At 38.4% G+C, this 129,943-nt stretch overlaps 2 protein-coding genes across 4 annotated transcripts; one reads left to right on the top strand and one right to left on the bottom strand.

Moving 5' to 3' along the window:
- Nucleotides 1–38,494: 38,494 nt before the first annotated feature.
- mrps16 (mitochondrial ribosomal protein S16) lies at nucleotides 38,495–42,344 on the bottom strand. Its single transcript, XM_077204130.1, has 4 exons — nucleotides 42,172–42,344; nucleotides 42,027–42,053; nucleotides 39,165–39,425; nucleotides 38,495–39,050 (listed from the first exon to the last, which is right to left on the bottom strand). Exons 2-4 carry the CDS (start codon nucleotides 42,037–42,039, stop codon nucleotides 38,935–38,937), a joined length of 390 nt encoding a protein of 129 aa, XP_077060245.1. The 5' UTR covers nucleotides 42,040–42,053; nucleotides 42,172–42,344; the 3' UTR covers nucleotides 38,495–38,934.
- A 10,120-nt stretch (nucleotides 42,345–52,464) lies between these two features.
- On the top strand, nucleotides 52,465–120,086 carry pax7a (paired box 7a). 3 transcript variants are annotated; one of them, XM_077204132.1, is made up of 11 exons: nucleotides 52,465–52,563; nucleotides 53,031–53,083; nucleotides 54,129–54,245; nucleotides 55,350–55,585; nucleotides 55,767–55,911; nucleotides 56,131–56,259; nucleotides 78,123–78,322; nucleotides 87,562–87,727; nucleotides 88,409–88,605; nucleotides 114,296–114,545; nucleotides 117,504–120,086. In XM_077204132.1, the coding sequence occupies exons 3-11, from the start codon at nucleotides 54,161–54,163 to the stop codon at nucleotides 117,617–117,619; spliced, it is 1,524 nt and encodes a 507-aa protein (XP_077060247.1). In that variant the 5' UTR covers nucleotides 52,465–52,563; nucleotides 53,031–53,083; nucleotides 54,129–54,160; the 3' UTR covers nucleotides 117,620–120,086. The 3 variants fall into 3 exon arrangements, with proteins under 3 accessions (XP_077060247.1, XP_077060248.1, XP_077060246.1); XM_077204133.1 differs by lacking the exons at nucleotides 52,465–52,563; nucleotides 53,031–53,083 and adding an exon at nucleotides 53,856–54,012 and having other exon boundaries at nucleotides 55,767–55,896; XM_077204131.1 differs by lacking the exons at nucleotides 52,465–52,563; nucleotides 53,031–53,083 and adding an exon at nucleotides 53,883–54,012.
- The last annotated feature ends 9,857 nt before the right edge of the window (nucleotides 120,087–129,943 follow it).

Here is a 129,943-nt window from a genome sequence, read left to right on the forward strand (position 1 = left end):
GTCAAGTCTGATGTACTCTCTGTTGTAGAAAATGGTGAAGATGGAGGGGTACCTGTTGTGGATAATGGAGTTTCCAGTGTTGAACCACTTTCACTTGTAGATGATTCTAATGTGGTTGTACTCATAGGGGACATAGCTGTTGTAAATGATGTTGGAGTTGACTGTTGGCTTGTTGTTTGTTCTACACTAGCTGAAGATATTTCTGTTGTAGATGAAGTCAATTCAGATGTACTTTCTGTTGTAGAAGATGGAGAGGTACCTGCTGTGGATAATAGAGTTTCCAGTGTTGAACCACTTTCACTTGTAGATGATTCTAAAGTGGTTGTGCTCATAGGGGACATAGCTGTTGTAAATGATGTTGGAGTTGACTGTTGGCTTGTTGTTTGTTCTACACTAGCTGAAGATATTTCTGTCGTAGATGAAGTCAATTCAGATGTACTTTCTGCTGTGAAAGATGGTGAAGATGGAGAGGTACCTGTTGTGGATAATAGATTTTCCAGTGTTGAACCACTTTCACTTGTAGATGATTCTAATGTGGTAGTGCTCATAGGGGACATAGCTGTTGTAAATGATGTTTGAGTTGACTGTTGGCTTGTTGTTTGTTCTACACTGGCTGAAGATATTTCGGTTGTAGATGAAGTCGATTCTGATGTACTTTCTGTTGTGGAAGATGGAGAGGTACCTGTTGTGGATAATGGAGTTTCCAGTGTTGAACCACTTTCACTTGTAGATGATTCTAATGTGGTTGTGCTCTTAGGGGACATAGCTGTTGTAAAAGATGTTGGAGTTGACTGTTGGCTTGTTTGTTCTCTACTAGTTGAAGGTATTTCGGTTGTAGATGAAGTCAATTCTGATGTACTTTCTGTTGTAGAAAATGGTGAAGATGGAGAGGTACCTATTGTGGATAATGGAGTTTCCAGTGTTGAACCACTTTCACTTGTAGATGATTCTAATGTGGTTGTGCTCATAGGGGACATAGCTGTTGTAAATGATGTTGGAGTTGACTGTTGGCTTGTTGTTTGTTCTACACTAGCTGAAGATATTTCTGACGAAGATGAAGTCAATTCAGATGTACTTTCTGCTGTGAAAGATGGTGAAGATGGAGAGGTACCTGTTGTGGATAATAGAGTTTCCAGTGTTGAACCACTTTCACTTGTAGATGATTCTAATGTGGTAGTGCTCATAGGGGACATATCTGTTGTAAATGATGTTGGAGTTGACTGTTGGCTTGTTTGTTCTACGCTAGCTGAAAATATTTCTGTTGTAGATAAAGTCAATTCAGATGTACTTTCTGTTGTAGAAGATGGAGAGGTACCTGCTGTGGATAATAGAGTTTCCAGTGTTGAACCACTTTCACTTGTAGATGATTCTAATGTGGTTGTGCTCATAGGGGACATAGCTGTTGTAAATGATGTTGTAGTTGAATGTTGGCTTGTTGTTTGTTCTACACTAGCTGAAGATATTTCTGACGAAGATGAAGTCAGTTCAGATGTACTTTCTGCTGTGAAAGATGGTGAAGATGGAGAGGTACCTGTTGTGGATAATGGAGTTTCCAGTGTTGAACCACTTTCACTTGTAGATGATTCTAATGTGGTTGTGCTCATAGGGGACATAGGTGTTGTAAATGATGTTGGAGTTGAATGTTGGCTTGTTGTTTGTTCTACACTAGCTGAAGATATTTCTGACGAAGATGAAGTCAATTCAGATGTACTGTCTGCTGTGAAAGATGGTGAAGATGGAGAGGTACTTGTTGTGGATAATAGAGTTTCCAGTGTTGAACCACTTTCACTTGTAGATGATTCTAATGTGGTAGTGCTCATAGGGGACATAGCTGTTGTAAATGATGTTTGAGTTGACTGTTGGCTTGTTGTTTGTTCTACACTGGCTGAAGATATTTCGGTTGTAGATGAAGTCAATTCTGATGTACTTCCTGTTGTAGAAAATGGTGAAGATGGAGAGGTACCTGTTGTGGATAATGGAGTTTCCAGTGTTGAACCACTTTCACTAGTAGATGATTCTAATCTGGTTGTGGTCATAGGGGACATAGCTGTTGTAAATGATGTTGGAGTTGACTTTTGGCTTGTTGTTTGTTCTACACTAGCTGAAGGTATTTCAGTTGTAGATGATGTCAATTCTGATGTACTTTCTGTTGTAGAAGATGGAGAGATACCTGTTGTGGATAATGGAGTTTCCAGTGTTGAACCACTTTCACTTGTAGATGATTCTAATGTGGTTGTGCTCATAGGGGACATAGCTGTTGTAAATGATGTTGGAGTTAACTGTTGGCTTGTTGTTTGTTCTACACTAGCTGAAGATATTTCTGACGAAAATGAAGTCAATTCAGATGTACTTTCTGCTGTGAAAGATGGTGAAGATGGAGAGGTACCTGTTGTGGATAATAGAGTTACCAGTGTTGAACCACTTTCACTTGTAGATGATTCTAATGTGGTAGTGCTCATAGGGGACATAGCTGTTGTAAATGATGTTTGAGTTGACTGTTGGCTTGTTGTTTGTTCTACACTGGCTGAAGATATTTCGGTTGTAGATGAAGTCGATTCTGATGTACTTTCTGTTGTAGAAGATGGAGAGATACCTGTTGTGGATAATGGAGTTTCCAGTGTTGAACCACTTTCACTTGTAGATGATTCTAATGTGGTTGTGCTCATAGGGGACATAGCTGTTGTAAATGATGTTGGAGTTGACTGTTGGCTTGTTTGTTCCCTACTAGTTGAAGGTATTTCGGTTGTAGATGAAGTCAATTCTGATGTACTTTCTTTTGTAGAAAAGGGTGAAGATGGAGAGGTACCTGTTGTGGATAATGGAGTTTCCAGTGTTGAACCACTTTCACTTATAGATGATTCTAAAGTGGTTGTGCTCATAGGGGACATAGCTGTTGTAAATGATGTTGGAGTTGACTGTTGGCTTGTTGTTTGTTCTACACTAGCTGAAGATATTTCTGTTGTAGATGAAGTCAATTCAGATGTACTTTCTGTTATAGAAGATGGAGAGGTACCTGTTGTGGATAATGGAGTTTCCAGTGTTGAATCTCTTTCACTTGTAGATGATTCTAATGTGGTAGTGCTCATAGGGGACATAGCTGTTGTAAATGATGTTTGAGTTGACTGTTGGCTTGTTGTTTGTTCTCTACTAGTTGAAGGTATTTCGGTTGTAGATGAAGTCAATTCTGATGTACTTTCTGTTGTAGAAAATGGTGAAGATGGAGAGGTACCTGTTGTGGATAATGGAGTTTCCAGTGTTGAACCACTTTCACTTGTAGATGATTCTAATGTGGTTGTGCTCATAGGGGACATAGCTGTTGTAAATGATGTTGGAGTTGACTGTTGGCTTGTTGTTTGTTCTACACTAGCTGAAGATATTTCTGTGGTAGATGAAGTAAATTCAGATGTACTTTCTGTTGTAGAAGATGGAGAGGTACTTGCTGTGGATAAGAGAGTTTCAAGTGTTGAACCACTTTCACTGGTAGATGATTCTAAAGTGGTTGTGCTCATAGGGGACATAGCTGTTGTAAATGATGTTGGAGTTGACTGTTGGCTTGTTGTTTGTTCTACACTAGCTGAAGATATTTCTGTCGTAGATGAAGTCAATTCAGATGTACTTTCTGTTATAGAAGATGGAGAGGTACCTGCTGTGGATAATAGATTTTCCAGTGTTGAACCACTTTCACTTGTAGATGATTCTAATGTGGTAGTGCTCATAGGGGACATAGCTGTTGTAAATGATGTTTGAGTTGACTGTTGGCTTGTTGTTTGATCTACACTGGCTGAAGATATTTCGGTTGTAGATGAAGTCGATTCTGATGTACTTTCTGTTGTAGAAGATGGAGAGGTACCTGTTGTGGATAATGGAGTTTCCAGTGTTGAACCACTTTCACTTGTAGATGATTCTAATGTGGTTGTGCTCATAGGGGACATAGCTGTTGTAAATGATGTTGGAGTTGACTGTTGGCTTGTTGTTTGTTCTACACTAGCTGAAGATATTTCTGTGGTAGATGAAGTCAATTCAGATGTACTTTCTGTTGTAGAAGATGGAGAGGTACTTGCTGTGGATAAGAGAGTTTCAAGTGTTGAACCACTTTCACTTGTAGATGATTCTAAAGTGGTTGTGCTCATAGGGGACATAGCTGTTGTAAATGATGTTGGAGTTGACTGTTGGCTTGTTGTTTGTTCTACACTGGCTGAAGATATTTCGGTTGTAGATGAAGTCAATTCTGATGTACTTCCTGTTGTAGAAAATGGTGAAGATGGAGAGGTACCTGTTGTGGATAATGGAGTTTCCAGTGTTGAACCACTTTCACTTGTAGATGATTCTAATCTGGTTGTGGTCATAGGGGACATAGCTGTTGTAAATGATGTTGGAGTTGACTGTTGGCTTGTTGTTTGTTCTACACTAGCTGAAGGTATTTCAGTTGTAGATGATGTCAATTCTGATGTACTTTCTGTTGTAGAAGATGGAGAGATACCTGTTGTGGATAATGGAGTTTCCAGTGTTGAACCACTTTCACTTGTAGATGATTCTAATGTGGTTGTGCTCATAGGGGACATAGCTGTTGTAAATGATGTTGGAGTTAACTGTTGGCTTGTTGTTTGTTCTACACTAGCTGAAGATATTTCTGACGAAGATGAAGTCAATTCAGATGTACTTTCTGCTGTGAAAGATGGTGAAGATGGAGAGGTACCTGTTGTGGATAATAGAGTTTCCAGTGTTGAACCACTTTCACTTGTAGATGATTCTAATGTGGTAGTGCTCATAGGGGACATAGCTGTTGTAAATGATGTTTGAGTTGACTGTTGGCTTGTTGTTTGTTCTACACTGGCTGAAGATATTTCGGTTGTAGATGAAGTCGATTCTGATGTACTTTCTGTTGTAGAAGATGGAGAGATACCTGTTGTGGATAATGGAGTTTCCAGTGTTGAACCACTTTCACTTGTAGATGATTCTAATGTGGTTGTGCTCATAGGGGACATAGCTGTTGTAAATGATGTTGGAGTTGACTGTTGGCTTGTTGTTTGTTCTACACTAGCTGAAGATATTTCTGTTGTAGATGAAGTCAATTCAGATGTACTTTCTGTTGTAGAAGATGGAGAGGTACTTGCTGTGGATAAGAGAGTTTCAAGTGTTGAACCACTTTCACTTGTAGATGATTCTAAAGTGGTTGTGCTCATAGGGGACATAGCTGTTGTAAATGATGTTGGAGTTGACTGTTGGCTTGTTGTTTGTTCTACACTAGCTGAAGATATTTCTGTCGTAGATGAAGTCAATTCAGATGTACTTTCTGTTATAGAAGATGGAGAGGTACCTGCTGTGGATAATAGATTTTCCAGTGTTGAACCACTTTCACTTGTAGATGATTCTAATGTGGTAGTGCTCATAGGGGACATAGCTGTTGTAAATGATGTTTGAGTTGACTGTTGGCTTGTTGTTTGATCTACACTGGCTGAAGATATTTCGGTTGTAGATGAAGTCGATTCTGATGTACTTTCTGTTGTAGAAGATGGAGAGGTACCTGTTGTGGATAATGGAGTTTCCAGTGTTGAACCACTTTCACTTGTAGATGATTCTAATGTGGTTGTGCTCATAGGGGACATAGCTGTTGTAAATGATGTTGGAGTTGACTGTTGGCTTGTTGTTTGTTCTACACTAGCTGAAGATATTTCTGTGGTAGATGAAGTCAATTCAGATGTACTTTCTGTTGTAGAAGATGGAGAGGTACTTGCTGTGGATAAGAGAGTTTCAAATGTTGAACCACTTTCACTTGTAGATGATTCTAAAGTGGTTGTGCTCATAGGGGACATAGCTGTTGTAAATGATGTTGGAGTTGACTGTTGGCTTGTTGTTTGTTCTACACTGGCTGAAGATATTTCGGTTGTAGATGAAGTCAATTCTGATGTACTTCCTGTTGTAGAAAATGGTGAAGATGGAGAGGTACCTGTTGTGGATAATGGAGTTTCCAGTGTTGAACCACTTTCACTTGTAGATGATTCTAATCTGGTTGTGGTCATAGGGGACATAGCTGTTGTAAATGATGTTGGAGTTGACTGTTGGCTTGTTGTTTGTTCTACACTAGCTGAAGGTATTTCAGTTGTAGATGATGTCAATTCTGATGTACTTTCTGTTGTAGAAGATGGAGAGATACCTGTTGTGGATAATGGAGTTTCCAGTGTTGAACCACTTTCACTTGTAGATGATTCTAATGTGGTTGTGCTCATAGGGGACATAGCTGTTGTAAATGATGTTGGAGTTAACTGTTGGCTTGTTGTTTGTTCTACACTAGCTGAAGATATTTCTGACGAAGATGAAGTCAATTCAGATGTACTTTCTGCTGTGAAAGATGGTGAAGATGGAGAGGTACCTGTTGTGGATAATAGAGTTTCCAGTGTTGAACCACTTTCACTTGTAGATGATTCTAATGTGGTAGTGCTCATAGGGGACATAGCTGTTGTAAATGATGTTTGAGTTGACTGTTGGCTTGTTGTTTGTTCTACACTGGCTGAAGATATTTCGGTTGTAGATGAAGTCAATTCTGATGTACTTTCTGTTGTAGAAGATGGAGAGGTACTTGCTGTGGATAAGAGAGTTTCCAGTGTTGAACCACTTTCACTTGTAGATGATTCTAAAGTGGTTGTGCTCATAGGGGACATAGCTGTTGTAAATGATGTTGGAGTTGACTGTTGGCTTGTTGTTTTTTCTACACTAGCTGAAGATATTTCTGACGTAGATGAAGTCAATTCAGATGTACTTTCTGTTGTAGAAGATGGAGAGGTACCTGCTGTGGATAAGAGAGTTTCCAGTGTTGAACCACTTTCACTTGTAGATGATTCTAAAGTGGTTGTGCTCATAGGGGACATAGCTGTTGTAAATGATGTTGGAGTTGACTGTTGGCTTGTTGTTTGTTCTACACTAGCTGAAGATATTTCTGTCGTAGATGAAGTCAATTCAGATGTACTTTCTGCCGTGAAAGATGGTGAAGATGGAGAGGTACCTGTTGTGGATAATGGAGTTTCCAGTGTTGAACCACTTTCACTTGTAGATGATTCTAATCTGGTTGTGCTCATAGGGGACATAGCTGTTGTAAATGATGTTGGAGTTGACTGTTGGCTTGTTGTTTGTTCTACACTAGCTGAAGATATTTCTGTTGTAGATGAAGTCAATTCAGATGTAATTTCTGTTGTAGAAGATGGAGAGGTACTTGCTGTGGATAATAGAGTTTCCAGTGTTGAACCACTTTCACTTGTAGATGATTCTAAAGTGGTTGTGCTCATAGGGGACATAGCTGTTGTAAATGATGTTGGAGTTGACTGTTGGCTTGTTGTTTGTTCTACACTAGCTGAAGATATTTCTGTCGTAGATGAAGTCAATTCAGATGTACTTTCTGTTGTAGAAGATGGAGAGGTACCTGCTGTGGATAATAGAGTTTCCAGTGTTGAACCACTTTCACTTGTAGATGATTCTAATGTGGTTGTGCTCATAGGGGACATAGCTGGTGTAAATGATGTTGGAGTTGACTGTTGGCTTGTTTGTTCTACGCTAGCTGAAGATATTTCTGTTGTAGATGAAGTCAATTCAGATGTACTTTCTGTTGTAGAAGATGGAGTGGTACCTGCTGTGGATAATAGAGTTTCCAGTGTTGAACCACTTTCACTTGTAGATGATTCTAATGTGGTTGTGCTCATAGGGGACATAGCTGTTGTAAATGATGTTGGAGTTGAATGTTGGCTTGTTGTTTGTTCTACACTAGCTGAAGATTTTTCTGACGAAGATGAAGTCAATTCAGATGTACTTTCTGCTGTGAAAGATGGTGAAGATGGAGAGGTACCTGTTGTGGATAATGGAGTTTCCAGTGTTGAACCACTTTCACTTGTAGATGATTCTAATGTGGTTGTGCTCATAGGGGACATAGCTGTTGTAAATGATGTTTGATTTGACTGTTGGCTTGTTGTTTGTTCTCTACTAGTTGAAGGTATTTCGGTTGTAGATGAAGTCAATTCTGATGTACTTTCTGTTGTAGAAAATGGTGAAGATGGAAAGGTACCTGTTGTGGATAATGGAGTTTCCAGTGTTGAACCACTTTCACTTGTAGATGATTCTAATGTGGTTGTGCTCATAGGGGACATAGCTGTTGTAAATGATGTTGGAGTTGACTGTTGGCTTGTTGTTTGTTCTACACTAGCTGAAGGTATTTCGGTTGTAGATGATGTCAATTCTGATGTACTTTCTGTTGTAGAAGATGGAGAGGTACCTGTTGTGGATAATGGAGTTTCCAGTGTTGAACCACTTTCACTTGTAGATGATTCTAATGTGGTTGTGCTCATAGGGGACATAGCTGTTGTTAATGATTTTGGAGTTGACTGTTGGCTTGTTGTTTGTTCTACACTGGGTGAAGATATTTCGGTTGTAGATGAAGTCGATTCTGATGTACTTTCTGTTGTAGAAGATGGAGAGGTACCTGTTGTGGATAATGGAGTTTCCAGTGTTGAACCACTTTCACTTGTAGATGATTCTAATGTGGTTGTGCTCTTAGGGGACATAGCTGTTGTAAATGATGTTGGAGTTGACTGTTGGCTTGTTTGTTCTCTACTAGTTGAAGGTATTTCGGTTGTAGATGAAGTCAATTCTGATGTACTTTCTGTTGTAGAAAAGGGTGAAGATGGAGAGGTACCTGTTGTGGATAATGGAGTTTCCAGTGTTGAACCACTTTCACTTGTAGATGATTCTAATGTGGTTGTGCTCATAGGGGACATAGCTGTTGTAAATGATGTTGGAGTTGACTGTTGGCTTGTTGCTTGTTCTACACTAGTTGAAGGTATTTCGGTTGTAGATGATGTCAATTCAGATGTACTTTCTGTTGTAGAAGATGGATAGGTACCTGTTGTGGATAATGGAGTTTCCAGTGTTGAACCACTTTCACTTTTAGATGATTCTAAAGTGGCTGTGCTCATAGGGGACATAGCTGTTGTAAATGATGTTGGAGTTGACTGTTGGCTCGTTGTTTGTTCTACACTAGCTGAAGATATTTCGGTTGTAGATGAAGTCGATTCTGATGTACTTTCTGTTGTAGAAGATGGAGAAGATGGCGAGGTACCTGTTGTGGATAATGGAGATTCCAGTGTTGAACCACTTTCACTTGTAGATGATTCTAATGTGGTTGTGCTCATAGGGGACATAGCTGTTGTAAATGATGTTGGAGTTGACTGTTGGCTTGTTGTTTGTTCTCTACTAGTTGAAGGTATTTCGGTTGTAGATGAAGTCAATTCTGATGTACTTTCTGTTGTAGAAAATGGTGAAGATGGAGAGGTACCTGTTGTGGATAATGGAGTTTCCAGTGTTGAACCACTTTCACTTGTAGATGATTCTAATGTGGTTGTGCTCATAGGGGACATAGCTGTTGTAAATGATGTTGGAGTTGACTGATGGCTTGTTGTTTGTTCTACACTAGCTGAAGATATTTCTGTTTTAGATGAAGTCAATTCAGATGTACTTTCTGTTGTAGAAGATGGAGAGGTACTTGCTGTGGATAAGAGAGTTTCAAGTGTTGAACCACTTTCACTTGTAGATGATTCTAAAGTGGTTGTGCTCATAGGGGACATAGCTGTTGTAAATGATGTTGGAGTTGACTGTTGGCTTGTTGTTTGTTCTACACTAGCTGAAGATATTTCTGTCGTAGATGAAGTCAATTCAGATGTACTTTCTGTTATAGAAGATGGAGAGGTACCTGCTGTGGATAATAGATTTTCCAGTGTTGAACCACTTTCACTTGTAGATGATTCTAATGTGGTAGTGCTCATAGGGGACATAGCTGTTGTAAATGATGTTTGAGTTGACTGTTGGCTTGTTGTTTGATCTACACTGGCTGAAGATATTTCGGTTGTAGATGAAGTCGATTCTGATGTACTTTCTGTTGTAGAAGATGGAGAGGTACCTGTTGTGGATAATGGAGTTTCCAGTGTTGAACCACTTTCACTTGTAGATGATTCTAATGTGGTTGTGCTCATAGGGGACATAGCTGTTGTAAATGATGTTGGAGTTGACTGTTGGCTTGTTGTTTGTTCTACACTAGCTGAAGATATTTCTGTGGTAGATGAAGTCAATTCAGATGTACTTTCTGTTGTAGAAGATGGAGAGGTACTTGCTGTGGATAAGAGAGTTTCAAATGTTGAACCACTTTCACTTGTAGATGATTCTAAAGTGGTTGTGCTCATAGGGGACATAGCTGTTGTAAATGATGTTGGAGTTGACTGTTGGCTTGTTGTTTGTTCTACACTGGCTGAAGATATTTCGGTTGTAGATGAAGTCAATTCTGATGTACTTCCTGTTGTAGAAAATGGTGAAGATGGAGAGGTACCTGTTGTGGATAATGGAGTTTCCAGTGTTGAACCACTTTCACTTGTAGATGATTCTAATCTGGTTGTGGTCATAGGGGACATAGCTGTTGTAAATGATGTTGGAGTTGACTGTTGGCTTGTTGTTTGTTCTACACTAGCTGAAGGTATTTCAGTTGTAGATGATGTCAATTCTGATGTACTTTCTGTTGTAGAAGATGGAGAGATACCTGTTGTGGATAATGGAGTTTCCAGTGTTGAACCACTTTCACTTGTAGATGATTCTAATGTGGTTGTGCTCATAGGGGACATAGCTGTTGTAAATGATGTTGGAGTTAACTGTTGGCTTGTTGTTTGTTCTACACTAGCTGAAGATATTTCTGACGAAGATGAAGTCAATTCAGATGTACTTTCTGCTGTGAAAGATGGTGAAGATGGAGAGGTACCTGTTGTGGATAATAGAGTTTCCAGTGTTGAACCACTTTCACTTGTAGATGATTCTAATGTGGTAGTGCTCATAGGGGACATAGCTGTTGTAAATGATGTTTGAGTTGACTGTTGGCTTGTTGTTTGTTCTACACTGGCTGAAGATATTTCGGTTGTAGATGAAGTCAATTCTGATGTACTTTCTGTTGTAGAAGATGGAGAGGTACTTGCTGTGGATAAGAGAGTTTCCAGTGTTGAACCACTTTCACTTGTAGATGATTCTAAAGTGGTTGTGCTCATAGGGGACATAGCTGTTGTAAATGATGTTGGAGTTGACTGTTGGCTTGTTGTTTTTTCTACACTAGCTGAAGATATTTCTGACGTAGATGAAGTCAATTCAGATGTACTTTCTGTTGTAGAAGATGGAGAGGTACCTGCTGTGGATAATAGAGTTTCCAGTGTTGAACCACTTTCACTTGTAGATGATTCTAAAGTGGTTGTGCTCATAGGGGACATAGCTGTTGTAAATGATGTTGGAGTTGACTGTTGGCTTGTTGTTTGTTCTACACTAGCTGAAGATATTTCTGTCGTAGATGAAGTCAATTCAGATGTACTTTCTGCCGTTAAAGATGGTGAAGATGGAGAGGTACCTGTTGTGGATAATGGAGTTTCCAGTGTTGAACCACTTTCACTTGTAGATGATTCTAATCTGGTTGTGCTCATAGGGGACATAGCTGTTGTAAATGATGTTGGAGTTGACTGTTGGCTTGTTGTTTGTTCTACACTAGCTGAAGATATTTCTGTTGTAGATGAAGTCAATTCAGATGTAATTTCTGTTGTAGAAGATGGAGAGGTACTTGCTGTGGATAATAGAGTTTCCAGTGTTGAACCACTTTCACTTGTAGATGATTCTAAAGTGGTTGTGCTCATAGGGGACATAGCGGTTGTAAATGATGTTGGAGTTGACTGTTGGCTTGTTGTTTGTTCTACACTAGCTGAAGATATTTCTGTCGTAGATGAAGTCAATTCAGATGTACTTTCTGTTGTAGAAGATGGAGAGGTACCTGCTGTGGATAATAGAGTTTCCAGTGTTGAACCACTTTCACTTGTAGATGATTCTAATGTGGTTGTGCTCATAGGGGACATAGCTGGTGTAAATGATGTTGGAGTTGACTGTTGGCTTGTTTGTTCTACGCTAGCTGAAGATATTTCTGTTGTAGATGAAGTCAATTCAGATGTACTTTCTGTTGTAGAAGATGGAGTGGTACCTGCTGTGGATAATAGAGTTTCCAGTGTTGAACCACTTTCACTTGTAGATGATTCTAATGTGGTTGTGCTCATAGGGGACATAGCTGTTGTAAATGATGTTGGAGTTGAATGTTGGCTTGTTGTTTGTTCTACACTAGCTGAAGATTTTTCTGACGAAGATGAAGTCAATTCAGATGTACTTTCTGCTGTGAAAGATGGTGAAGATGGAGAGGTACCTGTTGTGGATAATGGAGTTTCCAGTGTTGAACCACTTTCACTTGTAGATGATTCTAATGTGGTTGTGCTCATAGGGGACATAGCTGTTGTAAATGATGTTTGATTTGACTGTTGGCTTGTTGTTTGTTCTCTACTAGTTGAAGGTATTTCGGTTGTAGATGAAGTCAATTCTGATGTACTTTCTGTTGTAGAAAATGGTGAAGATGGAAAGGTACCTGTTGTGGATAATGGAGTTTCCAGTGTTGAACCACTTTCACTTGTAGATGATTCTAATGTGGTTGTGCTCATAGGGGACATAGCTGTTGTAAATGATGTTGGAGTTGACTGTTGGCTTGTTGTTTGTTCTACACTAGCTGAAGGTATTTCGGTTGTAGATGATGTCAATTCAGATGTACTTTCTGTTGTAGAAGATGGAGAGGTACCTGTTGTGGATAATGGAGTTTCCAGTGTTGAACCACTTTCACTTGTAGATGATTCTAATGTGGTTGTGCTCATAGGGGACATAGCTGTTGTTAATGATTTTGGAGTTGACTGTTGGCTTGTTGTTTGTTCTACACTGGGTGAAGATATTTCGGTTGTAGATGAAGTCGATTCTGATGTACTTTCTGTTGTAGAAGATGGAGAGGTACCTGTTGTGGATAATGGAGTTTCCAGTGTTGAACCACTTTCACTTGTAGATGATTCTAATGTGGTTGTGCTCTTAGGGGACATAGCTGTTGTAAATGATGTTGGAGTTGACTGTTGGCTTGTTTGTTCTCTACTAGTTGAAGGTATTTCGGTTGTAGATGAAGTCAATTCTGATGTACTTTCTGTTGTAGAAAAGGGTGAAGATGGAGAGGTACCTGTTGTGGATAATGGAGTTTCCAGTGTTGAACCACTTTCACTTGTAGATGATTCTAATGTGGTTGTGCTCATAGGGGACATAGCTGTTGTAAATGATGTTGGAGTTGACTGTTGGCTTGTTGCTTGTTCTACACTAGTTGAAGGTATTTCGGTTGTAGATGATGTCAATTCAGATGTACTTTCTGTTGTAGAAGATGGATAGGTACCTGTTGTGGATAATGGAGTTTCCAGTGTTGAACCACTTTCACTTTTAGATGATTCTAAAGTGGCTGTGCTCATAGGGGACATAGCTGTTGTAAATGATGTTGGAGTTGACTGTTGGCTCGTTGTTTGTTCTACACTAGCTGAAGATATTTCGGTTGTAGATGAAGTCGATTCTGATGTACTTTCTGTTGTAGAAGATGGAGAAGATGGCGAGGTACCTGTTGTGGATAATGGAGATTCCAGTGTTGAACCACTTTCACTTGTAGATGATTCTAATGTGGTTGTGCTCATAGGGGACATAGCTGTTGTAAATGATGTTGGAGTTGACTGTTGGCTTGTTGTTTGTTCTCTACTAGTTGAAGGTATTTCGGTTGTAGATGAAGTCAATTCTGATGTACTTTCTGTTGTAGAAAATGGTGAAGATGGAGAGGTACCTGTTGTGGATAATGGAGTTTCCAGTGTTGAACCACTTTCACTTGTAGATGATTCTAATGTGGTTGTGCTCATAGGGGACATAGCTGTTGTAAATGATGTTGGAGTTGACTGTTGGCTTGTTGTTTGTTCTACACTAGCTGAAGATATTTCTGTTTTAGATGAAGTCAATTCAGATGTACTTTCTGTTGTAGAAGATGGAGAGGTACTTGCTGTGGATAAGAGAGTTTCCAGTGTTGAACCACTTTCACTTGTAGATGATTCTAAAGTGGTTGTGCTCATAGGGGACATAGCTGTTGTAAATGATGTTGGAGTTGACTGTTGGCTTGTTGTTTGTTCTACACTAGCTGAAGATATTTCTGTCGTAGATGAAGTCAATTCAGATGTACTTTCTGTTGTAGAAGATGGAGAGGTACCTGCTGTGGATAATAGAGTTTCCAGTGTTGAACCACTTTCACTTGTAGATGATTCTAAAGTGGTTGTGCTCATAGGGGACATAGCTGTTGTAAATGATGTTGGAGTTGACTGTTGGCTTGTTGTTTGTTCTACACTAGCTGAAGATATTTCTGTCGTAGATGAAGTCAATTCAGATGTACTTTCTGCCGTGAAAGATGGTGAAGATGGAGAGGTACCTGTTGTGGATAATGGAGTTTCCAGTGTTGAACCACTTTCACTTGTAGATGATTCTAATCTGGTTGTGCTCATAGGGGACATAGCTGTTGTAAATGATGTTGGAGTTGACTGTTGGCTTGTTGTTTGTTCTACACTAGCTGAAGGTATTTCAGTTGTAGATGATGTCAATTCTGATGTACTTTCTGTTGTAGAAGATGGAGAGGTACCTACTGTGGATAATGGAGTTTCCAGTGTTGAACCACTTTCACTTGTAGATGATTCTAATGTGGTTGTGCTCATAGGGGACATAGCTGTTGTAAATGATGTTGGAGTTGACTGTTGGCTTGTTGTTTGTTCTACACTAGCTGAAGGTATTTCAGTTGTAGATGATGTCAATTCTGATGTACTTTCTGTTGTAGAAGATGGAGAGGTACCTGTTGTGGATAATGGAGTTTCCAGTGTTGAACCACTTTCACTTGTAGATGATTCTAATGTGGTTGTGCTCATAGGGGACATAGCTGTTGTTAATGATTTTGGAGTTGACTGTTGGCTTGTTGTTTGTTCTACACTGGGTGAAGATATTTCGGTTGTAGATGAAGTCGATTCTGATGTACTTTCTGTTGTAGAAGATGGAGAGGTACCTGTTGTGGATAATGGAGTTTCCAGTGTTGAACCACTTTCACTTGTAGATGATTCTAATGTGGTTGTGCTCTTAGGGGACATAGCTGTTGTAAATGATGTTGGAGTTGACTGTTGGCTTGTTTGTTCTCTACTAGTTGAAGGTATTTCGGTTGTAGATGAAGTCAATTCTGATGTACTTTCTGTTGTAGAAAAGGGTGAAGATGGAGAGGTACCTGTTGTGGATAATGGAGTTTCCAGTGTTGAACCACTTTCACTTGTAGATGATTCTAATGTGGTTGTGCTCATAGGGGACATAGCTGTTGTAAATGATGTTGGAGTTGACTGTTGGCTTGTTGCTTGTTCTACACTAGTTGAAGGTATTTCGGTTGTAGATGATGTCAATTCAGATGTACTTTCTGTTGTAGAAGATGGATAGGTACCTGTTGTGGATAATGGAGTTTCCAGTGTTGAACCACTTTCACTTTTAGATGATTCTAAAGTGGCTGTGCTCATAGGGGACATAGCTGTTGTAAATGATGTTGGAGTTGACTGTTGGCTCGTTGTTTGTTCTACACTAGCTGAAGATATTTCGGTTGTAGATGAAGTCGATTCTGATGTACTTTCTGTTGTAGAAGATGGAGAAGATGGCGAGGTACCTGTTGTGGATAATGGAGATTCCAGTGTTGAACCACTTTCACTTGTAGATGATTCTAATGTGGTTGTGCTCATAGGGGACATAGCTGTTGTAAATGATGTTGGAGTTGACTGTTGGCTTGTTGTTTGTTCTCTACTAGTTGAAGGTATTTCGGTTGTAGATGAAGTCAATTCTGATGTACTTTCTGTTGTAGAAAATGGTGAAGATGGAGAGGTACCTGTTGTGGATAATGGAGTTTCCAGTGTTGAACCACTTTCACTTGTAGATGATTCTAATGTGGTTGTGCTCATAGGGGACATAGCTGTTGTAAATGATGTTGGAGTTGACTGTTGGCTTGTTGTTTGTTCTACACTAGCTGAAGATATTTCTGTTGTAGATGAAGTCAATTCAGATGTACTTTCTGTTGTAGAAGATGGAGAGGTACTTGCTGTGGATAAGAGAGTTTCCAGTGTTGAACCACTTTCACTTGTAGATGATTCTAAAGTGGTTGTGCTCATAGGGGACATAGCTGTTGTAAATGATGTTGGAGTTGACTGTTGGCTTGTTGTTTGTTCTACACTAGCTGAAGATATTTCTGTCGTAGATGAAGTCAGTTCAGATGTACTTTCTGTTGTAGAAGATGGAGAGGTACCTGCTGTGGATAATAGAGTTTCCAGTGTTGAACCACTTTCACTTGTAGATGATTCTAAAGTGGTTGTGCTCATAGGGGACATAGCTGTTGTAAATGATGTTAGAGTTGACTGTTGGCTTGTTGTTTGTTCTCTACTAGTTGAAGGTATTTCGGTTGTAGATGAAGTCAATTCAGATGTACTTTCTGCCGTGAAAGATGGTGAAGATGGAGAGGTACCTGTTGTGGATAATGGAGTTTCCAGTGTTGAACCACTTTCACTTGTAGATGATTCTAATCTGGTTGTGCTCATAGGGGACATAGCTGTTGTAAATGATGTTGGAGTTGACTGTTGGCTTGTTGTTTGTTCTACACTAGCTGAAGGTATTTCAGTTGTAGATGATGTCAATTCTGATGTACTTTCTGTTGTAGAAGATGGAGAGGTACCTGCTGTGGATAATGGAGTTTCCAGTGTTGAACCACTTTCACTTGTAGATGATTCTAATGTGGTTGTGCTCATAGGGGACATAGCTGTTGTAAATGATGTTGGAGTTAACTGTTGGCTTGTTGTTTGTTCTACACTAGCTGAAGATATTTCTGACGAAGATGAAGTCAATTCAGATGTACTTTCTGCTGTGAAAGATGGTGAAGATGGAGAGGTACCTGTTGTGGATAATAGAGTGTCCAGTGTTGAACCACTTTCACTTGTAGATGATTCTAATGTGGTAGTGCTCATAGGGGACATAGCTGTTGTAAATGATGTTTGAGTTGACTGTTGGCTTGTTGTTTGTTCTACACTGGGTGAAGATATTTCGGTTGTAGATGAAGTCGATTCTGATGTACTTTCTGTTGTAGAAGATGGAGAGGTACCTGTTGTGGATAATGGAGTTTCCAGTGTTGAACCACTTTCACTTGTAGATGATTCTAATGTGGTTGTGCTCTTAGGGGACATAGCTGTTGTAAATGATGTTGGAGTTGACTGTTGGCTTGTTTGTTCTCTACTAGTTGAAGGTATTTCGGTTGTAGATGAAGTCAATTCTGATGTACTTTCTGTTGTAGAAAAGGGTGAAGATGGAGAGGTACCTATTGTGGATAATGGAGTTTCCAGTGTTGAACCACTTTCACTTGTAGATGATTCTAATGTGGTTGTGCTCATAGGGGAAATAGCTGTTGTAAATGATGTTGGAGTTGACTGTTGGCTTGTTGCTTGTTCTACACTAGTTGAAGGTATTTCGGTTGTAAATGATGTCAATTCTGATGTACTTTCTGTTGTAGAAGATGGAGAGGTACCTGTTGGGGATAATGGAGTTTCCAGTGTTGAACCACTTTCACTTGTAGATGATTCTAATGTGGTTGTGCTCATAGGGGACATAGCTGTTGTAAATGATGTTGGAGTTGACTGTTGGCTTGTTGTTTGTTCTACACTAGCTGAAGATATTTCTGTTGTAGATGAAGTCAATTCAGATGTACTTTCTGTTGTAGAAGATGGAGAGGTACTTGCTGTGGATAATAGAGTTTCCAGTGTTGAACCACTTTCACTTGTAGATGATTCTAAAGTGGTTGTGCTCATAGGGGACATAGCTGTTGTAAATGATGTTGGAGTTGACTGTTGGCTTGTTGTTTGTTCTACACTAGCTGAAGATATTTCTGTCGTAGATGAAGTCAATTCAGATGTACTTTCTGTTGTAGAAGATGGAGAGGTACCTGCTGTGGATAATAGAGTTTCCAGTGTTGAACCACTTTCACTTGTAGATGATTCTAATGTGGTTGTGCTCATAGGGGACATAGCTGGTGTAAATGATGTTGGAGTTGACTGTTGGCTTGTTTGTTCTACGCTAGCTGAAGATATTTCTGTTGTAGATGAAGTCAATTCAGATGTACTTTCTGTTGTAGAAGATGGAGTGGTACCTGCTGTGGATAATAGAGTTTCCAGTGTTGAACCACTTTCACTTGTAGATGATTCTAATGTGGTTGTGCTCATAGGGGACATAGCTGTTGTAAATGATGTTGGAGTTGAATGTTGGCTTGTTGTTTGTTCTACACTAGCTGAAGTTTTTTCTGACGAAGATGAAGTCAATTCAGATGTACTTTTTGCTGTGAAAGATGGTGAAGATGGAGAGGTACCTGTTGTGGATAATGGAGTTTCCAGTGTTGAACCACTTTCACTTGTAGATGATTCTAATGTGGTTGTGCTCATAGGGGACATAGCTGTTGTAAATGATGTTTGAGTTGACTGTTGGCTTGTTGTTTGTTCTCTACTAGTTGAAGGTATTTCGGTTGTAGATGAAGTCAATTCTGATGTACTTTCTGTTGTAGAAAATGGTGAAGATGGAAAGGTACCTTTTGTGGATAATGGAGTTTCCAGTGTTGAACCACTTTGACTTGTAGATGATTCTAATGTGGTTGTGCTCATAGGGGACATAGCTGTTGTAAATGATGTTGGAGTTGACTGTTGGCTTGTTGTTTGTTCTACACTAGCTGAAGATATTTCGGTTGTAGATGATGTCAATTCTGATGTACTTTCTGTTGTAGAAGATGGAGAGGTACCTGTTGTGGATAATGGAGTTTCCAGTGTTGAACCACTTTCACTTGTAGATGATTCTAAAGTGGTTGTGCTCATAGGGGACATAGCTGTTGTAAATGATGTTGGAGCTGACTGTTGGCTTGTTGTTTGTTCTACACTGGCTGAAGATATTTCGGTTGTAGATGAAGTCAATTCTGATGTACTTTCTGTTGTAGAAAATGGTGAAGATGGAGAGGTACCTGTTGTGGATAATGGAGTTTCCAGTGTTGAACCACTTTCACTTGTAGATGATTCTAATGTGGTTGTGCTCATAGGGGACATAGCCGTTGTAAATGATGTTGGAGTTGATTGTTGGCTTGTTGTTTGTTCTACACTAGCTGAAGATATTTCTGTTGTAGATGAAGTCAATTCAGATGTACGTTTTGTTGTAGAAGATGGAGAGGTACCTGCTGTGGATAATGGAGTTTCCAGTGTTGAACCACTTTCACTTGTAGATGATTCTAATGTGGTTGTGCTCATAGGGGACATAGCTGTTGTAAATGATTTTGGAGTTGACTGTTGGCTTGTTGTTTGTTCTACGCTAGCTGAAGATGTTTCGGTTGTAGATGAAGTCAATTCAGATGTACTTTCTGTTGTAGAAAATGGTGAAGATGGAGAGGTACCTGTTGTGGATAATGGAGTTTCCAGTGTTGAACCACTTTCACTTGTAGATGATTCTAAAGTGGTTGTGCTCATAGGGGACATAGCTGGTGTAAATGATGTTTGAGTTGACTGTTGGCTTGTTGTTTGTTCTACACTAGTTGAAGGTATTTCAGTTGTAGATGAAGTCAATTCAGATGTACTTTCTGTTGTAGAAAATGGTGAAGATGGAGAGGTACCTGTTGTGGATAATGGAGTTTCCAGTGTTGAACCACTTTCACTTGTAGATGATTCTAATGTGGTTGTGCTCATAGGGGACATAGCCGTTGTAAATGATGTTGGAGTTGATTGTTGGCTTGTTGTTTGTTCTACACTAGCTGAAGATATTTCTGTTGTAGATGAAGTCAATTCAGATGTACGTTTTGTTGTAGAAGATGGAGAGGTACCTGCTGTGGATAATGGAGTTTCCAGTGTTGAACCACTTTCACTTGTAGATGATTCTAATGTGGTTGTGCTCATAGGGGACATAGCTGTTGTAAATGATTTTGGAGTTGACTGTTGGCTTGTTGTTTGTTCTACGCTAGCTGAAGATGTTTCGGTTGTAGATGAAGTCAATTCAGATGTACTTTCTGTTGTAGAAGATGGAGCGGTACCTGCTGTGGATAACAGAGTTTCCAGTGTTGAACTACTTTCACTTGTAGATGATTCTAAAGTGGTTGTGCTCATAGGGGACATAGCTGTTGTAAATGATGTTGGAGTTGACTGTTGGCTTGTTGTTTGTTCTACACTAGCTGAAGATATTTCTGTCGTAGATGAAGTCAATTCAGATGTACTTTCTGTTGTAGAAGATGGAGAGGTACCTGCTGTGGATAATAGAGTTTCCAGTGTTGAACCACTTTCACTTGTAGATGATTCTAAAGTGGTTGTGCTCATAGGGGCCATAGCTGTTGTAAATGATGTTGGAGCTGACTGTTGGCTTGTTGTTTGTTCTACACTGGCTGAAGATATTTCTGTTGTAGATGAAGTCAATTCTGATGTACTTTCTGTTGTAGAAAATGGTGAAGATGGAGAGGTACCTGTTGTGGATAATGGAGTTTCCAGTGTTGAACCACTTTCACTTGTAGATGATTCTAATGTGGTTGTGCTCATAGGGGACATAGCCGTTGTAAATGATGTTGGAGTTGATTGTTGGCTTGTTGTTTGTTCTACACTAGCTGAAGATATTTCTGTTGTAGATGAAGTCAATTCAGATGTACGTTTTGTTGTAGAAGATGGAGAGGTACCTGCTGTGGATAATGGAGTTTCCAGTGTTGAACCACTTTCACTTGTAGATGATTCTAATGTGGTTGTGCTCATAGGGGACATAGCTGTTGTGAATGATTTTGGAGTTGACTGTTGGCTTGTTGTTTGTTCTACGCTAGCTGAAGATGTTTCGGTTGTAGATGAAGTCAATTCAGATGTACTTTCTGTTGTAGAAGATGGAGCGGTACCTGCTGTGGATAACAGAGTTTCCAGTGTTGAACCACTTTCACTTGTAGATGATTCTAAAGTGGTTGTGCTCATAGGGGACATAGCTGTTGTAAATGATGTTGGAGTTGACTGTTGGCTTGTTGTTTGTTCTACACTAGCTGAAGATATTTCTGTCGTAGATGAAGTCAATTCAGATGTACTTTCTGTTGTAGAAGATGGAGAGGTACCTGCTGTGGATAACAGAGTTTCCAGTGTTGAACCACTTTCACTTGTAGATGATTCTAAAGTGGTTGTGCTCATAGGGGACATAGCTGTTGTAAATGATGTTGGAGCTGACTGTTGGCTTGTTGTTTGTTCTACACTGGCTGAAGATATTTCGGTTGTAGATGAAGTCAATTCTGATGTACTTTCTGTTGTAGAAAAGGGTGAAGATGGAGAGGTACCTGTTGTGGATAATGGAGTTTCCAGTGTTGAACCACTTTCACTTGTAGATGATTCTAATGTGGTTGTGCTCATAGGGGACATAGCCGTTGTAAATGATGTTGGAGTTGACTGTTGGCTTGTTGTTTTTTCTACACTAGCTGAAGATATTTCTGTTGTAGATGAGGTCAATTCAGATGTACTTTTTGTTGTAGAAGATGGAGAGGTACCTGCTGTGGATAATGGAGTTTCCAGTGTTGAACCACTTTCACTTGTAGATGATTCTAATGTGGTTGTGCTCATAGGGGACATAGCTGTTGTAAATGATTTTGGAGTTGACTGTTGGCTTGTTGTTTGTTCTACGCTAGCTGAAGATGTTTCGGTTGTAGATGAAGTCAATTCAGATGTACTTTCTGTTGTAGAAGATGGAGCGGTACCTGCTGTGGATAACAGAGTTTCCAGTGTTGAACCACTTTCACTTGTAGATGATTCTAAAGTGGTTGTGCTCATAGGGGACATAGCTGTTGTAAATGATTTTGGAGTTGACTGTTGGCTTGTTGTTTGTTCTACGCTAGCTGAAGATGTTTCGGTTGTAGATGAAGTCAATTCAGATGTACTTTCTGTTGTAGAAGATGGAGCGGTACCTGCTGTGGATAACAGAGTTTCCAGTGTTGAACCACTTTCACTTGTAGATGATTCTAAAGTGGTTGTGCTCATAGGGGACATAGCTGTTGTAAATGATGTTGGAGCTGACTGTTGGCTTGTTGTTTGTTCTACACTAGCTGAAGATATTTCGGTTGTAGATGAAGTCGATTCTGATGTACTTTCTGTTGTAGAAGATTGAGAGGTACCTGTTGTGGATAATGGAGTTTCCAGTGTTGAACCACTTTCACTTGTAGATGATTCTAATGTTGTTGTGCTCATAGGGGACATAGCTGTTGTAAATGATGTTGGAGTTGACTGTTGGCTCGTTGTTTGTTCTACACTAGCTGAAGATATTTCGGTTGTAGATGAAGTCGATTCTGATGTACTTTCTGTTGTAGAAGATGGAGAAGATGGCGAGGTACCTGTTGTGGATAATGGAGATTCCAGTGTTGAACCACTTTCACTTGTAGATGATTCTAATGTGGTTGTGCTCATAGGGGACATAGCTGTTGTAAATGATGTTGGAGTTGACTGTTGGCTTGTTGTTTGTTCTCTACTAGTTGAAGGTATTTCGGTTGTAGATGAAGTCAATTCTGATGTACTTTCTGTTGTAGAAAATGGTGAAGATGGAGAGGTACCTGTTGTGGATAATGGAGTTTCCAGTGTTGAACCACTTTCACTTGTAGATGATTCTAATGTGGTTGTGCTCATAGGGGACATAGCTGTTGTAAATGATGTTGGAGTTGACTGTTGGCTTGTTGTTTGTTCTACACTAGCTGAAGATATTTCTGTTGTAGATGAAGTCAATTCAGATGTGCTTTCTGTTGTAGAAGATGGAGAGGTACTTGCTGTGGATAAGAGAGTTTCCAGTGTTGAACCACTTTCACTTGTAGATGATTCTAAAGTGGTTGTGCTCATAGGGGACATAGCTGTTGTAAATGATGTTGGAGTTGACTGTTGGCTTGTTGTTTGTTCTACACTAGCTGAAGATATTTCTGTCGTAGATGAAGTCAGTTCAGATGTACTTTCTGTTGTAGAAGATGGAGAGGTACCTGCTGTGGATAATAGAGTTTCCAGTGTTGAACCACTTTCACTTGTAGATGATTCTAAAGTGGTTGTGCTCATAGGGGACATAGCTGTTGTAAATGATGTTAGAGTTGACTGTTGGCTTGTTGTTTGTTCTCTACTAGTTGAAGGTATTTCGGTTGTAGATGAAGTCAATTCAGATGTACTTTCTGCCGTGAAAGATGGTGAAGATGGAGAGGTACCTGTTGTGGATAATGGAGTTTCCAGTGTTGAACCACTTTCACTTGTAGATGATTCTAATCTGGTTGTGCTCATAGGGGACATAGCTGTTGTAAATGATGTTGGAGTTGACTGTTGGCTTGTTGTTTGTTCTACACTAGCTGAAGGTATTTCAGTTGTAGATGATGTCAATTCTGATGTACTTTCTGTTGTAGAAGATGGAGAGGTACCTGCTGTGGATAATGGAGTTTCCAGTGTTGAACCACTTTCACTTGTAGATGATTCTAATGTGGTTGTGCTCATAGGGGACATAGCTGTTGTAAATGATGTTGGAGTTAACTGTTGGCTTGTTGTTTGTTCTACACTAGCTGAAGATATTTCTGACGAAGATGAAGTCAATTCAGATGTACTTTCTGCTGTGAAAGATGGTGAAGATGGAGAGGTACCTGTTGTGGATAATAGAGTGTCCAGTGTTGAACCACTTTCACTTGTAGATGATTCTAATGTGGTAGTGCTCATAGGGGACATAGCTGTTGTAAATGATGTTTGAGTTGACTGTTGGCTTGTTGTTTGTTCTACACTGGGTGAAGATATTTCGGTTGTAGATGAAGTCGATTCTGATGTACTTTCTGTTGTAGAAGATGGAGAGGTACCTGTTGTGGATAATGGAGTTTCCAGTGTTGAACCACTTTCACTTGTAGATGATTCTAATGTGGTTGTGCTCTTAGGGGACATAGCTGTTGTAAATGATGTTGGAGTTGACTGTTGGCTTGTTTGTTCTCTACTAGTTGAAGGTATTTCGGTTGTAGATGAAGTCAATTCTGATGTACTTTCTGTTGTAGAAAAGGGTGAAGATGGAGAGGTACCTATTGTGGATAATGGAGTTTCCAGTGTTGAACCACTTTCACTTGTAGATGATTCTAATGTGGTTGTGCTCATAGGGGAAATAGCTGTTGTAAATGATGTTGGAGTTGACTGTTGGCTTGTTGCTTGTTCTACACTAGTTGAAGGTATTTCGGTTGTAAATGATGTCAATTCTGATGTACTTTCTGTTGTAGAAGATGGAGAGGTACCTGTTGGGGATAATGGAGTTTCCAGTGTTGAACCACTTTCACTTGTAGATGATTCTAATGTGGTTGTGCTCATAGGGGACATAGCTGTTGTAAATGATGTTGGAGTTGACTGTTGGCTTGTTGTTTGTTCTACACTAGCTGAAGATATTTCTGTTGTAGATGAAGTCAATTCAGATGTACTTTCTGTTGTAGAAGATGGAGAGGTACTTGCTGTGGATAATAGAGTTTCCAGTGTTGAACCACTTTCACTTGTAGATGATTCTAAAGTGGTTGTGCTCATAGGGGACATAGCTGTTGTAAATGATGTTGGAGTTGACTGTTGGCTTGTTGTTTGTTCTACACTAGCTGAAGATATTTCTGTCGTAGATGAAGTCAATTCAGATGTACTTTCTGTTGTAGAAGATGGAGAGGTACCTGCTGTGGATAATAGAGTTTCCAGTGTTGAACCACTTTCACTTGTAGATGATTCTAATGTGGTTGTGCTCATAGGGGACATAGCTGGTGTAAATGATGTTGGAGTTGACTGTTGGCTTGTTTGTTCTACGCTAGCTGAAGATATTTCTGTTGTAGATGAAGTCAATTCAGATGTACTTTCTGTTGTAGAAGATGGAGTGGTACCTGCTGTGGATAATAGAGTTTCCAGTGTTGAACCACTTTCACTTGTAGATGATTCTAATGTGGTTGTGCTCATAGGGGACATAGCTGTTGTAAATGATGTTGGAGTTGAATGTTGGCTTGTTGTTTGTTCTACACTAGCTGAAGTTTTTTCTGACGAAGATGAAGTCAATTCAGATGTACTTTTTGCTGTGAAAGATGGTGAAGATGGAGAGGTACCTGTTGTGGATAATGGAGTTTCCAGTGTTGAACCACTTTCACTTGTAGATGATTCTAATGTGGTTGTGCTCATAGGGGACATAGCTGTTGTAAATGATGTTTGAGTTGACTGTTGGCTTGTTGTTTGTTCTCTACTAGTTGAAGGTATTTCGGTTGTAGATGAAGTCAATTCTGATGTACTTTCTGTTGTAGAAAATGGTGAAGATGGAAAGGTACCTTTTGTGGATAATGGAGTTTCCAGTGTTGAACCACTTTGACTTGTAGATGATTCTAATGTGGTTGTGCTCATAGGGGACATAGCTGTTGTAAATGATGTTGGAGTTGACTGTTGGCTTGTTGTTTGTTCTACACTAGCTGAAGATATTTCGGTTGTAGATGATGTCAATTCTGATGTACTTTCTGTTGTAGAAGATGGAGAGGTACCTGTTGTGGATAATGGAGTTTCCAGTGTTGAACCACTTTCACTTGTAGATGATTCTAAAGTGGTTGTGCTCATAGGGGACATAGCTGTTGTAAATGATGTTGGAGCTGACTGTTGGCTTGTTGTTTGTTCTACACTGGCTGAAGATATTTCGGTTGTAGATGAAGTCAATTCTGATGTACTTTCTGTTGTAGAAAATGGTGAAGATGGAGAGGTACCTGTTGTGGATAATGGAGTTTCCAGTGTTGAACCACTTTCACTTGTAGATGATTCTAATGTGGTTGTGCTCATAGGGGACATAGCCGTTGTAAATGATGTTGGAGTTGATTGTTGGCTTGTTGTTTGTTCTACACTAGCTGAAGATATTTCTGTTGTAGATGAAGTCAATTCAGATGTACGTTTTGTTGTAGAAGATGGAGAGGTACCTGCTGTGGATAATGGAGTTTCCAGTGTTGAACCACTTTCACTTGTAGATGATTCTAATGTGGTTGTGCTCATAGGGGACATAGCTGTTGTAAATGATTTTGGAGTTGACTGTTGGCTTGTTGTTTGTTCTACGCTAGCTGAAGATGTTTCGGTTGTAGATGAAGTCAATTCAGATGTACTTTCTGTTGTAGAAAATGGTGAAGATGGAGAGGTACCTGTTGTGGATAATGGAGTTTCCAGTGTTGAACCACTTTCACTTGTAGATGATTCTAAAGTGGTTGTGCTCATAGGGGACATAGCTGGTGTAAATGATGTTTGAGTTGACTGTTGGCTTGTTGTTTGTTCTACACTAGTTGAAGGTATTTCAGTTGTAGATGAAGTCAATTCAGATGTACTTTCTGTTGTAGAAAATGGTGAAGATGGAGAGGTACCTGTTGTGGATAATGGAGTTTCCAGTGTTGAACCACTTTCACTTGTAGATGATTCTAATGTGGTTGTGCTCATAGGGGACATAGCCGTTGTAAATGATGTTGGAGTTGATTGTTGGCTTGTTGTTTGTTCTACACTAGCTGAAGATATTTCTGTTGTAGATGAAGTCAATTCAGATGTACGTTTTGTTGTAGAAGATGGAGAGGTACCTGCTGTGGATAATGGAGTTTCCAGTGTTGAACCACTTTCACTTGTAGATGATTCTAATGTGGTTGTGCTCATAGGGGACATAGCTGTTGTAAATGATTTTGGAGTTGACTGTTGGCTTGTTGTTTGTTCTACGCTAGCTGAAGATGTTTCGGTTGTAGATGAAGTCAATTCAGATGTACTTTCTGTTGTAGAAGATGGAGCGGTACCTGCTGTGGATAACAGAGTTTCCAGTGTTGAACTACTTTCACTTGTAGATGATTCTAAAGTGGTTGTGCTCATAGGGGACATAGCTGTTGTAAATGATGTTGGAGTTGACTGTTGGCTTGTTGTTTGTTCTACACTAGCTGAAGATATTTCTGTCGTAGATGAAGTCAATTCAGATGTACTTTCTGTTGTAGAAGATGGAGAGGTACCTGCTGTGGATAATAGAGTTTCCAGTGTTGAACCACTTTCACTTGTAGATGATTCTAAAGTGGTTGTGCTCATAGGGGCCATAGCTGTTGTAAATGATGTTGGAGCTGACTGTTGGCTTGTTGTTTGTTCTACACTGGCTGAAGATATTTCTGTTGTAGATGAAGTCAATTCTGATGTACTTTCTGTTGTAGAAAATGGTGAAGATGGAGAGGTACCTGTTGTGGATAATGGAGTTTCCAGTGTTGAACCACTTTCACTTGTAGATGATTCTAATGTGGTTGTGCTCATAGGGGACATAGCCGTTGTAAATGATGTTGGAGTTGATTGTTGGCTTGTTGTTTGTTCTACACTAGCTGAAGATATTTCTGTTGTAGATGAAGTCAATTCAGATGTACGTTTTGTTGTAGAAGATGGAGAGGTACCTGCTGTGGATAATGGAGTTTCCAGTGTTGAACCACTTTCACTTGTAGATGATTCTAATGTGGTTGTGCTCATAGGGGACATAGCTGTTGTGAATGATTTTGGAGTTGACTGTTGGCTTGTTGTTTGTTCTACGCTAGCTGAAGATGTTTCGGTTGTAGATGAAGTCAATTCAGATGTACTTTCTGTTGTAGAAGATGGAGCGGTACCTGCTGTGGATAACAGAGTTTCCAGTGTTGAACCACTTTCACTTGTAGATGATTCTAAAGTGGTTGTGCTCATAGGGGACATAGCTGTTGTAAATGATGTTGGAGTTGACTGTTGGCTTGTTGTTTGTTCTACACTAGCTGAAGATATTTCTGTCGTAGATGAAGTCAATTCAGATGTACTTTCTGTTGTAGAAGATGGAGAGGTACCTGCTGTGGATAACAGAGTTTCCAGTGTTGAACCACTTTCACTTGTAGATGATTCTAAAGTGGTTGTGCTCATAGGGGACATAGCTGTTGTAAATGATGTTGGAGCTGACTGTTGGCTTGTTGTTTGTTCTACACTGGCTGAAGATATTTCGGTTGTAGATGAAGTCAATTCTGATGTACTTTCTGTTGTAGAAAAGGGTGAAGATGGAGAGGTACCTGTTGTGGATAATGGAGTTTCCAGTGTTGAACCACTTTCACTTGTAGATGATTCTAATGTGGTTGTGCTCATAGGGGACATAGCCGTTGTAAATGATGTTGGAGTTGACTGTTGGCTTGTTGTTTTTTCTACACTAGCTGAAGATATTTCTGTTGTAGATGAGGTCAATTCAGATGTACTTTTTGTTGTAGAAGATGGAGAGGTACCTGCTGTGGATAATGGAGTTTCCAGTGTTGAACCACTTTCACTTGTAGATGATTCTAATGTGGTTGTGCTCATAGGGGACATAGCTGTTGTAAATGATTTTGGAGTTGACTGTTGGCTTGTTGTTTGTTCTACGCTAGCTGAAGATGTTTCGGTTGTAGATGAAGTCAATTCAGATGTACTTTCTGTTGTAGAAGATGGAGCGGTACCTGCTGTGGATAACAGAGTTTCCAGTGTTGAACCACTTTCACTTGTAGATGATTCTAAAGTGGTTGTGCTCATAGGGGACATAGCTGTTGTAAATGATTTTGGAGTTGACTGTTGGCTTGTTGTTTGTTCTACGCTAGCTGAAGATGTTTCGGTTGTAGATGAAGTCAATTCAGATGTACTTTCTGTTGTAGAAGATGGAGCGGTACCTGCTGTGGATAACAGAGTTTCCAGTGTTGAACCACTTTCACTTGTAGATGATTCTAAAGTGGTTGTGCTCATAGGGGACATAGCTGTTGTAAATGATGTTGGAGCTGACTGTTGGCTTGTTGTTTGTTCTACACTAGCTGAAGATATTTCGGTTGTAGATGAAGTCGATTCTGATGTACTTTCTGTTGTAGAAGATTGAGAGGTACCTGTTGTGGATAATGGAGTTTCCAGTGTTGAACCACTTTCACTTGTAGATGATTCTAATGTTGTTGTGCTCATAGGGGACATAGCTGTTGTAAATGATGTTTGAGTTGACTGTTGGCTTGTTGTTTGTTCTACACTAGTTGTAGGTATTTCGGTTTTAGATGAAGTCAATTCTGATGTACTTTCTGTTGTAGAAAATGGTGAAGATGGAGAGGCACCTGTTATGGATAATGGAGTTTCCAGTGTTGAACCACTTTCACTTGTAGATGATTCTAATGTGGTTGTGCTCATAGGGGACATAGCCGTTGTAAATGATGTTGGAGTTGACTGTTGGCTTGTTGTTTGTTCTACACTAGCTGAAGATATTTCTGTTGTAGATGAAGTCAATTCAGATGTACTTTTTGTTTTAGAAGATGGAGAGGTACCTGTTGTGGATAATAGAGTTTCCAGTGTTGAACCACTTTCACTTGTAGATGATTCTAAAGTGGTTGTGCTCATAAGGGACATAGCTGTTGTAAATGATGTTGGAGTTGACTGTTGGCTTGTTGTTTGTTTTACACTAGCTGAAGATATTTCTGTCGTAGATGAAGTCAATTCAGATGTACTTTCTGTTGTAGAAGATGGAGAGGTACCTGCTGTGGATAATAGAGTTTCCAGTGTTGAACCACTTTCCCTTGTAGATGATTCTAAAGTGGTTGTGCTCATAGGGGACATAGCTGTTGTAAATGATGTTAGAGTTGACTGTTGGCTTGTTGTTTGTTCTCTACTAGTTGAAGGTATTTCGGTTGTAGATGAAGTCAATTCTGATGTACTTTCTGTTGTAGAAAATGGTGAAGATGGAGCGGTACCTGCTGTGGATAATGGAGTTTCCAGTGTTGAACCACTTTCACTTGTAGATGATTCTAATGTGGTTGTGATCATAGGGGACATAGCTGTTGTAAATGTTGAGTAAGCTGTCTTTGTAGATTCTTTTTCTGTGCTAGAAGTTTCTGGAGTGGTTTGTGTCTGCTTGCTTGTTGTTTGTTCTACACTTGCTGAAGATATTTCAGATAAAAAGTGCATTTCATCGTCAATATTTAAACAGGGACTTGAATGTTTAAATTCAATATTTAAATATTGTTTTCATAAAAGTTTTGTCTTGCATGTAATTTTTTACATAGTTTGCAACTATTGTATTTCTTTATCTTATTGTTTCAAGATGTTTTCATTACTATATGTATACTAAATATGCATTATAGAGCTTTGTCAATTAGTATATTCATTACATACCACTGTTAGAATAGCATGGATTCTATGAACATCAGCATTTGTGTAATAGTTTAAATGCTTCTAACTTGGTTAACTTGTAAATTTAACAAATTAGTGGTAATATGTGAAAGATTTTTGAGGCAAAATTTTAAATATTTAGACCAGGGGTGTCCAAACTGCTCTTGGAGGGCCACTTTTCTTGTTTAGCTCCAACCCCAATTAAACACATCTGAACTAGCTAATCAAGATCTTCAGACTCACTAGAAACTTCCAGGCCAGTGTGTTGGAGTGAAACTGGCCCTTTAAGAACATGATTGGATTTTGATGAGTTAAAGCAGTGGTGGGCCGTCAGGGCCAGCAAGGGCTTCTCTGCTGGCCTTAACACTATCAGAATCACTGACTTGCACTTTAATATATTTTTTCCATGAATGAGTATTAAATTATTCCCAGTAGTCCATTCTCTTAATTTCATAGCTTTTCTCTTGGTTGCGCTGCTTCCAATAGTGAATGTTTATGTTAGAGGTTTTTCCAATTATATTTTTGCCATCATGTGTTGCCATGGCCAAAGAAATCTGCCTTGAGGCCTTCAGAATCAATAGTGCTGGCGCCTGTAGCTTAAAATGAATGGCAATGAAACTGTGGCTTTAACCTATCAGTTAATCAGTCAGATTTAATCAGCCAATCAGATTTCGTTTTGACTGTACTGGGGCCATAGCCTGGCTCCGCCCTCCTACGTACTTCCGCTCAATTTTCACTTTCCTTCAGTACTACGTCTGGGATTGTGCTTTAGTCTTTGGTTTTGTCCGATAATTCTTTTTACTGGGCCAATCAGCGAACAGAGGGAGTGGCTGAGAACGAGGACGTTGATGTCGTGCGTTATTTTGAGTTGTAGTTCAGTAATGGCAGCGGAGAAAGATTTGAGCGAAGCCATTCTGGCCGTTGTGGCAACGCTGGCGAATATCAAGAAGTTAAAGCCGGAGCAAGAACCTCCCCACGGGGTTCGGAAAAAGTTTGATTTTCCAGCTCGTTACGTTAGTGGTGAATGAGTTGGCTAAGGCGAACGCTAGGCATACGTCACGACCAAACTTGAGCGAATGGTTATGGCAGATCCAGAGTGACTCTGGGCAGATCCAATAGTTTTAGACTTCAATAGAGTACCCGCCTATAAGGAAGTTAACTCTTTTCAATCATAGACAGTAAAAGAAATGGACACAGCGACCCCCTTGATTTCAACGGAGAAATCTGAAGCCCGATTATGGCACTCACTTCCTGATGGCTAAGCGAATGCGCAGGCTCAAACTGAGCTTGACGACAGTCTGACAGTTGTAAATCTTCTAGTAGCGGTGCCAAGCAAATCTGAATCACCTAATTCCTCAAAAACGTAATATTTCGTCCTGTTGCTTTTATGGACTCTCTATCTATGGGCTTCTCCATTGACTTTATGCCTCCATGTCCCCCCGATTGCCTCATAGACAGTAAAAGATTGCCTGCAAGCTTCTCCTCCTGTCTATACGGTAATTTCTCTTTTGTGCGACAAAGTCGCGTGGTTATGACGCAATCGTTAGCCTATTTTTACAAAAACGTCTTCTACGGGGCCATAACGTAAGATACAAAGTAATGGAGCCTTTTAGACATTGTCGTGTTTCTTTAGGAATAAATAATGGACAAATGAAGTCTTTGGACGCCTCAGATGTAAAGTTATTCACTGTCAAAGTGACGGCAAAATGAATGGGGCGCTACAATGGCGGCGCCCGCAAGGCTTCAGTTTCCGGCTGATGGATTACCCCCTTGTTGTCAATGGAGCGGTGCCAGACTCTATGTACAAATGAAATGAAATGTACTAGAGTCTGGTGGGATCAGGCTACTGGGGCCATCTAGCAGGCGTACAATAACGTTGGCATTTTCTCATGCTTTGATTGGATGGAAAAAACTGAACTGAACAGAACTGACCGACTGTTATGTATGCCAGGTCATTGATTTCGTTCAAAACTCTGTGAGAGCATGGATCAGCTGTACACATCGTCATGTTTTGCAGTGACTGTCCCTGTGTCTACTGCTTCTGTCGAGCGGAAACTCTCAGCACTAAAGCCAAGTAAAACTGATGTCAGAAATGTGACGAGACAGACTCCATTTTCAGCATTAGTCTCGATGGCGATAGAAAAGGTTGTTGGGACTGAAACGCACAGATAACCTGTACAACAGAGTAATTTAAGTCTTTTTGAGGAAAGAAATTAGGATGGATTTTGTGTAAAAAAAAAAAATCAGTAGTTTTGGTGAGTATAATGCTTTTTTTGCCCCCGTTTTTTCCGTGGTGAATCTGATTTTCTTCTTAATTTTTCAAGGAAATGTATGATCGAAACTTCATTATTATTATATTTTTAAACATTAATACTATTCTAACGTCTGACAAGGGACTGTAACTCTTGAACAACAAGACATGGGAGGCTCCGCTTCTGAACTTATAAACGGGACGCAAGAACAACTGAACACTAACGCACAAACCAAACTCACTGGCTCGTTTCTCTTTACCAGCCTTTCCCAACTCACCGCAGTAACCCAATAACTGCCGTTGCAACATAAAAACAGCAATTTCACAACAATTATAGAGAGTCTGTGCGCTGGTACACTATTAAAAGTTATTAATTCCGGTGTGACACCACTGAAGGCCTAGGGGTGAAATGCACGGCCCGCCACTGAGTTAAAGGGATGTAAAAACATATGTTGTCATAACTTATTGATCATATCATTTTTTACAGTGTTAATTGAGACATGGGAGAATTTGTTGTGAACTCTTACTCTCATACAACCTGTTTTTGTGACAATTGTATTACATAAACTCCTATGCTGTATAATACAAATTCACAAGATAATTATATGTTCTTGTGTCAACTATGAAACCTTAATGGAAGCTTGTTTCCGCCACTGAATAAAAAATAAAAAAGGTAATTCTGCAATTCGCAATTGCAAGTTATAAAGTCAGAACTGTGAGATGTAAACTCGCTATTGCAAGTTATAAAGTCAGAATTGCATGATATAAAGTTGCAATTGCGTGTTATAAAGTCAGAATAGTGAGATGTAAACTCGCAATTGCAATTTAAGTCAGACTTGTGAGTTATAAGGTTGAAATTGCTTGATATAAAGTCACAATTGTGTGTTATAAAGTCTGCATTGCAAAATGTAAACTCACAATTCTGACTTTTTTCTGACAGAAATTGCAATTCTGATTTTAAAAACGCGCAAAAACACAATTCTGACTTTTTTCTCAGAATTGCAATTTTTTGCAATTCTGAATTTAAAAACGCGCAAAAACACAATTCTGAGAAAAAAGTCAGAATTGTGAGTTTTTAAAATCGGAATTGCAATTTTTGTAATTCCGATTTTAAAAACACGCAAAAACACAATTCTGAGAAAAAAAGTCAAAATTGTGAGTTTATATCTCACAATTCAGACTTTAAAACACATTCCTTTTTTCAGAGTTGGATTTTATAACTCACAATTGCGAGTTAATATCTCACAATGCTGTGAAAAGAAGTCAGAATTGTGAGATATAAATTCGTAATGGCAAGAAAAAAATTCAGAAATGCAAGAAAAAAAGTCAGAATTGCGATAGAAAAAGTCAGAATTGCGAGATAAAAAGTCACAATTATCTTTTCAACTGTTTTATTCTGTGGTGGAAACAAGCTTCCATAGTTTTTTCTAGCTTCTTTTCCCCCCACTAAAATTAAAACATTTTGGTTTTAATTAATCAATTTAGTTAAATAAATAAAAACAATTATGAGAGGCTTTTGAAACTTACCTGATGTTGCTCGATGGCTGAAATATACCAGCAGGATTGAGGCAGCAAAGAAAGTTTTTTTACAGAAAGTCATGTTGAGATAGTTTCTGTGAGATGGTTGTTTGTTTAAAATGAATACATATTTATAAAATATCTCTGCTTTGAGGTTTGCTTTATCCAGCAAAATTCATGTGAAAATAGTCAGCCAAATGCACTTGCCATCAGTTCCAGTTCAATTTTCAACATAAACCTGATGAAGATGATGTGTGCGTGTTCCCTGCAAGCAATAAATGTTATCAGATATGGACACTTCTGTATAAAAAAAGGCAAGTTCACGCCTTAAGTAAACCACACTGATTGGGATAGCATGTGCTTTTGAAATGCCCAAACAGCCTTATGACCTTCACCTGCTAAGCCCTTCCCGAGAAATTCTCAGTTGGAGAAAAATGAAACTTTCTCCTTTTCATTGAGTATCTTTTTAAATATTGTATTTGTACGCAATTTTACTTATTTCCTTTTATATATACTTAAAGACAAGATAAACTGTTAAAACACATGTTATTAATAATAATAATAATAATAATAATAATAATAATAATTTATTTATATAGTGCCTTTACATTGCTCAAGTACGCCTTATAAAGTAGATACAATAGAAAATAAACAATGTATAATAATGACAGACAGAAGAATCTAAAAAATAGGAGATTAAAGCAGAGATAATAATAAAAGAGATAATAGATAACAATAGAGATAGTAAAAGGGCATTACATAGACAAATGAAAAGCATAAAATCATGTACTAAGAAATACAGAACACAAATTAAGAATGGTAACATTTAGACAACAAATGGGGTTTGAGTAGGGATTTGAATTCAGAAATATTATTAATGCAGCGGAGTGACTGGGGAAGGGAATTTCATAAGATGGTAAGTTGAAGTGTAGTTATAGGTTCAGTTCATTGGCTATTCCAGTTCACACATTGCAATTAAATTTAAAACAACCTTAGTTAACATTTTGTTGGTCATTATAAATCCTTTAAGGAGAATAATAAATAATAAAGTGCTAATAATAGATATTAGTTATTCACTCTAAACAGAGTCAAAGATTACCTGAAAGTTTGGCATTCAAAGATCCAAATGAAGGACTAAACAGGCAGGAGATATAGTGGACTGGAAGCTGTCTTTTGAGTTGATGCTTTGTTTTACATTCAACAATTTTTGTTATAGCCTAATAGGCAACCAAGGGTTAAATGACTGTTTCACATTATCATGTTACACTCTTGAGAAGCTAATCAGTTTAACAGTTAACTTGAGAAGTTGATATGAGGTTGCTATAGGATGTGAATAAATATGGCTTACGTCAATCCTTCAGTGATTTTTCCACCCGTTTTATCGTCTGCCAAAAAAAAAAAGAGTCATAAATCCGCAACACCTCTCCTCAACCAGCCATGTGATTTGAAATATCATTCATGTCTATTGCAGAAAAAAGTCATAAAACATCAACATCTCTCCTCAACCAGCCATGTGATTTGAAATATCATTCGTCTTTTGCAGAAAAAATCATAAATCATCAAAATCTCTCCTCAACCAGCCACGTGATTTGAAATATCATATGTCTATCACACAAAAAATGCAGGACGAGTTATGCTTGAAATGTAATACTTGATGTTAGTAACGTTGGTTCCTTCCTCCTTGTGACATTCTATAGATAGCAACATTCACTTTGTGTTTATCAATTTCTCATGGCAACCACAAGAAAACAATGAAGGACTCTATAATGTGCTGGTCCTTGACCTATGGTCATGTCTTCCACACCTATTTGCTATCTAAAACGTTTTTGAGTCATTAAGAATATCCTTTCGTCATATATATTGCATAAAACCAAAGGCCATTTCCACGTAAATGACAAACCTAAACCACAGAGGAAACACCTTTAAATCTGTACTACATTAGATTGCTATAATTGAGGGTTTAGAGACATTACATTGTTGTACATCACGCGGGAGGTGAGCTCAAACAATGGATTAAAGCGTTCTGTATTCTCAGTCAATTTTAACAGTAAGCATTTTCAAGAAATTCAAAACACACACACACCCTGCTTAAACCAGTCTCAGCTGGATTGCTAGTCTTAGCAGGTTTAAGATGTTCTCCTAGCCTGGCCAAACTGGTGTTTAGCTGAGCAGTCAACTGGTTCCCAATCTGACCTGCCAACAGACCAGTCGGAGTCTGCTTTGAAACTGGTTGTATTTCCCAAAAGCAAGCTTTACAGTGCTAAACAGAAAAATAATGATTAAATGATGCAAATGGGATTCAATTCTGCTGTAAAACAGCTCTGAGAAAGACAGTCATTATTCAGTTGAAATCAGTTCAGTGTTGATTCAGTCTGGTTCAATTACTGTGTAAAGTTCATCAATTATGGAATATGTCCAATTCATCTCTAAAGCAGCTCTGAAGAAAACACTGATGTCATATATTAGGATTATACCATATCGGAATATTAGGATTAAACCTTAATTCATAGGACATTTTAAGTACCTTTTATTAATCTGCCTTAGAAAAAACAACATTACAGGTGTGTAAGAGAAAACAATGGCACTGAAATGTTATATCAGTGTTACTTTCACTTGAAACGGCTCAAAAATGCATTTTAGTCTAGGACTAGACTCAAGCCTTGTCTGTGAAACCAGGGGAAAGTGTCCCCAACTAAGCAAAAAAGTGTGTGTGGAAGAGCTAGACTGGCCTGAGCAAAGCCCTGAACACGATGTTGGAACAGTGAAACTGACGGATGTTCTTGTGTAAGTTTCAGTTCTGTGCTTATTTTTGTTTCTGAATTGTAGATATCAATTTATAAGACTAGAAAGTGTAGTAGAAGTGTATTGTCTCCCACAAAGAATCCTTTTTTTGTCACAGGCTTTCTCTTTTTTACCTCCAGTTTATGATTATACAGTATATACAAATAGTTTGATTTGATACATGTATTGCTTTTTCACATTTCATTTGAAGTCAAGTCTTGCTTAAATCTTCCAATAATTCTCTGAAATTTTTTTGAATAAATAATTTGTTACATTTATAAGAATGTATTTTTAAAGTAGTGTGATTCATTTCATTTGTAGTTTGCATTGTGTGGCTGATGAATTGAGAACTGTTATGACTTTCAGTTGTCGTATTTACGAGATATTTATATTTAAGACTGCAGCAATAAGTAACAGAATTGTGTATAAATATTAAGACAAGCTGACATCAATGGCTGTAAAAAACTGCGAATTGACATAAGTAAATCTGATTCATGTTTCCTCGTTCCATTGGACATTATGTGGTCTGTTTCAGGGTGTGGACTCACCTTTAAGTTTCTTGCTTTCTCAAGACCAACTCTGAGTATTTTGTATGGACTGATACTTTGCCTGCTAGGCCAACACCAGTGTTATTTTAGAATGATTTTTATACTATTATAGTATTTATGAATTTATTTGAATTGGCTTTTGTTTTTATATATTTCATTTTAGTTTGATTTAGTGATGTGCTTTTGTCATTTTTTTATTCATTTTTTAAAATATATTTCTATTTAGCTGTTTTATCCCAGTTTTTGTTAATTTTAGTACCTAAACTTATTTTTAATCAAAGGATTTTTTTTAGTTTAAGATTTATTTTATTTCAACTTTATTTCAATAAAGAAATCTTTTTTGTTGTTGTTAACAACAACAACTGAGTGTCCAAGAGTGAAGTTTGAGAAATCTTCTTCTTGATAGATTTCATATTTTAACCTTCTGTCTTATGCTCTATATGCAACACTAAATAAAACAATTATTATGAATCTAATTCATTTGTTTAACATATTATTTATGTATTCTGGCTTTCCAGCAGAGTAGAGTTGCAGCTGCAATATACTATTACATTTAGATTCTATAATACAAAATCACTATTCTATTTCAGCCACTTTACTCATGCTGGCATGCCAGAATACACAATCATTTATAACATCTTTTGACACATCATTGAAAAATTGAATTGCAATACACGTGTTTTATAACCATCATAAAAGATAAGAAAATAGTATTCAAACAGTATTGCATCTTATCTTTCCAACAGCAATCAGATTCACTACATTTACACTGAAATGAAAGTCATAGTCCCAACAGTATGTTCTTCAAAACCATTTACATATTCTACAGTCCCAGACTAAAGACCGGCAGTCTTTTGGAATCTCACTGGAGTCTCGGCGCGCTCCCGTCGTCTCGATCGTTAAATGTGAGGTGATAATCTGCAGTCAGCGACACGATTTATGCCAGTCTTTCTCTAGTCTTTCAAATCAAACATGTTTGATATTATCGCAAGTCTTTAGTCTGAGACTAAAAACTGTGAACCCAAGTCTTTAGATGTGAGCTGATTATCTTATAAAGTCTTTTCTAAATCTTTTCAAAGTCTTTAGGTGTACAGAAAGCAATAGTATATGACAAAAGAATGAGCAGACTACTTCAGATGACTCATTAAAAAACATGTACAGTGTGTTTTTAAGAGCTGGGCGTGTGTGTGCGTTAACAAGCATCCCTCAGCTGATTTTAGTTATAGACTTACGCAATGCATTTGCTGGGCTTATAGCTCAGAAAGAATTTGTGCCCTCTGACAAATTATAAAAATGATTTAATGCCAGTACATGGGTGTATACACATCAGTATACGGTTTTCTATAAAGGAGTTACACAATTGTGTGTAGGCATTTATAGGTTCAGATCAGTTGACCTGAAATAAAACAAAGAACAGTGTTCATTTCAACTTTCAGTTAAGTTACCCCAGGCCAGATCATTTATTAATCTCTTTTGTTAGCGGATCATCGGTTCTCAGTGACGAGAGAACGTTCTTACAACAGTTTAATGATTACAGAATTCACTTTCACTATCTTATCTTGCAGACGGTTTTATATTTTATTGGGAAACAAGGAAATTTGTATCACATGTGGAGTTTAAACCTGTGCTGAAGCTTGTTGCCAAAACCATAAAAAAATAACAAAAAAAACACCATTGTACATCTGTGATGCAAAGCAATCATTAACAGTTTATTTTGGTTTTACAGCTCCACTTGGTCTTGACTGTCTGTTTTAACTACTTCTGTCGAAGCAGCTTTCTTTCTCCGCTCTGCTTCCGTTATCGTCATTGGATGCAGTGGGAAAAATCCAGCCAATCCTATTCGGAGGAAAAAGAGGATCAGTGTCGCAGAATGTGTGGTAAGGTATGCGGTTATCAGGTGACAGTAATCACTAAGTAAGCATTGAAATAAGAAGTAAGAATTCTCTTTACCTAGAAGTTTGGCGACTGGTGTTGTCGTATGAGCGCCGCATCCAATCCAGTACTTGATCCTTTCGTAATTGAAGGCGACAAGTTTTTCATTCTGAATGTTCGGGAGAGGGTCATATGAGCCCAGCTGCTCGATATATTTACCGTCTCTCGCCCGTTTATTATAAGCAGCCACAATGCGGTAGAAAGGTCTGTTAGTGACGCCTCCTAATGCCAGCCTGATGACCACATGCCCACCGTGATATTTCTTGAGCAGGAAAGATGCTAAAACACAGACAATGCATAAACACCCTAGTGAAAAAATGTATTAAAAATTTTTCTTCATACTAAGTATACTACAAAATTCATTAACATATTTACAAACATATTGCTTGAGACTAACTGGTATAAATATTTTAATTAAACTTTATTTGGAGCACTTTATTTCACACAATGCACATTTCTTAATATTAAGCCTATTTAAAATGTTTTAATACCACTATTAGTATAAGGATATTATGATCTTAAATGCAAGATATTGAAAGTGTACTTGCAATAGTTCCACAATATCCCTTTAAGTACAAAATAAGTTGTTCCAATTTAGCAGTCAATTTAGTATAACAAAGGTACGATTGTATATTTATATTACGTACATAAATATGAAATGTATTTATGGAATACTTATAACAAAATGAATTTGAAATACATTTATTTTTCACTAGGGCAGCAGCGGCAGTGTTTTGTATCAGAAACATGAGGCTTTAATTCTGAAGTAAAGCAGTAAGACTCCTGGTCCTGGATGCTACATTTTAGGTGCCTTTTTTTATTTGACACACATTTCAGAATATGGAGTCTAAACTTCTGATGTTAAATTGAATCTTTATGAAGGTAAAATGATGACATAAAGAATCGCATGCGCAGGGTAAGATTTGTGAAAGTGTACATAAGATTTCAAGCGTAAATTAAATTTGCATGTGCAAGAGAAGATTTGTAAAGGTGTAAATCGCAATTCAAGTGTAAGAAAAAAATATTTGCAGCATTTAACTGTTATTCGTAAGTGTAATTCATGTATTTTGAAGCCGCAGCTTCATGCTAATGCAAAATAAATACGATCTGTATTTTTCAGACTTTCATTTTTCCGCGCTTATTCTTTTGGCACGGTTTTTGCGCACAAATGCGGCCAAAAGCACTGCAAGCCTGTGACGGCAATTTGCAAGCGAAAACGACAGAGGCAGGAACTGCAAAACAGATTAATTGCGTAAAATCAAACTTTGTGTAAAAAAGGATTGGATTGAAATTGTATATCTTATATAATCTGTTACAACACTGAGCTGATGTTAAACTTTACAATCAAAACATTTAGTACCCATTCTTTATGTAATAATAATTCTGATGCAGTGTTTGTCTCATCATGTCTCTGTTCATGGTATTTAACACTCAATTATACATTTTGAAATATTGTCTTGTGTGACTGATCAAGATATTATATATGTAGATAGTATGACTACCAAAATGCTTTCTCTGTGTCCAGATTTGACTGTAATGAAAAACTGATACTAAATCAACATGAACTCAACTTTGACAAAAAGTAACTAATTATGTCTGAATAAAAACCCAGCAACCAGGGAATACACAGCATAGATATGTTTATATATAGGGCTATACTGCCATCTAGTGGTTACAAGATGGAGTTGCAGGTGATAAATGGTGCATAATTTAGAGATGCTCTTATGTTAAAGGGAAAAAATATTCTTGTAACTCATTTTAGTAAAATAATAATAATAATTCTGGAATCCCCCCTGATCAGTAGACCAGTGAAATTATGCATGCAGTAGTGCAGATACTAGGCCTACATTAAGCATCAAGATTACAAACTGATATGGCCTGATGAGGAGGAGGATGATGAGCAGGATACATGCACTGGATACACAAAAAATTTCCTTAACACACCAGCTCGAAATTCAGTTTTTGCTCATATAGTCAGCCTAATGGTGTACAGACTATTAAGCAATCATGATGTATTTATTTATTTATTAATTTGTTTATTTATTTATTTAACATGTATGTGTGCATTAAAAGTACAATTTCGGCAATGAGAACATTTCTGAGCCAAATCAAGATAAAGATCTGTGACTGGCGTATTTATTGAACCAATCAGATCAGAGTAAAACGAGAGTCAGCGAGAAGCTCATCTGATTGGCTACATAATGGTGGACCCGCCCTCCTCTTCGCGCTTGCAAAACTCAGTTAGTGAGAGAACCGTGCCAAAAGTGGAAGCGCAGGAAAATGAAAGACGCAACTGTACAAATCGGGTTATTTCGGAAACTTTTTGCCTCATGCACACAAAGAGTCATGTAGACATTTGCAACAGTTTGTTTATTTTTTTACACAAAGTTTGATTTTACGCAATTAATCTGTTTTGCAGTTCCTGCCTGTGTCGTTTTCGCTTGCAAATTCCCGTCACAGGCTTGCAGTGCTTTTGGCCGCATTTGTGCGCAGAAACCGTGCCAAAAGAATAAGGGCGGAAAAATGAAAGTCTGAAAAATACAGATCCTATTTATTTTGCATTAGCATGAAGCTGCGGCTTCAAAATACATGAATTACACTTACGAATAACAGTTAAATGCTGCAAATATTTTTTTCTTACACTTGAGTTGCGATTTACACCTTTACAAATCTTCTCTTGCACATGCAAATTTAATTTACGCTTGAAATCTTATGTACACTTTCACAAATCTTACCCTGCGCATGCGATTCTTTATGTCATCATTTTACCTTCATAAATCTTGTGTGTTATGCTGCCTTCACAAGCATTAGATTAGGGAAACATCCCAAATGTGAGTCTCCAGGACCAAAATAGAGAGCCATAGCATTGACAGTACTTACACAAATGGACCATGATTGACAGATTCCCTGTTGATAACAAAAGATAGTAAATAAATAAACATATTTATAAAATGTCATATGACCAACTAAAATAATTGAGAGCATGTGTAATATGAACCGGTTTTTGCGTAAAACCCCCACATACCTTATAAATCCGGTAACTGCATGCAGAAACGTCTGTAATATTATGAAATACAAGCTTAACGTGTTTGTGTTAGCGCTTGAACACATACAGTATAAAGACAGTCAACAACATGACATTCGCAAGGGCGCCGACATTTTTTCTTGTGGACCGGAAGTGTTTCTCGTCCATTCTATGGCAAAGGGTTTGCTTATGAATATTAAGTACGTTACGTGACGTCAGTACGTTCTAGGAATGTAATTCAACTGCATTAATATTATTTCCCAGAGATTATTTGGAAAAGAGCTTGGCTGCTGCCCTTTCGGTTTTGTATATTTAATAAACATCGAGAAATACATTTGAAAGTACTTCATAATATTTATTTTAGTAACTATACTTTATCAAAATTTATGGATATTGATGAAAATTGTTCATTTTGTTTGGATCAGCCAGAGAAAATTCTACATCTTTTCTTTGAATGCTATCATTCTAAAACATTTTCAACAGAAATCTGGTTATAACTTTGAATGAACATCTAAAGATGTTATCATATATTTTGATTCGAAAACTGTTTCATTAAATTATATGATGAATCTTTTGATTATATTAGGTAAATTTCATGTTCATAAGAGTAAAATGAATAATTCTAAACCTTGTCTGAAGTTTTTGTTTGGGTGATTTTCAGTTGTATATTGAGTCTCTCAAATGTAGGCTATAGATAACAAAAAATGTAGGGATACAATTGTATTTGCTGAAGAATTGAAGCTAATTGAAAAGTGAATTGATATATGTTGTTTTTCTTCTTTAAGTAGTACCAATTAATGATTTATAAATGTATCTTAAATCATTTTATTATGCATAATAGAGTCCTTATCCCCGTATATTTTATTTTTCTTTCAATTTTGTCATATAATTATTTGGTTTTTACCCCTTTATTGTTAATTTGATTGCTATCTTTTTGGATGTCATGTTATTGTTGTAATTGTTGTATGTTATGTCTATTGTTTAATTAAAGAATAATTTCTACGCTGCGTAGGTGCAATGTGATAAGTATAGGCACTAGGTGGCGCTATTGTTCTACGAAGACCTGTTTTGCTTTTTGAAAACACGAATTAGCTAATAGTTTATTTATTCAGACCTATGATTCAGACGTACAGTCCCGGTCAAAGGTTTGGAAACATTACTATTTTTAATGTTTTAAAGAAATCTTTTATGGCTCTACATTTATTTGATCAAAAATACAGAAAAAAATGTAATATTGCTATTTATTATTATTATTATACATATTAAATTTAAATTAAATATTATTATACATATCATTTTCTATTTTAATTCAGACTACTTTAAAATATAATTTATTTCTGTGGTCAAAGCTAAGTTTTCAGCATCATTACTCCAGTCTTCAGTGTCACATGATCCTTCAGAAATCAGTATAATATGATGATTTATTATCAATGTTGGAAACATTAATTGCTGCTTAATGTTTTTTTTATTTTTTTTGTTTTTTTTTTACCTATGATACTTTTTTTCAGGATTAATTGATGAATAAAAAGTTTAAAAGAACAACATTTATTCAAAATAGAAATATTTTCTAACATAAATCTTTACTATAATTTTTTAATCAATTTAACACATCCTTGCTGAATAAAAATATTAATTTCTTTCAAAAAAGAAAGAAAAAAATGACAGACCACAAACTTTTGAGTGTATTATTGTTACAAAATATTTATATTTTGAATTTAAAAAAAAGTTCTTTTTAACTTTTTATTCATCAATGAATCCTGAAAAAAGTATCACAGGTTATAAAAAAAGATTAGGCAGCACAACTGTTTCCAACATTGATAATGAATCATCATATTAGAATGATTTCTGAAGGATCACATGATACTGAAGACTGGAGTAATGATGCTGAAAATTCAGCTTTGGTCACAGAAATGAATTATATTTTAAAGTATATTAAAAACAGAAAACCATTCTTTTAAATTGTAATAATATTACACAATAGTACTGTTTTATCTGTAATTTTGATCAAATAAATGCAGGCTGAATGAACATAAGAGACTTCTTTCAAAAACACTAAAAATAGTAATATTTCCAAAATTTTGACCGGTACTGTATAATATTTTCACCCTTTCCTGGCTGTCAGACAACTAAAGTAGAATGACACCAGCATGGAAAAGCCCAGCTCGAAGTTGTTGTGCTGCCACATCACTGTTTTATAAAGTTTATCGTCATTAAACTTGCCCTGGAAAGTTGAAGTAAATATTTAAATGAATAAATAATGAATGAACAGATACAGATGCAGGGCAAACCAAATGCATCTTTTATGGTGGATCAGCAGAGAAAGTTGAGCTGAAAACTCCCATTCTTTTCACGTGTGGCTGATGCTCTTGTGAAGATCTCATGCTCCTGTGGACCACAAGACAAGCTTTTAAGGCCGTAATCATCCGTGACTGTCCTTTCGAGCTTGTTCGGGTGACCAGATAACGCACCAGAAAAAAGAGAATTCCTCACTTAAGGACAAGATCCGTTTAAAGCAACAAGCAGGAAACAAGATTTTGATATTCCCTCTACTACTGTTTATATGATAAGTGTATAAGTGTTTGAGCCAGTGTCAAATCTTTTAGAAGTTTTGTAATTAGGGGTAAATGTTGATAATCTTCGCTATGAGACCACAGCAGAGATGGAAACTGTGCATGCATCATAAATCAGATGATAATGTATAAATAAATGCTTTTTTAGTTTTCAAGCCAACTGCAACTTTAATCCACTGTTCCTGTACCAAATATCAATTTAATATTTATTTAAGTGAAAAACAAACTCCAGAATTAATAGAAAATAACCAAATCCACCATTTATTATGCCCATCATCACTAATACAAGCCGAACTGAAGATGATTGACTTATCATATGCCACCATTTCATTGTAATGGTTTTAATCTGCTTTTTTAACATTATGGTGTGGTGGAGACAGAAGCTGGTTATGGACTATATTTAACTATAAGAGTTTGACTCAATCGTCTAAATGCACAAATGTTTTTTTGTTTTTTTAGTAGTTGTTTTAAATGTTGGATTCAAACACCATCATGTCTGTGCTAATATGTTAGTTAGTCAGCACATTGACATACATTAAAACAATGTACTGTATGTAACAGTATATACATATAGAGTATAATGAAGATAGATTTTAAACAAATGATTGAACTGACAAGGTCTGGTTGGGGCAAGTTGTCATGTGTTTCCTTGCAATTTTATACAATTTATTACGTACAATATCTGTTGTCCAAAACAATGGATCAACCTTTTATTATTTTTGCTGTTTCACGAATTGCTGTGTTTCATAATTGTGTTCTGATCATTTGATATAGATCCTACACAAGATCCTATTGTGACAAGATACCAGCTACATGGGGCAAGTTGTCACAAATGGACCAACAGTAGCTTGATACTTATTTTAAAGGCCTGCTTTGGACATTTGCTTTGATTCAATGTTGGAGTAAGAATATCCAGTTGAGGGGACTGTTGTGGTGCTCCTCATTAATATAACTGATATTATATACCTGCATTCACTGTCTGTGAGCATGTGATCTGTTATCTTATAGGGTGAAGAGAGTTTGCCTTTACGAGTCATGGATCAAATGATCTGTTTTATCTGTCATGGGCTTGTGGACGGATTCACTGAAACTAATTCGGACTGCATGCAAAATGGATCCTGCCACTTTCATCATGGGTAAACAGAGAGTTTCCTTCATTCTGGTGAAAAGAGGGATATACTAACTGATTAAGACATCTCGGTATGTTTATCACATGTTATTAAGGTTTTTAAGAGTCTCATGACTCTTTTATTTAAGAGCAAAGCATAAGCTTAAATACATTGATGTTTGTCAACATTTTGTGTGTCAACATTTCTATATCTGAGGATGTAAACAGAAACTGTTATAGCGCATTTTACAAAACTCTTGATTGGGTAAGTAAATATTAAATATGCATTAATGGCATGTAAACTAAGCATTGGCATCGCCAGAACCAAAGTGCTCATGATACAATATTTATGCATAGCAAGTTTATTTAGCAAACCACTGTCAAACCATTTCAATTTATTGCAATTATAAGTAAAATATTAGGTTCTATTCTATTATTCATACAAATGGCAAAAATTCAAGAGTTGAAACACTGCAACTTCACACCATTTCACGTTGTTTCTTGACGTAATCTTACGTTTATCTTAATATAAACTTCAGTAAATGGCCTTCATCATGCAATTTGCATGTGAATGTGGCACCGGTAAATAAATGAAATGAGAGAACGATTCCAGAGATGCCACGATCAGATCAGTTTGAGTGGCCATGTATGTAGATTTGTCCTGGAGGATGATGGAAACAAATCATTCCCATTGAAGGGCTTTATGGACATAAAAGCCTTCTTTTTTTTGAGTTGGGCAGATTAGATGAGATCTCGTCTCCTCTTCATAGCGTGCCTTTAGCCGAGAGGGCGGTCAGGCCAGACAGTGGCAGCGCAGGATAGTCACACTTCATTAAAGATAAGAGCTCTCACCCCTACGTTTAAGAAAGATACTTAACTCACTGTGACCCCCTGCTGGGTCGCGACCTGATCACACTCTGGAGTGTCCAGACTCTGTTTGAGCGCGCAAGTTCAAGAGGTCAGACTTCAGTTTGCAGGACGCAAGAGGATATGGCCCTATAGCCTGTCTGAAGTTTCCCTGAGATCACAAAGACAGTTTTGTAGAAAACCAAGGTCGTATTCTTCAAAAACATACATAAATCTAGCGAATGGAGTGCAATACATCTGAGACATTCTTCACATTTGAATGACAAATAAACTACCATGATAAAAAAACTGAAAAGAGCATCTACATTCTTAAAATTAAAAGTTCTTTGTCTGTGTTTATGAACCTTCCATGGAACCTTTCCATTCCACAAAACGTTCTTTAGATTGTTCAAATTATATTCACAAGAAGGAAAAAAAGTTATTTTAAGAACTGTTGACTGAAAGGTTATTTGGGGAACAAACAATGGTTCTTCTATTGCATCACTGTGAAAACCACCTTTATTTTTAAGACTGTGTATGTATATAGGTGTGGATTTTTATATGTATATGGGTTTTTCGGTCCCACTTTATATTAAGTGGCTATAAATTAATAATTTGATACAATGGACTTATTGTGTACATACATGTTTTGACATTGTATTTTGAAAATACCGGTGTGTAATTACAGCTATAATTAATGAATGTTATTACATTTGTAATTACACAGTTGACTCTTCCCTTACACCCTTAAACCGACACACACCACACACACCTGTCCCTAACCTTACCCGTATCACTCCTCAATAGCAGCACAAGTGTTTTACAATACAACATCAACACAATAAGTACTTTGTACTCATTTTTTTAGGTAAGTACATAGTACTTAAAGCCACTTAATATAAAGGGGGACCGGTTTTGCTTTTTAATGTCACAAATGTGCTATTTTTTAGTAGTAACCTAGAAATATAGCAGGATGTTTTTCTTTTCTTTTTTTAACTGAATTAAATCTTTTCATTTATAACATTTCTTAGAAATCCTAAAACTTGATTTTGAATCTTAGATTTATATATATGTGACACAACAGTGTTCTTATCTGATTTTTGTTGTTGTTGTTGTAAAAAGAAAGAAACTGAACAGAATGGGCTCATTTTTAAGAAAATTGCTAATTTTATCCCAGCACAAGGATGTCAAAAGGGGTAATCAGGAACACTGCAGGATCGTAATTTGGGTCAATAGATCTTGATATCACTTTAATATCCATGGTGTTCTGGGCAGAGCAATGACTCCTTTACAGAGGATTTGCCTGCTGCAATATCTTTTTCTAGCCCTAAAGACCAACTTTAGATAGATTTAGATTGCCGTATTCAAAGACAATTTGCCTTTCTGCGAGGAGTTTGCATGTTCTGCATGGGTTTCCTCCGGGTGCTCCGTTTTCCCACACAAAAACCAAAAAACATGCAGTATAGGTGATTTGGAGACGCTAAATTGTCCATAGGTGTGAATGCGTGTGTGTGTGTGAGTCGCAAGCCATGTAATGGAAAGGTCAGGGAAAGACCTGGTGACCCACCCCGGAAAAATCATCGCCAGGAAAATGAATGGACAATCACTCACATATGGCAAGAGATGGCCCATAGAAACACCAAGAGTCGGATGTGACTGAAATGGTCAATGAATGAATGAAACTGAACCAAATGTTTCATGCTTTTCATATTGTTAGTTTCTTTCCGGCACTGGAATATGTTTTTGACAGAATTCATAATTGGCACTTCATTTGCGAGATGAAATGTAATTAAAATATTCATGAGCATGTTGTAATTTAAACATGTACTTGGGTTGATCTCTATATTATGTTATAATATTTAAAAAATAACCTGATGAATGATATTACAACAAAAAAAAAACCCAAAGCTACCAGACAAAGCTAAATTGTTCTTCTGTTGGGTACTTCTGGTAATGGAAGATGCTTTTGATAGTGTTTAATGTTGCAATGGGCCAATAGGTCAATGTCTGCGCGTTCATGTCTTTGCACATTTTGAGGGTTATTAGTGCAGGGCATTGGATTCTTGACTTTTTAAAGCCATATTGGATTCTGCGGGTGAATTTCTACAATCACTTACAGCTAAATTATGCTACCTTTTCATTGCTCACTCTAATCATGGGCTAAAGAAGCGCCCTGACATTCCGTTCATATTTATACATATTAAAGCAAGATTCGTTTGAAAAATCTTTGTATTTAAATGACAAAGACAGGTGACACGTCTGCTTTTAGGTGATAAGGCATTTTGGCAATGCAGAGGACTATCTTTTCAACTGCTGTTTACCAATAAGTGTCTAAGACGTCTGCAGCTCGCCTTGATCGGCCCCCACATTCCTGTGTTCCTTAAGGAGTCCCCTCAAACACACGAGGGGTTCTTCTCCTCCACTCCAATCCAGCAGGCCTCCTACTGCGCTCCTCTAAAGCCTGTCAGAGGGGGGAGTCGAGGATGCATGTGCTTCCAGGCATGGGACTGTATACTAGAGCCTTCCATATAAAGGAATTGCAACATCTACTTTTCAAAACTGCACTTGGGAAAAGTGAAACTTCAAAACGATGTGAACATGAGATGCGACGCTTAATGCATGTTGCAACACAAAAGGCTTCACATTTTTTGGTTTTGATTTCACCTTTTCGCCAAGAAGTGAGCAAACTTGAGAACATGCATGGGTAAAAAAAAAATTACATTGAAGGAGGGACTTATCAACAGACCATGGCTGCATCCGAAATACCACATACTTCCCTACTTTATAGTAGTTGGCAAAAAATCAGTATGTGACAAGAGTATGTCCGAATTCACATTGCTCATAAAAGAGTAGGCGAAAAGTACCCAGATGACCTAGTACTTCTGGAAAGATTCTGAGTGTGCATACGATGGACACTTTAGTATCCCATGAGGCCATGGGAGAGGATTTGTGAAATGGTAAATGGTAAATGGACTGCATTTATATAGCACTTTCACTGACCCAATGGCCACCAAAGCGCTTTACATATTGCCTCACATTCACCCATTCACTCACTCACTCATACACCGACGTAATGAAAGGCAGTGAAATGACACTGGTAGGTCACATGACAGTGACAACATGGTGAGTGTCCGGATTAAATTCATACTAATAGAACATACTTTTTTTAGCGGCCGTGAAGTAATAATAGTGCATACTCGAGAGAGTATGTGATTTCGGACGCAGCCCATATCAGCCATAAATTAGCATGGTTTTGCATGGACAAGCACACACATCTTTACAGAAAATTCTAATTGTATTTCAAAAGATCTACTCTTTTTTGTGTTTATTTTTTAGGTTATGCATTATCAACTAAAGCAGTGTAGTATTTTAAACTGCAGTTTGACATACCCTTTTGGTCCACTCTCTCTCTACTTTGCTTTGCTTTAAAAGAGGATTTTTTTTTTGTCAGCATTGGTAGCAATGTGTAAATTCACAGTATTAAATCCAAGGTATAACCAGTAGAAATAGCTGTTTTTGAAAACATTGGAGTGGGGTGTGTAGGTAGCACAAGTTGAGATTGAGTTTAGTTTTTTGATAGTTATCTCAGTAAGATTTTAATATTTCCGCGTGCATGTCACTTGTCATTTCTCATAGCGAGAGAAACTGAAGTTAAACAAGCAGTTTCACACACGCAAATCAACACACTTTCACTCTCTCCGTCTGATAAAATAATTCTGCTTGGTAAGCAATAACACATTGTGATAATTCTCAGCAGATGTGAGCATGCCTTAGCAAGTTAACAAGAGTCTGTGGGGAGTGTGGACAGTGTGAAGGAGAGAGGAAGAGGCTACCAGGCTGCGGTTTGTGTACCGGGTTCCCCAGCGTTTCTCAAACCTGCCAGCAAACCTGCCACTCGTCCAGTGTCTATACACACACACACACACACACACACACACACACACGCACACACACGCACACACACACACACACACACACACACACACACACACACACACACACACACACACACACACACACACACACACACACACACACACACACACACACACACACACACACACACACACATTTTTTGAGAAAATGACGACAAAACAGTTTACACCCTAAGTAAAGTAAACTAGAGTCATAATAATGAGTCTGTTCTGGTTTATTTTCAGGACTTGAAGATTTCAAGTGGAAGAAGAAATTAAATGTCAGGAAGGTGGAGCATTTCTCCCCCCCTTTTTGCCTTTAAAGGGACAGTTCACCCAAAAATGGAAATTTTGTCATCACTCACTTACTCACCCTCAATTTGTTTGATTCACAAAAGAAGATATTTTAAAGAATGTTGGTAATCAAACATTGAAGTCAATGGTGTCCATAAACTGTCTAATTACCAACATTATTTAAAACATCTGCTTTTGTGTTCAACAGAAGACAGAAATTATTACAGGTTTGGAACAACATGAGGGTGAGTAAATGATGATACAAACCAGTAAACAAGTGCACAAACAGTATCATGCTTCATGTGTTGTTCTTATAAAATGTTTCCATTGCAAGAAGGATGTAAAACCCGATTTGCAACATCTTATGTGACATAGTTAACCTATATCGCCTGCTAGTGGACACACATTCATTTACACTTGGAGTAAATTCCTCTTCAGTCCAATATTGTCAAGGGCTGTAAGAATATTGTGCAGGTGTTTTTGCTTTATTTCAGGTTTTGAATAATTAAATAATTAATGCACAATTAATCCATATATTCTTAGGCTTTCTTTAGGTAGTTCTGGTGGCAATACTCTCCATGCGTTTGCAATGAGATGTGTTGGATATTCTTTTATTTTTTATACATTGTTTTTCTTTAAATTAACATTGTTCTTCTTTGGACTTATTTGCAATGACTCTAATACTTAAATTGATATTACGTTCTTGATACTGATTTCGAAACTAGTTTATAGCTACACTCTTTAGATATCGCTGGTTTTTAAATGTTCAGATGAAGAAAAACCTTTTTAGTACACTTTTAAACGAACAATTTTATACGATATTGCAGGATGGTAGTTAGCAAATATGTTTAAATTAAAAACAGACATTTAAAGCTGAAATATATGCTCTATAAATAATCGACTCAAAGGTAGCCTAACCTATAAATTATCCACGCTCAAGTCAACCGGATATTAACTTTAAAGTTTCATGTTTTCATAACATTATCCATGACATCACTTTTGAGTGTCTGTCTCTGGAAAGAAATCTGAGCATTTTTTTTTACAGGCATGTCCTTTTACTTATTCTAACTTGTTTGCAGCACGATCTTAAGATCTACATAGACTACAGTGTAAAGTTGCAGAAATAAAAGAAATGATTTATAGCAAATCTGAGTGCACACACAAAAAAACTCAATAATCAATGTATGAACACCTTTAATTATATGCACTTTAGAAAGTCAATGTTGTAACAAAATGATGAGAAAATGGTTAATGTGCAGTTGTGTAATAGTGAATATATATATAAAAATAAATTCTGACTAAATCCTAAAGTTCTGTTTTGATACCTATTTTGTTACCTATTATCACCGGTGCGTCTCTGACCCGCGCGCTGCTCACCCGAGCCGGACACTGAGGGTTAGAGCTCCGCTGACGGGCACCAGGTCCTTCCCGGAACATCTGCATGTGAAATCGCCATTTCACCCCGCCACACTCCTAATTGTTGTAAAAATTATTTGTGAAATTGCTTTTCACCAGGAGTGTTCGCCACGGCAATTTCTACACAATCTCAGGGCGCGGCGGCCCCACAGAGCCGGACACGCGCATTCAACCTAAAGATTCTGGAGGTTTTTTTATATGTGCTGTTATACGACTCCCAGGTTTCGCGGAAAAAACAGGTGAAGTGATGAAGTTGCAGCTTGAGTCAGGAGGGGTTTTCGATCATAATGAACATTTTCTAGTTCTTTAGAAAAAGTATCTGTACCCCGAAGAACCTTTGAAATATTGGCTTTTTGGTAACACTTTGTTTTACATTGTCTTTGTTACACAAGTTACATTTAGTTTCTGTAGTAATTACTATAAACTGTGCATATTACACGCAACTAACCCTAAACCAAATCCTATTCCTAACCATGTAGTTATATTACTCAGTACTCAAATGTATTATTACACTGTAACACAGACACCTTAAATAAAGTGTAACCAACTTTTTCAATCTCTAAATAACCATATAGTCAACTCAACAACTCTATCCAGGTAAAAGGTATTCTCCTCATACATTTTATTTTTCTAATATATCATATGTATTATTATTAACTATTCAGTAGGCTATTTTATCGATATTAAATATGACAAATGTTTCAGGCCAAGTCTCTTCATCTTCATCAGTTATTGTGCATCATCATGACCCTCTCTGACCTCAGGTAAGTGTGCTGAAGTTTTCAAAACACTCTTGTTCCTTCTGCTCTTTATTTACACAAAACAATAGCATTAGAATCAGATTCTTCATAATACAATACTGCAAATGTATGGATTTCTGCCGTGTTTCTATTTCCCCCCTGTAAACTCAATCACTTTATCTTATTTAATAATGCTGATAAACATAAGTCCACGCTTTGAATCTATTAATAAAATGATATATTCATAAATGCCAAGTTAAAATACACATTACACTCTTTTTCCTGTTCGCACACATTTAGATCACACAGATTTTTACGATGGCATGCATACAGATATGTTAGTTTTCTTGTTTCAAGAGTAGTTTTTTATTTGTAGTGATATTATATATATATATATATATATATATATATATATATATATATATATATATATATATATAATTGTGTGTGTGTGTGTGTGTGTGTGTGTGTGTGTGTGTGTGTGTGTGTGTGTGTGTGTGTGTGTGTGTGTGTGTGTGTGTGTGTGTACAAAGAGAGTATTAAACGCATTAAACTGACGTTTCAAATGAGAGATGAATGAAAACTCATTGTAACATTTCCTGTGTTGATTTAGAGAGGGAGTGGGAGGGCAGTGTGCTTGTGTGTTTTCTGCAAAGTTCCTCCCGATTGGACGGCAGATCTCGGGCATTACCCTTCCTCTCCATGCTGTAAAAGAGTGCCGAAGAGCCTATGGCAGCGCGCGCTTCCTCCTCCCACTGTGCGCCAAAGTTGGCCACTTAAACTCCTCTCAGGCAGCAAACAGCAGCTGTAATCAAAACTAGCAGATCCTCTCACTAATATTTACTCACAGTTGCTTTAGAGCACATTGCATGCTTTACTCTGCTCTTGTTTCTGGGTATTCACTGTAAGGACAAATCTGACTTTTTCTTCAGCACACTGGGCATTGTCCACTGGTGCGTGCGTGTGTGTGTATGTGTGTTTGGATTTCTTTTTAAATTCTTTGGATCCGTTACAATTTCCACGGCGCAAACAACAGCTTTCTGTGTGATTGCTTTCTTTCATTTATTAGTGAGAGTTTCAATAGTTTTGGGAGTAGCTGGAATGGCTACTTTACCAGGAACAGTTCCTCGAATGATGCGGCCAGCTCCAGGCCAGAACTACCCCAGAACCGGATTCCCATTAGAAGGTACGAAAACTACTACTACTTATTATTATTATTATTATTATTATTAAAAAAAAAAATTTAATCCCATATTTGTAATTTTAAAATACTGAGTTTTTTTATAATTAAAAATATATATTTTTTAATAAGTAGCCTATGTTAGGCACTCTTTTACGCGATAGTTATACGATTAAAGAAACGAAATAGTCGGAAATATGACCGAACAAGTGTTAAAAAAATAAAACATAGTTATGAAATCAGTGATTTAATAATTGACAACAAAGTTATTTTTTTAGCAGCATTATGAGTAAAATGCTCCAGTCTGGACGTATGATTTCCATACGCAGCTCGCGCATAAATGGGAACGTCTTTCCTATGTTGTTCCTATCGAGTGAATTCGTGCTTAAGAGCAGTTTGACGAAAGCCTTCCAACCCACGAATCCTGCAATCTGTGGGATTTGCAGAAGTATCTCGCAGCAGTGAAGGGAAATAAAACTGGCTCAAAGCATCACACTAATATTTGTGTTGCATGACTGGGAATAATCGAGGTTTAAAGTGGCACATCTTTAGTGCCTCTTGAATGGCAATTAGTGTCCTCAAGTGTTACATCCTCTCCAAACGCATCAGATAAGCTGATAGTATAGAAGGATTCTTTCAGGAAAGAAAATCTGTGAGAATGAGATTTTTTTTGGATTGATTCCGCAGGCTTTGACTAATCATTATTCACATCTTCCAATAAACACAAGGCTTTGCGGACGATTACGTGATAAATTATATTAGCTGATGTGATATGATTAATCAGAATGACAGCATGTAGATGTTTTTTGTGATAAATTCGGTGCAAAGCCTGGATGACACAGAATTTGTGAGTTTATCCTCAAAACTCTGAGATAAAATGATCCACAAGTAGCCTACTATTTTGACAAAATTATGTGTAATTTTACTTCGAACAAAACTAATGCGTAATTGCAAGATGTTCAACAAAATGTAGATTTAGGTAATCAATATCACGAATTGAATTGCACAGTTAACGTGGGTATTGTAAAGTGTTACTTTCTTTATCTTACAGAGAATGATATTGTTTCCTTCTTTCAATCGCCCTTTTTGGGCCTGAATGTTTTCCCGCAGTCTCAACGCCTCTGGGTCAAGGTCGAGTGAACCAGCTCGGTGGAGTTTTCATCAACGGAAGGCCACTGCCGAATCATATCCGACACAAAATAGTGGAAATGGCCCATCACGGCATCCGACCCTGTGTGATCTCCAGACAACTGCGGGTCTCACACGGCTGCGTGTCCAAAATCCTCTGTCGGTACCAGGAGACCGGCTCCATTCGTCCGGGAGCAATAGGTGGAAGCAAACCTAGGGTGAGTGAACGATTTGACCAAAACAAATGCTTCCCTCAAACATTTCCTAATGGATCGTTTATTAAAAAAAGTTCTTAAATCTGTATGGAAACGAAGGATTTATAGTAAACAGAATGCGCTTTTCTTTCTTCTCCCTGTGTTTTCTCCGCCTCCACATTTTTTTTTTTGTTCTATACTAAAGCAAGTTGCAACACCCGACGTTGAAAAGAGAATCGAGGAATACAAACGCGAGAATCCAGGGATGTTCAGCTGGGAAATCCGGGATAAATTGCTGAAGGACGGGGTGTGTGACAGAGGCACGGTTCCTTCAGGTGAGGCCTCTTCCGGTAAGCACCATTTCTTTCTTACTGACATTTAGAGGACGTTACGCACTTCACTGCATCTGTTTAAATAATGGAACATTCTGTATATTCGGTTCTGATTAAATTTGGAATTTTGGATTTCGGATTTTAGTGTGCTTTGAGATTATATATATATAATGATCACATTATTAGTGTCATGATTGTTACACTGGGCTTTACAGTGATTATTATCTCTCTTTATAGTTAGCTCCATTAGTCGGGTTTTGAGAGCTCGTTTTGGCAAGAAAGATGACGATGACGACTGTGATAAAAAAGATGAAGACGGAGAAAAGAAAACCAAACACAGCATCGATGGGATTCTCGGGGACAAAGGTCAGAGGCCTTTAAATTTCTCATTGTGTGCGAACCGATGCGAGGAAACGTGGTGCGTAAAAGTTGTGTATTAAAACTCGAACTCTGCTTTTTGAGGGGTGGATCAGTTGTACTGACAGATCATGATGGACTGGTGCTATAATTGGTGCTGCTGTTGCAATTGATATTTCATTAAGTAGTTATTTGAAAGGGACAGATGCTGCAGTCCTTCATTCTCGCCAGGGGGAATCTTGGAAAAAAAATGGCACGAATAGCTCTCATTATTCATGCTGCTAGCTGTTCAGTACTTACTCAATTATTTATGTGAGCCCTGACGTCAGGTATTTAGCCTGGTAAATTAATTTGTGTGGCACATTCCATTTCCCTTGCGTTTTAACGACCCCCTAAACGACATCTGACAGTTTGACCCATTTGAGAATCGATGTCAGTTTAAGCAACTACATTACGCGGGACATGTGGACCCGTTGGAGGGACTTGTTTTGGCAACATTTTGCATTTGTTTTATTTTATTATATTACGTTATATTATAGTATATTTATATCATGACCTTCATATTGTGAATTTAAAATATTTTTTTGAAAACATTTTAATTGAATTGCACAGCTATTACAAACTGAAAATATATTATAGACATATTAATATATTATGATGTTTATATTTTATTTTTAGGCCATATATTTAATATATAGATATAATTAAACATAGTATTTTAATTCGAAATATAATATTATAATTCTAAAAGGTCATATTTGTACTATTACAATAATGCACTAATGTATTTAATATTATACTTATAACAGGTCACATACGCTTTTGCCTTTTCCCCCCCCTAAACGTGGTTATGAACAATCTCGTTTTAAGCCTTTGTAACCTTTAGACTGAGATACAAAAAGAGAAAAAGCACTGGAGCCGGGTAGCAAAAAGAGTAACTGGACCGGTGACCCCCCATTCAAAGATCCCAGAAAAGAGGAGAAAACTTTGTACAAAGGGTATAAGAAAAGAAAGGCAGATAAATTATTCAGTGCTCCCTGCTGCTAGATAGTTTTGTAATATGAAGGAGCGTTTAGAATTGTAAGCTCAACATTTCATGGTGCAAAACGACGTCTTTTGTGCGGGTTTAGTTGCGCGTAACTGCGCAGTTGGTTTAAGACAAAGTAAAGCTTCGTTTGCACATATCTGACGGATTGAGTTTCTTTAATTGCTATAGAATGATAAATTAATTTGTTAAATCTTGTATATATATTTTTCATTCTCTTAATCGCATGATTTAAGTTATGCCAAAGTTATACTTCATTCATAAATATTTTTATATGCGTTTATACACAGGGAAAACTGATTTAAACAAATGCATGAAAACCAACTCCGATGATTCTGTTGCAGTCCACTGGTTGTAGTTGTTAATTTGTTGGGAATGCTGTGAGTGCGTCATCTCTGGGTTAACGATTCCATAAATCTATCATTTCCAGTGTCTCATCTTCGGCACAAACACTGAATTCACTGTTAAATTCTTTGAAGGGATTCTTTAAGTTTACCATCCGGATAACATTTAATAATGTTAAGACTTATTAGAGCTGCGGTGTGTTGAATGGGCGTCTGTGTCGCTGAGGAGTGTAAGAGCTCGCAGGCACCGGTGAGAAACACACTGATCCTCCAGCAGCTCTTCGTGCACAAACCCTAATGTAGAAGAGCTTTTAAGCCCTGATTAAACTGAGCCCCTTTATTTCTTTTCACTTTCATCTCTAAACGGCTCACAGTGACTCGCCCAGGGCGTAAATTCATGAGATTCTGTGTTTATTTTGTATGATCTGGTATTTATTTTTTATTTATTTTTATTTAAATTGATGGATTCTTGCAAACTTTTTTTATACAAAATACATTATTTATATACTTATTTATGTATTTATAAGGTGTTAAATTGCTTACATATAAAAACCTCACATTTTTTCTTTTTGTTGACATTTTTGGCATTCATAATAGATGCAACCATTTATTTATTTATTTATTTATTTATTTATTTATTTATGTATGTATGTATGTTTCATGTTTACATTGATAGGTTCTTGTAAACTTTTTTGTATTTATCAAAATAAATACATGATTTTTTTATTTATTAATTCATTTATAAGGTGTTGAATTGATTACAAAGACTAAAAAAGGTCATACAGATTTTTCATTTTTGCTGACATTTTTTTGTAAACAGGTTGGTGTACCCTATACAATATACGTTATTTATTTATTTATTTATTTATTTCATGCGTTTATAAGGTCTTAAATTAATTACGCATTGGACAATCTAATTAAAAAAGTCAGAACTCTAATTGTTTTATTTTGATTGACTTTTTGTGGCATATAAAATACATGCAACGTTTTATTTACTTATTTAGTGGCTTGTTTTAGTAGGCGTTAGTATGATTATGCAGTAGGCTAGTTAAAAAATCTTGTAGCCTAGATTATTATTATTTTATTTTTTTTGCCATATGGCAAACTTTGTAAAAACATATTTTGTCTAATAATTTTTTTTGGTCTAAATTGCCTCCTCCCTGAGCAGATCTCCAAGTGCCTAACCTTAATAGCCTTAACCATGACTTCCACATTTGGTTTAGTGGCCATTACAATAATAATAATCTTGTGCACCTGCCATCCTCGTTACGGAAATAAAAAAATATGATGAGCGACAGCAGAGTTAGCACAAACCTGCCAAACTTAATTAGTCTTTAATGGGTTACAGCCCCGCGTCTGACAGCTCACCTGGTGCTCTTTTTGTCTGGAGGAGCATCAGTTAAACGCGAGCGCGCGTCCATTTGTGAGAGTGGCACTGGACACTTCAGCAAATCTGTGGATTACCTGAGGTTTTCAGACTAATCAAACAGACTTCAGTCAGGGGTTTAGGAGTGTTGTTATGGGATAATGGTGATCAAAAACCTGTAGGCGAAATGGCTGTGAGCGTTGCGCAGTCTGATGCCTATTGTACACAGTGTGCACGAATGCAACATTTTCCTATGATATAGCACGACGAAAATATTCTGGAATAGAGCGGTTTCACATAGTTTTGGTTTATGCGCCCTAGACGCGCACCAGCGGGGCATTTTCTCTCTTGCTTCACATTTATATGAAAATAAAGCAGATACTTTCGCGCTGAAAGAGAAGCGTAGGGAGACATTGTAAACAAATCCATCTGGAATAGAATATGTTACTGGGAAAGAGAGAGAGAGAGAGAGAGAGAGAGAGAGAGAGAGAGAGAGAGAGAGAGAGAGAGAGAGAGAGAGAGAGAGATTGAGAGAGAGAGAGAGAGAGAGAGAGAGAGAGAGAGAGAGAGAGAGAGAGAGAGAGAGAGAGAGATTGAGAGAGAGAGAGAGAGAGAGAGAGAGAGAGAGAGAGAGAGAGAGAGAGAGAGAGAGAGAGAGAGAGAGAGAGAGATTAAGTGAAAGTAAGGGGAAGTTATTTAGCTATTAATATTTATTCTCCTCAGGCGTCGAGAGTGACTCCATCTGCACTTTCTTGCAGCTATTTTGGCTGGGCTGAAATTGTAGGAGACCCAAATGTTGGGCAGAGATAACATAACCATCAGAGTGTGGACCATCACTGCATTAAACACGGATTAACCTCTTCTGTCCCGTCACCCTGTCTCAACACAGCTCGAGAATTTGACTGGCGAGGGATTTTCTTTAGTGTATAGACTCCAGGGTTATATATATATATATACACACGTGTGTGTGTGTGTGTGTGTGTGTGTGTGTGTGTGTGTGTGTGTGTGTGTGTGTGTGTGTGTGTGTGTGTGTGTGTGTGTGTGTGTGTTATACTCTGGTATTAACCATTTTTTGTTGACAGGCGTATTAATAAGAACAGATATAAGCTCATAATAATATTACACTGCAGCTGCTGATTTCGCCATTACAGTGCTGCTCATTACTTGAAATTCCGATAAAGGCAGTTCTAATTGCGAACAATCTTCCGAACCAGATGTAATTGACTATGATTTGGATTCAAGCATTTGTGATGGAGACATTAAAAAATAAATAAATGAAACAGATCAACATACGTTTTTTACCCAGGGCATTAGATGTTTGAATTTTATTATTATTTAGTTATTAATTTGACATAGGCTACTACTACTTCTAATATCACTAATAATAATTACAACAATCATTTATTTCTTGTTAAATAATAACATGATTATCGTATATAGCCTATTTTTTCTCTTAGGTAAAACTTTATTTTAATGTGTCCTTGATACACGTTACATGTATTTATACATTAGCATTACATGCACCAAACCCTAACCCTATAGTATGTAGTTAATTATTATTACTCAGTACTTAAATGTCCTTGTTACACGTTACATGCACTTACTATAGTAATAACAGAATATTATGCATAATTACATGCAACTAACCCTCAACCAAACCCTAATTCTACCCTAACCCGGAAGTAAATAGTTACTTAATATTACTCAGTACTTAAATATATAATTACTCTGTAACAATGACACGTTAAAATAAAGTGTAACCTATTATCTTTAGTATAATTGTTTCTATCTGTGTGAAATCCTTGTCTTGAGGCTTTGGATTGATTGCAGTATTTGGGAAGGTAACAGTTAACAAACCCCTGTAAGAATTCAGAGCACTGACCTTATCACTCCATGGCACGACTATGAATTTAATGAGATGCTAGGAAATGAACAATATGCAGTACTTAATAATTCTAGCTAGTGATCCAGCTACTGTTGAATGGAAAAAATGCAAACATGGCGGGTATATTAATGTGTCTTTTATTGACTCCGCTGTAATTGGTCTCTGTAGGGATTATAGACCAGTTAACAATGTCGTTTTTAGATTGCGGGTGACCTGTGAACTCCAGACATGGCGTGAGTTTTGATGTGTTGTAGAGATGTTTAAAAATAACCAAAAGCGGGTAAAGATGATGAGAATGAAAGCTCAGGCAGTTCAAGGGAAATTGAGAAGCTTATGATCTTTGATCCGTGGATGTCTTTTGCTTATCAGAAACACTTGAGACTACTGCAGTACAAAGCGACTTCACATTACTGCTTGACAAGTCTGCCTGACTGTTCATTAAATGCGGTTTGCCATCTGGGACAGTGCAAATCTCTGCGCAGATGTTATGGAGAATATCATTCTCTTATATCTGAGAGAAGTCTTGTAATGGTGTGGTTTTCACGCCTCCGTTGTTATAACGGAGCGATTCTGGAGTGCGCAGAGGACTTTACGCGCATAAACGCTATTATCTGCTCGTGCTAATAACCAGAGAGGATTTCATTTTTCAACTTTTTAAGTGCTTTGAACCCCAAATGTAATAGGTCTACATGAATCGCATATAATACTGTATATCTGTTTGGATCTTTGTGTGTAATTCCCTCTTCGTTCGAGCAATTCTAATGGATATTGTATTTGGTGCGTTCGTATCTGGTTAATGTTTGTAATGGGGGCTTAAATACACAATTGATTCTGACATGTAAATTGTCATTTCCGTTTTAGCCATTTGATTTGCGAGGGCGGGTCACACTTGACACACACAAGCTGCGATACAGATGAGAGCATGCCTCATTAAAGTGTGTGTGTGTGTGTGTGTGTGTGTGAGGAGGGGGCCTGAAGATGAATCCAAAACTTATAGTGCGCAATCGTGTTAATTTTTCTGTCGTTTTGAACAAATGAATCATTAAGATTCGTGCGTTGCTAAAATATTTCACAGCTATATTTTATTTCGTTGCAGTTGTATTGTTGTCAATGGCACATGGCAATTATATGGATTGTGCTTCAGAACACACAATAGTTTTGCGTTCCATAATCAGAACGCAACATTCTTATGCGCAGTGTAAAAATTCTTATTTATGTGATAAAAATAAGGTCTTTATGCCAAATGGTGTGTCAGAAGTCATGCCTGCTGATGATATAATTGAATGCCCACATCTATGAAAGGCATGTTAGTTTTAGGATTATCTTTAACATTTATTATATTTTTGTTTATGCATTCGAGAGTATAAAATAGTGCAATAATTGTTAAATAGTCTGGATCGTTAATATGGCAGAATTTTATTTGGGATCTGTTCCGCTGTATTTTACGCATTTGTCTTAGCAATCATTTACGCACTCTTTTCCATCGCGCGCGTGTGGATTTAACTAATGGAGCGTTTCAGTCCCGTTGGTCGGTGTTTTAGAGATCCGTTCAAGTGGCTTCAAGGAACAATGGAGGATCCCGGGATGCGGTAAATGGCAGTGACCGGTGACCTCTCTCACACTCGGGCAGGTCATCGCGCTTCAGTGCGCGCAGCTGACAGAGCAAAGAAACACCGCTGAGAAAGTCATTCAGCAACAAGTGATGCGCTGAACTCATACAATTCTACATCTGAAAGTCAAAACCCACTGATTGATAAATATATAGTTATTTGCAGAACGATTACTGAATAATTGGTCGGTTTAATTGAAGCCGCTGCAACATATATATGCAAATAAGAAATAGGAATAAAACGAAAACAAAGGGGGGGAAAAAGAGAAAAAAAAACTAAATCATAGTTTTACCATTATGTAGATTTATTTTATTTTTATTAATTATACATTTAAGTAATAATTATTTATATAATTATAGAGTTAGGGTAGAATTAGGGCTTGGTTTAAGGTTTGTTGCATGTAATTATGCATAATTTATAGGTATTGTGTAGCCAGGGCACATTAAAATAAAGTGTATCCAAATAAAGTGTTACCATATTATGTAATACATTGATTTATAATAATAATAATTATTATAATTATAATTATTATAATTATTGTTATTATTAGATAACCTGAAGTCGGCACACTGTTAAACTTGACCAGGCTTTCAGAGACCGAAACAAACGCGTTGAACTTATCAAATCTAATTTAACGCTTCCTTCGCAAACAGACACGAACGATTATATATTTGAGTATTTTCTTTTCTCTCCTGTATTATTATTATTGTTTTTATTATAATGCTATTATTATTTTTATATGAATGTATTTATTGTTATACTATACTTTGTTAACATTTTTATTATAAATTATTATAATTATTATTATTAATAAATATAATTATTTATTTTACTAGTGAAGCACGAAAGGCGAAGTAGACAGCAGTTTGCGCCTTATATTTTATGGTTGTTCAATTAGCAAGTTTGTGAGTTTTTTGGAGTCGTTCCGCACCCCACAGGCGAAGAGGCGAGACGCAACTTGGACTCTGGCGATCCGTTTTAATAGGGGATGAAATTAATTAGAGAAGACACCCATTTAAGACCTTTAAGTTTTCCACACATTTTAAAGGTATGAGAATGGATTAATGGCTTATAGCCAATGCTGAAATGTATTGCCTCTTTGAAATTTGTCCTGCTTGTCTAATGGGTGTCACAGGATGCACTTAGAAAAATGAACAAATAAAAACAGATTCCTCAAGCTTAGAATGAAATGAAGCAGGTGATGGTTTATGTATCCTTTTTAATATTTTTTCATAGCCTAATGAAATTTGAAATGATCTCTGTTCAAATATCGTAGGTTGATTCGAAATGATCTCTCTTTTGCAAAAGTCTGCTCTTTGTGAATTGTGAACATATTTACTCTCTGTTTGCATTCTCACACTTTGTATGCATTTGAATGTGTGTTTTTCTCTTTTGGAATAAGATATGAAGTGATGCTCGGATCATCCTCTCACTTTTGAATGGAGGAAAAAAAAAACAATTGTCTCCTTCCCCTTTATGGAAAGCATTTTGTTCTTTTAATTGAATGCTGCCTTCTTCTTTTTTGTGTGTTGGGCCTAAGACTCCTCTGAAGTCTAACAGCCTCCTCTCTCCATTGTCAGAGAAACTGCTCCTAAAAAGGAAAGAAAGAAAGAAAAGAGCAGAAGAAAAAAAGATCTCTGTTATTTTCTGTCTTGAGATTCAGAGCACAGGCTATTCAGGCCAGTTGATGAACTCCTTCAAAAAGTTTATTAAGGGTATGAAAACAATGTGGACTAAAGCTTTTGGGCTCGCAGGCAGACAGTTTATAAACTAGCGGCCATTGTGCCTCGAAGGCAGATGCATGAATACTTTTGAATGGGGGCTTCAAACTGACACGATGGGGCTGGACAGCAGCCTGTTTTGGTGAAGAGGGCTTGTGGAAGAGACGGACTCAGTGTGTTGTCTGCATTAATGTACATCTGTAGGGACTGGGGGTGAATCCCCACTCCAACACACTGAGATGGCAGCCACCAAAAGCTGTTTTTTCTGATGGTTCCATTTGTTGTACTGATCAATTTTGGTTCATGTTCATTTTTTAAAAGTAAGTAAGCAGAACTTACCGATTTTTAATTGAGACTTGACATATTTGAGTAAGCTTATTCATACATATAACTTAAAATGATCATGTAATCTCAATTTAAATATTTTTAGTACTTGGCTAAATTGAAGAAATTAATTCAATAAATGCTACCTTGCTAATTTGTAACATAATGCTTTGATATTGTTAGCATAGCAGAGCACTTGCTAAATGAGTACAGCAATATTAAACATTTAACTTTATCAACTCGTCACCGTTGAGGGTAACCCTACAAAGAACAAACATAACAGAAACTCTTCTAAACTAGCATAACAAAACATTAAACACTAAATCTCCCATTTAATATTAATCTTGCACCAAAAACATTATAACACTTCATTTTAGCATTTACTCTTCCTTTTGAGTGTCATGGCTAAGCATGCTGGGAAATAGAAATCCCAGCCCAGTTTCAGTTAAATTTAAGTTCATAAAACTCAAAACAAGGAAACAATTCAGATTACTAAAAATGTGTCAGTTTTGTGAACTCAAAAGAAAAAGAAAGTTCTAAATACTCATAACAATAATTTGTTTAATTTGAGTTGGCTCTACTCAAACCATTTAATTCTTTTGAGCGTTTGGGTTCAGTCTTATGATGCATAAATGTTTATGTCATGATGACAAATAAAACTATTCATGAGATGGGCTCCAAAAGTCTTAGACTGGTGGAAATGCGCACTATTTTTACAAGTTATACTTATTTTCTGGCAGCATTCACAGCATTAGAAAACCTGATGATCTTGTTATTTGAGATTCTCCTAAGAGCATCATGCTTTATTAGAAAATCTATATACAAAGTCAGATGTTACTCATTTGCTCATTTGATTAAAGATATAAATCTTTATTTTAAGTCACCCCCCTAAAATCCCCAAACTCCCTGTGTATTTCCAGGTTTAAATAATCTCAGTCTGTATATTGATGTCAAATAACTTTTCTGTCACATTTAGTGATCTTGCAGGTTTGCACACCCACAATCTGATAGACCATCCGAACTGTTCTGTATCTCTCTTTCAACTTTTCTTCCCCTGTCTTTTTTCTGTACATGTGGTTGGCACTGGTAATCTTCCTGAAGAGATCCCAGTGTAGAGATGATCTGCATCAGACTGCAGTGAAGCACAAACAGCCCTCGCTCTGGCAGGTGTCAACATTAGCAACACAATCACCGCAGCGAGGCGGCTAACTTTAACTGTGTGAAAAGAGGAGCGTGAAGAGGTTACGGAGGGGAGGAGGGAGATTATGCTTTGAGACAGCTATTAGTGGGGATGAGGCTTTTCTAAACAAACAGCGGAGAGAAAGAAAACCAAGAAAAGATCAATAATGTGTTAGTTTTCTAGGCTATGCCATGATGGATCTCAAGTACCCATTTTTTCTTTTTATTATTATTATTATTATTATTTTTTCATTCTCCTTAGAGATGTAGTTCTTGATATTGTTGTTATTGACAATCCAATTTGGGTGCAAATCAAATTTGATATATTCAGCTGATTATTTGAATGCACATTTATAACACTTGAATACATTAAAATTGTTGTGTTTCAGAGTTTGCTCTTTCGTAGCTCGGAAACATTCTCAGTTAACTTTGTTTCTCTATAATATACACAAAGAAGTCCATTTTTGACATACAGTAAGAGAGCTATGAAATAAATGTGAATAGAAGCACATGTAATTTATTCCTGAGAAAAAATGTGATGTGAAATTAGTTCATACTGAAATTCCCTAGTTGAAATGCACATTTCTCTAAGCCTAATGTGTTTTAAAATCACTATTAGGATAGTATGATCTCTGTATAATATCAGTCTTTAAATGCACGATATTTAAAGTGTACCTAAAGTGTACTTGCAATAGTTCCACTTTAGCACAATTAAATATACTTAAGTATCTTTAGTTGAACTTCAGCACTATTTCAGGATAACTGAAGTGCATTAAGTACAAAATTACTTTAATTCCAATTTTGCAACTTAGACTTAGAGAGTAAGTCTAAATACTTAAAGTATACCAATCTAGTATACCAACAGTAGAATTGCAGGGTGTAAATGTATTTGTAGTATACTTGGGGTAAAATAAATGTATTTCAAATACATTTTAGAATATTTGTTTTTCACTCACCCTATTGCAATGGCAATTTTTGTAGAGCACAGGACTTTTTGAAAACTTTAAGATTGGACAAATTCTGTAATCATAGGGGTAATCGGTCTCGGTCAGTGTCAAGAAAGAGTTGTTTCATTTTACAAAGGTTTGACTCAAAGGCGGGAGGAGATATTGGTTAAGGAATGAGTTGACATCAGGGTTGCATTCTCATGTAAGTACTTGTGTTCACAAGAAAAACAATGTTTCCAAAAGTCATTTATCTATCTTTCTATCTATCTGTGCTTGTCTGGTGGATCTTGACTATGCCATTGGAAAGGACAAGAGTGCTCAGCGCTCTATAGTAGTTCCCATGGGGCTTTGACTCTATGTTTTTCCTAGAGTGAAGGCAATTTTGCTTTAATTGGTTGTTTTAGACTCCTGTCTTATCACACACTCAGGATAGCTCTTCGAAAACAAATAGAAAGGAAAAGTGTCTCTTGTTTTCTCCAGGGTTTTATGTGAAGCACATTGTGAGGATTGTGATTGAATTGTCTGGCTCAAAAAAAATGCTTCTTGTTGGATGTAATGATACTGAACGCAGAGCTTTATATTCATCACAGATAATGCGGATGATACAATGCATGATGGGCTTTGTTTTCACATGATTAAAAAAAGAGACATTTTGTCATTGTTTTGTAATCATGCGTCTGCAAGCATAATGTTTAATTCTCAAATCTTGGTCATTTATTGGGATAGTCTGGTGTGATTTGAGAGCATGACTTCATGCACATTATAGACCTTATAATTTAACTCATTGCATCAAGTTTCAATGCACTAAAAGTCTTGAAATTTGCTGTATTATTAAAACAATGAAGCATCTACGCAAACCAAACAGCATAAATAAGTCTGTAAAAAATGCTGTAGGAAATATGAATGTTTCAGTGTCCAGTATTTTTATAAAACTAGACCAAGATCTTTTCACCCATGCATCCTCCATCTGTCAACATCAGATCGTTTTTACCCTTATAAACAAAGCAGCATATTTAAATAGTTGGCTTTGTTTTGATTGGATCTGGTGTCTCTTAAGATCTGTGTGGTCTGTTATATTTGTGTTATATTCATATTCAACCACTGCTTATGAAAACATTCGTCACGTTGTGATTTCTTGACTGATATATCAGAGGGGATTCGCTTGAAATGCATGCCGTATTCAGTGACAGATATAACATTGGTTATTCTGTGTTAAAGAGTTTCTGTTTTCTTTATTACCCATGTTAGAAGAAAACACAGGATCATAATAGAGCTAAATGCCTAAAAAATGTCTAATTCCCCCCCCTGTGTTTCTCCCCATCTGCCATAGATGTCAAAGTTTTTGACAGTTGGCACGGACACCGGTGGATTATTGTCATCCCAGTTACAGCAAGGCGTGTTAGAAAGTATAGCAAGCATTCTCTCTAATTTTATTACAATGGAGAAAATGCCCCACATAATGTGCAACACTAATTAAGTTTCGAGCTGTGTGCCCAGTCGCAGAGCTGATGAATTAGAGCCATTCACACCATGCTCGACTGCTTTAAAATCACCATTAGCTCATGCTACTTACGGCCATAACATCGCCCATTTTATGCTTTTGACCTGCCTTGCAAATGAATTCTTCATTATTTTCGTGTAACGTGTGGCCGCTCGTTTTTAAGGCTGTGCAGAAAGACAATAAACACGTTCCTAGAGTGTTGCAAATCAGAAATATGTTTCTTCTTTCCACCAAGTTAAAAAATACACAAGCGTGGACCTGTGAGCTTAGAGACAGCGAGCGGTGAAGAGCGAGCAATCCCTGTAACTTCAAAGGAAAAAATCCAAGCTTTCTATTTTTAACTAATGGGTTTATTTAAGGCGTCCCCGGCCGGTCCCTCCCTAGGGGAATGTACACTCATTTTGAAATGCCCTTACGGTCCAAAGACACAATATGGAGCGCTGATCTCTGACTTTACCATCAGCTTCTGTGACTGTTCGTGAATGTAAACTCAAAAAACAGGAAATATTAAAGACCTCCTTATGTCCTGAAAAATGTCTTGGGAATTTCATGTAGGCTAGTATGCATTGAAGCAAAAGCGGAAAAAGGAAAAGGCTAGGGGATTGATGTTTGAAAGCAGATGTTTTGTATGTGAAAAAGTCTCAAATCAAATGTGAAAGATCTCAATATGAACAGGTAAAAACACATGTTTTTTTCATGCATTGCTCAAATTTGAGATTTTGGTCTTCAACAACATGTCTTATTTCAGGCTACTGAAAAGAAAGCATCTGAAATAAACACTTAAAGGGATAGTTCACTCAAAAATGTCTGGTTACCCATAATCTTCTTTTTTTTGTTCAGCAGACGAAAGAAATTCAGGTTTGAGGATGAGTAAATGATGACAGAATTCTAATTTTTGGGTGAACTATCCCTTTAAGTGTTTATTTGATTACACATACATTATCAATTTACCCCAGCAGATTTCAATTTACAATTCATATCTTTAAAAGCTGTCAGAAACTTCACTTCACTTTACACGCACCAAACCTTAGTTTTATTCCGATCTATATTCTCAGAGGAGTTTGTTCACATAACAGTCCCCTGATTTATATAACATTTTATTTCTGGAAAATATGGTTAAAATTGAAGTTTTCTTTTCTTCGGGAGAATTTTAAGAGAAATCTTAGCATACATAGATGAAACGTAACATTTCCAGTACATCTCTTGAGCTTTGAAAGAGCATCTTCTGGGTCATCCATGCAAGTTTTGTACCTTCCAGGAATAGCATCTTTGATAAGGATAGATTAACAATTGGTATGCAAATTAGATTTTTTTACCCATAGTATCTTTTGGGGGAATTTTTTTTGCCTATATTCTCCTCCAGAGTGAAGTCACATTGAGTTTTGACTGTACTATATAACCACTTTATGATGAAAGAATTATATGCCTTGACTCCGAAGCCATCCTTCAGGCACATATCTCAATCCTTGAGTGCATTCTGGCTCCTACCTAAACTCCATCCTTTCACATTCTGGATAAAATAAACAGGCACTTCTCAGAGCTCAGAGTTGGTATTTGGTTTCCTGGATTGCTTTTTCTCTTCACAGCCCTGTGAAGGGGCTTCTGCACTAATAACACGGACCCCTTGGGTTCCCTTTTTCGCTTTGTGGTCCTTCTTAATTTCATTACTTTAGCTGTGACCTTAATTAGCAGGGACCTAACCCCAGGAAACAAAATCCCATTTTGGCAAAAAGGAAGAATGTAGAGAAAACTAAGCCTTGCTCCCTTGGAACAGAGGTAGGTAGGGTGACCCTCAAGAAAACGTCTCGGGGAAGCATCCTCCATTTCTCATATCTCTCGCTCCCTGTGGTGACAGGAATTCAAAAGGACTCTGTTCGAAATTTTCCTGCTTGGACTGTGCGTGTGGATTGTCAAAATTGAATTTTCAAGAAATTCTATGCAACTTCAGATTTTGATGATTTTCTCTCATCTATTGTCTTAAAAATTATTCTAAGTAACACTACTTTGTTTTGTCCATTTGAATTTGTCCGTTCACTAAATACAAAATGCCTCATTCAGCCAATAAATCCATCAAGGCAAGTACAGATTTCCTTTTCACCAAATATTAATTTAATAACACAATACATTTTTTTAAAAGTCAGCAAACAGCAAAACAATAATCTTATATTATTCATAATTTATATGTTTATTCATGCTGCAATGGATGCTTGGAACGTGCTAACTCTTAACATTTGAGCAATTTTGTTCAGTTTAAACTTTTGTTTGCTCAGACAACTGTGTTTGACTAGTTGGGTCATCATTTATGGGAATTCTGTGTTTTTATGTAGTAATTCACATTTCTTAGTATTTCTGACTTGAAAGGTCCCATAAACTGGAAAATATGTAGGCCTAGTTGCTTTCCTTAGATTGTGTATATAATGCAAAATGGCTTCTTCTGTGAATTTTCCGACCCCACAGGTGAAGTGAATCAAAATGTAATTAGGACGTCAACCGCTAAAATTATATTGAAATTAAGATGATGTTTGCAAGAATACTTTTTTTTTTAAAGGGGCACTGAAAATATTTTTAGGACAGAGATTTGAGCTTTAGGAAAGTTTCTAAAACAAAGAAAAGTTGTTTTAAAAAAAGACATTTTGCACTACACTGAAAAAAAAATGGTGTAGGATGAACTTTGAAACTTCAGAAACTGCTAGTAAATTTCACAAATAATTACAAAGGAACTGCAGTGGAATTAAATGTGAAATTTTAAGCTAGAAAGACTGAAATCGTATTTTAAATACTCTACTAATCGTTTCTTTATTTACAACTTCGAAAAAAACACTAATCAAATTTGTAAAAAGATGATGTGACTCCTCACTGAAATTTTTATCCTGATAATATGATTTTGCAGTGGAAAAACTAAATGCAAAAGAGTATAGGTTTCTTTATCAGTCTCAGACGGTCTTTTGGACCCCACTGTATATTTGTTTAATGTATAAAATCCTGCCGCTCAAGTCCTTCACGCTCATATTTCGGCACGCCTGTCCCCTGGCACTGGGGCATAGGGAGTCAATATGTCAGCATTTATCGATTCCCCACTGAGCTACGCGGGGTTGTCAGGGCCCTATTCAGGCTCTAATGGCCCCCTGAGGTGCAGCGTCTATGCAGGCTGAAAGCGCGAAGGGGCCCGGGGCCCAGCCTGTTGTTGGACGTTAGGCGTGTGTTCCTATGGCCGCCCTGCGCCTTCACCCACATGACAAGAGCTATAAAAGACCAACGCCTTAGCTGCTTCTTCTGCGCCTCTCTTCAACCTCTTTTTTCAACCTCTCTGAAAGAAAAAAAGCTCTAATTGTTTGTTGTGGGAGCCAAAGATTATAGACCCTCCCCTCCTTTTGCTTCTTTTCCCTTTCGTCTATTTTCTTTGGGCTCGTCTTTCTCTCCGCCGCTCTCGTCATTTCTAAAGGATGTGATTTTTATCCCGAATGTTGTGAAAAGGGAAGCAAAAGAGGAACGTTCATGTGAGACTGCTTTTGACAATGGCAATGAGACACAAGAGACTGTTCAACTAAAGCTCGCAGTGGAATCATTGACTTTCATAGGCTACCTTGTATAAATATTAACTTTTAACTCCGATAGCAGAAGTTTGAAGCAACTTTCGACTGTCTGATAAAGTATAAATTCTCTTTAGCATTGGGAACAGGGCTGCATATGAAAATGAAATTTGGATTGTTAACAAGAGTTTTGTTTGGGTCGAAGGCTTATATTTATTTGACCTAATGATGCATTAGAGGAACTTAGTATGTTTACAAATTTTTGAGTGGTAAAATACTTTCATTTATAAAAGCAAATGCATTCTCTAAGTCTGTCAGTATTTTAACTTGCACTTTACAGTACATTACATTTTAAAATACCTTGTTTTATGTTTTATTTTTACTAAAAATGCAAGTAAACGCCTTGATGACATTGGCATTGTTTCTTTCCAGTATTGTCTGTAGGAAAGCAAACTAGCATATATGTCTTTAGAATCTGAATTGTTGAAAAGATGAGATCGATTGGAGGGCAAATGTAGACATCTCCTGTTTCTCCAACAGTTCTCCTGAAGAAAAAGCTCTTGTAGTTGCCGTTTCAGAAGAAATCTCAACAATGCTGTTAAAAAGCTTGCAATCAAGGCCAGAGATCTCAATATGAGCATTTCTCATTAATTTCTCCAAGGCCAAAAAATCTGAGCTGCTATCCACTTTTACTCAATGTATCTCAACAATTCTCTCATTTGCACTGATTTTTTAAAGACAAACATTTTGGGAGAAACTGGAAGTGAAGTGATAATAACTGAACTAAGAATGAGCAACCTTCCTTTAGGGATTCTCTTTTCATTGTGAGCATGCAATATTTCATCATTGTGTATATATATATATTTGTGTATATATATATATATATATATATATATATATATATATATATATATATATATATATGTATTTGTTAATCCAAGTCTTTTCATGGACTTTAAATAAAAAAATGTTGCTGTTTGAACATTTCGTCAGATTGCCTTAACCCTGTGGGGGCCTGTACCGGAAAAGTACGTTCAGGCTCCGCCTTCAACAATGCAAATTTTTCTGTCAGTTATTTGATCTCACTGCTTCTCCACCTCCCTCTCCCACCGTAGGCACACCAGTATCAAAGGTTCAATCCCTAAACAGACCTGAGGAAACACGCAGAGTTTTATATTCAGGCCGCGAGCCAGAGAGATTGCAAAAAGAGGCAGATGGATGTCAGAGATATCAAATCAGATCGCACGGCGAAAACTCGGCTCATTACGGGCGGTTCGGCATTATGATTCCCCTCTCCTCCTCCTGGAGTGACAAAAAGTATAATTGCTCCAGTGACTCTCACAAAGGCATGTACAAAATAAACATGTAAACAAAAATTAAGCAGGGACGCTGTTATTTTTGTCCTGTGGGAATGTGGGGGGTTTAGGAAGATGCCGAAGGAAGAAAAGGGGGAAGATGTGTTGTCAGTTACACTCAACTGGTGTCATTTGCAGCTCCGAGGCTGGTCCTATTGAATGCCTGTAAAATAGCAAGCGTAAGACTTGATTGTAATTATGCTGGAACTAATATGCTTTTCAAAATGAGCCATTATGAGCTAATGCCGCACTGCAAAAAGCCCTGCCTGTTTTTGTCACTCTGTCTTGGGTAGTTTGCAAGGTACAGCTGATATTGAGGACATTGGTTACGGTATAAAAAAAAGGCTGCATAGAATTTTGCTGTAATGTTGAGCTAATACTGATTCAAAGGCAATCTTAGCAGATGAGGTTGGAGACGCCTCTACCTCCTTCTCACTGTGTCATGGAGGCTTTTTATTATCCGCCATCCCTGACTAATTCCTGGGATTCTGATGATGTCAAAAGCTGCACTTTGAATTCTGGCTCAATCGTGCTTTTCAATTGTCTTTTTTTACCCCCTATAAGGATCTTTGACATCCTTTTAGGATCTTAGGTTTGGTAATGATATTTCGTACTCTATTTTCAGATGAGCTGCGCAAATCACTTTTGATGGTGTTGGTTGATATAATTAAAATGATATAGATAGATCTTGAGGACAAAGAGACTGTTTTTAGTTGGGATTTGGTTATCCATGAATGTGTTTCGTTTACAATAAGGTACTGTGGCATATAACATGGTACAGTGGTGTATCAGACCATGCTACTAAATGAGTAAAGTGACATGGTACTTTTTTTTTTTAGTAGGCTAAATCATTTTGTTTGTATTTTGATTTAGCCATTCGGTCAGGCCTCTTTGTAGAGTTTATCAAATTTGTTGTATTAAAAGGATATTTCACCCAGAGATTAAAATTCTGTCATTGTTTATTCACCCTCATGTTGTTCCATACCAGAATTAGTTTCTCTATTCTGTCGATTGAACACAAAAGAAGATATTTTGAAGAATACTAGTGACCAGACAGTTGACGGTAGCCATTAACTTCCATAGTATTTTTTTCCCTACTATGAAAGTCAATGGCTAATGTCATTTTTTTGGTGAACTATCCCTTTAACTCACCGATTACTTTTTTAAAAGCCCTTAGAGACGAGAAGGAATGTCTTGTGGCTATTTAACACTAAGGTTCTTTATTGGCATCAATGGTTACATGATGGACCTTTAACATTCATGGAAGCTTTGCATTGGACAAAAGGTTCTTTATAGTGGAAAATGATTCTTTAGATGATCAAAATGGTTCTTTTAAGAACTGTTCATTGAAAGATTATTTGAGAACCCAAAATGGTTCTTCTAAATGACATTGCTGCAAAATCTCCATTTAGCACTTTTTGTGTATGCAAGCTACTTAAAATGGAAAATATAAGCACAAAAAATCAATACACAAGATAATTTCATACAGTAGTCTTTTTTTCAATAGTTAAATAGATAGGACTTTTGTGAAATGGTCGCATTACTGTTAAAGGGATTGTTCACACAAAATGTGAAAAAAAACTCTGCATTTCTTTTTTCAATCAAACACAAAAGACTTCATTGTTGTTTAAAACCAAATGTTCTTTAAAATATATTTTGCATTCCTCATAAGAGCTAAATGCATACTGGTTTGGAACATTAGGGTGAGCAAATGATGACAGTATTTTAAGTTTTGGGTGAACTATCCCTTTAAGCCAACGTAAACGGTTGAGCTAAATGTGTATGTTGGCTTAGCTGTTGCAGATAATGGGCCCTAAATGGATAAGATTTGGCTTTAGTAATTCATACATCCAAGAAGCAGAGAAGCTTCTCGTAACGGGTTATCTTCTTCTAGCTCTCTGCTCCAAAAGGGTTTGGTTTTTAAATGAAATACAATCTAAAATTCGTCAGAGCAATCTGTACGCACCTGATTTTGTTGCAAATTAAATACTCGGCGCAAAGTCAACATTTCGTTAAAGATCACGTTGGGCCCTGGAGGAAAAACATTCAGGCTGTAGCACAGAATGAATGGAACATAATTAGGCTTTAATTGGCTGATAAATGAGCAGAGGACTTTATCAATATCCCCAGAACCCTCAAATAGAATTACAGCTCGGTTATTGTGTCGAGGATTAGTCAGGATGTACCTTATTGTTTTAAAACAGGGAAGAGTTCTTGTGAATTGACCTCACATCTTCTTGGGCTTAAAGTGCAAATTAACTGCTGCTTTTTTTTGTCCCCTGATTACGGTGGTTATAGTGCATTATAAACAAGGAAGGAAAGCCATATATTTTATGAAGTAATGGTGATAATTTAGTGTATAATAGAGTTCAAACTTCAATATACATTAAGCCATCTCATTTTGAACTTAAACAGTCAGCCTCCACGCTTACATTAGCAGCTAGCAGAGACAATATGCTTGTAGTACATTACATGACTGCCATAACCTATCTGAACCCATTTGGGACTTCTGTTCCCTTGATAAAAGCTAGCATCCCAATCAGTGGATCACTTCGGGACAGAGATGAGGCCTGAATCGTGCCCCTCTCACTGCTCTATCTCTGCCAGCATCTGTTTCATTACCATAATCCTTTGCTGTTGTCAGGGGGCCTGTTGACCTTCAGTCTTGGGCTCGCAAGACGGCTGAGCTAGAGCTTGTGAGACGGCAACAACAACCTGAGTTTTGTTTCTGAGTTTTGCCCCTTGATTACATGTTTTGAAAAAATATTTCAGTACAAAAGACGTGCGGTGGGATTTGATACGGTTACAGTATGTTTGTAAGTTAAAGCAAAAAGTCTTTGATGTGTCCAACGGGTCGACAGAAAGAAAACAAAGAGGCGTGAGGACAGGGTACGCTGACAGAATCTTGCCTCATGAATCATGTGGCGAAACTGTGCAATGAAACAAAAATCACAGCGGCACGTCTCTCCCTCCCCCTCAGGATGCCGAGGTGACTTTGGAAAGTGATCCGTAGACCACTGCGCCAGTCTCAAGTGTTGTCATGGTGTGTTAGCAACAAATCGCTCTGGCGCATCCTCATGAAAACCAACAAAGGGATATCCAGGATATGTACATATTCAACTTTGTATATTCAAGATTTTTTTTTTCGTGTGCTGGAGTGCCAGGCAGTGTTGTAAAAAAATCAATCTTTATTAAATGGGGGAAAGATGGAGGAATTGATTTAATGAATGCGGAGTCATGTCCTGCGGTCGCATGTAATCCATTGAGAATCATTGAGCCAGAGCTTGGGGAGACAAAAAGACATTCTGTGAAGACTGCTCGAGTGGTCTGTAATGATAGTCTCCATATAATCCGCTAATTCCTTGTTTAATTAAACTCCAGAGCCGGTCTAGAGAATGCAGCAGTTTGGTTTGTCTTGAAGCGGTTGCATTGCGGAAGGGTTTCTTTCTTCTGTTGTTGATGTCGTTGCACCATATACTTGCACATGCACCAAGAAGAATGCATGAGTAAATACACAAAACCCTAGATTGTTTTGTCTTTTATATTTATTATTTCCATGTGCATTCACACATGTACCAGAAAGAATGCATTTCATACTTACTTTTACATGCAGAGTTTTATTGATAATTATATATTTTGCTGCTTCTATTGTGCAAGTAGTTCACCTAAACTTACATGCACCATGAATAATACATGCATGGATACGCAAGCATGCACCAAATCACTTGTACACCTGCATTTCGGTTCTTTTTATTGTTATGGTTGCATTGCGTTAGGTGGTTGTTTTTTCTTTATTGTCAGTTTCAAGTGCACCCAATACTTGCACATGCACCGAGAAGAATTCATTCGCCGATACGGACGGACACACTCGCACGCCGATGCACATACTAATATACATGCACTTTCGCACTCCCACAGGCCTTTTTGTAACCTCTTTTCCTGGCAGCCTATCAGCCATAGAAGAGGCCTGGCAGATGGGGGTTTGGGAGAGATGATCAGGCTCTGGTCTGGCAGAAGGAAACAGAGATGCAGGAAAACTCATGTGAAGTGGTCCAGGGTGCAGGAACCTGCTGATCAGCAGTGGGCAGAGAGCGCGCACGATGGCTCAAAGGAGATTTGTCTCCGTCGTGGCAGCTGTGGCGTTGCGGGGGAAGGAGCTTGAAGCCCTTCTTTTCTGTCTTTCCCCCGTGGATGATGCAAGACCAAAGGGCCTGGAGCAAGACTCAAGCTCAAGCTGCTTGTTAGCACTCATGCGTTTTAAGAAAGCAAATGTAGAAGTGTGATTTTTGTGACAGGACCTTTCACAAGCTTTCTGCTGCCGTGAATAGATATACAGAGGTGGCTCACAAATAAAGTATGATGCAATTTTAGAATCAATTATCATGGTAATGTATTTCAGTAATATATCTTAACACACTCCATATCTCTCCTTACAAACGCTTCTCTTGGCTCGGTCGTAGTAGTGTTCGTCTTTGTGCCGGGGAAATACTCCTCTGGCTAAAATGCAAACTGCCAACTGCGATCTGCACTTGTCTTTGACTGCATGCCTGAAAAAAAAGTAATGTAAAATATGTTGTAATATATTTCGAACACTAGCTTGAAACACAAAGGGAGGGATTCAATAGCCCAGAAGTCTCATACATCCTTATTTCAAACACTTGCTCTTAGGAGTTAGCCCCAGGCCGCTGAAGAGAGAATAAGGCGGACGTGCTAGAGCAAGGTGTCTGGTGTAGATTACCCTAACCCTCACAGTTACGTCCCCCAGGCCTCTCCAGGGCTCAGTGGCAGGATTATGTGTCTGAAGACTTCTCACATATGAATAAGACCCAATAAAACGGTATCTAGCGCTCCATTGACATGTCGAGATAACGGAAGCATTAATATCGTCGTGATAGCCGTTCGTTTTCCATTGACAAATGTGCTGCAATACTGCTGCTTAAAGATGACAGCTGAGGTTTTTAATTGCTGTATGCATCACATTTTTTAAAATAACGTGGTATTTTTTTTAAAGCTCGTGCTGATATTCGAAGCCACTCAAAGACTTATTTCCAAACTGTGCACACAGGTAATCGTACGGACGAGGGTTCAGATATAGAGTCGGAGCCAGACCTGCCCCTGAAGCGGAAACAAAGACGCAGCCGTACCACCTTCACGGCGGAGCAGCTGGAGGAGCTCGAGAAGGCCTTCGAGAGGACACACTACCCCGACATCTACACCAGAGAGGAGCTCGCACAGAGGACCAAACTGACCGAGGCTCGTGTACAGGTGAGATACACCCACTTGCACAGATAGATGCATTTCCCCTGGACAGTTTTGCAGTACACTTTGAATGTATTACGTTTGAGAACTATCACATTTGTTTTACCTCCTGTTGGAGTCGTGTCTTCTCTTGTCATCCACATGCCTCTGTTTATTGGCGGTGTTTGTTATATATATTTATTTATTCTGCAGAGACTAATTGTTTGACCTACGGGAGTACATCACTCTTGGTCAGATGTCAGTTGGAGCCCTATTACTTTCACCCCGAGTCTTTGGGTCGCTTCCTGACAGTTTGTGAACCCTATAGTTTTATGTAACATCGCAAAGCAAATACAGTAGAATTATTGCAGCAGCTGCACTCCGAACTAGTGAGAGACAAAAAGAGGGATGGGGGAAAAAGAGAAGGGAAGAAAGAGGAACAGACAAAATGCATTCCTGATGGATTTCTCATCTCTTCCCTTGGCCGGCGATCGCTTCCCAGCACTTGAAAGCTGGCCGCTACTTGTAAATCCCTCTACATATCAGAAAGGATCCCTCTGGTTTACTCTGGGGACTCTGTTCCCTGACAACAACATTAATCAATCAAGCACTTGTAAAAGACTCGGCAAGGTGGGGGTCGGGGGTCTAGGTTTCTCCAAACACTCACCCTCATGTCGTCCTCCGTAGATCTCGACAATCTATCCTTAGGTTCCTCACCGGAACGTACACATAGGCAGGGTAACTGATTCAACATATGTCTTTGTCTGTCTCTTAGCGTTCAAGAAAAAAGACATATGTGTCTAAATGGTTGCTTCAACACACTTGGGAGAATGTTGAGAGATTTATGCTATGCCTGTTTTCTTGCAATATTTCACACATGATGTGTTTAGGGGACCGATTTGCATTGATTGTAGGTTTATGTCTGCTAAGCTCTGGTGTATGTAAAAGCATTCATTATTACTTAAACAGCATTGCAAAAGATAGTGGCGTCTTGGGGATTTCTAAAGGGTGAAATGGGAAAGTCCCGAGTTAAAATACTAGAACTCTTGGTCTTATGTTCATTATCATCATTGCTAACATGGATGGTAGATCATATTAGCAGTGATGATAATGAGCATAAGACCAAGAGTGTGAAAAAACACCTCTAATTGGTCAATGAAAAGCCACATGGTTGTCAAAGACAGGCGTCTTCTGTTCCAGCATGTTATGGCAAAGAATGAGCCATATTTGTAGGTCAATTGTGAATTTCTTGGCCTGCAAGAATCCCCGGGGGTGCTTGATGTATTTATGGTAACTGATGTGAATGACAAGAGATAGAACCAGAAGAAAACCTTTAACAAGCCAGAATAACGAAAAGGACACATCTCCCCCTCTCACATAATAGGGCTAAAGGGATATCATGTGAAAAGCTGAGGTATTCAAGTCATGGATATAATTTGTTAATGCAATTTTTCTCATAATCTAATTCTGAAACACTTTGAAAATCTCCAAAGGTCAACTCAAACTGAATCTTCCAAAAAGGTCACCCTAAGAAAGTGACTCTGGTTAAGCACAGTAAACAACAGCCATAGGTCTTCAATGTTGTTCTGCGCTTGGTCCAGTGTTCAGGGGGGATTGTGCCATTTCTCTGTGGAGTCTATTGTGTATGTTCTTGCCCTCCCTAAATCTGGCCCCCTCCAAATGGGGATTTCATGTGGTTTCGCCATTGACGTTTAACTGTTAGAATAGTCAGTCTGGTGGAGTACTCATGTAGATTTACTCATAAAAGTACAGTTCATCATAGTTCAATTTGACCTCCCATTGGACTGGCAATAAAGGGCGCTTGATGCATTTAACCCACCCAAAACACTAATTCAGTGAGGTGTGCAAGTTTGGCACGAGACCCGACAAGACGTTCCACCACTCGTACATGCCAAGTTATGCCAGCTGCATTGGCAGAGACTTTTTTAAGTGTTCTAATAAAATATGACATGCCGTTTCATGGCAAGAATGCAGTATTCTTCATGCAGTTACCATTAGGGGGGGTTTCGCAGAAGTTCCCACTGGTTTGGCTTTGGGTATGTCGGCAGGTTTCTGTGTAGAGATTCCTTCCAGGCCAGAGCGAGATCAGACCTTTGGCCCGGCTGCTGACCTGCTCCGCCACAGCTGTGCAGACCCATCTGGCAGATGTCAGTGTAGTGGGGAGTGGAGAAGAGGGCATTGGGGTGAGACAGGGGCCAAAAGAGGGGCCTCTCCACGCCTGGATCATCAACTCCAGAGCGTGTTAGAAAGGCGTCCTTCTGAAATCTTGAGGCAACGATATGGATGGAAAGTAAAATGAAAAGCATGGTGGTGCACCGTTCAGAATTAAACTAAGAATGACTTTTAAATTCCAAAATTTGAATTGAGGTAGCAAACAGGATGCAGAATTCCAATTTAAATTTGAATGTAAGGAAGTAGGTTTAACTAGTACTAGATTTTTTAACTAGACTTTAAACATTTGCTTTTCAAAGCCGTGATTGAAAGTTTCTAAAATGTTTAAAATGCCTTGAAGTTTGAAGGTTTGAATGTTAGATCTATAGATCTAAATTGTATTTAGTTTATATATTTCTTAATATTTAACCGAATGCATTTTAACCAGTGTGTCCTGTTTTGAATTTCTTTGAATTACAATTGAATACACTTCTCTTCATGTCATTCCAGCTTCCTGTGGGATGTGCCCAATTCAATTCAAATGCACACTTTTGAATTTAAAGGAAGCCAATTCTACAATTCAGAATTTTCCTTATCTCTGTTAAACAGTATATAGAATATAAATTGATCATATTTGATTTTTTTGATCCTCAGTTTAGTTTTAGCTACCATTTTTTTTGTATTGGTGAATGTTGTAAAGTTATTCCTAAATTGTTCTAAAAAGCTAACAACAGATAATCAGATAGTTATGATAAATAACTGCACCAATTGAGATTTTACTGTTATTTGAAGATCTCCATCCTGTCCATCTTCATCGAGACGTTAGCACTCTGTGTAGATCCTCTGTGGTTTTATCTGACAAATCAGGTAGCCCAGACCATATCTCACCCGGTTTGGTTTCAGTTTGGTTTGATGGAAGCGGGTTGTTAAAGGGTTGTGACAGGGTTATGTAGCCTAGCAGAATATTTCTCCCTGTGGCTTCACAGTCCTGCTGCTTTACTTCCATGAGGTGAATGAGCACCACATAAATGCCGTGTGACATTTGAGGAAGCAAAGCCACTGCTCAGACCATTAGCAGGATGGAGACGATTTTGCAGGCCATTCTAAGTGTAAGCTAGGTGAAACAAAGGGAGAATTTTCAACCAACTATGAGTGGCAGAAAGGCTGGTGATTGTTCTAAATCATCTACGATTAAGTGAATTCTGTTCTAATTCAGGCTGAAGTTAGCAAGTTAGCAGTCATAAGAGAGCCACGCTGCTAGCTCCTGCTTTCTGACATAGATCCCCTTTCACAAGCCCTGCGCATTTTCCATGCAGCTATTATAGTTAGTAGAATCTAATAAGGTCTAGCATTTCCTTTTATGAAGCGTAGAAATCAATTTGGCTGGAAATTAGCCATTCTACACCTGAGAGTTTTCGTTTTTTAATGCTAGCGTTTTAATGCTAACTGCTAGGAGGCTATGAAGGGGAGGCTGTGTAGTTTGAGGTGTTGGCCAGGAGATAGCTGAAGATATTTAGCATTTAAAGTGCATAGAATGTATTAATCAAAAATAAAAAGATGGGAAAGATAGGAAAAATTTATTATTAGTGATCTTTGTAAAGGCATTGTTTTGATGTTGTCTCTTTATGGTTCCTCCACAGTTTTTAGAATACATACTGCATGCAAACTTGTGGCAATATTGCATTTATTATTCCAGCAGTTCCTTGCACCCTGAGACCAGGAAAATGTGAGCAAGAAAATCCCATCCAGCCCAACAGGCAACTTTGTTCCTGAGAGTCTTAGCTTGTGCACCATAAAAGAATAAATAGGATTTATGGAGACTGTAAAGAGCAAAATTGTTGCAATGCATCAATGAGAATGTTCTAACAGTTTTGCATTATTAGAATTTAAATTACTTTCTTTTAGCCGCTTTGTGTTTGTTGATTCTTATCTAAGTAATCCCAGTCTCCTTTTTGCAATTCGTGTTCCCAGTAATGTTAATTAGCATAGCGCCAGACAGAGAGAAAGAGAGCGAGAGAATTCAAGCAGGCCACAGAAGAAAGAGAAAATGAAAATGATTGTTTGATGTAGTCAACACATTGCTTGTTAGACTGAATCGCATTTGTTGGTATAAAAACAGATGTCGCCCTTGTTTAATGTTTATTCCTTTGAAACACGAGGTGAACGGCCTGAAACCTTTTAAAAGCTTCCCTTAACAACATTTTCCTAAAGAAGAAACAGATTTCAGAGGAGACTGTTGTCGTGTCCAAGTCTACCTTGGATTTACGGGCGACTTTTTGCGGTGACTTATGGAGTCCACAGGTGTTTGTGTGTGTTTTGGTGTACACAGTGGACAAACAAGGGAAACAGAATAAGAAACATTGTGCGTGTGCAAGGTTTATCCCGTTTATCCGTGACAGGTTTGTGCAGTAAACACAAATCTCCACAGACACCCGCATTGGACACAGTGACAGTGTTGAGCCCAGACGCTGCTCTGTCTTTGGGTTTATAGACCGTAATGATCAAAACAAATGTACACACGATCAGCCAGACACACATAGCTTCTCACACACTTCACGATTTGAGGTGTGCCTAAGTGAATTGATTGATTAAAGGAGTAGTGCACTCAAAAATTTAAATTCTGTCATCATTTACTCGTTATCATTTCAAACCTCTATTACTTACTTTCTTCTGCACAACCAAAATACAATTTGTTTAAAATTCCGCTGCAGCATTGACTTTCATTGACATTGGAGTTTAAAAGACAATTATTATTCAGTAATATTATCATTTTAACTGCACTAATGCTATCAGACGAGAACACAACTGGATTGCTCTGGATAATGACACTAACTTTGCAAGATTGACATTCAGTTATTGAACTGAATTGAATCAACATTGAACTGACTTGAGCTGAATGCTGATGCCATTGCCTTCTGTAGAGCTGCTTTACACCTGAAATTGAATTTGTTTGATACATTTTGGTAAATTCTACTGAATATGGGAACGTGAATTGAACTTGTTTAATAATTGATGAACTTTGCAACACTGACACTATTATTGAACTGAACTTAAACAACACTGAACTAAAATGTGATGTGTTTTCTGTTACAGCAGAAATAATTTTTGGTGAATTTTACAAAATTAACACTATTATTTTTCTGTTTATTAATGTGAAGCTGCTTTGAAATTATCTATATTGTATAAAGCACGTGAATAAAAGACATCATTTTCATTTTTGGATGAACTATCATTTTAAATCAATGCTTGTGCAAATATATTCAAGTGCACAACCCAGCATAAACCAAACCTTTTCATTTATTTATCGTTATTTCAAACTTCTTATCCTTTATCAGCCCCATTGTTTCAGCATTCTCCCTCTCGCCGTCATGACATGCTAAGAATCGCTGTCAGTGGACGCCGCTGAAACTCTTCCTCATGTGGTTTTGGTGTGCGTTGGATGAATACCATCTCAGTGGAGGAATTAGGCTGGATTGCAGACAGTGAGAAGGGGAATCTGGGACTGTTCAAGGTGACTTTGTGATTGGGTTCCAAATCCAGCTCACAGGGTACGACTGGAGCGACCCAGAAAACACACTCGCACATAATCCCGGGTCAGGCACTATGTGACGCATCTCTCCCTGCTATAACACAGAACTGTATTTATTTAGGCACATTGGGCTCAATGTTTAACTTGATAAGAGTTAACTTGTGTACGTCTGTGACGCCACGTCGTTTTCAAAAGCAGCAAATTCACTTAGACAGAAATGCTTCACAGGCTGCTGGTGTGATTAAGGCAGACGGGAGTCTTTGCAGAGCACATGGTAAAGCCACAAGATCTGCTGGCTGTCGTAAACGCTCTGACACAGGGATGCAGGTGGCTCACTTACAACGATGTATCAGAAATCTCTTTATGAATTGTCAAAGCCTTATGCATCTTACAGATTGTGTGGTCTTGCACGTGCAGAGATTAGTTGATGTGCGAGGATGAATGTGGAGGAAAGAGATCGAACATAAAGCCGAGGAGAAACAAACCACTATTAAAGGTGATAAAAGTTTGCTTTGACATATTCCTGCAGAAAACAAAACCTCTTAGACTTTGATGAGATTAAATGACCTTTTGCTTAAAGTCAACACGATTGAAATGACTTTCTCAGCAGATGTTCCTGGGTTTTTACAGAGAGGCTTTCGGATTTCGCTTTTTAACACTCCATAAATCAGAAAATATTGTCAGATTTCTGACTCATTTTGAGAGAACAGCCTTGAAACACATGTAATGTAATTGAAATCTACCGACACAAATAGATAGTGTAATAAAATAAATGCATAAAATGTACATTTGGATGTTTTTGTTCCACTAGTCAAAAAGAGAACATGTTAAAGTCCCCCTGTTGTGAAAATCAAGCTTTTAATTTTGTTTGTGTCTACAAAAAAAAAAGACAAACCATGTGCAAATTCATAAGTCAACACCATTGCTGACTATTTTCACCTTAAAACTGCAATGAACCAAAGACAGTCTCAAAAAACACGGTTCGAAATCGTTTCTGGCAACAACTACCTTGTAACCAATCAGGTCAACGTGTGATTGTCAACAAGTGGATCTCTGAACTGCTGTGAGTGAGTGGAGGCGGGGCTCATTTGCATATTCATAGAACCGCATACTAAATGAGGCAAGGGTGTAGAGCTACATTCAAGCTATTTTAAGGCATGAAGATTTTTTTTTTCAAGAAAAAATATTAAATTTGGTGATCAAAGATGAGTTTTAAGGGGTACACAATTATTGACTACAGGGGGACTTTAAGGAAGCTAAATAGCCCAAAATCTCAAAATGGACCAGTGCATGAAAAAACAAAAACAATGCTATGAACGATTAAATGTTCCTCGCTGATGTCACAGAAGAGAGTGTCTGCACTTTGCGGCAGAAGAAAGAAGGAAAAGGCCATCAAAGGATGAAGGGTTGGAGCGTGGGGTTCAGAGGTCATGGGTCAGGAGGCACAGAAGAACGGGACACTTTTGCACTTGTGGGGGAAGGCCACAGCGTTCTTCCATTCTTGTAAACCGTTCCTCTGATTCCCACTAGGAGATCCGTTCGAATCTCAGCACATGCATCTCCCGAGTTTCTTCAGGACGCGAGACCATCTTTTATCTGTCTGGAACACCAGGTTTAGGCTCAAGGCAGACAGAAGGGGTGAAGCGTCTCCTCCTAAACCCTCCTAAAAGAGGATGAGGGTCGGGTGGGGGTTTCACGTAAAAAAGAAAGATTCGAATCCGACGCATGACAGATGGGTAATAGTCATCTTTAGTGGCATCAAACGTTGGCGAGCCATTGAAGTCATCTGAATGAGATGCTAGCTGTTAGTGGCCTGACAGTTTTGCACATGGACAATGTAAGCAACGCTTTGTAAGAAAGGGCCAGTGTGTTTTGTAGAGTGTGTCTACGGTGTCGTTGCATCAGAATAGAGTGTGTCCTTGTGTGTGTACCATGAAAGTGGAGCTCTTAAAGCCACGTTTAAAAAGGGACGCCCACTCTTTGTGGACACTTTTCAGCCGGGTGTATTGAGAGGCCTTTGTCCCCACCTTTCATCTGGACGCACAATGGACCGGCCCGTTTTAAACACAACGGTAGATGAACTGCCCTGACAGTGTATTAAACGCGGATGAATTGCCAGTGCATGGCATAGATCAATGTCCTCCAACCTTTCACATACGCAGGGCCGCGGTCTTGTCCCTGTGAAATAGAGCGGGCTGCTTTCAGAGACGTTAATTATATTCATGTTTTGATGGAGGAGAAGCTGTTTAAAATGTGCAAATTGTCCTCGTTTCAAGACAACTGTCTGAAGTCAGTCTGGTTTAAATGGAAGGTTAGTTTGGTCTGACTTAAAGTGTGTAATGTTTTCAATGTTAAAATAATTTCTTTAATGTGCACAACTAAGTAAACCATTTGAAGACTTACTTCCTGAATAATGTAAACACTGTGACTCTCCGGAGCTTTATATACATTTGTTTGGATCTGTTGAATCAACTTGGATTGCCAAATAACACCCTAGCAATGCATGGGCAAGCACCATTTTTTTTTTATAAAATCTTCTTTTTTTGGTCCTTTCGAGTGCCTCTGGTTACTAAAATAGATCCTCCGTTTGGGTTCAAATTGACTGCAAATTATAAAATATAGATTTCATATTTTATAAACTACAAAGCAGTCACATCAATTAAGTAAAATGTATTAATATATCACTTTTCACATTACACATTGTTTCAAAGCTTTGCAGAAAATCCTTATGTTAATGTTTATAAAATCTAATTTATAGTCACATTTAGCAAAGCTGGACGATAATATAGTTCAAGTAAGAGATGCATGAATATCCATAAAGAGCTGGATGATAATATAGTTATTAGATATTTACTAGTATATAGAATATTCAATTTTACACAGCAAAAAGTGATGATTTTTGGCAAATCTCATGGAAACCATTGGGATGTCAATTTGACGGCATCATAGGGAGAACATTTCTACAGTCTTACCAAAACACACTGATGTGTCAACTTTGCATTCAGATTCATGACACTCAATGAGAAAAAGTCTCAAACTTGTAGTTTTGTTCATAGAGTCCTTTTTAGGGAAGCTCAAACACATCATTGTTCATTTACTTCGTCTGCATTAATTTAGTAAAGTGAAACAGTTCATCCACACTAGTAGCTTGATAATGAATGTGAAATGTGAAAGATGTGCGTGTACTAGTCCATGTGTGTTTCAGACAACACTGCTGCAGGAAAAGTCTTTAAAGTGTCCGACAGGTAGATAAACATACTCGAGATGTCTGTGGAGATGTGTGGGCTACCTCTGACCTGTTTACGACCTCTCGAGCTCAAAGCGGCCTGTTTATACAGATCACAGCTTTAGCCACTTAACTAGAACAACAGGGACCTCGCTATGAGCTAAGAGACGGTTTCCCATGAGGACGCGCTCTCTGCCACACACATGCACATGAACCTGTCTGGAAGACTACAGGTTATGTGGATGGAATCTTGTTTAAAACAATTAGTATTCATCTTTGCACAACTGTCTGTCTGTCTTGTTTATTTTTCTAAATTGTACCTCCATCTTCTTTCATTAGGTCTGGTTTAGCAACCGAAGAGCAAGGTGGCGCAAACAAGCAGGAGCAAATCAGCTGGCAGCATTTAACCATTTGTTGCCCGGAGGGTTTCCGCCTACCGGCATGCCAACCTTATCCACCTATCAGCTTCCAGAGTCAACGTATCCAGGCGCCACTCTCTCGCAAGGTAATGCACCGTAATCCATAACCCCCTGTAGATACACACTACCGTTTAAAAGTTTGTGGACAGTAAGAGCTTTATTTATAGGCTATTTTTTGCAAGCATGCATTAAATTGATCAAAAGTGACAGCAAAGAAATTGTTACAAAAGACGCTGAAAATTCAGCTTTGATCACAGGAATAAGTTACATATTGATATGATATAATAAAATATAATATAATATAATACAATATTTCACAATATAACATTTTGAAGTACAAGAGACTTCTTTCAAAATCCTAAAAAAACTGTAGTGTATAACCCTGCAAATACAATGTGCTAACACAAATTTTGTTACAATGGTTTCATATTGTACTAAATGTTTACAATATTAATTGCAGTACAATTAATATGGTTTTACCGTAGAGGTCTAAAAATATTCTACTACCATTTTGGTACTTAATGTTAGATGATAACACAAATAGCGGTAGCAGTTAATTTTACAGTCGCATGTGCATGCTATGTACTTACTACAGTAATGACAATAACTGGGTAATAACTAGGTAATAACTCTGAACCTACCCCTAAACCTAACCTTAACCCATGTAGTTACCTTATGTTACCCTGTACTTTCTTATAGGTACACAGTAAGTATAGTGCAGCCCAAATAGCTGTTCCTGTCTCATGGTGTGTGTGTTTGTGTGTCAGATGGCAGCAGTACTTTACACCGGCCACAACCTCTGCCTCCGTCCTCCATGCATCAGGGTGGGCTTTCGGCGGACACCAGCTCTGCCTACGGGCTTTCCTCCAATCGACACTCCTTCTCCAGCTATTCAGACACGTTCATGAGCCCGTCAGCTTCAAGCAACCACATGAATCCCGTGAGCAACGGCCTCTCGCCACAGGTTAGTGCAGAGGCCTCTTTCCAGTGTGAGAACGATGAATGAACGCCAGCATGCTTCAGAGATCAAGAACGCTGTAGAATTAAGCTAGCATCAGCTTCTTGTGTGGAAACAGATCATTTTGTTCTGATATGGAGAAACGAAAGCACAAAACCTGTGAAGTTTGCTTAGTTTCTTTTTCAGGCACTTAAACTTAAGGTTAAAGTCAGCTTTTAAAATAGAGAGCACCTGCGTCATGCATAAACTTTATTTTAATCATTCCCAAATCTTTGCCATTTTTTTTTACATCAGGGCAGAGTCTTCAAAGTCAGCATGAAATTGCTTTCATTTTACTTTCGTTATGTGAAGTACAGGAAGATGGGACTTGATGGGAATCATCAAGTGTGCTAAAACAATGTCTAAATAGAGAGCCTAAATCCCTCCTCTCCGCTTCCGGCTCATGGGACCTTATTTCGGAAAAAATATGTATGGTAGTCAATGGCGAGAGACAACTTATGTTTTTATTCCGTCTGAACTGTGCCCTGAATTACACATATAATGTTTGCCAATTTAAAAGATAATTATGAAAGTCAAGAAAGTCTCAGTTTGTCATAAAACAGAAGCGTAACATTTAGTTTTATGTGAAAATCGCTCAATGAACTACATCTCTCGTCTCGCACTATGTACGTCACCAAGCTCGTGTGTGTGTGTGCAGTCTGGTACAAAACACACAGGCATGACGGTGTAACATTACGATTATAATGTTAGACTGTAGGAAAAATGGCAGACGTTAGCTTCAGTAAAGTTAGCTTCATTCATTGAGAGAAAAGGTATGACGTCACATGCGCGCCTTTCGGGTTTGTAGTCTTTGTGATTGCGTATTTTCACAGTCTTATACCTCAACAGTTTTCATCAAACTGCCACTTTCTTGACTTAAAAATGTATCTTTTAAATTGACAAACATCATATGTGTAATTCAGGGCACAATTCAAACGGGATCCAAATATTTGTTTGGATTGTTGTCTCTCGCCATTGAATACCATACAATATTTTTCCGAAATAAGGTCCCATGGTCCACCGGAAGGGGATGGACTTAGGCTCTCTATACCAATTTCGCTATAGGACAACATTTATCCCTGTGCGGCTTATGTGACAAAAAGAAAGTAAATATGGTCATGTCCATGTTGACTTTAAGAGAAAATCAACTGTTTAAACATTTAAATCTAAAGACATTGTTTAGGTGAAATCTATGTTGCTTTATTCATTAATGTCACACTCAGTTATTATTCCTCTAAAGCATTGGAGAATATGTGTTTTTGTACATGAGAGCAATGCTTTGTTTTGCGGATCTCTTGTTGTGTCATGTCTGGATTGTTGTTGCTGTGGTTCTGTTTCTGCACTTATCCTCTTTGGTCCCCATTAATGAGTATTTAGGCTGACTTTCCTTAGAAATGGTCCTGTCTTAAATACCCCAGCATTAAAAAATAATGTGTGTTGATGCAAATCGCATGTAAGGAGTGAATTATACACAATTATCCATCAATACTGGGCAGTCTTGCCGACCCTCACCAACAAGATGTGGCTAACAAGCATAAAATAAGATTGAAATGGTGTGTAAAGAGTTGAAAATGAATTTCAATGCTGCATTTGTCCACAATTACCCTTTCGTTCACACATGTTTTATTGGGGGTTTCCTTTTCTCTTCGCTGCTCTCTCAAAGCAGATTGAGAAACATTCTCTGTATTACCCTCTTTTTTCCAGAGAAGAAAGAATTAAGGATTTGGTGACAAAAAGAGCTTTTCCCCTCGTAACTACAACGTTGGAAGGATAACATGGGCGTCTTACAGTGAGAGAGATTGTTAATCGTGGCACAAGGGCTTTGAGCACTAATGCCTTTGCTCCAAACCTCCGTAAATACCAGCAGACATGGAGGTCTTTTTTCTATTAATGGGAGCATTTTACACAGGCGATGGAGACGCTTGCCTCTCGCTTCTTTCTCAGCTGCTCTTAAACACTTTCTCTTACTAAATAGTACATGTTTCTTGCCTAATGCTGTGGATCAGGTCTGCAGGATTTAAATGGAGGAAATAATAGACTTAAGATTTCTACAATGGCCATGTTTTGAAATTTTTAACACTATATTTCTGTATACTAACACTCAAAAGTTTGAATGCTTGTTTTGATCGCTTGATATAGTTTGGTAATGCTTTACAATACGTTTCCAATTGTTACATTAGTTAACTACGTTAGTTAACATGAACTAACAATGAACAACACTTTACAGAATTTACTAATTTTAGCTAATGTTAATCTCAACTTTTAATAATACATTTTTAAGATCAAAAGTGTCATCTGTTACCAATAGTTAATGCACTGTGAACTAACAAGAACAAGAACACTTTTATAACCTAACATTAATAGATGCTGTAAAAATATTGCTAATTAGTTAATGGATTAATTAAGGTTAACCAATTAAACCTTATTGCAAAGTGTTACTAGTTTTATAGATTCATATAAATTGGACCTATATATTAATTTTTGTTTTATTTAAAAATAATTATGAATTTCATTAGATAGTAAAGGGAACACCGCCAATTAGCTTTCTTATTTTTAATAACTATTATTTTATATAATAATAATATTTTATAATAAATATATGATATATATATATATATATATATATATATATATATATATATATATATATATATATATATATATATATATTTAATTAACTGCAATCATGTTGTTTTTAATATAATTGTTAAGAATGAGTTGTTCACTGTTCAATGAGTTGTAAACATTTGTGTATAATATAATATTTTTAAGGATGCCCTTATTTGTACGTCAATGGTCCTTATACTTATCAAAACAAATACCTTTTTAATTATTTTTAGTTTAATTATTCACTTTAAATTTCTTAATTTTTCTGAACTTGGACCCCTCTTTCTCTCTCAATGCATATCTAGTCCATATGGGAGAGTCATCAAGCTCTTATTGTAAGGAGATAAATGCAGTTTCTGACAGGAGAGACAGAGTTCAGGCACAATTCAAACTGTCTGCATTTTCACATGGAAAATCCTCATCTCTGTTTCACAAGATGCAAGAGCATCTGCTGAGGTCAGGAATCACTAAACCTGACCCTAACCTTCATTACTTCTCAGTTTATAGTTCGAATATTATGCTATATAGGTATAATAAGTAAATAAACTTCATGCGTAATTGCAAAAAAATAAGTTATGTGGAATTGTCAAGTTCACATAACTTAATTTTTTCAATTACATGAAGATTATTTAATTAATAATTTTAAGGCAATGGGTTTCCTCACTTTTTAAAGTTAAGTCAGCTAATAACTTTGTACAGTGAATGCATTTCTAATAGGACCTTATAGTACAGTGTTACCTACATATTATATTATACCTATATAACATATTATTCAAACTGAGAACTGAGAATTAATGAAGGTTAGGGTCAGGTTACAGTATTCATTAAACTTTTTCCATTCATAATTAGTTCATTATCCCGTTAGTTGAATTAATAGGTGGAAGAATTGTTTATTCTCAATATTATTAGTAATATTTAATTTAACTATTTATTGAACATTGGTGTCTTTTATTCTCTTGCCACCATGTTTTTAACGCACTAAGGCACTTGAGGTTGTATGTCAGTAGTTGTTTAGTAAAATAAAGCTGGTTTGTTCAATAAAAAGAAAGTGGATCTGTTACTGCCAGTAACCTTTTCTCTTTCCAAAACATCAGATGTCACCTTGCCTCCTGTGACAATGTCAAAAAAGCGTATTTGTAAAATAAAATGTGTTTATTTTTTAGATGAAAGATAACTCCCTTATATTGGAAGTTTTCAGACAACACCTGTGTGGTGGAGATAGGCGCATGTGCTCAGACCAAAGACCTATTTCTCCTAACGTCTGCTTTTGATGGGCTACTGGTTGCTGGTACAGATTGACCAAAGTGTGGCGATTGGCTGTAAATGGGTTGTGGTGGCCGAGTGGCGGGCGGTAATGGACCCCTGCTGATCTCAGCACAGGTCTTGTTGTAACCCATCCAGACAGTGCACATTTTCCCATTACAGGCCAGTAGAAAAGCCATCCACCAGCGGTTGTTGTTGTCGTAGTCCTTGATTAGAAGTTTAGGCTCTGGGAGTGATGCAGTGTCAGACAGGGTCTATTAGGCATTAGTTGGCTGGTCCACCGGTCTGCTTTTGGGTTGAGGTGAGCCATATCGCCCCATTTCATTTTGTCGCACAGCAGGCGATGGATAAGAACATGTGCTCTGGGGGAGATGTCAGGGAAAACATTTTTTTCCCGCTTCCTTTGGGTAGAAAACATGCAAAAGTAGGTGAAGAAGTTTCCAATAGACACAAAAAAAAATCTTCAGCTGTGTTTATTTTACAAACATTTTATATTTTGTCCCGATGACCGTCCAAATATCCGTACTGATATGGCTAATATGCCTCAATGTCCCGTAACCAAGCAGAAAATCTCTAATTGATGTTATCTAGAGAAAATAAGGCAGAAGTTTCCTGTGTCTAAAAAGAGAACAGTAGCGCCAGAGAGACCACGCTGAACGTGATATCAGGTGTTCATGCTGGCTATTATGCCTCTCTAAATGTGATTTTAAGAGTGGTCCTGGGAAATGTGTTCCTTGGCAGAGTGTATGAGGTGGATTCCTGTGCTCTGCCTGACAGGGACACCTGCTGGGAGAGAGAGGAAAACAGCATCTGCAGACCCAGCTGGGAAGTAATTATTTCCCTATGAAAATTTCCCTTTTCGTTTCAAAATGTATTTTATTGGGGGTAAGAGGGATGCTTACAAAATTAAAATTAAAAATTAAATAGCTTTATTTGACTTAATTTGACCCAGAATGACAGAATAACCATATTCATATACAGAGGTACATGTATACATCCAATAAAAAATGCCATGGCAATACTAGTCCAAAAACATGGGATTACTAGTTTTTAGAACAGTTTTTATCAGTAGTACATGGTGTTGAAAGATTGAAAAGGTTGTTGCAGAGAGAATTTTTAATATCATATCATAACATAAAAGTATAATACTTTTTGTGTGTTTCATCTGTGGCAGTGTGTGTTGGAATTTGCTATGTTATGGGGAACACCAGTAATACCAGTTAATTGTGTCCTAATGGGGACTTTTAAAAAAAAATGTTTAAGGAAAACAGCTTATAAATCATAGTAAATGTAGTGTTTTGAAAATGTAAAAATGCAAAAGGTTTTCTGTGATGGCTAGGTTTAGGGATAGGATTAGTGTAGGGGGAGAGAATAAAAATCATTACCTACTATGTTTGTTCATATTAAACATGGAAACCGTGTGTGTGTGTGTGTGTGTGTGTGTGTGTGTGTGTGTGTGTGTGTGTGTGTGTGTGTGTGTGTGTGTGTGTGTGTGTGTGTGTGTGTGTACCCTTGGAGACAAAATCCTCCAAAATCCTTGTCCTTGTGTGGGAATTGTTTTGGTCCCCATGAGGAAACCAACTTATAAATCATACAGAATGAGTTTTTTTTTTTTTTTGGAAAATCTAAAATGCAGAAAGTTTTCTGTGATGGGTAGGTTTAGGGGTAGGTGTGTGCGCGCGCGCGTAAATGAGAGCCGTGGGAGTGTGTTTGTGCTGTGGAATGAAGTTCTGCTCACGGTCGGACGGATGGGTGAGTGAGTGAGTGAGTGAGTGACAGCGTACGGCAGCGCACGAGAGGGGTTGAGTCTCGGCGCCGGAGGGATCAGAGAGAGAAACTGCGCTCACCCGAGCCTCTCTTTGATCCCTGTCCCCGGGCCTGCTCGCCCGCACCGCACCGCACAGCATCGCGCTAACACCAGCCCTCGCCAACCGCTGCTCGCGACTGTCAGACAGAGATAAGCGCGCAGAAGCTTCAACCCTCTCCCTCTTCCATTAGTCCTTCTTGGAAAAAAGGGGATGAATTACGTTTAAGAACCCTGTGCTGGCGTTGACTAAAAAGGAAAGAAACCTACCTCAGAAATTTAAAGTGCTCGCTTCTCTTGCCGGCTCCCTCGCCTCGCAGTTTTGACAAGACATTAGGGTCGTGAATATCAATGAGCCGCGGAGACGCATGTAGTCCCACACATTATTAAAAACTTGCGCATTAAGCCGCAGACTGGGCACCGTGTCAGCTGGCACGCTCTCCCGACGAACGAATCAAAGCGGATGAGCGCGCGGCATTCATCCGCACCCAACGCGCTCGCTGCGAGAGGGGGAATTGATACTTATTAATTAGAGGCCAGATACTGTTTATATTTGGCAGTAATGGAAAAGACCTATAAGAGGCTTTCAAAAAAAAAAAAAAAAAAAAAAATAACAAGACCTGTTTGGCAGCTGCCAAGAACATCAGACAGCCAAAATCATCGCCACAGGCAAAAAAAAACAAAACTGTAGTTTTGGTGTAAGGCTTATTGCCGGGTTCGGGCGGCTCTGAAGAAGACATTAAGTGTAGTCTAAGCCTGCCTGATGACAATTAAAAGTGATTTTGCCAATGTCAAACCATACCTGATTGATGGCTAATATATTTTCTAAACCTTTTCTTGGACACTGGTCTGAGGGCCCTTGAACCTTTAGTAATTACAAACGTTGTTAATGTTTCATTAAACTGCAAAGGTTCTTCAGGTTGGTCTGATAGTTTCTGTGTTCTTTAAAGCATCAGTGCATTAGAAAGATATTTGTGGAAGCTAAAAAAAGTTCTACAGTTGAGTAAAACTCCAAACGGAACTTTTAGCGTTCTTTTCTAAGATTAGGGTCACTTATTCTGTTTCTCAAACTTAGCACTGATTTTTGCAGATCCTACATTTTAGGTAATAAACTTTGGCACATATGCTACTATTCAAAAGTTTGGGATCAGGTTATTTATTTATTTAAAGACATTAATACTTTGATTCACCAGGGATGCATTGAATTGATTTAAAGTGACCGTAAACACATTTATAATGCAACAAAAGCTTTATATTTCAAATAAATGTTTTTCTTTTGAACTTTTGAACTTGATTCTGTCAATGAATCCTGAAAGCAAATATCGCAGTTTCCACAAAAATATTAAGCAGCACAACATTTTTCATCATTGATAATAATCAGAAATGTTTATTGAGCAGCAAATTAGCATATTAGAATGATTTCTGATGGATCATGTGAAAATAAAGCTTTGATCACAGGAATACATTACATTTTAAAATATATTCACATAGAAAACTGCTCTTTTAAATTGTAAAAATGTTTCACATCGATACTGTTTTTACTGTATTTTTGATCAAATAAATGCAGATTTTGTGGGCATAAGAGATTTTTTGAAAAAAAATCTTTTGAATATAAAAGATGCTCAAATCAGTCAGAGTTGCAATTTTTGCTTGGTGGTTGATACATTTTTTTTAAATTAGATGTACATTGAAGGAGGCACCTGAATGCCATGGAGACTTGACTTTGAGTTTTGACCAGAAAGAAACCACTCAGAGCATCTTATAAACTGGGAGCCGCTGACGGTGGGTTTAGACAAAACCACTCACATTTGCTACAGTATATATAAAATGCAAAAAAAGAGTAGATGCCTAATTGAAGATTGTAGTTCAGAAGAATATAACTGTCAGGTGTTTACAGAGGTGGTCATTCTCATGAGTTCAGGTCACGCCTGTCTGTGTTCTTTAACCTCCATCTTTGGCTTCCCAGCAGTCACCTCACCCGTTGAGTCCAATACTGACATACTCTCTCATCTCAAAGAAAAAGAGTTCTGCTCTTTATTTATTTATTTCACTGCACTTTTTCCTCCCCGTCCGATTCCTTCAAGGCTTCTCAAGACAACTCTGTATTGGTCTCTCTTTTTCCCTCCCTCTCCATCCCCTGGAGAGGAAGACGCTTTTCCCGCCGTTCAGATGAAAGGCTACGGCGGACAATAAAAATGCTATTTAAATGCAAGGCTGTTTGTATGCGGGTGAGAGATATTTTCCCCTGCCGAAAGTGAGCTGCCGCATCCTGATAAATAGCAAATATAAGGGAATGCGATTTACATTTATCTTGCAGAGGCAGCCAATATAAATTTCAGCAAATCCTAGAAGATAGGGATTTAAAGGAGGGAACGACTGAGACCAATTCATATGCCGTGTGTCCCACGCAACTGGAAATGCCCATAATATGGAGAATGGAGAGCGTATAGACACACACACACACACACACACACACACACACACACACACACACACACACACACACACACACACACACATGCACCAATCATATCTTCTATGTCAATAACTTAGAGACCACAACATGCTGAACGACTTATAATAGATTTGGCCTCTGCTAAAACAATAAATATATTTCATATAATGTAATTGAAGTTTTTTTTCAAAAAAATGCTGGGTAGTTTCAACCCATGTTTGGGTCAAATATGACAAACCAACCCTTTGGTTTAAGAAAAAATTGTTTTAACCCAACGGTTGGGTTTGTTCATATTTGACCCAAACATGGGTTTAAACAACACAGCATTTTTTAGAGTGTAGGTTTTTTTTTAAATACAGTGACCCAACAAAGTGTTTGAACACTAAAGTCACTCTTCAATGTCTGAATGTCATTGCATTAGATAAAAAGATCAGAAATGCTAAAACAGCTGGTGTAGTGTTTAATATGAAGACAGTCAGTATTGTGTGAGTGTGTTTGTTTGAGGTTCGTGGATTAAGTTTATAGCTAATGTGATGAACTCATGCTGAATCTGTGTGAACTTGAGGAGAACTGACTTCATACATCCACTAAAAATCACCAAAACACCAGCTGATTTAAAGACATTACGGAGAAAAATAATGTTAGTGAAGAGAAATGATCCTTGATATTCAATGCAATGACATTCAGAAATTTTTAAGGGTGACTCAGGTGTCCAAAAACGTTTGTAGCTACAAGTAAAACACTATTTACGATGCTTAGGCGTATCAGGTTCAGAGGCACGTTCGGTATCTTTTTGGTTGCTGCCGCTACAATTTATTGTCACTGTTGTAAAAGTGGATTTTAACACCTATTAGCAGGTGAAGCCGTTTTTGCCAGGTAACCTTTGCCCGGTGAGGTTTTGCAGGGTCACCGTGGGGTTAAACAGACATAGATAAGCCTCCCTCGGTATCCCTTGGCTTTTTGGATGTCGTTTTAGTGAAATGTGCGTCGTGTTAGTTCCACATGCCACTCTGACAGGTGCAGCGGTGTGATTAATACTCCAATGAGCAGTGTACCGAACTCAAACCCGCCATGCCAACCACACACACCTACGGACTGACCCTCGCTGGCTGCGCCGGGACACTGGCAGCATCATGGGACAGCTGTCGTCTTGGTCTCCATGCTCTGGTCTCACCCGTTCAATGAAAGTTGTTTTTCACCCATTTTATCATCTGCCAGATGAAAGATGTGCGTGTGATCGTGAAAAAGTGATTTTGGAAAATGATTTGAACTGTGATGTATAGCACAAACAGTTACGCACCTAAGTTTAACCATGTACAACCTGACATGTGAAATAAGATTTTTGTTTTTAATGGAACAGTTTATTGAAATATTAGACAAATTATTAATAAGTTTGCATATGTGTTTTATGTTGCCCATCATGTTTGATGCATCAGGCTTTTATGACTCTTATAGTATGATATAGTGAGAATATTGCGCTCATAGTTGAGGAGGAAAACAGAAAATATTTGTTTGATGCAGATACTGACATTTAATGGTCAAAAAGTAAGATGAAATTAGTTTGTAAATCAGGGAGATCTTAAAAACAGTATAACAGACTACTTACATAAAAATGCACATAAATATGTTGTCACTCTATATATCCCAATAATATGCCTTATTATATTTATTTTTATGATGAAAGCTCTAGTTTTTACCGTGGGTGGCAAAACATAATATATATATATATATATATATATATATATATATATATATATATATATATATATATATATATATATATATAATGGTTTTGTTTTTTAATTATGTTTTGATATTCAAGAAACCTAAGTTGCTTCAGTCCGGTAGGTGTTCATCTTGTACTAATATTACTAACAATCTAAAAGTTATCCTTTCATTTGATAAAAATCAGTGCATATTTCACAGCAAAAAGACAGGAGAACCACGAGTCGGGAGGGAGGGGGAGGGAATGCTCTTTTACAATTACACTAAAACGCCTTTTACTTGCTAAAAATATATAAACTATAAATCAGACGACAGAAGGCATGTAGTAGATTGTGTTCAACAGGTTTTAAAGCAAAGTTTTGATCATGTTGATAAATTAGAGGCCTTAGAAATTCACATATCACATACGATACAGTTGACTTTATAGGGTTAATATTTAGGGCTTGTTCAGATCACTAACTCTGAGTATAGGCCATTATAAAAGTGATGTTTGTCTTAGCAAACCCCAAGTTCAGTTGAGTTTGTCTATTTTTCCTCTCATGTTGGCTCTCTTTCTGTAAAATGAGCCTGTAAGCGGTTGGAGTCTCAGCTGGCTATCTCACACGAGCAGTTCTTTCCTCTTAGACTCCAGCTGAGCACTATTTCGCTATTTATTTACATGTAATTATTGCTGTGAGGTGCAGATATTAACACTGTCAAGAACAATTTGACCTGACATTTTTCACTGTGCTGATCCCCTGCTGATTTTAGCAAACAAACCTCCTCTCTCTCTCTCTCTCTCTCTCTCTCTCTCTCTCTCTCTCTCTCTCTCTCTCTCTCTCTCTCTCTCTCTCTCTCTCTCTCGGTGAGAGCTTTGGTGTGCGTTTCTGTGTGTGTGTGTGTGTGTGTGTGTGTGTGTGTGTGTGTGTGTGTGTGAGGTTTGGCTTGTTCCTGGTGGCTGAATCCATCCCACACTCCCTCTAGCATATCAGTGGAGAAGAATAGACTATTGTGACTCCACACGTTGGCATATTAACCTTCAGTTAGCTGATAGACTGTGGCCATGATCTGTGGGGATATTTAAAATAGGGTATAAGGTAAGTATAAAAAAGTCTAAGGTCCATATAAAAAAACACTGACTTTATGCTTTTTTAAATGATAGATGCACTCAAATAGGTCTTTTGGGTGATACAATGTGCAACAATAATAATAATTATTATTATTGGCGATAAATATATATATTTTTTATATTATAAATATAAAAGCTTATTTCTCTAACATTCAATTATTGCATGTATCTGCTTATCTCTTGCTTATATCTATTAAACCAAATATTACACAAGTTTATTTTATTAGTTATTGATCAGTTTTTGAATTTATCTGACCAGAGATAGATGCACCCATGTAGAAATATAGAAATTTGATGAAATATTGATAACAGATTATGTTACGATAACCAATAATGATGTTAATTTTTTTTGTCTGTAAACGGACACTAAAGATCCAATCTAGAATTTCACTGCTACACACTAAGTATCAAAATATTATAATGTACAGTAGAAAAAAAATATTCATGCTTATGTTTATATATATATAAAAAAATAGTGTGCTGACTGAATTGAAATAAGTTCTGTTTTTGTATGCTTCCAATGTCGGCTTCATAAAGTGATCATTTTAAAACACTAATCATGGCCGATATGATGTGATCGCCAGTATATCATGCATGCCTACATTAGATGCCTTTTTGAGCAGTGTTTGTCTGCGGCTGTCAGTGTGTTTGCTGACGTGAGGTGTGACTGACCAGAGGAGAGAGGTAGAGAGCATATGCACACTATTTAGTACAGTAAACATCCTCTGAGGACTGACAGCTTGTTTCAGCAGCCGATAATGGCTTTCATCTGTGTCCTGTATGTCAGTGCCCAGATTCTGTCAGTGTCAATCAGAGTGTAATTGAGCAGGATTATCACACGCTCCCTTCTCCTCCAGAGGACCCACCGCCCTGGTTCAAACTAGCTCCTACCTGGACAGCATTTGGAGGAATCATGAGTATAAAGACTTCCAAATGATTCAAAGGCAGCAATCCCAGAATGCACTGTGGAAACAATCATCCAAGGGGGAATCTGTGAAAATCACCATCATTCATTAACACTTTCAGTCGCATCCCATCCGACTCTTGGTGATTCTCTGGGCCATCCAACACGATCTCAGAGCGATTCCTACAAATTTACAAGGTGGCGAAATTCATACGACCTCACTCGTACCAATTCATACGATTTTTGCTAAATCGTACATATTTTACGAGTTGCCAAATTCGTATGAATTCGTACGAATGACCTACCCCTGACCCCGCCCCTAAACCTACCCATCACATGGGTCCGTACGAATTAGCCACCTTTTAATCACCCGTACGGATTCGTACGAATTGGTCGTAAGATAGCGTTGGGCCATCCATGAATTTCTTGGCGATGTTTTTTCTGGGGTAGGTCGCCAGGTATTTCCTCAACACTCCCCATTGCATGGCTTGGGACTCACACTCACGCATTCACATGGATAATTTAGCATCTCCAAATCACCTATACTGTTTTTTTTTTTTGGTTTTTGTTTGGGAAACCGGAGCACCGGGAGAAAATCTATGCAGTCACAGGGAGAAAATGCAAACTCCGTACAGAAGACTCAGCCGGGACTCGAACCGGACACCTCCTTGCTGGGAGAAGAAAGTGCCACACTGAGCCTTAGAAAAATGCGAATGTCAAAATCTATTCAAAGTCATTTGTAGAGTGTTCCAAATCAGACACTTATTATGTTCCATTTTGGTTATGCTGTCTTAGAAGACTACTGACTCATTAGGATGGTGCACTACGTTTTGGAACAGAGCTACTGTTTCTGCAATGCAAAAGCTAGAATGCTTCGTTTATTGTAACAGGAATGTAAAAATAGTTGTCATATTGCATGTCTGTATTCTGATCCTTCATTTTCTCACCTCTCTCTGTCCATCTTTCTCATTTCACTTTCACCCCCACTCCCCAATTTCTGTCCCCTCTTTCTCTTCCTCGTATCTCTCTCCTTCCCTTCTCTATTCAGAAGCCTCTTTTCAGTTTTGATTAATGTGCTTTGGCCAATTACGCCTGTGAACATCGAGCGGCCCCGTCATCTGTTCTGTGTCAGCAGTCAGGCTGGCTCAGGGCTCCCAGGCTGCTTAATTGGCCCTCGCTCCCCTTCCACCGTGACCAAAAGCCTCTAATTGAATTTATGCAACCACTGTTATTTTTAAATAGTCATTTTGTCTCAGATGAGCACCACTATGGGAAGTGTAGGAGAGCGGTTAAGCCATAGTCTTGTTAAAAAGCCAATCCGTGTGGATTATATATATATAGAGAGAGAGAGGTTAAAAAACAATACCTATATATATATATATATATATATATATATAGGTATAATAGGCCATGATTAATGATCAACCTGGAATGTGTTTTTAAATATCTATAAATGCAGTGTGGCCAATAAAAATATTTTTATATTAAAAAGCATTTTAATATTTCATATAAACAAATGTTTTTTTAACATTTTTAGCATTTGTTTTTTAAACAATTTTAATGTCTTTTAACTGTCTTTTATTTGTTACTCATATCTATTTACAATAATAAAGTTAAAAAAACTACAACAATATTTTATATTGTATAAAATATTTTAATATTCAAATATTTAAAAATATATATATATTTATTACAAACAAAAATTACTCATATATATATTTAAAAACAAAATTTGTATTGAGTTTAAATAAATACTATATATATATATATATATATATATATATATATATATATATTTAAAAACAAAATTTGTTATATATATATACAGTTTTTTTAGATGTCTTTTGATACGACTCTTGGTGAATTTCGTAACAGACACGAGTAAGAATTAATATTTCTGTTAAATGACCAAGTCGCGAGTATTGGCTGATGACGATAATATAAAAAATGGCCAAATATTGTACAATGAATTGGTCTAACTGACCAATATGTTGGTCTAAATCAATTGCAGTATTAAACTAAATATTGACATTGGTGTGCCTGAAACATTTTTCATAATTTCACTAAATTGATAGCTGAATTATTCCCCAAGATTCTCTATTTTACATTACTCTGCAGTAATCCTGAATGGGTGTCAGTCGAAGGGGTTGATACATTGCAGAAAGCGTTATTTGCCATAATCTTGGCCCAAGGACTGTCCTTTGAAACACAGACAAACAATCGACAGCAGGAGTGTGAAAAACCGCTCACAATTTCCAGTGCAGGCGACTATCAGTCACACAGATCTGTGAAGGGAAGAGATGATATTCTGTCAGTCTCAGATAACTTACACACACTGAGTGGGCTTATTCCCCTCCGTCTGCCCTCCTGACCTGTACTAAACTTGAAGGTACTACTGGAGGGCATTAGGGTTGAGAGGAACTCTCTAATCCACTCTGGGCTAGATTAAGAGTAGTGTGTGTGTGTGTGTGTGTGTGTGTGTGTGTGTGTGTGTGTGTGTGTGTGTGTGTGTTGGCCGAGAGCCTGGCGAGGGTGCAGAGGCCTGTGCTATCTGCTCTGTTGGCAGGCTGGCCCTAAGGCAAACTCAGTTCTACTGGAGTCTTTGTACTCTTAAAAAAAAAAAACCCTGTCTCTCCAAACCCCCTCCTCAAATCCTCTCTATCTGTCTGCCATCCCTGCGTTTCTCTCTTTGGATCTGCTGCTTAATTTATCTTTAGTATATTTAGTATGTTTAATCTTTAATAGGTTGTATATCTGTTTTTTAGGTCGGTGATCAGATTTAGTCGCCATATTTCATTTGACATGTACAACAAACTCTTGAAAGAGCATAAGGCATCCAACACAACAGAGGTCAGAAAGAGTCTTAAGAGTCTTAAAAGATATTTGCTATATTTTTTTAGTTATTGTTGGATGTTGCGGTGGAAGTGCAAATGTGTGTAGGGTTCTATATAGAACTTTAGGGTTCTTGACTCAGTTTTAAAGAACACTTCATTCCTAAAAGGTTCTATTAAGAACAAATTAATAGCTATAATATTTGTAATACTTAATAACGAGGAAGTAAGAGTCCCGGTTTCCAATACAAATTCGTTTACAGTGCTATTTCTTTTCTTCTGGTGAACATGTAAAATTGAGTGCATGTGCAGTTGTAGCGCGAGCTTAATGTTTGGCTTTTGGGAAAATTGCCTCTTGAAACATTGTCATCTGCACCAGACAGATTCCTTTCAGCTCCGCAGTTGTCGAGCTGTTTCTCCAGAGCTTGACTAAACACGAAAGGAGTCGTCGTACATTTAAGCAGACAAAAAAAAAGTATAATTTGACTGTTAAGGAAATTAGAGTGGTATGAAAGAATCCCTTTTAGTGTGTTGCACATGCACTATTTGTTTATCTGAAAGGATGCACATTGTATCAATTTACAATTCTGGGTTTGCGCCGCCTCAAGCTGGAGGGTCTCAGAAGTTGGAGAATTAATTAGTTTTTTTATTATTATTTATGGAGTAATCTATTTGGAGAGAGGAAGGCATTGCCTGTGGGCTGTGTCCTTTAAACACTGGAGCCCTGACTTCCATTATCTGCCGCGCACACGACACACAACAAACCAGAAACACGCTGCGGAAGATATAGTCCAATAGAGAAACAAAGGAAAGAAATGTATAGTTTGTATAGGGGAGGGGGGACGAGGGTGGGATTCAAGTATGTGAAATGAGGGTTTATTTAGTTGGTGAACTAAAGGCTGCGTTTGCCGGAGGTGCTTGTTTTGCCATGGAGTCTGATATGTCACACACTCCCATATCAGATTAATAGTCTGAATGATATTGATTTTTGTTTATTTAGCTGCGTTAATGTTCTGGGTTGGGTAGATTTGTAATACAATCTCAGCTGAGCTTAATCTTTCCCCTGCAGCGAAGTTCAGCAGTTACGCCTCTTCTGGTCAAGGTGCGTCAAGGTCACAGTTTCCCAATGTGTCACTATAACAGTTTAAAAAGCTGTTGAACAGAACAACACAAAGGAAATGTTTTTGGTCAGTTTAATTAATGAGGCATACAGTGTCTCTTAATTGTCCCTTGTGCCTTGTATGAATCCTATAGAGGTCATGGTTTGGCTGGTTAGCATAGTCCCGTTGGTATATGCCTTTACTAGACCTTTACTCATAGATGTCCATTCAAAAGTAGCCGTCACTAAATACGACCTATAAACTGATAAATATTTCAGTATGTTATAGATGCTTAGCTATATGAAGATAATGCCAAAAATATTACTTTTTGCAGTTTTTACTGTATCATATCACAAAAAAGGATGACTGAATAATTAGCCTTGTTCCAAATCCTACTGAACTGCCTACCTAGACAGCATTTTATGTCCTTATAGTTGAGAAAACTAGTCCAAAAGTTTATTTGTGCAGCTTTCTAAGATATTAATTAGTTCTTGCTATTTGCTTAGCGATATGCTAATGTTAGGATTTTCCCTTTGGAATCAATAGAGCCATTTTTTCTAGTATTATTTTGTGTAGCATGCCTATTGCACAATGTTTCTGTAGCGTTTTAAATAATCAAACTTGTGAAATTGAGGACTGATCCATAGCAAAATCAAAAGTGTGTGGTGGCAAACAGTTTGCTCCATAACATAGTTCACAAATTCACCAGAGAAAACGTCTCAGGTTACGACTGTAACCTATGTTCCCTGAGAACAGGGAACGAGACAATACGTCAACGACGTTATGGGGAACGCCTCAGGCGTGACAGGTGTCTGAAATCACTATCAAATCACGTCAAACATATTGACCGGCGACAGCCCGTGAATCATTAGCGTGAATGATTAACGTGCGACCTGGAAGTATAAAAGGGCGCCTTTTAAACATGACAAATCACCTTATCGTCTGAAGGGACTGTACGGTAGGCAAGCCCCGAGGCATGGCAGGGAGACGTATTGTCTCGTTCCCTGTTCTCAGGGAACATAGGTTACAGTCGTAACCTGAGACGTTCCCTTTCGAAGGGAACTCAACAATACGTCAACGACGTTATGGGGAACGATATACCAACGCCGCCATGCTAAGGGGAGTGCATGCCAAGTGGCAGTGACAACTGTCAGAACCAGCAACTTCAAATGAAACGCTAGAACCACTCACCCTCAGGTCACACTGGGCTGTCAGTGACAGCATTCCCTACGGTCATAGCCCAAGCTACAGCCTCACAGAAAAACCTTCATAAACATGGTTAAATGAAAGGTCTACCAGGGCCGGCTCCGGGCCTGGAACCTCAGCTTCCAATTAGAAGGGGTCCCTTCTAGGGAATGTGGCTAGGGAACCGAAGGGAACCCCAGCCAGTCACTATTCAGGGGAACGTACTCACCCCGAAATGCCACCAGGACGGCCTGACCTGGCGCCAGTACATAGACACTTAGTCTGGCCAAATCCTGTCTGTCTGAAGACAGAGCCTCTGGACAAATGCCTTAAGTAAGGCATCCAACCCGAGGGACTGCGAAGCTGGCAGAGAACCACTCGGCCCGGATCTCAGAGACGGGATATCCCGGAGAGTATGACTCAGCATAGTGCTTTCCGACCCTTGCTAGCGAGGGGAGTTTCTCTACTCGATCCACGGATCAACCCAGTGTCTGTGTTTCAAAACACTGAGGAGGCCTGTGAAGGCCTAAGGGCTGATCTAACTGGGAGGCCTCACGAGAGGCCTACGACCGTCTGACCAGACTCAGGAAGCCGCATGCTCATAGAGACCCTCGTGAGGGGAGCACAAGGTCTGCCTGGTAGGCAAACCAGGCTGTAGGCAGAAAAGGTTCCGGGAGGGAACCTTTAGCAGAGAATGAACACTTTAGCGAGCCAGGGCGCAAGCTCGCCTTCAGCAGCTGCCTATTAAGGCTAGCTGAAACTGATAGCAAGAGACCACTAGCTTCATAAACCCAGCACCACTAGGGAGCGTTACAGGGAGGCCCGGAGAGGCCTACTACCTGATTCTTTAGGGAGGCACGTGAGGCCTACTACCTGATAACCACAGTACGTGGGAACTCACCTTCAGGGAGGCCCGGTGAGGCCTGCTACCCTACGACCACAGTATGTGGGGAGCTCACCTTCAGGGAGGCCTGGAGAGGCCTACTACCTGGTAACCACAAACTGTGGGAACTCACCTTCAGGGAGGCCTGGTGAGGCCTACTACCTGACCGTTCTCAATCAAGGAGGCCTGGAGGAGCCTACTACCTGATAACCCCAGTATGTGAGATGCTCACCTTCAGAGAGGCCAAGAGAGGCCTACTACCTGATAACCACAGTACGTGGGAACTCCTCCTTCAGGGAGGCCCGGTGAGGCCTGCTACCTTACAACCACAGTATGTGGGGAGCTCACCTTCAGGGAGGCCTGGTGAGGCCTACTACCTGGTCACCACTATCTGTGGGAACTCACCTTCAGGGAGGCCTGGTGAGGCCTACTACCTGACCGTTCTCATTCAAGGAGGCCTGGAGGAGCCTACTACCTGATAATCACAGCATGTGGGAACTCACCTTCAGGGAGGCCTGGTGAGGCCTACTACCTGACAGCCAAAATATTTGGGAGCCCACATCCAGGGAGGCCCAGAGCGGCCTACTACCTGACAGCCACAATATTTGGGAGCTCACATTCAGGGAGGCCCAGAGAGGCCTACTACCTGATAGCCAACGTAAGTGGGAATTCGCCTTCAGGGCGGCCGGGTGAGGCCTACTACCTGATAACCATCTTAAGTGGGAATTCACCTTCAGGGAGGCCTGAGTGGCCTACTACCTGATAACCACTGGTAGCTTTGAGCCCTGAGTCCGGGTGAAAGTATAAGGTGGCCTGCTAAGGCCAGCCAGCTGGGGACTCGCCTATCAGGGAGGCCTGGTCGGGCCTACTAGCTAATAGCAAGTCATATTCTGCCATAAAGTACACTGTTGGGAACCATACTACACAGCATAATACACTAATGGGCTTCCAGTAGCGCTATAAGGTATGTCCCACAATGTTGGGACTCACCTCCGAGGAGGCCTGTTTAAGGCCTACTACCCATCAGTGAGTCAACTGCCCGAACCACCAAGGCCAACCACGTAAAGTGAGCTGGCCTACAGTGCCCTCTGGGGGGCTGTCCAATCAAGGAGGCCTGCTGAGGCCTACTACCTAATGGCGCAGCCTTCGTTGGCAGAAAAACTGTTTACACAGCGCCTACAGCATCCTGGTGCCTAATCACATTGCCCATGGCAGTGTACTCCGCAAGAAAGCTAGCACCCTTAAAACAAGGGGAGTACAACATACGCCACTCTGCCTCAACGGAGGCCCCAGTTAGCCAGGGGCCTACCATCTATGCATGGGCGTCAGCTCAGGGCAATGCTCTGGCTTCAGGGGAGCGTACTTCGACCAAAGAAGAAGTGAAGCTTACTTCATACTCGACCCGAGCCATAGTGGTGCGAGGTGGGATAAAACAGAACTGGGAGTGAAGTGCTCAGACCTACCCTGTATCACAGGGGAATACTCACACCTCACCCTGAGGTTACCAGGGTGCGGGCCTGCCAGCGGCTCTAGGGGTGACAGAAATGTATCTGTGCCCAACCTAGGGGAGTGGGGCTTGAATGAAAGCCAACCACCTACAACCTAGCGCTCGAGCAGTAGCTCAGCGAGGTGAGTGAAGCCTAAACTGGCGGCCTAAATCCGTAGGCCAGTTCTGCATGGCAGGGTCGGGCAGGAAACCCAGTCTTCTTCGTGAAGCGAAAGACGGCCTAACCCTGCTCAATAAAGACATATATACCACGGAGGCCTGTTTGAGGCCTACCATGTCCTTACAAACCATCCTCAGCACCACGCTGCATTACTCTAGTCACCCCAGAATGCAGAGAAGGGGGCGGGCCTTGGCCTAACGACTCCCACGGGAGGAGGCTGTATATACAGGGATGCTAGAAACCAACATTCACACAGTGAAGGGTCAGAGGAAGAAATGCTAAAATTTTTAGGAGAGCGCCTCTATTATCCCTGGCACAGCCTAGGCCAGCTACAGAGGCGGCCCTGGTAAGGGCCAGCCTGCAAGCATAGATCTATCTGAGGGCTCGGAGGAGCCACAGCCTTACTAAAGAATATAGTCTGTATTATTCCATACAAAGGGCTGCAGAATCGCTCAGCCTAATGAAAACCCAAACAGAGCTCAAGGGGCGACATACTCAGGAAGAAGTCAAACGGACCTGTGGGCCGGACATAAGATCTATCTGAAGCTCTAGCGTCAGTCAACACTCTAAGTAAAACAATTTAAAGAGAGAGACCAACCACTCTACCCTGAGGTGGCTAGCAGCCCGAAGGCTAACACAGTTACCGTTCTGGCCACCTAACGGGGAACTTCAGGGCCCTGATAATCCAATAAAGTTCTCTTACCTTATTACCTTGACATGACCCCATGACTCTATACAGGGAACGAGGTCTGTAGAGAGATACATTTCGGAATTTTAATTCACAAAAATTTACTCTTGAAAAGACCAGACAGCTCACCTGCGGCGTGCGGAGTGAAGACTCGCCAGATAGTTCTTTATGAACCTGGGGTCCACCACTTTACATGCCTGAAAGAGGCGTTTCTACTAACCAAGCCTAGGCGGGCCATTGGAACATCGTTCTTATCATAGGCCCAGCGCCAGGCCTGATGTAATGAACGTCTGGGGAGTCAGAAGAGAGGAGAGGGCTGGATTCTCTTTTTAATGAAGCCCTCCGGGGAGATAATCCATCAGCGACGCTGTATGCGCTTGTGCTGGATAACCTCCCTCAGATCCCTCTTCTAGCGGGAGTCACGCCTTTCCTGCGCCCTGTTCCTCCACAGAGGGGGCGCACGAGAGGCGACACTGGCTCTCTGGCCCTGTCTACGGTCCTCAGATCGTGAAGGGCCAGGCCCTCCCGCCTGCCTGGGCGTGGAACCGGATCTCAGCGGTATGTAGGTTTTTTCCTAAAAGCAGCTGAGCGCGCCTTCGCCTCCCTGAACTTCCCAAGCCCCGCCTCCACGGCGGGGCCAAAGAGTTCAGAGGGCGAAACCGACGAATCAAGGAGAAAGGCCTTCTCTTTCTCCTCAACGTCGGCCAGGTTTAACCAAAGCTGTCTCTCCGTGGCCACCATCGCCGCCATCGACCGACTGATCGTGGCAGCAGTTTGTTTGGTGGCCCGGAGCGCAAGAGCCGTGGTTCGGCGCGGCTCAGTAACTGCCTCAGGGGACAACCCTGCCCCCTGGTCGAGATCCTGCAGCAGGTCGGCCCGGTATGCCTGCAGCACCGCCATGGTGTGCAGGGAAGCACCAGCCTGAACTGCTGCCGTGTATGCTCTGCCATTCAAACGCGCTGTTGTCTTTAGCGGTTTGGATGGCAGAGTTGGAGCTCTCAGTGTCGACGCCTGCCCAGACACGAGATAGTTTGCAAACGACTTGTCAAATGGGCGGCATCGACACATACCCATGCTCTGCGATCCCATCAACATCAGCGAAATTAACCCGCTGATGTCAGTGAATACGGGCAGAGCATGGGCTCTTCCATGCCCTCTCGATCTCCGTGTGAAGATCAGGAAGGAATGGAAGGCTCCCTGAGCTGGTGGTGTATGGCCGGGGAGAAACCGATCGCCGAGCCTACCGCGAGCGGTCTCTCCTCTAGCGCGTTGCCATGGCAGCTACAGCCCCACAACATCCACCACACCTGCATACACGGGGCAGGGTGGCTGAGAGGGTTCAGGATCTACCTGATTATAAACCTCCTCAGCCATCTCCTGCTCGTCCTGAAGAGCAGCAACTGCAGGAAACCGTCGGCGAAAAATCCTCGTCATCGACCTGCAGTTCGCCCTCGTCAGCCGTCGAATCATCTGAGAGGTTTACAGCACTCTCAAGATGATCGACGAGCTCTATCTGGAAGCCCATGATGCAAGTCGCCGCTCTGCCTCGGCACGAGCGGGACCATGAGAACCAGACGTTGAACCCCCTTCACTCGAGAAGAGGGCCAGACGAGAGCGAGCGTTTTAAGAGAAAAACGCTCACAGTTCACACAGAGGATTCCCTCGAGAATCTCCCGTGCGCGCTCTTCTCCCAGGCAAGAAAAGCACACTCGTGTGCTGTACATTTAATTTTCTTACCGTTTCATTGAATAGCGTTTTCAAACAGACAGTCCCTGAAGACGATGAGCTGATTTGTCATGTTTAAAAGGCGCCCTTTTATACTTCCAGGTCGCACGTTAATCATTCACGCTAATGATTCACGGGCTGTCGCCGGTCAATATGTTTGACGTGATTTGATAGTGATTTCAGACACCTGTCACGCCTGAGGCGTTCCCCATAACGTCGTTGACGTATTGTCTCGTTCCCTTCGAAAGGGAACAGATTAAATATATAAACTGAAACCAACGGTACATTTATTGAAAAAGCATACTTTGTTGTTGATGTGAAATGTACCCCCAATTACATTATGAGCCGTTTAGGATGCTTTCTACAATGTGATGTGAATGCAGCACTGTACCAAAGTAAATGAGGATTGTAACATTACAAAATGTGATAAAAATACCAGCTCTATCTTTCCAGCAAAGGTCCAGAGATTTCCCTTCAGCCGCTCTCTAAAGGAGGTCATGCGGCTCTGTTGAGGAAGCGCTGCTGGAATTTGGTGTTTTATAATTAGAAGCACTGATAGAGGAGTCAGTCCTGATTGTCTGCCGCTTTAATTTAATGTGCATATAAAGAAGGAAGCAGTGTAATCAAGCTTCAATTAACCGTTGACTAAATCTGTCCCACCCCTGCAGCTGCCGTCACGGCCCCCTCGTGTGGCCACCAACAAGGGCTACTCGTGCTTTCCATTCACTAATCTGCTATAATCAGGAAACGTATGAATCTTCCAGCCATATGGCCACATCTCATGTGTCTCTTATAAAGACACGGCAATGAATCTCCCACTTATGTGGATGCATGTCACATGTGCGTGGAAGGGGCTTCCATACTGATAGAATTAGCTTGAGGAAACCACTAACCAGAGTTATGCGTCCGATGTGCCTCGAGTCTTTTATATTTCCTGCAAGACATTTTGGGAATATTTATCATAATGTGATTAATATTCCCCGTCCGCTCGCGTGTGCCGCGTCGTCACCGAGCACAAGCGGTTGTTTTGCAGGTTGATTTTTTTGGTTAGCTGATGTCGCCATGTGAACTGCGTTTAAACTCACACATGTATGGGTTTGTGTGTGTCACGTCTGTGTGTATTTAACCAGCTCCGTGATGGTCTAATTGGTTTAGCAGCCAAAGAGGTTCAAAGGGCAGCGTAGCGTATCGAGACGCAACGTGAACCTGATGCTGGGAAGGATGCTTTCTGTCACCCGAGAGAGAAGACCATGTGTGAGGCTTCCTGGAAAACACTTCTCCAGCCCCAAACACTATTTCATCTTTCTCTCTTATGCTTTTTTTTACATGATGCGTTTTCTTGCATGACCTTTTGACCAGACTCTTTTTCTATGTTGTAGAGCAACATAGCTAGAATATAGTTGACTAAATTGACCGCTTTGCAATGAAATACTACGGCACACTATTTCCTGAATACTGTATGCATCATAATATTTTTAAAATATTTTGCTATTTTTACATTTAAATTTAAATATTTTTTATTTTATTTTGAGGCAATTAAAGGCGTATTTTTATATACATATATATTAATGATAAAAATCTAGAATAAAAAAAAATATTTATTTATTATGTGATAATTGCTCATAAAATCACTCCTGAGTAAGGATGTCGTTTTGAATTTAATGCAGAAATCTATGTACCAATGGCTTTATGGACGACTGACACAAAATGTGGTTTGTGTTTTATGCATGCCGTTCATTGTGTGAAATTTTATACTTTATACTTGTTGTCACTTGATCTTACTAATAGGCATGTTTAGTTAATGCCATATGGAAGTGTAATAATAATTGTAGAAATATTTAAACATGAAAAATCCACGATTGCGGTTCATTTCCTGACACTAGGAAATAGAGGGTGCCAAGTCAGGTGCATTGCATTGTTGAATACAATACGTACAGTATATTCTGATGGTATAGACATTTTGATGAATTTAGTAGGTCAAAATAGGTCAAACTTTGTTTGAGTTTGCCAATGAATAAAACACATGTTTGGGTCAAATATGGACGAAACCAACCATTGGGTTTAAAATTGAATAACAAAATGTAAACCAACTGTTGAGTTTGCATATATTTGACCCAAACATGGGTTGAAACAACCCAGCATTTGTAATAACTGTAAATGTATTGTTTCTCAATTCACAAACAGATAAACAAGCAGCTTGAGCTCACATCAGTGTTAGTTTAAGAGCCGGGCCTGTGTTCAGGATGGGAGATCATGTACTTGGCTCTGTTCAGACCAATGCTCATTATTATTCATGAGCGTGGGGGTGTTTCAGGAGCCTGGGGGCGGGATTATCTTCTCCCTCGGTGCTTGTTGTGCTGGAGGCCTCGGTACAGGGGTCTGATGGGTCTGGCCTCGCTCCCCGTCTCTTTCTTTTGCTGTATCACTCTCTCTGGCCGTTTCGAATCACTCGGGGAAGCTGGCTGTGCTTCATTCTCTGTCCCTTCCCTCTGTTTGCACTCAGAGAATGACCTCATTTTCTTGAGCACAACTATATATCCTGCTGTCTAATGGTTGCAGAAAAGCCAACTGTGGTTTATTGGTCATTTTACATGAGGGGGAGCGTTTTCATAGTTCCAAATTTTGACAAAATATGTTTTTTTTTTTTGTTTTTTTTTGAATGGTACGAAACTTGCCTAAGGTTTTGGCACTTGCTATGTGAACACACACACACACAAACAAAAAATCATGAACATGATTCTAAAAGGTTAAATGATTCTGAAAAAAATAGTCACACTTGTGTTCCTCAAGGTCAAACATTAGCACATTGTAAATGAATGGGAGACGAATTTCACCTAGTGAAAACGTTTGGTACTGCGGCCAAACAAAATCTTACTGAAAGCTAATTTTTTGAGATATCAACCTCAAACTTTTTTAGATTTATAGCTTGGATTTTCTTGCAGTTTTGGAGTAAAACGTGTTTTTGAAAATATATATTTCATAGAAAAATTGAAAATAGTATTTTTGTGCATTTTTCATAACAATAAATGTAAAATTCTGTAGCGCTTTTTTAGTTCACTTTTTAAAACTTTTTTCACTTCAGCAATAATCTGCCAAGTGTCGTATTTTAAAAGAAGATTTTTGAACTTAAGTCTGTGCTCTAAAGCATTCAAAATTTACGTCAAGTAATTAAGTTTCAGGTCTATGCTCAAAAAGTTATTAAATGGATAATAAATACAGCATACATATAATTTAGTACCATAAAATCCCCTAAAAATACAAAATATTAAATAAAAAACATTATTGAAGTAAAATATAGTACATTTTTTTAATTTAATTGAAAACATTTTGACCAACGCGTGAAGAGCACCAGAGAAGCCATATAAACACACAGTTTACTATACTTACTCCACAAACTAACTCCATGAACATGGAAAAAAGTCCAGGCTGAAGTTCAGGCACTTCTCAACCTTTACGCTACGGAGTTGTTGACGTCGTTGCCATATTTAGTTTTGCTTACTGTAAAGAATTTTAATAATCTATGGAACCTTTTTCCACTAAAGCACCTTTGTTCTATAGAAATGTGTATGCATAAATATTCTGAACCTTATTCTGAATATTCTGAGAATGATGAACCTTTATTTTTAAGAGTGTTGGGCAGAATTAAATGCAAAATGGACGAAACTTGCGGATCCTCCTCTAAACACCCGCCTCTGTCTCTATGTCTCTTTAGGTGATGAGTATTTTGAGTAACCCCAGTGCCGTCCCGTCCCAGTCCCAGCATGATTTCTCCATCTCTCCTCTCCACGGTGGTCTGGAGGCGTCTAACTCGATCTCAGCGAGCTGTAGCCAGCGTTCAGACACCATCAAGAGTGTGGACAGTCTGGCCTCGTCCCAGTCCTACTGTCCCCCCACATACAGCGCCACCAGCTACAGCGTGGACCCCGTCACTGCTGGATACCAGTACAGCCAGTACGGCCAGAGTACGTACTGTGCCAACGTCAAACACTCTGTATATATGACTAAATGTCTAATGTTGTAAATGGCAGTAAGATTTAAAAATGTTTTTGAAAGTCTCTTCTGCTCACAAAGCCTGGGTTTATTTGATCAAAAATATTGTAAAAACAGTAATGTTGTGAAAATATTATTACAATTTAAAATAACCGTCTTTTATGTAAGCATGTTTCCGCCACTCCAAAAAAGTAAAAGCTGGCTTTTTATCACGCAATTCTCAATTGCAAGTGAGATAAAAAGTTGAAATTATTATTTTTTTGTTCCATGGCAGAAGCAGGCTACCATAGTCTTCGATTCTGGATGTATTGTAAAATGTCAATTATTCTTGTGATGCATGCTAAGTTCAATTTTCAGCATCATTACTTCAGTCTTCAGTGTCACATGATCCTTCAGAAATCATTCTAATATGATGATTTTCTTTTCAAGAAACATTTCTGATTATTATCAATGTTGAAATCAGTTGTGCTGCTTCATTTTTTTGTTGGGCCCATGATACATTTGTTTTTCAGGGTTCTTGGAAGAATAGAAAGTTCAAAAGGTAGGAAAATAGGAAAATAGGAATATTTTGTTACATTATAATTGTGTTTACTGTAACCTTAATGAATAAATGTTTTGAATTCTGTAAAAAAAGATCTTACTGACCCCCAACTTTTTAAACAATAGTAATATATCTCTGTTAAGACCATTAAGGCTTTTTTTTAGACTGTTGCAATATAGTAATGAAAACCATTAATCGTCTACTTTATAGTTTAGTCTATAGCTTGTGTTTGATGCAAAAGCCATGTAGCACATTTGAGATTCAGCTTAATAAAGTCAAGCTACTTGTTTTCCATAAACTGCTTCTGTATTTATTCTTTGTTTTTGAAAGAAATTCAAACTTTTATTACGCATGGAATCATTAAATTGGCCATTAAGCCATTTATAATGTTAAGCAGCAAATCATCATATTATACTGATTTCTGGAGGATCATGTGACACGTAAGACTGGAGTAATGATGCTGAAAATTCAGCTTTGATCACAGGAATATATTACAGTTTACAATATAATCAAATAGAGTTCAAATAAGTTATTTGTAATTGTAATAATATTTCACAATATTGCTGTATTTTAGAGCACAACACATGCTGATCTTTTCAGTTGGGAAGCCATTATTGTTTTATCACACTGATGCCCATCTGAGGTATAGTTTATTTCCTCTCCGCCGCTGAGGGTGAGCGGTGCCCGACACTGACCATCTCAGGACACTCTGACCCCTGTGCCCATCAGACACATGCTCCTGATAAAGACCCTGCATCGGCCCCGGGCCCCTGTGTTAGTCACAGCACTCTTCCCTTCGCTGGGAAACGGGTACTTCAAAGCCCACTTTACACCCCTAGGGTCCTAATGTCCTTTTAGTCACCTCACTCACACTCACACACACACACACACACACACACACACACACACACACACACACACACACACACACACACACACACACACAAGCTTCAGGACAGGAAAGAATAGATTGATTCAATTAACATAATCAGAGGCTGATGTTGTCACAGAAGTCAGTGGCTTCTCTCTACCGCCATTAGATTAGATCGTTAACCAACATAAACTTGAGCAATTGTGTTCAAACTTTTGAATGGTCGTGTGGAGGTTATCTAAATCTAGCAAAACTCTCTTTAAGGGTGTCTTCAAATGGTTAAAAATGCATACAGTTTTCTCTTAAGGTGTAGGTTGCTAGTTTGGGTTAGTGTGTCTGTTGTCATTATACTGAGGTACAAACGGGTTGTCTTCAGTTAGATAGCTAAATAAATGTGCGGGTGTGTGAAGGAGTGTCAGGTCCATCAGAAGGTGCAGAAGACTTGATTGAAGAGATCTGACGAGCGGATGTCAGGTTAATTATGAGTGAGATTGAGAGGACTGATCTGTTTAATGAGTCAGACGAGAGAGCTGCTGAAAATGAGGCGAGTATGAAGCATGAAATCTCAAACGCTTAGTGTAATAAAGACTGACACACACACACAGAGAGAGAGAGAGAGAGAGAGAGAGAGAGAGAGAGAGAGAGAGAGAGAGAGAGAGAGAGCTGAATGAATGACAACAGGCCTTCTTGGTCTTTTTGGCCGTTGAATGGCTAAATGCTCAATTTAGTGTGTGCATTATCTTTCATTACTCTTTATTTGAGTAAACACTCTGGTCAGAGGTTTAAAAAAGTCACCGATGATGGTATTAAACGTCTAATTTTGTACTACACATGTGGTGGATTGTGTCAGGGATATGATGTTTGAATCACAAATGAGTCATTCATATGATGAGTCGGTTCTATTTGAATTATTTTGTTGAACCAGTGTTGTTATTAGCTGAAACTATTAAAAATGGCTTTCAATAATTGAAATAAAGCTGAAACAAAATAAAATAAAAATATTAAATGAAAAACTTGTACTTTGGAAAACTTGTACTCATCAACTGAGATAAGTTGAAGTAATAAAAATACTAAAACTAAAACAAATCAAATAAAACCAAACCTAAATATAAATATAAAAAAACTAAGGCACAAAAATTAAAACACTGGATTCACAAAGCATAAGGTAAAAATCTGTGCTTGGTATTAAAACATGTTAAATAACTTCATTTGGCACTGTTTGTTTTTCGTTTTGTGGGCATAATTAGGTATTTTACGGTAAAAACAACCAATATATAACGAAAAATATAAAGCATTGTGATTTTGTATCTGTCCATTTTATAGAACAACAGTGCATGTTTTTAACAATGGACATTTGGACAGTTTTTGCACCGGTTCGTTGAAACAAACCACTTGAACGAAGCAGAATGAAGGAATCCGAATGCATGTGGTGCTTTATTAATGCATAAATTGGTGTGAGATTGCTTTTATGTGGAACTACCTGCTCATGCCAGTGTGTCTGTGTGTCGTTTCCTACAGCCGCTGTGGACTATCTGGCCAAGAATGTGAGTCTGTCGACTCAGAGAAGGATGAAGCTGGGTGATCATTCGGCAGTGCTGGGACTCCTCCAGGTGGAGACAGGACAGGCTTACTGAGTCAAACACACCTTCACACACCTTCACACACTCCTCCAGCTGGAGCTCTTTACCGAGTCAGCCGGCAGAAGCGTGCCAGAGGTTTTTCTCTGATTCCCAAGACAAGACTCTTACCATTCCATTTCTGAGCTTCTCGTGATTCTGGGCTTGACATGGACCTCTGACTCGGACGAGAGGATCAGTTCAACGGACAGCAAGAACGCATTCCCAGCCATTTTCCAAAACGTATTTTCACCTTGCTGTGCATAGTTGTGTATGAGTCAATGTCATTACGACGGATAATCTCGATTGTTTTCTATCGGTATTGTTATTACAATTGCCCTTACAGTTGTTGTAATTATGATTATCGTAACTATTGTTTTCGTTTTGTTGTTTCAAGATCCACACGTAGCATTTTTTATGAATTTGAACACACGGTTTTTTTTACGTGAAATGCTAGCAGTGGGCTAGTGTGTGTGTGTGTTGAAGTGTGACTGCTGGTTTTCCGCTTTCAAGGTTCCCCTCACCCCGAGAGCCGTAATGTTCCCGAGTGGTTTGACCTTCTCCACCTTCATTTTTCACTTGACATTACATGCAAACCTGGCCACTCTGTGGGAAGTCTGGCTTTAGGCATTCTGCTGGGAATTAGCAGTGCTTTCAGAGGACCAGGCGTTTTTCTCTCGCTCAAATGCCCGTTTTGTCCATAGTGATCATCTGGGAGGGGGAAAAAAAACAGCGAATTGTGAATTTTATTCTTGAATTTTCTAGAGAGAAGCAACACTTTGTCCTCGAACTATAGAAGACAAAAAAATCAAGTCAAGAGATACTGTTTCAAACATGCATATTATGATTTTGAGTTAAGCAATGCAAAAATTTTATTAACTATGGAGAATGCTTAAAATGCACAAGTGGTTTTTAGACCAAGTACACTACCGTTCAAAAGGTTGGGTGTTTTTTAAAGAAGTCTCTTATGCTCACCAAAAATGCATTTATGTGATCCGTAAAAACAATACACATTATTACGATTTAAAATAACTGTTTTCAATTTGAATATATTTTAGAATGTAATTTATTCCTGTGATCAAAGCTGAATTTTCAGCATCATTACTCCAGTCTTCAGTGTCACATGATCCTTCAGAAATCATTCTAATATGATGATTTGCTGATTTCCTATTATATCAATGTTGAATGCAGTTTTTGCTGCTTCATATTTTTGTGGAAACCATGATACATTTTGTTTTCATGATTCTTAGATGAATATAAAACAAAACAAAAAAATCGTTTGTAATATTATAAATGTCTTTACTGTCACTTTTGATCAATGTATTGCATCTTTGATGAATAAAATTATTAATGTCTTTCAAAAACAACACAAAACAGTTTAACTGGCCCCAAAATTTTGAATGGTAGTGTATAATTTTGACAACATTCCTTTACCTCTTTCTTGGTTACTCTTTTTCTCTCCGGTTTTCCTTTTCTCTCTTTTATATTACAAACTGATACAAAAACACACCCAGGGCTCCTGTAATTAAGATCTCTTGCATTCACAAGTTTGTACAAAAAAAGTTGTTAAAGTTCGACATTTGTGTAGCACTCGCAGGTGACATTTTGACACATAAATGGAATTGTACAGTAGATGAAGCAGATCGTTTATTGTTTGTTTATAAAGAATATGTTTTATACTAAAACAGAAAAGGTGTTGTGTGGTAGATGAAGCAGGGGATATCTGTAAGTCTTATATTGTAATTTTGTGTTTATATTTACTGCTTTGGTTTCTTTGCTTTCAATAGTTATTATGTATAATTTTTCTTAGGATTCAAAGTGTATGTGAGAAGCTCTCGATAAAAGACATTCACACTTCAAACTGAATGGAATGTGAATCGTATTGCTTATGATTCTGTGCTTCAGATTTTCTCTGCTTAAGGAAGAGCACATTTGTGAAAGATGAAATATTGACATTGGAACCGTTCGGAAGCTGAAACTTTGCAGTGGAAGTGACTGATGGCTCATTTAATGGACTGTGGGAAACACAGCAGTGTTTGGTGCTAACTGACTGCTTCTGACTCAATGAATCCTCGGGTCAACCAGAACTCTTAATGAATCCTGACCCAAACCCGTCCCCTTCACTTTCAGCTGTCGATATCTTCACCAAACGAGCAATGAAACTGAAATGACTTCTAGTATAGAGCATTCACGGCTAACACCTTTGTTAATCAACATTTGGATATTAAAAATATTATCCATCATGCCCCTCTGGGACGTCAAACTGGGGACCTGCTTTCGTTAGCATTTGTGTTTATGCTTTCCTCCCATTTCCTTTCAGCATGTGTGTACGTTACCATGGTATAATTTATTCTGCTGTATGAAGTAGTAGCTTTAGTGGGAACCTTGTATTTGGTATTTACTACCTTCAGCCTGTTGGTGTCTTTACTGTAACACTGGCGTAAATGTTATCAATTAAAGATCTAAAACTGAAATAAGGATCAAACGTTCAGTTTCCAGAGTTTGTCTTTAGTATAAAGTATATAAAGTTTATGGAATTCAAATAAATTTTGTTGTTGGAACTGAAGACAACTTTGAAATTGTTTATGCACACTGTTAACATACATGATGTGTTTATATGTTAAGGTTCTTCGTTTCGTCCAGGTGGAGAGTATATGAATAATAATGATCAACTTTGATACAGAGACTAGTTCATAGTAGTTTTCAGACACGTGACTCAATTTCCATCTGTTTCAAGCAATGAATATTTAAAAGAAAATTCCTCTAAAAAAATAAAATGCAAGTTTTGGGCACTTGTGATCCATATACATCACCTGCTGCCATATTTCAATCACCTAAAACTCATTTATTAAAAAATGTAAAAGACATGTATATGCAAAAACATGTTTTATTCATATTTATTACTTAATAAATGTTTAGGTTGCAGGCTACTTTTTAATCAAGCTTTCTATAAAGTTGATTCTCAACTATGTCAAGAAAGATATTACAAAATTATTTGATATAGTATTTTTTTATCACTATGTGTGTAAACATGGTCATAAATGGGTAGTCCCATTCTATAGTTTCACTGTAAAAAATAAATAAAATAAAAATAACCTTAAAAAGATGTTTATGCTGCCTTAAAATGTTAGGTTTAGTCAACTTAAATATCCAAGTTGTCACTTGGTAAAACTTCTCATTTCAATTTGACTAAACTTAAAATTTTAAGGCAGCATGAACCCTTACTTTTGTGAGTTGAAACATTTTTTGGTAACACTTTATTTTGATGGTCCCTTTTGAACATTCTGTTGACTATAAGTAACTTTGCAACTACATGTCAGCTAACTCTCATTAGAGTATTAGTAGACCGTCTGCATAATATCTGCAAACACTTTATTGTGATCCTCCTCCAACAGACACTATACTGACTATAAGTAACTTTTCAACTACATGTCAACTTAATCTAACCCTAACCCTACCAGTCTCCTGATACTCTACTAATACTCTAATGAGAGTTAGTAGACATGTAGGTGCAATGTTACTTATAGACAACAGAATGTGTTAAAGGGACCATCAAAATAAAGTGAAACCCATTTTTTTTTTTTTTACAGTTGCATATTAATGTGTTCTCGGGGCAACGTGTACTGAAAAAAGAAGTGTACCTAATAATGGGAGTCTTAACTAGGCAAAATTTTCATAAGAATATCTCATGTTACATAGAAATATTAATATATTTTCTTTCCAGATTCACATATCTCCCCAAAATGCCTGATAAACATACTGTGTAAGTCCTAGAACCCTGTTACGTAACGGAAAGTCAAAGTCTTATTTTAAACCCCATAACGTTTTCCTTTTTTATATGACAGTTTGTTAAAAAAAAAGTCATATTGAAATGATAATTACAAAATATGATCATAATTCCATAAGAGTTCTAAATGTGATTCAGTCAATGGCAGTCATTTTTAAAGACGGTAGAGAGGGAGTTGTCATGGTGAAACCTCCAAACATTTACAGCACATCCAGAGCTAAATCTGTGACATGTACGGTATGGTCTCAGAGAAATTCGCTAAAATATAATGTCCTCTACAGAGGTCAACAGTCTGTGCCTGGGTCTCAGAAACACTTAACATGAAACTTTGTGCGTTACGTTTATATTCTGGGTTTTTCTGCTTGCCTGCATATTATCCATCATCAATAAGGTGTATTTAACTTGATCTTTTAACATCACTGTCTTTCACTTAATGGTTTTGCCCTCCAGATGGGCGTTCCCAGAGTGTGACGTCACGTTGAATTGATGAGGTTTGCATCCTCTGTACTCTCTAGAAATCATAAGATTGCTCCATTCCTTCCAGGAAATATCAGAGTATCAGGTTCCCCTATCTGTTCTTTAAATCACCTATGGTCTGTCAGAGCTTGTTGGTTTCCTTTGGTGGATGCCACCTATACTGTACATATTACTTAGAATTGGTAAAAAAAAAAAAAAATTTTTAAATTAATGTGTATCAAGACCATCCCTTAAATTGATTGAAAATCTTTTTTTCTCAATGGGTTCTTTGTGCACATGAATACACTCTGGAACCCAAGTTACAGTATATGCACAGCTAGGAATTCATTCATTCATTGTCCAGTTATGACATTCCTCCCGAAGGTCTGTCTGTAGTCTGCTTTGGCCTGGACTCATGTGGCAGGTTCTGCAGGATGAATGTTGGAGACGGTGTCACATAGGAACTGCTGGTATGCTGATGGCATGGATGCAGTTTCCAAACCGCATGATACCAAACCCAGCAGCTGCTGTCCTAACACCTATTTTACACATACTGTAGGTGATATCAATTTATCATGTTGATGATAGCTCAATGCATCCATTGTTACTTTCTGATAAACTTCAAAAATAATGCTTTATTAATCACCACACACAGTCAGAGTTTGACATAACAGAACTTAGTTAAGGTTAGACACCATTCAGTTTTGATTTGAGTGAATACGAGACAGTGAGGGATGAACTTACTGTTGATTTTACTGTTGTTTAACAACATATAGATTGTTCAGCTTATGAAATGTCTTTCCGGAAAAAGAAATCAGTAGACAAAAACTCAAAAGCAGTTTTGAAAGTTGTGAGTTTTGAAAATTATGTGATCTGGGATCTTTAATGCTCGCCATTGTAAAGACTGTAAGTCACAGCCTCATTTTCATTCCTGTCAAAAAATCCTAACCCTGATTAAGGCCTATGGCTATTTTCCTAAACTTTCATAAGCAGCTAATTTCAAGGGCAGTATCATATCAGAAATATTATGATATGAAACATCTAGAGGGTGGTGATGGTGCAGTGGATAAGACACATGTCTTTGGTGTGAGAGACCCGGGTTCGAATCCACTGTGAGACAACAATGTGTCCCTGAGCAAGACACTTAACCCCTAATTGCTCCAGAGGTGTGCGACCTCTGACATATATAGCAATTGTAAGTCGCTTTGGATAAAAGCGTCAGATAAATGTAAAAATCTACCATAAGTGACAGATTGATAAAGCTCTACAAAACACTCTCCTTTCGTGATCTTCGAAAGTGCTCATAGTTGATTCCAAGGGTTGGCAAAAAAAAAAAAAAAAATGCATAAGATACATTGAACATTCAAATATTTTATACAATAATTCATTTTTATTTTTATTTTTAGTATTTAATAAAATCCAAGTATGCATTCCTCTCAACCCAATAAGCTGAAGCCGAACTCGGCCCTTTCCAAGTAAAGGCTGGAATACACTACACAACTAATGCAAACCAGTCTGAGGATTTTACGCAGGGAGTTTATGATGGGTACAGAATAAAAAATTCTAGCTTCAGACTATTATTCCATCAAGTCAGAGGATATGAAACTGATATTTTGAGCTGAATTTAGAATATTGTTTTCATTTTTCATGCGTCTTCTTGTAACAAAGCGCACGTTTGGTCTGGTCTCAGTTGTTTAGTGTATGAGCATCAGAAAAACTGGGCATTAGTTTTTTCTCTGTAACCATTTACAAACTTGGCATGTATACTGTAAAAAAAAAAAAAAAAATTCATATTGCAAATAAAACAAAAATACTATTCCAGCCTTTCTACTTCAAAAATGTAATGTTCAATTCAGTGTGTTTCTTTGTGAATAATTGTGAAATTTACTAACAATTATTGAGTGAAAGTACCTTCTAGAACATCAAACCTCTGTGATTCATTTTACATTTTATGCATTTGGTAGACGCATTTATCCAAAGCATCACACATTGCATCCATAGTATACATTTGATCAGTTCATGGAATCTTGAAATCGAACCCATGACCTTGGCGTTGCTAGTGCCATACAGTGGTTCATTTCAATGGCTTTTCAGAGCATAAATCTATAGGTTGAGCTGGAGTTTTAACCTCTTGACAGCCACATATGATTATGTCACGGTCTTTCAATGAGCTCTTTATCCCAAACGCTTTGTGTTTTCATCGTCAACTTCCCTTGGATGCATGTGTGAGATGTTTCAAGTCTCTTCTGGATTAAGCTAAAGCATGTGTTCTGGCTGTCCCGTCAGCTCTAACACAGATCCTCTGGCCTCTCCGTCACTGCTCTTTCTACAATTCTCCTCCTCCACGAGGCACCGCCCAGTCGACCGTGTGTCCTCGTCTTTGTTACCCTCTCCTCTCTCCCCTTTTGATCCTGTAATTGATTGACTACAGGAGGAGGATTCAACGAGACCCACAAGAGCCAATTCCCCTCGCTTCTCTGGAGAGGTTCTGATAAAGTGCCGGCCCGTATATGTGGTCCCTACACCAGACGTATGGCCATTGAAGGTGGCTATGAGCCACGGTGGCTTAGCCGCGAGCTTTCTCCAGGGGCCCGGGCTTGTGTCCTGCCGGTAATGGGCTTGTTTAGATCAGAGGGATGGAAATGAAACTCTTGAGCCGCGGAGAGGAGCATGCCGGTGGACTCCTATCTCCCAGGACGCAGGCCCCACAGCGAGAGGCATCTGCATAGACTGAGCTGGCCGCTCTTAGAGAGGACGACTGATAGATTTGGATCTCATTTAAGAGAGCGAGGGCTCAGGAAAGCTAGCGGTGAGGAAGCAGGACTGGACAGGCATGGAGAATGAGGAGGTTGATGGACCTGGCCCAGCGAGAGCCAACAAACTGAGTGAAGGACAGTTTAATGAAGCTATTATTGCCTCACTTTCAGAGTTCTGGAGAAAAAAGAGCCAAACAACAGCAAAACATTTCAAAGGTTTCTTTGTGTAGCACATAGACTATCATTCAAGTTCCTTTCTCTCAGATTAGTATAAAAACATTAAGTCTTGGAAGAATTTGATTTGAGTTCATAGTAAAATCTCTGACTTTTGTACTTTTAGACTTTCCAAAATGTTATGATGACTTGAGTTCTCAGTTACGTTTCATTTAAGTATGAACTTTGTCTTTGTTTTTCCCCAGTTGAGTTGGATTTTGAAGAGTTTGTTGGAGTTTTCAAGGTGGAGAAGAGTGGTGTTTGTGCTTAGGTTGAGGACGGATAGAAATTTGCATGAAATAATATTTGATGAGCAATAGTTGTGAAAGTTTGCGTCTGTTGTTGTTTGATTTGTTTAGTGAGAGTTACATGTTTGAGTAACATGCTTTAACAGGTTTATTGGAGTTTGTTCGATTGAGTTGTGTTTCTGCAACAGAGTATTTTTAGTGTGTTTAAATGGAGAATTGTGTTTGCTTTATTTAAAGATGCATGTCGAAAACAGGTTGGTGTTGTCAAATCTGAGCACAATTATGGGCGCGTTTACATTACATCGTTCAAGTAACCAAATTCCCATGTTTTCCTCTTATGTGGCACAGATCGGATACGACCCACGAAGGTGTAAGCAGGAAAAAAGCGTATGGATTCCGATGTTCTCAGATCAGTTTGAGGGCTCATTCATATGTGAAAATAAATCTGATATGAATCAGATCAGATAATCTGCAATGTAAGTGGACAGATCGGATATTCCCGCCAATGCGAGTCGTACGTCATTGAAAAGGCGACGGGGGAATGATTCGACCAGTCTGCAACAACGGCTCCTCTCCTTTTTCTCCGCCTTAAGAAACCAATGTTTTTGCTGACCTTTAAAGATAGTGCATAAATGAAAAGCTTGTATTATCATTTCATCTGAGTCCATTGCAAATAGTACAATTTTTACTTCCTTTTTCAGAAGCTTTTCAGGGTCAGTACGTCTACCTTAGTTTGTTTCACCAGTGTAAATGCCGGATATGGTCACTTTTAAAAGAAGATGTAAGCTGGTCGACAAAAAAATCGGGTATACTCAACAAATCAGATTTGGGCATCAAGACCTGCAGTGTAAATGCAGCCTTTGAGACCTTTCTGAAACTCTTCATATGCTCTCCATTCAATCTCATTGCCATTTAGACGAAACAATTAGGATACTAAAGAGATCTCATATGTGATTTTTTTAACCTAGGCCTATGGATGCAAACAAAACAACAAATCGGCATGATTTCATTAGAACACATCTTGGCAGAGTGCCTTTTATATCTTCATATATATATATGTGTAAGAAAATGAGGGTTTAAAGAGCCACAGAGGACCTGATCCAGTCAGATTACACTGGAGGTGTTCTTCTCTGAGGCTTATGTGTCTTAAGAGAGCTGCGCTGTTTCCGACTGTCATGGCTGTCACATTGAAAGCACTTACGGAGACCCGTAATTCTCTAAATCCTGTAATTATTCCACGATACATAATGTACCTGCGCCGCGGCCTGTCTGACGTCCTACTTTGACTCCAGCTTTGCACAGACAGAGGCCTCTGTAAGCTGGGATTTCAGTCTCATCTTTGGCAGCGGGAGATCTCCGAAAGAACATCTTCCAATATTGCTTTTTTATGTAAGGCCTTAAATTTGCAAAAGCAAGTCGAATTAAGATATTTCAAGTCGATTCGTTTTGAATGTGTCATTGTCATCTCGGGCCGGATTGGGATAAGTCTTCGGGAGACCAGCCGCTGTCTTACTTTGTCCCCTTGTTGGAGTCGAGTGCATCTTCAACTTCTAAAGCAGAGCTTGAAGAAGTTCTCCACTTCTCGCGAGCACTTCTCACCTTGAGTTCAGAAAGGAACGTAGCGCATCTTCACGTCGGAATTGTTTATTTTTCCCATTCTGTTCTTCACACGGATGGCATCACACAAGCACACGCGCTCACAGACCTCTCTCCTCTGTAGATAAGCGGTTAGCGTGTGAATAAAGGGCCACTGAAGTTGGGAATCTGAGAGATGGTTCGCCGAGATAACGCCGCTGTGAAGCCAGGTTTCGATTTACATATAAAAATCTGCGTGAGCTTGGCTCGCAGACTAATTAATATTAATAACTAAAATGCAAATGAGCTCAGACAGAGGAGGCCCTTACGGAAGAACAAACCGGGGTTTTGTTGGGGATTCACACATAAGCCTCTTCTGAACGTAAGAGGGCTGCTAACAGCCGTAACGCCTGGGCATAGAGCGCAATACACAGAGACAATTTTTCTAGATAATAGCCTATCACGCAGGATACAATTTAAATTAAAAAATGCAATTTTCACCTTGAAATGAACAAATGATTACAATTTCTATACAAATTAAGGCATCCAGGCTGTGGCTCAGTGCAGCGCCGGGGCCATGAAACTTGACATAATTGCCATGAAATACATTTTCAAATATTTGTATTTTGTCCATCGCTTTAAAACATGCCACTCTTGGCTTCTGTGGGTATGTGATCTTACCTTCTGGTGGAGAAAAAAAAACATAAAAAAGGAGAGAATATCATCAGAGATAAAAAGCTCTTCAACGGGGAAGATAAAATGTGTAGAAGTGGAGGAAGGCAAACACACACACACACTGAATCGGTGCTCTGCAACCCCTGTGGCTATCTCTAAAAGCCAAATTATGCTTTCTTATCAAGGCAATCATATCTAGCAGTTATCTGCCACTACGATAGACACCCTCTCCTCCCGATATCTCATTCTCTCTGTCTGAGCACTTATTTATTTGTGATTAGGGACAGCCTTTGGAAAATAAATAATTGTTGAGGAGAGCCAGACTTTTCCCTGGATTTTGAACTTTAGAGGTTCTTTCAGATGACGGCAGACAAGTTTCTGTACGCTTCAGGCAGATCTGGCAGGACCAAAATCGCAAGATCTCCAGTCATTCTTGCTCCCTCGTTTTCTTTCTCTCTTTTTCTTTTATTTGTTAGTGTGTGCTTCATGTTTGTTCGTTATCTAACATCTTCAGTTCATTTTTTTCCCCTTTCAGAATTTCAAACATGTTTTATGAAATTGTGTAGAGAACCGAACAGGAAGGCATACATCATCATCATCATAATCATCATCATCCTGGTTTATATAGTTAATCAAATACATTTATTAACCCTTATGTCATTTCAAACCCATATGAGTTTATTTTTTTAGTGAGAAAAAATAGATTTTAGAAAGAATGTTCATGTTGCTCTTTTCTATAAACAAGCAAAAAAAAAAGAAACATAATAAAAGTCATCATAAAACAGACATTGTGTTCTATATTACAATCTATGCGTTAGCTGTGTGAGAAACAGACTTACATTTAAGTTCTCTTAAAAATAAAGGTTCCAAAAGGGGCTTTTTTACAGCGATGCCGTAGAAGAGCCACTTTTTGGTTCCCAAAGAACTTTCAAGTGCACAGTTCTTAAAATAAACGTTTTTCTTAGTGAAAATATCATTTTAATAATCTAAAGAACCCTTTTCCACTATAAAGTACATTTTGTGCAACTAATGGAAAGAGTCCATGAATGTTAAAGGTTTTTCATGGAACCATCAATACCAATAAAGAATTCAATTCAAAAGAGTCAATGCAGAAGCTCTCAAATCTTTGTGCTTGTGCAGACTAAAAATAAAATAAAACAAAACAAAATAAAATAAAATAAAATAAAATAAAATAAAATAAAATAAAATAAATACAATTAAATAAAATTAAATAAAATAAAATAAAATTAAATTAAATTAAATTAAATTAAATTAAATTAAATTAAATTAATTAAAATAAAATAAAATAAAACATTATTTTTGAATATCCATCAATAGAAAAAAAAATATGTTTTTTCCAGATTATGTTACAAGAATCTACCAGCTGGGGTTAACCAGCCAAACCCTGAATCTGAACCCTGACCCTTAAGTTCCCTGTTCACATGGCTACGTGGAAGCGATAAATAATTCTGTATTATAAATTTTTAAGGCCAGACAAGTAATTTGTTGAGGTCAATTTGTTAAGAAAGACTACACGCCTGCACACATATATATTCAAACACGCATATAAACTAAACACGTAATACACTTGTGCATGCAGTCAGCTTTTGCGTTTTTAAAGCTTGCGCAGAAATAAAAAATAATAATAATAATTTCAGGGCTTGAACCTTGGAACCTATTTCAAGGTTTGCGTTCTCGAGCCGCCAGACACTGTTGTTGTGTGAATGAACAGGCCGGAGAGCATTAAGGTTTTTCTGTTAGAATGATGTTGTGTTAGCGGCCCATAAGCTAATAACTAATGGTCTTCGCAACGGAAGTGAATAAATCAAAACTTTATTCTAGAGCTGCTGTAAACCCAAAACAATGTTACTTTAATTTCCCATTATCATTGTAAAGCTGCTTTGAAACAGTCCATATTGTTAAAAGCGCTATATAAATGAAGGTGACTAATCACGTTGTAACAAGTTTAACAATGCAGAAATACAAATTAGATTTATTAGCTGTGGCATAAAACATTCTGCTCAATATTTCCATTTGTGTTCCTCTATAGGTTGAAACAAGATGAGTGTGAGAATGATTATGTTATTCTTTAGAGCTTTTGTATTTATTGAGTGTATTTTTTATATTTAAAGAAAGAAAGAAAGAAAACAAGCAGTAGGAAACCACTGAAGTAGATTGCTTCTTCAGTCACTCCTGCGATGAATCTCCAGAAGCTGTTTCTGTCTCACATGCTTGGACAAAATGGACTAAAGCTCAGGCAGTGATGTGGACAGCGGGCCCATTAAACCCTGCTCTGCTCCCTCCCTCCTCTTTTCTCCTTGTGAAGGAGATTCTGTCGTCCAGAGGTGCACATCAGATTTCAATAGATGACCTCTTAATGCCCCGGGTCAGCGCCGCACCGGCAACAATTTCACACTGAAGATGAAAGGGAAATGAACAGGCTGGACGCTGGGGTGACGGAGAAGTGCAGTTCGAGCCGCTCCAGTGCACTCACAGCTCAGGGTGTAGACCTGCTAACATCAGGACAGGACAGAGACACGGAGAGCCACAGCAGGGTAACAAACCTCAGTCTGAACTGAGCCTATAACAACCAGTGTTGGGGAGTACTAGTGTGAAGTGCATTTTCACGTCA

The sequence above is a fragment of the Siphateles boraxobius genome, unplaced genomic scaffold, assembly GCF_051911475.1.
Source record: "Siphateles boraxobius isolate OS27281-9 unplaced genomic scaffold, OSU_SipBor_1 5, whole genome shotgun sequence".
Lineage (NCBI taxonomy): Eukaryota > Metazoa > Chordata > Actinopteri > Cypriniformes > Leuciscidae > Siphateles > Siphateles boraxobius.

What these genes read in the sequence shown, in the direction of transcription:
- mrps16 (XM_077204130.1), bottom strand. An exon ending in ACCAGTCGCCAAACTTCTAG is followed by an intron (nt 39,051 to 39,164) that starts GTAAAGAGAATT and finishes TCCTCCGAATAG; the next exon opens with GATTGGCTGGATTTTTCCCA.
- pax7a (XM_077204132.1), top strand. Translation starts at nt 54,161, where the DNA reads ATGGCTACTTTACCAGGAACAGTTCCTCGAATGATGCGGCCAGCTCCA. An exon ending in TAGGTGGAAGCAAACCTAGG is followed by an intron (nt 55,586 to 55,766) that starts GTGAGTGAACGA and finishes TCTATACTAAAG; the next exon opens with CAAGTTGCAACACCCGACGT. An exon ending in GTACAGCCAGTACGGCCAGA is followed by an intron (nt 114,546 to 117,503) that starts GTACGTACTGTG and finishes CGTTTCCTACAG; the next exon opens with CCGCTGTGGACTATCTGGCC.